Source organism: Neopsephotus bourkii, unplaced genomic scaffold, assembly GCF_033783945.1.
Source record: "Neopsephotus bourkii isolate Nb327-2 ecotype Australia unplaced genomic scaffold, CSIRO-AGI_Nbou_v1 NB_1493, whole genome shotgun sequence".
Lineage (NCBI taxonomy): Eukaryota > Metazoa > Chordata > Aves > Psittaciformes > Psittacidae > Neopsephotus > Neopsephotus bourkii.
Genome location: NW_026901969.1, coordinates 6,659,750 through 6,783,700, shown reverse-complemented (window position 1 = coordinate 6,783,700; position 123,951 = coordinate 6,659,750). Strand labels below are relative to the sequence as shown.

General features: G+C 40.7%; 6 protein-coding genes and 1 long non-coding RNA gene across 17 annotated transcripts; 4 read left to right on the top strand and 3 right to left on the bottom strand.

Annotated features, from left to right (window-relative positions):
* Nucleotides 1-7,748: 7,748 nt before the first annotated feature.
* CAPS2 (calcyphosine 2) lies at nt 7,749-39,923 on the bottom strand. Of its 9 annotated transcripts, none has more exons than XM_061369424.1 (18): nt 38,558-38,887; nt 36,879-36,985; nt 34,477-34,523; nt 33,140-33,185; nt 32,897-33,013; nt 29,732-29,905; nt 27,282-27,404; nt 23,696-23,763; nt 21,289-21,408; nt 20,131-20,205; nt 18,513-18,608; nt 18,309-18,420; nt 16,837-16,952; nt 13,427-13,500; nt 11,661-11,815; nt 11,293-11,412; nt 10,149-10,245; nt 7,749-8,832 (listed from the first exon to the last, which is right to left on the bottom strand). In XM_061369424.1, exons 2-18 carry the CDS (start codon nt 36,954-36,956, stop codon nt 8,657-8,659), a joined length of 1,794 nt encoding a protein of 597 aa, XP_061225408.1. In that variant the 5' UTR covers nt 36,957-36,985; nt 38,558-38,887; the 3' UTR covers nt 7,749-8,656. The 9 variants fall into 9 exon arrangements, with proteins under 9 accessions (XP_061225408.1, XP_061225410.1, XP_061225412.1 ...); XM_061369426.1 differs by having other exon boundaries at nt 18,309-18,402; XM_061369428.1 differs by having other exon boundaries at nt 18,513-18,554.
* Nucleotides 39,924-40,365: 442 nt separating this feature from the next.
* On the bottom strand, nt 40,366-51,416 carry CCDC107 (coiled-coil domain containing 107). The gene is made up of 6 exons (XM_061369433.1): nt 51,026-51,416; nt 48,011-48,216; nt 46,722-46,788; nt 45,417-45,507; nt 41,690-41,799; nt 40,366-41,034 (listed from the first exon to the last, which is right to left on the bottom strand). Exons 1-6 carry the CDS (start codon nt 51,414-51,416, stop codon nt 40,769-40,771), a joined length of 1,131 nt encoding a protein of 376 aa, XP_061225417.1. The 3' UTR covers nt 40,366-40,768.
* LOC133220953 (GLIPR1-like protein 1) lies at nt 51,407-63,401 on the top strand. The gene is made up of 5 exons (XM_061369435.1): nt 51,407-51,577; nt 53,451-53,696; nt 56,154-56,257; nt 60,455-60,540; nt 62,142-63,401. Exons 1-5 carry the CDS (start codon nt 51,407-51,409, stop codon nt 62,414-62,416), a joined length of 882 nt encoding a protein of 293 aa, XP_061225419.1. The 3' UTR covers nt 62,417-63,401.
* Nucleotides 63,402-67,729: 4,328 nt separating this feature from the next.
* On the top strand, nt 67,730-75,424 carry LOC133220948 (glioma pathogenesis-related protein 1-like). The gene is made up of 6 exons (XM_061369412.1): nt 67,730-69,160; nt 71,290-71,535; nt 71,944-72,056; nt 72,799-72,881; nt 74,136-74,162; nt 74,248-75,424. Exons 1-6 carry the CDS (start codon nt 68,981-68,983, stop codon nt 74,472-74,474), a joined length of 876 nt encoding a protein of 291 aa, XP_061225396.1. The 5' UTR covers nt 67,730-68,980; the 3' UTR covers nt 74,475-75,424.
* Nucleotides 75,425-76,919: 1,495 nt separating this feature from the next.
* GLIPR1 (GLI pathogenesis related 1) lies at nt 76,920-85,984 on the top strand. 2 transcript variants are annotated; one of them, XM_061369411.1, is made up of 6 exons: nt 76,920-77,261; nt 80,539-80,724; nt 82,788-82,897; nt 83,871-83,953; nt 85,098-85,124; nt 85,208-85,984. In XM_061369411.1, the coding sequence occupies exons 1-6, from the start codon at nt 77,082-77,084 to the stop codon at nt 85,357-85,359; spliced, it is 738 nt and encodes a 245-aa protein (XP_061225395.1). In that variant the 5' UTR covers nt 76,920-77,081; the 3' UTR covers nt 85,360-85,984. The 2 variants fall into 2 exon arrangements, with proteins under 2 accessions (XP_061225395.1, XP_061225394.1); XM_061369410.1 differs by having other exon boundaries at nt 76,924-77,261; nt 80,539-80,784.
* Nucleotides 85,985-89,549: 3,565 nt separating this feature from the next.
* KRR1 (KRR1 small subunit processome component homolog) lies at nt 89,550-95,754 on the bottom strand. Of its 2 annotated transcripts, none has more exons than XM_061369407.1 (10): nt 95,658-95,754; nt 95,002-95,180; nt 94,061-94,195; nt 93,717-93,842; nt 93,532-93,615; nt 92,836-92,892; nt 92,164-92,334; nt 91,893-91,970; nt 91,644-91,737; nt 89,550-90,327 (listed from the first exon to the last, which is right to left on the bottom strand). In XM_061369407.1, the coding sequence occupies exons 1-10, from the start codon at nt 95,737-95,739 to the stop codon at nt 90,188-90,190; spliced, it is 1,146 nt and encodes a 381-aa protein (XP_061225391.1). In that variant the 5' UTR covers nt 95,740-95,754; the 3' UTR covers nt 89,550-90,187. The 2 variants fall into 2 exon arrangements, with proteins under 2 accessions (XP_061225391.1, XP_061225392.1); XM_061369408.1 differs by having other exon boundaries at nt 95,002-95,177.
* Nucleotides 95,755-96,151: 397 nt separating this feature from the next.
* Nucleotides 96,152-105,063, top strand: LOC133220904 (uncharacterized). Its single transcript, XR_009727808.1, has 3 exons — nt 96,152-96,284; nt 103,556-103,626; nt 104,033-105,063. It is a non-coding gene; the product is annotated as an uncharacterized LOC133220904 (long non-coding RNA).
* The last annotated feature ends 18,888 nt before the right edge of the window (nt 105,064-123,951 follow it).

Sequence of the window (123,951 nt, the reverse complement as noted above, 5' to 3'; positions counted from 1 at the left end):
ATCTCCCATCCTCATCTCTGTCTTACACCTTTTTCAACTCAGACTACATTTTCTGAGGCAAGGATTATATCCCAGTGTAACAGCTTGCACAGGGCCCAGCTCAGCCCATGATTTAGTTTTTAGGCACTTCAAAGCTAGAAAGCACATTAATAAAACAGTAACTGTCATATGTCCCAGCTCAGAAAGTTTCAGCATCAAAAGGAGAGGTAAATGGAAGACAAAATGCAAAAAGAGATGCTCTGAGAGCAGAGCTGCCTTCTTAAGCCTACCTTTAACTTTCCCCCCACTAATGTGACTGAAAGATTGCTACTCCTCCTCCAGAAAAGGAAGCTCTAGTTTAACATCTAGCAGTATCATAAGTAATGTGAATATTACACTAATCTTGGGGGGGGGAGACCATTACTTATCATGTTCATTTACATTTTTTAGTAAGTCCTTGGCTTAGGCTTTTAATATTAACTTTGAAAATTGCTCAGGAGGTTCCGCGCGTCAGCTCACATCCTACAGCCACCCAGCCCTTCCCCTAGGCAGCACCCGTTCAAGAGCACAGATGGGCAAAAAGGCCTGTGGTAGATTGCCTCTCCTAAGGGAAGAGTGTTGCTATGTCCTGTTGTGGGAATAGGACATTCAGCTTCACAATACAGAATTGTCTTAAGGCACTTCCAGTACCGCAAAGATATGTCACCAGCCTCCACCTATGTTTTATTAGATCACTAAACTGATATCTACCATGCCAAGTTTGTTTGATACTCCTGAATATTTTCCATTAGAATACATATTAGGAACTGGCAATTAAAATGCCAGTTAACAACATAGCAAAGCTTAGAGCTTTGCTATGTTGTTATTCTCGGTTGTTTTCTTAAGTGTTAAAACCATCTTTTTCCACCTTTAAACTGCTCATAGATATGAGTTATGAAAGCACAGTCTACATTAATTGCTGCCATCAAATACTCTCTACAGCCCAAGTCAGTCTAACAACTTATCAAAAAGACTGTCTTTGAAGTAAAAGGGCAACGGAACAGTTTGAGGTCCATGATTATTTGGAACTAATATGACTACTGTTTTTACAGGTCCTGTCATTTTAGAGAGAGAAAAATGCAAGTAAGCCAAAAAGAATACTAACAAGTAATCTTGATGTATTCCTGCCTAATGTCTAAAGCAACCTTGTGGACTGCTCCTTCAGGGTGAAAGCCAGCTCATAATTTTATGCATTATTCATGGTAGTTAATTCACTGGGGAGGAAGGGGAAGGCACTGCAGAAATGAATACAGCAGGAAGTTAACAAGGGGCTAAAAAAAAATCTCACCTGGTAACAGTGCTCTTTCACTACCGTTACTGAACAAAACCTTTCAGTTCACCAGGTTAGAGACAGCCTAACTTAAGTAAAGGAAGGGAAAACGGAGCAGCAGGAAGTAACAGGGGTCCTGTATCTTGAACACTGTTGAAGAAAAGTGATGTTTGGCTTGGGAATCACCTTAAAGTAACTGTAGAATGCAGGTGGTCTACCTGCACTTCTACACATCAGATGGCACCAGGGATTAGTACACATGTAAAAATCTAATAAAGATATTAATAATAAAAATATTTTCCCTATGACATCAAAAATAAGGAATGATAAAACCTAATAAATTCCTGCATACATTACATTACATTTACATATATTAATTGCATAAGAGACCATTTATGAAGACCGAAAAGAGGTGCTGTTAAACACCTTATATTTTGGCTCAGATTCCATTTACTGTCCCCCCCCACTCTTAAAAAGAAATATTAAAAACCATGTCATTGTTTGAGTTTTCTATGTTTTTTATTATATGATTTCTTGCTGATGCTGTGGATTTCACTGATACGTATCTTACAAAGCACAACTGGGAAAGAGTAATAATACTTCTAGTCTCAGGTAAGGCTGATGAAAGCATATCACCAGTCTGAAAAGAAGTGTAAGCACAGAGCTCCCATGCAACTGACACTCAAGGACACATTTTCCAGCAGGAACATTTCCCCATATCTCATAGCATGGCAGAACTTCACCATTCCTCAAGTGAAATAATGCAAGAAAAAGCAGTTTTTGAGAAGAAAAGTTGTGGTTGAAACTTATCGCAACCTCAGCAATACTTGGTAACATGAGGTTGTTGCCAGCAAAGAAAAGCAGAAACACACAGACAAATAAAATCTGTAAGACAAGTACCTCACTGGCAAAACCTTAAAAAGTGCATCCTGCCTAGTGTAGGGCACTGCATTCAGTCCAAGAAATGCATCAACTGGAACTTAAGGGAGAATAATGAAAATAGACTGAACACATCAAGTTAATGTAATTTTCCTGAACAGTCATATTTAGCAGACTTCAGATCAAAGGAGATGCAGCAATAGTTTCCTTATGCAGTTGCATAAGGAAAAGGTATGATAGCAGAAACAGTAATACTCTTAAACTGTAATAAGAAAGATTCAGGTTAATCTGTAGGGAACTACTTCTCAAATGAAGTGCAGTGAAGCGGTAGAACAGGTTACCTGGGAATATGGTGGAGTCTTCATCACAGATGAGAAGATAGCCCTCGTGCACACACACACACACTCTAGTTTTTACAGGGGATATAGGACAATGGAGTGAAAACTTCACAAGATCTCTTCCAGACTGTTCTGATTGTGTGCTAAGGAAGAGTATTTACATGGACCTATACTACAGGGTAGGCTTTTCTTCACGGCTGGCGCTCCAGAAGAAAGAGTGAAAAAATATATTAACGAACAAAAAGCACTGAAGAGTAGCGACGTCATCCCAGGTACCGTTTGCTTTCAGCTGTCCCATTCCTATCCTCTCCCCTAGGGACTTTTGTTGCTGGATGTTACTTCACTTTTTGATTTATTTCCAAAAAAGCCTTAGTGTTATGGCTGTTACTGAAGAAGCTCATTTCCAAGAAGGATGCTCCCAAAAGAGTCTGGAGGCATATCAAGATAAAATTGGAGGGAGAACTTAGTAATCACATAGTCTGAAAGAAGGTAAGGTATCAGTAAAGAAACACAACTAATATAAAAAGTTACTATTGGCACTGACAACCCATTCCCTTCTCACTGGCTTGGTTTAAATAAACAAACTTTTCTGAGTGCTTATTTCCTTATGGTTACTTGGATCTATGCAACAATACTGTCTAGAACAGATATTTCTCAAAAGCATATCAAACACATAAAACTTAATATATTATAACTTGATTTAAATAGTGTTGCTATATCAGGCATTTCCAAAATGCTGGGTTGGGGGGGGGGGGGGGGGGGTAAATTGCAGCATTGGTTTAACCTCTGCTGCTGTTCCCTTTGGTCATGAAATACTGAGAAAGGAGAATTTAAGAATGTCTAGTGGATTAAACAACTGTAGTATTCACAAATGAAACCTGTGGTTAATCACTAGCACCTGCAAGGGAAATACTACTGTCAAAAGAAATTACTTCAGGGGAATAATTTTACCAGCATCAGTGCAGGATTTAATTCATTCCAAGACAAATCATAGGATCTCAGAATTAGTCATAGGAGTCATTAAGTGTTCACTTACTTGAGAGAGGTTGTAAGAAAAGGGAATATTGCTTTAAGATACATAACCAAAGCTGCTGTTTTGCTTCTTCTGATTTTAACCTCTGCTTCCTTATAACAGCCTAGGGTTTTCCCCACATGAAGTGTAAAGCTGTGGGAAGCAGGTATCACCCATGGCATGTTCCTCCCAGACTGAGTTTTGTGATGGCCTTGGCCAAAACTCTGAAGATAACATGAGTAGAAGTACCAACAACCACCCTGGAAATGGGACAGATAAAAAGAGGACACCTGGACAGCAGTTATTCTTGGAACAGAGCCCTTTCAAACCTGAATTAATCAGCTCCTGCAGAGTTTCACTCCCAACTTACAATTAAATCAGAGATGCAGCATAAAATAGCAATATGGGGAAAGAATGGGAATGGTACTACATGGCTGATGTTTTGACAAGTTGCTATAAAGAGCGGCTTTTCCATGAGAGGGACAGTCCTTGTGTACTAGCTTAGCACACTGGTAGCTAGCTAAATGACTGGAAGAAGCCTCCTTCCTATAAGCCTCTCCCAGCAAAGGATGCAAAAAGGAGCCCACCATTGCAGCAGCTATCAGAGTCCTGCAGCACCAGGACCAAATCAGGTACCTTCACTTCTCCCAGCCATATAAGACCTCTCAAGTCTTGCCTACTTTTAAGGAATCCACCAAAGAGGTTCTTCAAGGTTACTCAAAAGGGCAGTTTGAAAGCAGTAACAGGTTTCTGCAAGAACTCTCATTAGTTAGATAGCTAGATTAGTGCACCTTCAAAATACCATTTTTCCTACCTTTTCTAGAGTCCCTCAGATTCCTATTTTCTCCTAAAACTGAGGGGGGAAAAGACAGCAAAAGGTCAAAAAACACAAGCTAGAAAATACACAAGCCAGCAAAAGATCCTGAAATATTAAATGCCTTTTATGAGAATGCAGCAACAAAATCAATCCACAAAGAAACTGCCATTTATTTTATTTTAAAACTGCTTCTCTGGGGATGCTGAACACAACAAAATTCAGCCAGTAGCAATAAACACAGGAATTTCCACGCACAAATCCAATTAATCCCATTTAAAATGTAACAACTGACTTGAGGAGAAAAGAGGCCAGAAAACAGGTACCCACACACTATAAATTCCAGGTAAAGACAACAAATGATATGATAAACATAAGAAACTCGTGGTAAACAGATTATTTTTATTTTTCCTGAAGGTTAGTTGCTCATCTTTAAGCCTCTGCCTCCCCACCATCAAAAAGGGATGCAACAAAAGTATGGGAGCCACAAACCAAAATATTTCATAGGGTCACTATGTAGTTACCTTCTTACCACATTTCTTTCCTAAGAACCTTCTGGTCAGTTAACATTTTGAAATGTTCTCTGTGAGAAAATTGGCCTAAATAAGCCTGGAAGGAAATTCTACTTGCCTCTTTCGTCACTCGAGATGCCTCATAAGTACCAGTCCTTCCAACTCAGCTTCCCAAAGACCACATGGTTAACAACATGAAAAGCAAGCACAGAATTATCCCAGTCCCTAAGTTGCCAAATATAAAGCAGAAGAAGGAGAGTAGAGGAAGGATAAATTATTAGAGTAATATCCAGAAAACAGAGCATGTGATTTTCTATCTTCCCTTTTTCTGCCACAGAAAAACCTGCTTTGTTTTATTATGGACTTAACAGACCAACATGTAAGAAATCAGTTCTAGGCTTTATTTTTTCTTACCCAGTGATAATCATGCTAAAAAAAAAAAAAAAAAAAAAAAAAAAAAAAAAAAAGAAAAAAAACCTGACCAACAAACCAAATCACCAAACCCCCGAAAAACTCTACAAGGCCAAAAGACCCCAAACCCCCAAACTAAACAGCACCTCCATTACAAACACACAGTAGGAGACAGATTTTAATCTTTTTGTTTCTCTGGCCTTAACACTTGTTTCTCTGGCCATAACACTTGATCATCTGGCAGAGACTCATGGAAACAGAGAGTTCCTGGGTGTGAATCCTTAATACCTCCTCTCAGCAACAAATCTCTCCCAGATGAGGATGCCATATTTCTATTAGCTGACAAAGTGAAGCTACTGAAGGTTTGTACATGTGTCTGTGCTTTGCTTCTTACAAATGCTTTTAAATATTCCAGATAACATTGCCAGTATATATTCATTTGATGAAGTAGTCATAGACCTGGAGAATAAGGAGTTACATCACTTCATTAATTTCCACTTCTCTTCTGGGAGCACATGCATCTAATAGTACAAAATATGTTGGCAGCATAATGCACTTCTGATATTCTCAATTACAGTGGGCTGCTCAGACTTTTTAGCAGAAGTGTAAATCAGAGTGGCATGAAGACAATTAGCTTTATTAAGTGGTGAGTTTCAGGAGAAAAGCCAGTCAGCTTCTCCGAAATCACCACTTCTAACTAAGAACATACCCTAATTCAGAAAAGAGGCAATTCTAAGAAAGGTAACAAATGCAGAAAAGGTTTTGTTTGAAACACATTTAGAAGTAGAAAACCCCAGTAGGAACTCCCAGACAGTTTTACAGCTACAAAGCATTGATCAAAGAAAAGGATTCAGGTTTACAAAGTTTCAAATGTTTACAAGTAAATAAGAACAAATCAGAATGCAATTCATCAGCGTATTGAGACCACTATCAATGAGAAGAAGCCAGACACTGCAGATCCTGGTTGGAGCACAGTTTCTATGTTTTGCCACTAACTGCAAGCATGGTGGGCCAGCCTTGGGTGGAAGCTGGTTGGAATTCTTTGTCACCATCTTAAGTTTAGACAGTGAGAGTAGTGGTCAGATGGAAAGGGACATGTGTGGACTCCGTTAAAAACTCACAATAGACATCACATTAGATGATGTCTATTCACATAGATGATGTCTAGATCACAACTGACATTCACAATAAACCTGATGGTTTGAGGCAGCCACCAATGCATAACTGACCTTGTAGTTAACAGAAATCACATAACTAGAAGGTTTTATGTAATTACCAGAGTACTTGTATTTTCAGGCAACATCTGACCTTTAGAATTTATCACAGATTACCCTGTTAAGAATCTGCCTTTAAGATTAAGAATAAAATAGCATGGCTACTGAAGCTATGGAACTAATATTCCTGTAACAGTACATAATTTTAGTGATAAGAACAAAATAAAACCCACTTAATTTGGAGCAGATGTGACCTATACAGCCTCCGCTGATAAGCAGACCCACTAAGATAAATCCACCAGTCATCAAATTTTCCATTCCAAAAGATAACATGGAATAATCTACGCAAAAGCACCACAATAAAATTAAGCACTGCAAAAAGAAATGTGTCCATACCTCATTTCACAATCACTTTCACATTTATTAAATTGAGCTACAGCTTTACGTTGGTACAACTCTCCTAAGAGAACAAGTCTAAACAGAGCAGGTGATTCTTCAAAAAACCAATAAAAATGGCACTTAGTATTTTTCAGTTATTTGGACAGACACATTAACAGGCAGCCCCCTGTAAACCCTTCTCAGAATCACCAATTCCAAGAACACTAATTAACAAAATCCTTTCAGCAAGAGAAATTCCAGCAGGAATGGGGAGCAAGAACATCTTAATGAGTCACATCAGAATTCTTGCTGAAAATAAGCATTGACAGAGTTTGCCTTTCTCTGCAAACCAATACATACAGACAAATGGAACCCCAAAAGAACCTCCAAAATCCCTCCTTTGAGGATTTAGAGCAGAAACTGCAATTCTGCTCACAACTGAGGACAGAGTAAAACAATCAAAACAACACACAAGCTATTAAAACAAGAGCTCTATCTAGCATAAACCAGTCACCCACAGAGGTAATACAGTCCCTCATTTCAGCATTCACTTCAGCACTGCCCTTAAATTCCTATGAAACACAGTCTCAAGAGGAAGGTTCTGTTAACCACAGCCTATAAATTCAAAACCAGGCAGATAAGCACAGAGGATACCAATACATTTTAATTGCATAGGCTTCAGAAATGCAGTTCAATTTACAGTTAATTTTGGTGACAGTTATATTGAAACCAAAGATTATCTGTATCTCTCTACATAATTAATAGTACAGTTTTTATGTGTTAACACAAAGAATTTTACAGAACTAATGAGATGTATTACATTGAGAAGTGCATCTGGCTGAATATTTGAAGTAGCAAGGAATATTCATGATTTTCTTGTGACAAGAGGTGGTTGCTTTGGTTTGGTTAGGTTGGGGTTTTGTTTTTACACTTTTGAGTTTTATACTTTCAGAGTAGATAGGAAATGCTATATATCAGTTTGACAACAGATATCATTGCTACGTTTTGGTTAAAAAAATTAAAATCACAGCAACAGAAAATAAAGAAACCAGATATTTAAATATAAATTATTTGGTTTGAAAACTACTAGCAAAATATAGGAAAGGAATAAGTGCACTACATATATATGTGCTCACTGAAACCTTTGGGATTCAATGCTGAGCTTCAGCTGCCTGACAAAGATGAAAAAATAAGGTCAAGACAGTCTACAGGCCAAAGGGGTAAAAGGTGTCAACACTTCTGCCCTTTGAGTACTGCAGACATCCTCGAAATTGGAAAAGGATGACCTGCTCGCTTTCAAGCTAAGTACCAGCATAAGAAACAAGAAATGAGACAAAGTATGCTATAACAGTAAACATACTACTTTTATAAGAAGAAAACTGAAGAAAAACCACCATCGATATTTATACAGTTAAATTTAAGCTTTTCACAATGCATCACTGTGAAGTAATTTTTTTTTCCTACATATACCCCTTTAGAATTTTAGTATTCTAATTCCTCCCTGTTTTAAAATAGGCCACTTCATTCTAGTATCAAGCAAATTATGCCTTTTGGTATGTGAAACAGTCTTCCTTACTTCCAATGAAAAGGAATGAAGAGCATTTATAAATTTCAAAAGTGGCTGGCATGACTCAACGGACACTTTAAGAAACTTGCCATCTATTATTCTGAAAGCAGCTAAAATTTTCAGCGCTTGAAATCAGTTTAAGACACTAATTATGAAGAAATGCACATCAAGACTAAATCCTCCCTTATTTAGCTCACTCCTTATTTAGAAAATGCCTCTTTTTCACTTTTGTCATCTTCCACTCTAAATTCCCCAAGGGTTCCTTAAGATATTAACAAAATCATCATCATCCACGATTCCAATGCTTAATCCTTCATAGTAATCTTCAAACTCAGAATAGGACACTTCATTGGGGTTGCTGCAGGACTCCCCTAATGTTTCTAGAAATGATGATTTAATTTCTTCTTCTGTAGCTTTGCCTGTGGAAGTATAGTTTTCCATTAAATACACTTTCAAGAACAGTGAATACATAGAATTTAACATACTTCAGGCAAGAAACTTTCAAATTTTAACTTGCAAATTTTCTTTTTGAACTAATACTCTGATTTCAGAATTAAGTCATTGGCTCACTTAATACCAGCTGCAGAAATCCTCTTATTTTAATAGCACAATCACAGCATTAACTATCAACAGAAACATGAGGCTAATTTCAACTAATTATGAGATCGTGAAGATTTTTTCTCTCAAATGACTGCAATAACTGAATAATGCATTTGTTAACTAGAATTTTAATTCTGAAATAATTCAAAAGCTCTCTTGTAATAAAGTATATGTTTTATATGCTTTCTGAAACATGCATATGTTTCACATGCAATGCAAGTTCAAAGCACTAGGAAAAACTTAAGATGCAAGTTTACATTCAAAAAGTGTTCTGCAATTTACGTGTGTGTTCTAGCGGCTTAAAGATTATACTCAACATGATTTCATAGCATTGAGAAAAAGGAAAAAAGGGAAAAAATGTAGCTTTATACTATTGGGAAAATTTCATGCAGAACATCCCCATGCCACTGTGTGTCTTCATTTGCTACCATTAAAATCACTGCCAATAGAAAACCCATCCATTCTTCTACAGGTAAAACATGAAAGGTCGGGACACTAGTGAGACTTTCACAATGACAAGTTGGGTACACAGAGATGTTATTTTAGAAACTGGCATATACATTTTTAAACTCCTACTTTTTCAATGGCAGAGTTTAAACATTTTTGAGAATCCTGAAAAAATAATGAAGAAACTGATATTTTCTCTGTAAAGGATGACAATCCTGTCCCAGAAATAACTGAATTTATTCAAAAGAAACTGTAAGTGCTGAGTATATTCAGTGTCAGTTGGAAGCCTCGCATATTTTGATGGAACACAGTAATATGAAAATGAAAGTATCCTCCTGAGTGAAAATTACTAGTATCATATGTGTCACTGATAACTTCCACATCCAAGCTGAGAAATAGCTGCTTAAATGTAATTCTACACATGTTGGGAAAGGAATTACTCTGTGTAGATGCAGTATTTTCAGCTTGATAAAAAGTAAGTGTTAAAACAGTATATATGTACTCCATTACTATTTATAGTCGTGTTCTAGACAGAACATTATAGGTCATCAGAGGAAAAAGGTTTTCCCTAACACCTCAAGTCTCAGCCAATATGAAAACACTTTGTATTTGCAACAGTTTCTGGATCTGGTATCTCTGCTAACAAGATGACTTCAGTAGTCACATTGCTGTTGTTCATGTGAATTACCTGCCAACACTAGAGGATGTTTCTTTGCACAGTAACATTTTCTGATATCTACCATAGGCACACTCCCAGTTTTGTTGAAATCTAGTTTCATATAAGCCTATAAAGGAAGAAAAAAAAAGTGGAAAGATGTAAAGATCAAATATACTTACTACCTAGCACATATTTTTAGATCTTGTGCAATGGATTATGTCAACTTACTGATTTTATGTAAGGCAGCAGATACCAGAAAATTACTCTAGAATATGTAGCTTCATGATTATTTTATTTCAAAGGCCTTCACATTAAATGTCCCCTCACCAACTCAAAAAAAACCCCTTGTCTTCTCTCCAAAATTTCTAGCTCATCCATAAAATCAGAAGTTAAGCTGCTTCCCTTCTGTCTTCTCCAATTAGATATTCTTGCATCCTTCTGACAGAGGCCTCAACGCAGCCTTTTCAGCACTAACAGCAGCTTCATTTCAGTTTACTCAAATACACATTGCTCAGTACAGAAGGCTATGAGAGTCAGATCCCCCATTATCAAAAGTATGAAAGAATATGGCATTTTTCTTGATTTTGGTATCTAGTCATTACTCTGTTGGCTGGTTTGTAATCAGCGTTTCATACTGCAAATGGCTCTACATTACATTATAGATGTATAACAAGGGGCATTTCAAATACAAGAAGTCTCAGAAATATAATGACTACATTTGTAGATCTCAAAGGAGGAAAGTATTATTGCCTCCTATTTTAGACACTGGGGGGGGGGGGGGGGAGGGAATCTGCGTACAGATACAGTGATCTGCCAAAATAAGGAAACAGACTTCTGGAAGAGATATTTTCAGGGTGCCAGATGCTTTATACACTGCACCAAAATGTAAGAATACCACACATACGCATAAACTCAAAATAATACAGGAATCAATTCTAGAGTTTAGAATTAACTAATTCAATAATGAAACAGCATGCAGTACCTTAATCTACATTTATTTTAATAAACTCATTGAAACCGTAAATAGTCAATTACTAGATGCACATAATAAACAGTAATGCACAAGGAATAATGCACAACAACAACAAAAAACCCAAACAACAAGAACATGAGTAACTAACTCCAAAGTTAAACTGCAAAGTATTACAATTAGAATATCTGCAACAACACTCACTTTTCTTACAAACGTTTTTCTGTATTCATTCATTTCTCCAAATGCGGCACGAGTAAATTCTCCATAGTCGACTTTACCACTCTTGCTTTCATCAAGAATAAGCCATAGGGATTCAAAGGCCTGCAATTTAAAAATATTTTGCCAAAGTTCTTCTCTATGTCCTAGAATAAAACAATCGCTATAATATAAAATTACAGTATTACCACAAGAAAAGAACTGAATGCAGAAACGCCACTATACCACAAGGGAGAAAGGGGGGCAAACTTGGGAAAAACAGCTATTAAACCATAGACTTAAGCAAAGAAAATAAGTGATTCCATCAATTTAAGTAAGATAAAATGAGAGATCACAGTTTCAGCTAGACTTACCCCTTCAGGAATTTCCAAATGGAATCGTTTTAGAGCTTCTTTAAAGGCTTCCTGAGAGAGAAAACCATTTCTGTTCTTGTCTACTTGTCGGAAATACTTTCCTATGCCTGTTATAACCCGAACTCCTCTTTTACTTAGTGTCTCTCTGAGTATACCTGAAGATTTAGAGAAATAGAGGACACAACGTTTACCTGAAGTTAGCCACTTGCTATGGAGTTGATACAGAAGTAAAGAAAACTGGAACTACTTATGATACTGCTGGCTAAAATTACATATCTATGCATCCAGGCTCGTTTTTGATGAGATAATGTCAGTTCAAAATTATCAGTTATTTAACATTTGAGTAGTAATCATATGAAGCAGCAGCAACATCTAACAAAACTTTTGAGATCACAGAAGAAATGGCTATCACGTTCTATATGCTCAGATTATACAACTTCTTATTGCTGCTAGAACTCATTACATACCATGATTCAAAATACAATTTAGGAACACTACTTGGGTAATACAAACATGCCATTATGGGACACAGTTGCTCCTTCATTGTACAAATATGTTAAATACACATGGGAACAATTATAAATATAAGTAATTGTTCCAAAATTATACGCAGAAAACTATTTCTATGACAGCCTTGTCAAAATCTTTAGATAGCAGGTTTTCTTTAAGGATATCAAAGTTTCTCATCATACTCTATTAACATAAGACATATGCTATTATCATATTTATCTTCAAATTACTCGTATCTACAATTATAAAGCAAAATAGGTGGGAGGGTGAAAGAAGGAAGATTTTTCCAGTGAGGTTCAAACTCAGATGTATGTTAAAAGATGTCTTGAAGTATACGCATGTAACTTTCTTCTAGACCACATCTGCAAATTTTTAATGTAATCAGATAATTAAGAAATCCATTTGTGTCTATTATGTGAGGGGAAAAAAATGCACTAATTAAAAGATCAAACAATATCCCTGATTATTAGTCTAACAATTTTTCTAAAATTAAATATCCAAGCAGATTTTAGTGACCAAAGAGTGTTTGCTTAAAAAAAGGTTTAGCTAATGACAGTAAATAGTGGAGATTCTACAAACTGGAAGCTGTTCAGTTTCACAGATTTTGTTGCCCACAGTTTACAAAGGTAACAACACACCACTTCATGCACATCTTTCCATAATTTTAAACACAAAGCTATGTCTTTGTCCTAAAGACTGTAGGTAGAATCCTGGTAACATTTATTTACATATTCCAAGCTATCCTACTCAATTATACTCACATATTTTAATAAGCATAATTGAACACTATCAGAAAAAAAAAAAACCAAAAAAAAAACCAACCAAACACCGAAGAACAATACTTACCAATGTGTAGAAATAATGGCCAAAAGAAATATCTGGCACAAAATTAACTGAAGAAATTAGAGTGTTTTTTAACTTAATGACACTTCAACATAGAATCAGTGTTATGTTTCAGCATTTTTTTTAGAGATTATGTCAACGCAGAGATTAATATTTTATTGATTACATTCACAGTTATTCTATAGTGAATCCACTACTGTTAGCCAGACTGTTTATTTAAAGAAAGAGAGAAGAGAAAGTATTCTTATGATTGATTTATGCTGGTATCAGATTCTACCAATATTCTGTTAAATATCTATATTTTGTCCAGTTTCATTTATGCTAGTAAAAACTTTATAACGTCAGTATTGGTCTTTGCATTGAGCTGTAGAGATACAGAATTTAAGATTAAATGGGTCCTGGTAGACACAAACCTTGAATCTTATTGAAAACTTTGCTGTCATCGATGACTTGCTGAGAACACTCTTGCTTGAATTCCATAGAAGCTCTAAAATAATAAAAATTAACATAGATTGGTGAAATTAAATGAAATATTACTGAATTCAAAACAATTGTAGTAAAAACCATGCTGAATATTATACAGGTAGTTTAAGAATTAAATATAAGCACAGGATCCAATTCCTTGAGTTTGAGATGGCACACACAAAAGTCCTTGCTGAATAGGTGCAGATATGCAGATATTCCTTTCTGACAATACTGCATTCACAGCTCCTCTACTAATTCATGAATCATGGATAATTCCTTCTGTGTCTAAAATCGCCAGAAATTCACTTCAACATAGTCCTAATCTTCAACTCAGATCACTGGAAGAGTTTTTTAAAGCAACTATATTTTCCCGTTGGTAACTAAATGGACATGAGGTAGCTACAATCTCTCTTCAGAAGATACATAGCAAGGGTGTCAAGCACAAGCTGCATTAGTGTATTTTAGGTGTGATCTAGGAATTATGGTTTTGTGTTTTGTCTGGCAAGTAACCTACTGAGAAGGGCTTCCCAGAAGCCTCCATTAGAAATTATTGTAAAGGTTGACGAAAAAAATATTGTGGAAAAACAAAAAGAAAAAAGTCTTGCAGTTATTTAATAGGAATAGGAAAACAAATGGAAAGGAACTACTATCAGCTTTGAGCTGCTTGCTCATCAGTGCTTTACCATGGACTACTCCTCCTTCTGCTTTCTGAGGCCAAAGACTTACCTCCCTGTTGCCTATTAAGACTCTTCATCTCCCCTTTGGGTACCTCCCATTATGAAGTCCCTAAAAGTTTGCCCATATGAAACCACCTAAACTGGAAAGTCAGCGACCACCTACAGCAGACAGCATACTCTCTCTAAAACACATGAACAAGAAGATTCATGGCTTGTGACAGAATGGCATAGGTGTTCCTGAAAGCCTAAAACTGGCCTTCTGGACTGTACCTGGGTAGGATTCTCAGTGAGTACAGTAATGAAGATAACAGGACTTGAGAGTTATGCACCAGAGAACACAAAGTTCAATAACACCCCTGTTCAGAAGAAAAAGATAGACTTCACAGTCTGAAATTTTAGTCACTAATGGAAAGAACACAAACTATAAAAAAAAAAAAGAAAAAAAAGAAACAAAAGAAACAATCTGTTCCACCACAGGTAGCAGAAAATTCCAAAAAGACCAGTGAGCAGGTGGTCTTCCTGGAGCCTTAAGAGATTACACTGGATCAATTTCAAATTTCACAAGTGTAAGATTAGCAACAAATGAAAGAAAAAGCTGTTTACCAGAACAACAGACTTCTGAGATGTAAAATGTCTTACATAAACCATCTGAAATTAAATTATATTGTGTTTTGCTTCGTGGAGACCTTGCATAGAGGGAACAATTAGCACTAAGCATCATACAACTAGGTATTTATATAATCAATTAAATCTGAATTTACTGCTTTATGTACTGCTAGCTGACTATGGCTCCTTTGCAAAACTTTCAATGTAAAGGGACTTTAAAGTGAATATTATCATAATTGAGAACAAGCTTCATGTGTCTGAACACTTGCAGAAACAAAAGTAACAGTTGTGCTAACAGAAGTACTCTATCTACAAAGATACTGAATGTATTTAACTGAGATTCTGTTACTGCTGCTCCTAGTCAAGAAGGGATTGAAGCATCCAATACATGAGGAACGCCAGAACTGTTTAGCCTGGAGAAGAGAAAGACTGAGGGATCTTATCAGTGTATATAAATACCTGACCGGTGGGAGTAAAGACAACTGAGAGGGGTTCTCCTCAGTGGAGCCCAGTGACAGGACCAGAGGCAATGCACACAAACTGAAACACAAGTGTTTCCCTCTGAACATCAGGAAACACTTCTGGACTGAAAGGGTTATTGAACACTGGAATACATTTGCCCACAGAAATTACAGTCTCCATCGTTGGAGATATGCAAAACCAAAACTGGATGCAGCCCTGTGCAACCTGCTGTAGTAAGCCCTGCTCTGAGCAGGGAGGTTGGACTTGATGCCCTCTTGGGGTCCCTTTGTGTGATTCCATGATTTTATGAAAATTTCTACCTTGTAACATCTGCTACCGGCTAACACTCCTCACCAAAATTTGAGCAATCAAGCTCTGACTGTATTTCCAGCACTTTTAAGTAACTGCCATATACAAGCAACACAGCAGTGTGACAAATTTTATACTGAAATTTTATTTGTGCTACGAACCAGTACACTCACAGGAAAAGCCAGAAACCCCACAGAAAGATGCTTTATTCCCTAGACAGTTTACTTCAGTATACATACTGAAATAATACCTTCAAAATTAACACATACTCAAAAGATCAACCATTCGCCTAATCATGGGAAAATTATTTAAGAGGCCCCCATCTTTCAAACTATGGAACAATATAATTTACTAAAACCTATTTTGAAAGAATAGGTGCAGAAATCCTGTCCCAGTGCCCAAAGTCTTCAACATGTGGCAAACATGTGGTTCTGGAAAAATGAAAGGATAGGAAGAAAGGGGAAAAAGAAAGTGAAAAAGAAAAAATAAAAAGCAAAACCTCCAATCTTTCCCCTGCCTGTGTTCAGACACTTGCATTATCATAAAAGGGCTGGTGCACCTCTCCTATGAAGAGAGGCTGAGAGAGTTGGGCTTTTTCAGCCTAGAGAAGGCTAAGGAGAGGCTTTTGAGTATCTAAACAGGGCCTACGAGAAATCTGGAGAGGGACTTTTCACAGGGTCATGTCATGACAGGACAAGGGGTAATAGCTTTAAACTGAAAGACAGGAGATTTAGGTTAGAGGCAAGGAAGAAATTCTTTACTGCGAGGGTGGTGAGACACTGGGACAAGTTGACCTGAGAATTTGTGGTGGCCCCATCCCTGAAAGTATTAAAGGCCAGGTTGAATAGAGCTCTGAGCAACCTGGTCTAGTGGGAAGTGTCCCTCCCCACCAGGGGGGTTTGAGCTACATGATCTTTAAGGATCCTTCCAACCAAAACCATTCTATGATTCTATGAGTGATACAAGCTTTTAACATAAGCTCCACGAAAGATTCAATAATAGTATTGTTGATGACAAAAAAAAGCATTTTCTCCCAAACACAGAATTTTAGGTCATCATACAAGTTTCAGTATTTGTATGTAAAAATGTCTGACTTCAAAGCAAGACAGTTTCATAATTCTTATATTAAAATTAATCGTTCTAGAAAATTACTGAATTACACTCATATATTACTAATGTCTCTAACAACAGCCTGAATATATTTTTATTTAGCAATATGAGTAGTAAGATATTAGAAGCTCTTATTATAAAAAATGTTTTTTGCTGAAGGAAGGAAAGGTAATTTGAAAACCAGCTGCACTTACTTTAGAGAATCCATAGCTGCTTCATCAATACTTATCACACGAAGGGTGAAAACTGGGTTCTGTTTAACACTTTCTGGAAGGTTATGATCAGCACTTCGGAAAGTTAGGTTAGCTCCCTGTTGGTAAAGCATACAATGATTTATAGAAAGATTGTGTATTTTATAAAATACATTCTGCAAGACTTCCAAGCCATTGTTAAAGGCCTTGGTATGAAATGATGAAAAGGTCTAGCTAAGGTCAGTTAACCTTTTTAAAAGAGCTTTTCTAATACTAAATAAAAACAGCTGCAGGCTCCAAGATGACACATTATTCTCTAGGTACCAGTTTGTCTAGTAAGAGGGCCTACTGTTGCCTAATCTATAGATGAGAAAGAAAGAGACTACAGATACCTCAGCCAGGCTCTACTTTTCAATTTTTACTTTTCCTTTCATCCTTATGAGATCTTGCTGGACCACAGAAGAGAGTCACAAAAGGTGCCACATTGATTCCATGACAGTGAAATTCTCAGACTAGAAGAAACCCTCTACAGTTACTTTCAATAGCTTAAAATCTTACTTGAGATAAACAACTGAAAAGTAGCCTTCCCAAAATTCAAATTGCTGCAAGATACACATAACAATAAATAAATTAAAAAACCCCAAAAACCTTAAAACTTTAAAAAGTAACTTCAGCCTCCATACCATAAAGTAATCTATTACATCTTGGAAACTCTTATGTCATAGCCACATGTAAATAGTTAGGATTAGGCAGCTCATAAGTCTAAAAAGTAACGCTTTCTTCTTTTACTTTCAATACTTTTACTTTCAGTACTTCATTCAAAAATGGTTTTTACACTAAAGATTTGCAGGAGAATGTGAAGAACTCAGTGGAAACACTCTGTACTTGAGAAATTGCTCAAGTACTTACAAATCAGGAGCACTTAACCCACTACAGAAGTACATCAGTACAGAAGATGCAGTATGATTTGTACTCAGTCATTAGACTAGCAGGTAGATGAAGTTTACCATTGTTTCAAAATTTTTCTCTAAACAGCTGGTGCTAAACATTTTCAAGGTTTAGGTTAACAACACCCTTCAATTTTGTCGTGATTAAAAAATATTTAATCATTGCCTCCTGTCAAAAATGCCAGCAGACCTTGCAAAGATTACTGATTTTTAACAAGTACTTTGGTCTACTTCAAAACTCTCCTTCCCGAGTTGTTCATCTTCCCCCCCCCCACAAAAGGTCTCCACTGTCTGCAGTCTTGTACCCTCTAGTGGGAAAATTGCAAACTACAGCTTAATATAAAAACAAAAATGTCTAAAACGTGGGACAGCAAAACAATCCAGAACCCTGAAAATTCCTAATTGGAAAATGTAACTGAGGGGAAAAACTTTAGGTGTTCCCTGAAACCTAAATCACAATTTTCAACTTGAATATCTAAATATTACTCCCAAATCCGTAAGTTGCCTTACATGCAGCAGAACACTTACAATATAGAAGTCACTAAGATCATAAGCTTTCTCCTTCTTTTGTCCACGCTGATGTTGATAAACTCCCTTCTGAATGAAAGGCAAGGCATTTGTTCTGTGAAATAATTCAAAACTGCTATTAAAACAATTGAATTTATTTAAGTTTCTTAGATACAGTGGAAAATGTTTTCTAAAGCCTTTAAAAAAAAAAATAATTTATCCTACCTATTTTTTCCAAACTGCCGAAATTCATACACAGTAAGGGATCTGTCACATGCAAAAAAAAATCCAATCAACTCTCTACAAGCATCACGACCATTTCTAGAAGGAAAAGTGAAAAGACCCTTTATGTTTTTGCATCTACATAAATACAATTTAACCCAAATAAAAACAAAATTGTTTTGAAATATTAATTTAATTGCCAGTGTTGCATATTGCAAAATCTTATTCTTTGACAGAGGCACCTGGCTATCTTCCCTAACCCATCATGGACTTCAACATCTGGATTTGGAGACATGTTTTAATGCAATATTCCATTCTCCATAATGTTAAAAACACTTTTCAAGGCTTCAGGCTTTAGTGTACCAATGTAATTTTCAGTTGTCAACTAAAGGATTACTTACACCAGGACTCTGCATTTACTGAGGCACATGAAGCTATGTGGCTGAATCCCCAGTTATACCTAACAGCTATACAGCTCACTTCTTCAGAAAAATGACACTTGCAGAGATGAAGAATTTTTATGCCACCGCTACTCAATTCAGAGCACTTTCAAAAATGTCCTAAACGTGAAAGTCTAATGCATAAGGAGTTACAAACAAGACACAAAGCCATCCTTTCCATTCACATCAGTTGCCACATACTAAGACAAGGCTATGCCCTGGTTTTGGCTGCGATTGAGTTAATTTTCTTCCTAGTAGCTCATACTACTAACTTAATTTTCTTCCTAGTGCTGTGGTTTGGCCTTGGTCTGAGAACAATGCTGATAACATACCACTGTTTTAGTTGTTGCTAAGTAGTCCTTACTCTGGATGAAGGACTTTTCAGTGTCTCATACTCTGCCATTGAGGAGGGACACAAGAATCCAGGAGGAAGCAGAGACAGGACACCTGACTCAAACTAGTCAAAGGGGTATTCCATACCACAGTGCATCATGCCCAGTATATAAACCAGGGGGGGAGTTACCCAGAAAAGCAGATCACTGCTTGGGTCAGGCTAGGTATCGGTCAGTGGTGGGTGGTGAATAATTGTGCATTACTTGCATTTGTTGTTTTTCCCTTTGTCCTTTTAGTTTTATATTCCCTCCCCTTGTTACTTCCCTTACCACTAGTAGTAGTAGTTTTGTATTATGCGTTAGTTACTGGACTGTTTTATCTCAACCCATGGGATTTACATCCTTTCAATTCTCCTTCCTATCTCTGCCTGGGCCAAGGGCAGGGAAAGGGAGGGTGAGGGAGTGGCTGTGTGGTGCTGAGTTACCAGCTGGGTTTAAACCATGACAGGCTAAAATAATTTTTCATCAACTAAGGAGCAACAGCTAAGAGCACTATTTTAAACAGCCCCTGTGCTAACTGTCCTACATGGAGCTATGGATATGATGGTAATGTAACATTATTTATGCATGTCGATATTCTGCAACAGGACTGTAAAGCCACTTTGTACCACCCATGTCAAAATTTGTATTATACGCTTATGCATATATATATATATATACACACACAGAGCACATACTTTCTTCTAAACAGAGAACAGAAACATTCAGTGCAATTGATTAGTTCAGGAGAGTAAAGATCATCATTCATAAAATCATAGAACTGAAAAGCTTCACAGAATTTTTGATTACCTCGATATAATCCTACTATCAAAGCGTAACTTGTTAGAGAGCATGTTTTCAGTTAATCCTGATTTGGTCCGTATTCTGTCAAAACAATGCAGCATGTTAATGATACCTATGTGCTCACAGAGAAACCTTACATAAAAAGCAACTGTTTCAAAACAGCAAAAAATGTGAAATGCAGTATCCTTGGCAACGGGCTGAGATGATCTTGCATAGTTGAATTAAAAAGCAATTCAGACTTGTAACGTGGAAGGTGTTCTGTAATTATATATAGTGAGAGTACATTCACAGAAAGCAGAGATATGAATGGGATATTTTGTTTACACACATTTATATAAAGAATTAAACCTTTGCCAATCAATGTACTTTGCACAAATACTAAGTGTGGCTACTTTACCAACCTATATATTTCATACTTGGACATATGACTAGTTCAAGACACAGAGATTTGTCCATGTGATGGATGTAAGAGATTGAGACTGGTTTTCTTGTCCTCTTCTTTTTTTTTTGAGAATACGAGGATGACTTTTTACTGAGAAAGACTTTAGAGCAGGATGTTAAAATGTACAAAGCAGAGGTGTTTGCCTGCATGCTGAGAAGGATTAACGCAACAAAACTCGCACCTGCAGATTCCTTTATCTTAACGATCACAGTGTTTTCTCAGTTTTCTTAAGCCCCTGGAATTACTGTTTCAATGCTCACAGGCCAGGAATGACATTTAAACGTCAATATAGCTAATTACTGCAGCAAAAAATCAGAACATGAAAGAAAAGTATGATTACATTGTGAAGATCTACATTATCATTTAAGGATGCATATTTATGCAATTTTATGCACCTCAGAAAAGGAATCTCTAAAAGGGTATGACAAGATTGCAAGCATTCAACAGCTCAGAAAAGGCTGGCAAAACCCTGTGGTATCAACATAAGCTTAAGAATGTTCTCCCAGGTTTTATAAATCCTGTGAATCAATCATTATACACAGAGAATCCACATGAAAAAGTCCCAGTAGGCAATTATAAGTATGGGAAGGCTACAAAAAAGGCATCACATGGAGCTGGTGATCCAAGCCAGAAATAAAACACCCAGAAAAGCAAACAGACTTTTCAGAGCCCAGATTAGTAAAAAATACAGCAGGAAATGTATTTTGCTAGAGAAAACTTACTTTGTTTCATGCAGTGTTCTCTTTCTAAGACGCATCGGTGCTGTCCCAGTTAGAAGAAGTCCTTGAGCTTCCTTGTAAACATCACCAGGCATGGACTGCTCTGGATCACTTATAACAGCTCTGACCAGAAAGAGCAGGGAGAAGCCTCTGATTATTAGTAAGTTTGAATTTCAGATCTTATATATTCTTACTCAAGAAAGAAAAAAAAAAAAAAAAACAAAACAAAAAAACCCCACAAGAATAACACTGCAATAAAATCTTGGGAGTTATCCATTAAGCTGGCATAAATTTGTGGGTGTATTTTTTTGTTCTTACCAATTCTGAGGTCTATTGCTCTAAATCAGTTATATCCAATAATATTCTATATAGTATGTACATAGAAAACCAAATCTTGGGGTTACAGAAGGTGTTCTTTTCCTCGCTTCCACTATTTATGTAAATATTCCACCAGTGACATTCTTTATCTATGTGTCCCTCCAAGATCAGTGACAGCAGATTTTGTCTGGCAGCCGATTACTAGTACTGGCCAGTGACATCATCCAACAAAAACATTGACACTTCCTCTCACAAAGTACTCCCCACACTCCCACTAAGCAGCAAATAGATTCATTGGTTTCTGAGTAATTTGATATTCTCTGTACCAATTTAATAAGTTAACAAAAGAAGACATCCTTTAAAAAGAAATTAGATTGAAATAGTTCAGAGAACTAAAGAGTAATTTTGCACTGCTAATACAGCTTCAGAAACTTGCTCTCTGATCTATGGAGATCCATCTCTGTACCCATCAGTTACACTGATTTAACTGTGACATTGGCTCTACTAAAAAAAAAATCATAGAAAAGAAAAACCTCAAAACACCTTTGTGTTTCCTTTAATAGATTTTTTTCATGCAACAGTTTTGAACTAATCTTCTCCGATTAACATCCTGCTCTCAGATACCAATTTGTTTGGCAGTACTGGCACAGTTATATTTGGAACATAAACAGAGAGGTTTCTTAAATTAAAAAGATCATCCTGATGCAGCTGCAGCACTCCTGAATATTGTTTTGACATTGACAGCAGAAGGGTTCAGAACAGCAGAAGGAATGCATGGGAAAAAGTAAGACAAAGCAGCTGAAGGAGGTTAAGCACAGAATGAACATCCGTGATCCAAGATGCACAAACTGGTGTTTAATCCAAAGAAGAACTGAAACACTTCAACACAACCAGCACATTTTTAAGATAATGCTGGTAATCATCTAATTCAAATCAACTGCTTTACCTATACCTTTGTAGAGATATGGGACAAGCATTTCTTTGAAAGCTGGGGACTTCTGCACTGAACATTTCCGTATTTTAAATCCTGCTACATTGTCACTTGGAATTTAACATTGTGTTTCATGACAATCTTGTTTCTTCAGGCAGTTTTCTTCAAATCTCAGCTTTTAAATAGTGTAAAAAACCAGACTTTTAAACAGTAAGAGGTCATTTGAATTGCAGTTGAAATGATAATGAAATAATAAAATGGTGAAGTGTAGCAATATTTCAACCTTGAAGTCTTAAGATCTAATGGGCTATACATCAGTACAGATGACTACAGAGACTAAGCACAGGATGCAACATACTGTAGAGCTACCCACAGATAATTTTTACCAAGGGTAAGGTAACATGAAGCTGATTTAAACTAGCCTGTACCATCCTATATTGCTGTAATCAGACAACTTGGATAAAGCCCTGAATTGCTAAAGCATGCTTAAAAAGGAGAACAAGTTTATGGGAATAATAATAACCATAAAGATAATAATAAAAAAAGATGTTTTTACTATACTCATATTTACTTCTAAGTCACTTTTATTTCTCCTTAACATATAAAGGGATCTTTATGCATGGAATCAATGTTTTATTCAAGCTAGAGGGATAGCAATGAAGAGCACCTTCCTACACAACCCTGATGAACTTGATTCATCATTGTGCCTTTTTTCCCCACCTGCTCAACACTGCTGTAATACTCCTTTATGCTTCGGTGATCTTGTGCCAATATTCATAAAGGAATATTAATAAAGGTAAGATTTTTAGAGAAGGCAATAAATACTGAAGAAGTGTAATTTTTAGCAGCAGGCATCTATATATTTTGCAGAGGTGCAAGAGGGTTATTTCTCAGAACTAGTGCTATTGTAAAGCGCTTAAATTAGATTCAGGTATGAAATTAAAAACTATTCTCAGAAAAGAGATAATTTACACATAGCACTTTAAACTGATATTTTAAGTTAAAAAGACCTTTCACTTACAGAATTTTTGCAGGTAACACTATACAGAGTGCATAAGACTTTGAACAAGATGACCAAAACAGCTCTTAAGCAAGAAAATCCACACAGATGCAAATTCTTCTGTAGGGAAAACTGAAATACTACATTATAAATTCATTTACCTAGATAACTGATCCACCATCACTTGTTCTACCACAGCCTGTTTTCTCCTTTCTGCAGCAACATCCTCCTGCAATGAAAAACTGACTGAAAGCAAATGACAATTCAAATAATGAATTACCCTTTAAGATAGAATAGACATCACAATTTTACCTAGTATCACAATTAAACTTTTTCCCAATATTTTTAAGTTTTATTTGCATAACAAGTAGACAATAATATTATCTGCTACATGCTCAAATTGTCATATTTAATTTTCACTAAATACAAGAATTCTAGTATTTCTGATGACAAACAGCATCCTTATCTCTGCATTTTTTTCAATTAATTCCGTAAGTATAACAGAGCATAAGGAAACTCGCACTGTTCCAGGTTTCCTGTTTGATACAGTTTCCATCTCAGAGAATAAAACTTTAACCTCAAGCAATACTTAGTCAAAAAAATTCTTTTAAAACTTAGTCTCAAGGCCCAGTTTTTATTTGCTGCATGCCACAATAATTTTCTGCTGAGACAGGCCCATCCTGAGGGGAAATGGATTTAACATGATATTATTTTTGTTAGAGTAACACTGAACCATAACATTTTGTCATTCACTGTAAAGTGCTCAGGTGTTGATCACAATTTGTTTCACAGAAAGAGAAACCTAAAGCGCAGCTCCAGGACTGCATGGAGACCACTGTCAACCAGCAGGCCCCAGCAGCTCTCTTCATTTTATCTTTCAGATTTCTGAATCTTTTCACTGCACTTAAATTTGCCTCTTTAAAAAAAAAAATATATATATATATATATATAATATGAGAATATAGAGATATTCTTACTGTGGGGGTTTATGCAATCTTTTTGAGAACTCTGTAGGTATTCTGAATATGAAGAATTAAGATATTTTTCCGATTGGTTATTTTTTCCACACAATTCTTGTGTGTCAACGAAATTCTAGATAGATCAAGCCTTCTCATGGCTGAAGAAGACTGAAAGTTGGTTACAAGATACCAAGTAACTGCAAGGGATAATTCCTAATTCTACAGAAGTGTCTTGGGCACAATTCGTAACCTTCAAGTAAATATTGTTTGGCACTACCCAAAGAAACAAACAAAAAACCAAACCAAACCCCTCCAATAAATAAACACCAGACCAGCTGGTGTTTATTCCAAACTGATTTTAAGCCTTAAAAGGTTTCTGAATTGTAAGAGACAGGAGGCTTTTTAGTTTGCTTTCGCATTTAACTTTTGTACCTATCAGAACTATAGGGCTCTTTATGCTGAGTTACTGAATCTTTGCCCATTAACTGACATAACAGATGTTTTAAAAAACATTATGTAAAGGAGGACACAGTAACAATACAGAGCATATTCCATGGACCCTGGCTTAGAAAGCCAAACATGCTAGCATGCTGAAAAGAACCTGCATTTAAAAATAAAGAAACCTTACACCTTGATTTTCAGTTGAATTCTAGGTCACTAGATGTACTCGTCCATGGAACATCCTCCATTCAGCTCTTAGACAAAAGCTCTACTGTCAATTTACAATATTGCTGAGGTAAACACTGAACTTGCAGCAGCTCTTACCAGTTAAAAAGTAGTAACTCTTGTTCACAAAATACAATTATTCAGAGAAAAACTATCTTCTTCCCCCAAAACCTACTTTTATTATATATAACATCTATTGGCATTGGTACATTTACTATAATCTGTCTTGAATAAAGGGAACTTTCATCCCAAACTACAGAAAATTTAAGAGATCTTTTACTTCAACATTAAAGTTTTCTGCAATGATTACAGTAAAAGGAAATGTTAACATTGTGTATTCTTAGGCAAATTTTTAAACCACCTTAAAAGCAAATATCAACGACTGAGGCAACATACACCCAATGGAATGAATACATATGCAGTTACTGCTTGTGACTTTCACCATTATTCCTACCACTAGCACAAGCTTGAACCTGAAAAAACCTAAGAGAAGCTCCTAGAAAGAGTCAGACAGCCTGTGCAACCATGAATGCTAATCAGTAACAAGAGGTCTTCTAAAGGTCCCAATGACACATTGCTCAGATACCTGCTGGCTTCCTTTTAAAGCACCTGTTGTGGTCCTGCACTGCTCCCTTTCTCAGTGTTTTCTGCGTATTTGATTTAACATTAAGTAGTTACCCTAATGATACTTCAGAATTTTTTCTATTATCTTTACCTTATAGTCTCAAATTTTAAATATATTCTAAAAGTAATAAACACGAGGCTCCTCAAGTTCTTCATGAAAGTGCTTTCTGAAAAGATTTTTTGTTTATCATGAAAATGAAGTGACCTTAGTAATGCAATATGCCAAATAAATGCTTACAATGATGCAAAATGCAGTGCATAGTGATGAGCAAACAGAATAAATCAAAATTATTATTTACTTTTACAATCTCATATAATTTCTCATGGCTTAGTATTCCATGAGAAAGTTAGAATGCCGTGTTCAACTATACCGTCAAAAACCAGTTATAAAAGCTATCACTGCACATTCAAATACTGAACCATGCAATATCAAATCTCAAGGTTCTTCATCATTATAAATTATCCAAAATTCAAAGCTTAGCCTTAAATAGGCAAGACTCCTATTGTCCAGTCCTAAAAAAAGTGAAAACCTGTCTACATAAGAAATTAAACATACTGTGTATGCCTATTTAAGTTTTAAATCCCTTCTACATGGGCAAGTGAGACCATACTTGGTTCCGGTTTTCAGGGCTCTCTCCTTCCCAAGATCAATAGGAATGAGAAGAACCTGGAAAGGATCTGACAGAGGATCAGAGCCAAAGGAACTGAAAAGAGAGGCTAAGGGAGCTTGGGTTTGTTTAGTTTGCAGAAGCAGCAGCTATGAGGCATTCTGAAAAAACATCTATAACCAAAGGGAAGCTACAATGAACACAGAACCAAATGTTTTCTGACACTGGCAGTGTAACAGAAGGCAAAGGTTACACACTGAGCCTTGGGAGGCTTATATGGATAAATAAAAAGGAAGAACTTCTTCGTAAGTGAAATACTGTATCACAGGAAGATGTTGCCTAGAGATATTGCAGAAACTCCATCCTTGGAGTTTCCATCCAAAGCTGTGGCTGACCCAGTCTAACATCATCAGCAGAGCCCATATAGCTTTCAAAGCCAGTTCTCATTGCATACTCCATTTCAGGAGTTAATGAGGGAAAACATCCCGTTTACTCTAGAAACAAGTCAGAGTAAGAGCTGATGGAATCCACAGATCATGGAATAAAGACCGAGGTACAAGCTACACACCAGAGGAAATGTAACACTACTTAGGTTCACTCAACTCACAGTAAATCTTAGTTGTATGTGTATATTTTTTTTCATAATTTGCATTCTTATTTATATACATTACTGCATAAAATACAAGCATTGCAGATAATATTAAAAAAAAATTGCTCACTGGATTGCTCAGTTCAGCTCCCATTGAAGCAAATGTTTAAACTACCACGATTTCAGTGGGTGAAATTATATACTAGGACCAAATCACCAAAGGCCTAACTTCAGTTGAACATCTGGGAAGTCATTCTACAAATCTAGACAGTACCAGCATAATACCAGCCAAGACACTTACAGCTTCGGATTTCCTTATACTGTGCAGCATCTTATAGGGCTTGCTTGTATAGCACTGTTGCAGGAGAGCTTTCTCATCAAGAGCTGTAAGATCATCATTATGTCCATCTTTAAGCTGTGTACCCTACACAAAAATACAAGCTTCTCATAAATCAAATTTAGTTAACTGTAAGAAAAAAATCACATACATTTCCCTCAACAATTTGAGGTAAATTAAAAGGTTTTTTTATTTAAAAGTTGATTTTTTTTCTTTCCTTCTACTTCTTGCCAATTAGAACAAGGTTTTTTTAATGTCTAGCTTTCTACAGAAACTGAACTCATAAATCTTGCTTTCTAGTCTTTCCTTATATCTTTTGAATACTTACCAACTATCAACCATACTGAAATAATAAAGATCTCAATAATACTGTGTTGGTATAAACCTTGTGAAAAATCAGCAGCAAGTCAGAGAAGGTAGACTGTTAGCACCTCCCTGAGGAAGGTGAGAGCTCATCCACTCTCTTCTGTTCAAGAGCCAAAAGAAACTGACTGGTTCTATGATTTGCCATCATGCATATAGATCAAAGTTCACCATTGCAAAGATGCTGCTTTTTGATCAGCAAAAAAATTAAAGACAGTCTAGACAGGGAAAAGCCAAAGCTGAACTGAGTCTAACAGACTTGTAAATCAGTCTGAGGGGATTATGAAAATCTCTCCTACATGGAGGATTGTTAAGAAAACTGGCACATGAGACTGTTTACTGAAGTCAGGAAGAAGGGAACACAGGAAAGAAATCACACCAGTAGATTTTGTTAGCTATGCTCCTCTAGGAGCAACTTTTCTTCTCTGAAAAGAACCTATTACAAGTTCCACTAATCAGATAAAATAGTAATTATCTTGAAATGTAAAGAGATCGTGATTTATTAATTTAATCAGGTAGTGCTAATATCTAACCCAGAAAATCACTCTGATAGACATTACAATAAAGTCTGTCATTAAAAAATTACACTAATGGTTTCTAGTATTTTTCTGGAACCCAAAATCACCAGAATAAGCAGTCTTGCTTTTTTCTCTCACATTAAATACTTGCCACCTATTTCTTCAGTTTCAGATTAATTTGGCCACTGCTGTACATATTATTTTGACGGGTTTGTAGTACAGAACATAAAGCAGTCACCCCTTGGAAAATAGACAACGGGACAGTGTTGGACTGGTACAGAGGAATTGAATTATTAATAAAAAAGGTAATACTATAACAAATCCCCAGAACTGTCAATTTTAGCTGCCACCAAACACAAAAAAAAGAAAAGAAAAAGCAAAACTTTTTTTTTCATTTGACTCTTTTACTCGCAAAATGTTTACTTATAGGTACTTGCAGGTTCTACATGTTTTATTTGAACACTAGAAGCATGACTATAAGAGGAGAAAGCCCCTTTAAAACTATCAATCAACAATACATGCAAAACATTAACAATACATGAAACAATCTTTGTCTTATACAAGACCTTTCCTTTTCATTCTACTGAATATTAAGCAAATAAAAATCAGTAAACTCGCTATTGCTCACAACCCTTTTCTCTGAAAAGCAACAAACACATGTTCTTCAACATTTCATGGTCATCTACCCTCAGCGCTGAACAGCATTCAGCCAGTGCTCACAACCGTTTCTTGTCTTTCCTCTTTCCTTATACCTACAATATCTTGCTCTCTCCAAACACCCTTCCCCATTCTCTTTTCCAAAACAAGAAGAAAGATGAGATTTTTTTCATCCCTTTGCTTTCCAGTTTCTCGCCACTGATCTTCCCTTGTTTGCATCTTAGTTTTAACTTAAAAACACAAAAGACACCTAGCAGAATTAATAATACAGCTTGCAGTCCAACTAGCCTGGATTTTTCACAATGTCAAAGCAAAAAGTACAGATAATATCTTTATTTTAAGATCATATTCCTTTCCATTTTCAGTCAGTAGTTCTCTAAGTTACAGACTACATCTTTCAGTTCTTTTTTAAGTTCCATATTCTGTCATAATTGAATAGAATAATAATTAATATACTTCTACATTTAAAAAATAAAAAAGCTTAAATGCATTCCTATATTTGGAAATAACATTTTGTCAAGATCTTCCCGCTGTCTTTCAGCTTCTTAGATGGCAAACTCTTTCCTATCAATCATGCTAATCTTCATGCTCAGGCTAGAGATATACCGAGGGCAAATGTTACATTTCTTAACAGAGAATACACGCATACTTAAGATTATCAGAGCACCTCAGTTTCTCACTCTGGAACAACTGAAACAACCTTCCTATATTTTATTTCCTACTCAACATTAGATGCTGAAATTACATTTTTTATTTCTTTACTATACAAACATGGAAGAAATTAATCACGCACACATGCAAACCTCTCCAAACACTGTAATGAAATACCAATGTACATTTACTATTTAAAAATTAAATTGCTTCTTTGCCAGCTACCTTTATTGAAGCTTCTGGACACTGGAGGAGGTAATTTTTCTTTTCTGCAGTTGTCTGAGAATACTGCTTATATTCTTCCTTCATATCTGCTTCATACTGCCGATACTTCAGTTTATATCTGTCTGTTGGGGATAGCAGATTTTCTGGTATTGTCTTCTGCTCCAAAACAGAATGCTAAAGTGAAAAAAAAAATAATCAATATAAAAGCCTCTGGTTTATCTATTGGATAAGAACAGCATTATAACGATTCCCATCCAGTATAACTTCTAAAACTTCTTGACACTGTGCTTCACATAAATAAAAAATGGAAATGGGACTTCATATTCAGGCTTAATTTTCACAGAGTTCTTCATATTCTGCCATTTTTAATCTAGAAAGGACACAACTAAATGTGTTTATATCACATTTAAAGAGAGAAGCAAAGATTCAGTGGTCCTGTCCTATAATATAATGTTACAGACTACAAAAATGGGAATTCTGACATTTTATTTTTTAAGGCTGAAAATGGGCTGATGGATTTTTTCAACCTGAAGTTCTAATTCTTGGGTGGTAGATGAGTATTGGTACTCAGAATTCCTCCCCTAGGACATCATGAGCTGACAAGGCTAAGTACCTTCCTAACTTTATGTCCACTTCGGTGCTCTACACAAGGGAGGCTGGATCAGTAGGAACAGCAGCAATGACAGAAGGCCAAGACTCCATTATTCTTTCTCTCCCTAAATAACTAACATATTCCTCAACACTAACAAAACTAAGACGGCCTTACCTAGCATCTCATCTTGCAACAACAGTATAACAATCCTGTTCTAGAAAACCATTTCTCAAAACCCCAGATTTGTGCTCTTGAAAAGGCAGGTTTCTCTTTCAAAAGAGGATCCACATCCTTTCACTGGTTAATTCCTGAATGGTAAGATTATGCCTATGTTATTCTTCAAAAAGTCACCTATTTTGGGAAGATTTACTTACATAGTCTGTTATTGAAGAAGCTGGAATATATCTTGCTAAAGCAATGCTCGTCAGGGCCCCAGAAGCAAGCAATGCAGAAAGAAAGGCCACTCAGAGGAAGGTATTAAAATATCTTAGAACTACTTGAAAATCTTCTCCACAAAAATTAAAGGGGGAAGTCAGGCAAAATGAGAGAGAGAAGAAGAGCAAAAGAGGGTAAGTGAACAGAAGACACATTCCTGCATATTCAGCATTTCACTATTTAAGGCATAATAAAGCAGAAAGGAAGCAAGAAGAGATAAAGCAGAGAAGAAAGGGGGAAAGAGCCTAACAGACAAAGCCATACCAACCTTCCATTACCTTTCCTGAAGGCAGACAGAATTATATGTATGAACTATGTATTAAAAAAAAAATAATAAATGGTAAAGCAAGCAGTGAAATTACAGGTATACAGACCTGAAAAGAGGATAGCAACTCAAGCATGTCTCCACTGCACGTCTGCAATGCAGTAGAGGAAATTAACCTATCCCTAATTACATGTTTTCAGAAACACCTTATGACATGTATAAATACCTATGTTGAGCAGAAAGTTCTGAGATATTCTGAGAATATCTTTGTCCATTATTTAAAAAGAAAACAAAAAGAAAACAAAACCCCAAAAAAAAAAATCAAACAAACAAAACTCCATACTTAACCAATTTAGTTTTTATTTAAATGCCATTTTAATTTTTTTATGTTGAAAAACCACTTGGCTATACAGGGAAACACATAAAATTATGATCTTGGCAGATTCACCTTGAGCTTGAGCCAGTTTGGAATACCGCCTTGTTGCTATATTAATCGTTTCAAGGGGCATAGGTTACGTACAAATTAATTAATAATTGTTTTTCCCTCTAGCTATAATTCTGTTTTAAACACACTTGTTACAGGATTTCTTAGGCTTATGTACATTAAATATTTTTGAAATAACAGATTTTTTAACAGTGTTTTCCAATTCTTCCCAAAGGAGATAACACTGTTAAGTTCAGGTATATCCTGTATGCTAACCAGATAAAAACATACAGCTAGTAGTAAGATTTTTACCATGATTATGTAAGGTATTTATATGTATAGAATCACAGAACAGTTAGGGTTGTAAAGGACCTTAAGGTCATCTAGTTCCAACACCCCTGCCATGGGCAGGGATGCCTTACCTCAGACCCATGACACCCAAGGGTCTGTCCAGCCTGGCCTTGAACACCTCTAGGGATGAAGAATTTACCATTTCTTTGGCCAACCTGTTCCAGTACATCACCACCCTCACAGTAAAGATCTTCTTCCTTATATCTAACCTGAACTTCCCCTGTTTAAGTTTAAACCCATTACCCCTTGTCCTATAGCTATAGTCCCTGATGAAGAGTCCCTCTCACAGCTGTACTCAACTATAAACCAGAGTGTTAGCATATGAACTATTGATTTCCCTTATGAAGCACCTAAGATTAGTGGTGATTAAGTTTCTTAGTCATCCAGGGGAAAAATATGCTCATATGTGAACAAGAAATTTTAACAATAAAAGTGACGCAACAGATTGGCCATAATCCCAAAGTTAACACCATAGTTCTGTTTTAAAAATGAGACTTCAGAAAAAGCCATTAAGAAAGTTTCATTCACCAAAAGTAACTATTCTTCCATAGGAATAATACTTACTCTTTGTAAATCATACTACTATCCATTTTAACTTTATTATTTTTGTCTTACAAAAATGTCTCACTTTGTTTAGAAAGACAAACCAAAGCTACATGCTACCTCATTTTTCAGTTGCTTTGACAAATTGTTCATAAAGGTAGCTATTAATATATCTCTTCAAATATGAGCACAATGAAAACGATGGGTGGATCAACCAACAAAGAAGAGCTAAGATACATAATAAAATGGAATTTTTAAAATATTCTAGAAGCTTCTCAGTAAAAAGTATTTTCCAAAAATATTTTGGACCAATAGCACTTGAAAATACAAGTTTAGCCAAAAGAAAAAAAAAAAGAAAGAAAAAAAAAAAGACAACTTGTGTAAGAAAGCTAAGCATATTTTTCTAAATTACTGTTATAGGGGCTCTGAGCAGCCTGGTCTAGTGGCAAGAGACCCTGCCCATAGCAGGTGGGTTGAAACTAGATGAACTTTAAGGTGCCTTCCAACCCAAACCATGCTACGATATTTTTAAGATATTTGTAGTGACAGACTGACCTGTTGACCCTGCTGATGCTGTGTATATGGCTTTTGTAATATTCTCCAATCTGAAGATGAATCCGGAGGGCATGCATGAGGATAACTTCCACTGTATGGTATGTAAGAGTCCCCATCCTAAAATTACAGAAAACAAAAAAGACAAGCAATCATAACTGGTTTATATTCAGAGTGCTATTTTTATAAACTCCCACAACACATGAATTCTAAAAACTAGTCAAGACAGAAGTAATTCATAATTACCTCTTCATCAGAATCTCTCAGCCTCCCTAGATCTAGGCATGGCACCCTGCAGGAAGTTAAAACCATTTTAATAGCAATACATTCTCTTATTTTTCAATTACAGTAAAAGCAAACTACCTTTTAGTTACTGTTAGTAGCTCCTTTCAAAAAAATTTCACAGTTATGAACAGTTTCACTACAACTAGAGAGGCCTACTCAGCAAATTCCTATTAGCCCCTCTTGCTTCAGCTCCAGAACTCGCCACTGAGCTTTTCCTCTTTTCCAGTTTCAGAGTACCCTGGCAGCCAAAAAGGGCCCCTACAAAGCCTTTCTTCACTCCCAGCATGGCCACCTTGGCTTCTCCTCACTCCCCAACAGGAGCTGCTGCAACAAGATCATAAATCAGGGATTCCTTATTGATTCAATGGGATCATAAATCTTGTCTTCCACAGCAGGCCTGTGTCAACAACCCTCTATAATCAGTCAGCAGAGGCAGCGGAGGAGCAATAGATCCTTGGGATGAAAACCTCCTGAACTCTTTGTAAGGTATTAACACAATGGAAGCCAACTATACTTCAGTATTGTATTCTCCTTAAAGAAATTAAAACATCTCCAACTCACCAATGCATCTCTGTGCCTTCTGCCTTTACTCCAGGTATACCCTGGAGTACCATGCATACTTTTTATTTATTTATTTATTTTTACCACCAGTATTTCCAAACAACCCTATTGTAACAAGATTACTTCTTGGAATAAAAGAGCTCTTTAATTTCCAGTCTTTTCTGTCTATAGAATGACTGACAGTACACAGAAATTGATGTTCAATATGAACAATCCAAGGTCATGGCCACACATACTTGTAAAATAATGTAGAAAGTTACTTTGGCTGTAATGCATTCTAGTAAATGCAAAAACTAAACTGTCAAACATAGTCCTTGGAATAGCAGATGTTGCTTGTCTGAAGAAGTCACTTAAATTTTATAAGCATTGTACAAAATTCTTCACTGCTTGTAAAACCCTTTATAACAGTTGCTCTGTAATTTATACTGTAATACCTGCAAAAAAGGTCAAGGTTTTTCTCCTTTTGCAGACTACTACATTAGAATATTCAAGAAAGACTTAAGTATAAATGTGAAAGCTCCGAGTACAACTCAACTGTAAAGCTCAAAGAAATGTAAATCAACTTAATTCCAATGTAAATAATGCATCAAGTATTCTACTCTAAATATAAATCATAGAAAACAAACCTATGATGACAAATTTCATGGAACACCGAGTTGCATATCAATACAAATGCAAATGCATTGTGTTAATAATGCAGAATTAAACAAACTGATCAGAAATAGAGGCAGACTTACTCTGGTGGGCGAGGACCACGAGTAGCCCGTGTATCTGGTCTCCAGCCCTAAAAGAAAGGCACATTAACTACATACTTGTGGGGATCAGGATTAAAATATATAGCTCTCTCTTTCAACTTCCCCTGGAATATTTAAAACCAATGCTTCAAAGTATCTGACATATTTAACTGAGGTGCTACTAACAAAAGGACAAAACAAAAACTTTCCATTGAAAGTTGATTCTTATGCACCACGAGACTAAAAGGTTGAATATTCATCATGACAGAAAGATTTCCAGCCATTAAGAATCCAGGTATCATCCACAGCAGCTATTAATAATGCATTTAAAATAACCTATGTTCCTGAGACTTTGTGCAATCATCACTCACGAGGTTTTACGTCACTTTGTCCTTGCTGGCTGGGAACCAACCCTTCAGCCAACCCTTACACCAAAACCACAATACCAACAGCCAGCTGGCTCCCAAGGTGCTAGCTCAGACCCCAAAGAAGCCCTCATGTCTGGTGTAACTGTATCACCCAGTTTTAGTATGGCAGCACACAATGGTGACTAGGCAGCTTCTGTATTCACACTGTTTATTTTGCATGGCTGTGTACCACATCGCCCTCCAAACTGAAATGAGCAAGAATATGGCAAAAGAAAAGACAAGCCAAAGCTCCATTTACTCCACTATAGCTTTCTACAGAGAAGACAACAGCAAATCCCTAAGGAAGACTGTTTGACTTGGGCAAGCACACAGTAACAATTCCCCTAGCTGGCCTCCCAGTCTGAAAAAAATAAAATACGTGGTTCAGGCATATTCTGAACTAGGGCCATTATCTTTATTTTCACACTCTTCAGCTCAGAGATCTCAGCATCACAGTCTGAAATGAGCAGACATCTTGTTTCCAGCGGTTCCCTAAGTCCTTTCACGGTTTGAGAGCAGTCACAAAACTGTAACTCCTTTATTGACACACACCCTTGTAAACTCGCTCCTGAAAAAGAACTTCACAGTTCAGCAACAGTAGTTGCTTCAAAAACAAGGGGATTTAAGAACAGTAGTTTCTCCCCAGTAAGGTCGCGCATAATAAATATCCCCACCTTGTGGTCAAGTATGTAAAAACCCCTTCAGGGATCTAACACAAGACGTAAAAGCAATGCATTAAATCACAAGTCTTAATTTTTTTGTACCATTTCAACTGTGATAAGATAAATAACATACTACATTTTAGATGTTAAAGTCTTAAGGTAATTCCTTTTCCAGAAGTCATCAAATCAAGAAGAAAGCAAACAAAAATCGTCCTGGACTGTCCAAATTTACAGGGTCAAAGCACAGAGTTTCTACCTGATTTTTATCTATGATTTATTTTTGCAAGCTACCAAGAATCACATGGGCTAGGGAGTCTAAATTTGGAAACTGGGGGGGGGGCAAGAAAGAGAATACAAAAGGTATGAGAGATTAGAGAAAAACAGACATTTCTTTTCTTTTGCAACCTACACTAAATGCCTCAAAATGTTCTTGTCATTCACAGGTATTTCATTCTTAAAAGACTGGTTAAGAGGTAACATTATACCATTGATGTGATATCATTTACAAAAGCTCCTTTTCCATTCTAAAGCAAACATGAACAAACATAAAAGGAAAAGGGCAACTTGGCAGTCAAACTCCAAGAATTCCTAATGGGGTCACCCAGCAAATAAGGAAGTTAAATGGGTACTTGGGGGCTGACGGAAGATTACCAATTAACTTTACTTCATGGACATAAGGTATACACTATCTGTGAGAAAAATCAACTGTTACTAACAATATTAATATTTACCTTGGCTAAAATAAAAACAGTGGCCCTCAGAATCCAAGATCACATTCAGGCTTTCAAGTTAGCCTGAAAGCTTCTGCTATAGTGACCTTGTGAGGTTAAAATGTACTTTGAAACACAGACTATTAGAGATACCCGGAAGACAAAATTCCACTTCAGACTGAATGCAGAGAACTGGGATTCATTTTACACATCAATCTGAAATCATGCCTTTTGCAATTACGTTTTGGGGGTTGCTTTACTTTAGTGCTGCCTTGTAAAATAAAAACAGATGAACCTGTTGCCAATTTCACCAACAGTCTGAGATAGCACACAGTACAGGATCAAGCCTCTGTTTCTCTAAATTGGACACATTAGTTTGTTCCCAAGTTCTCCATATGCCAGTCAAGTACTCAGTTTTTGTAAGGCATCTGTTTTAATTGGCAATTCTCACCTTCATTTGAGAAGCTGTCATGATAAACTATTTCTTGACAAAAGTAATTTCGTTAAAAGCTTCCTTCTCCACAGGATGCATTATAGCATCAAACTAAGAACCTTCTGAAGTATGTTTAAAATATTTGTTAAGATGTCAAAGAAGGAAAACAACCACAAGCATTCTGTTAACACACCTGATATTTCTTCCCCCTTGGTGACAGCTGAACCTGCCTTCGAGGGGATGCAGCAACTCCTTTAACTTCCAAATCCATCCAAAGCCAATGAACACCTTCAGAATAAACTGAAAACCAGAAAAGGCTATTGAGAAAATAATGTACTTTTTATATACATACTTCTGAAAAAAAAAAACCCAAAACATTATTGCATTAGAAAGAATGGGTCTATCACCAATGGTTTAGGTGAAGTCTTTGTCAAGCTGTGAAATGTTGCTGGCTTTCCTTTTATCACTACCTCTTAACTTTAGTCTTTCCTTACTAATGCTTAACCAGATTCCTGTTCAAATTTACATCTTTGAATTGTGCAATACGAACTCACTCCTCTAAACGAGTTAACAAGGTTTTATTGAGGGACAAAGGCAATAAAGCAAAAGCAACAGGGGTGGGTGTATGACCGTAGCCAGAGGCACAACTAATTAGCATTTGTTACAGGTTTATATACTTTCACTATTGCACTCGTCTTATACATATTCATAATTCCCGTGTATAGGTGGGGAATATTATAACTAGCTCCAGGAACTTATTATCATAAGTCTCCCCTTCTTGGCAGCTGCGCACTGCTCTCCGGTGATTGTGGGCAGGGGTCTTGAGGATGCAGTAAGCAGTCTTCCTCACAGTGTACTTTTCACCTTTGGCACAGCTGGATGCCCCAGTAATCACAGAACTAGCTGAAACCAGCCAGATTTGTAATTCTTCTGATAAGTAGCAAAGATTTAAAACAGTGTGACCTTCCTGCAAAATTTATTGCAAGATGGGCAGACAAGGAGTATCCCAAGCTAGCAGATGTTTGGGAGGCTCTGTCTCTAAACTAACTGATAAGTAGAAGAATGGTGTGAAATCATTCATATTTAGTGGGGCCACTAAAACCTGTTATCTCACCACAGACAACACAAACATTGCTCTTTAAAGCTAAAGAGACTTTAGAAGACTAGTGTGAGACAATTAACTCATGTTTAGTGGGGCCACTAAATTCCAGACTTACAACATAAACATTGTTCGCTTTCTGCAACCTAACTTAAGCTAAAAAGTGCTTTACCTCTATGTTTTCCAGGCACTAGCTTTTCTTATATCAAGTCCCTACCCCTCTTTCTTTCACCTTTACAAATTATTTTGCTATGTGACTCCGTTTTGCTCAAGAGTTCTAGCCCTTTTTAACTCCTTGTCTAATCTTGTGTCTTTAGAGAGCTTTGTTTCTGTTATTGTAAACTTGTACAGTTATATCCACATAACCACACCTATGATTTGCGAAATCTGATATATTTATGTGTTTATTACAGCATCATTTAACTCCCTCTTTCCCTTACCCTTCTGAATAACTTCCCATACCAGCAGTCCTAACTTGTTACCCCTTGACAACATCAAACCTCTCTCACTCTTGGCTGACAGCGGCTGCCTGGCTCTCAGCTGCACCGTGCATTTTCAGGTATTTTCAGGAAGAGGTAAGGGCCCTCCTGGAGCACAGCCGGCCTCCAAGAGCTCCAAGCAACATTTTATCAATATGCCATCTCCTGCTCTGACGGCTTCTCCTTCCACCCAGCCATTTTTTGAACCCAAAATCATTTAATTCCTAGAAACCAGACACTCCGTTTTCAAATCACCATCCACAAATCACATTTTCTGACCACGTTTCTACTTACTGAGCAGGTTTACCTCCCAAGAATCCTTTCCTTTAGCAAGCCGAAGGGCCTACTTGGATCAGAGACGGCCAACCAGCCGACCTTCCATACAAACCCCTTCTCAGGGCACTTAAAACCAGGAGCCGATGATTTCTCACGACCTCACGGCTCTCAGCGAGAGGCAGTATCCTCCCAGCTGAAGGCACAGGGGGCAAAGAGCGTTGCTGCGCTAAACGGTTAACGCACTGAAGTAACTTTACCACAAACAACACTGTACGAGCCAGCTATACGGAAGCCATGCACTCTCCCGGGAGCGCAGCGGGGCTGGACGAAGAGGAGGCCCGCGTCGTTGGCGGGGCACGGCCAAGTCCCGGAGGAGTCTCACCGCTGGGCCACGCATGGCGGACGACAAGGGCCCGCCCCACGCCCGTCCGTCTCCATGGTAACCGCGCCCCGCCACGCACCCTCCCCGCGACCTGCTGTCACGTTGCGGCAGCCCCGCCCTCGGGGCACTGCAGAGTACCGCGGCGCGGAGGGGCCAGTCCCGGTGGGGCTGAGCACCCAAATGTCGCAAGATACCGCCACAGCTGAGCGGCGAGGCTGACTGCCAGGACCGCTCCAGAGGAAACGCCGGGCCCCAGCATCCATATAGCGCACACCGGCCGTGCCTCGGCGGGCAGAGCTACGCAGCCCCGCCAGGGAGACTGAGCCCTTGTGCGCTGCTCAGGTCCGTGTGCTCCGCAAATCCAGGCTGCTGAAAGCAGCGATTTCAAACTAGCAGCAAAAGGGCTCACTGTGAACGGCTACAACCATTACCGCAAAGTAGCTTGACACCTTACAGGCAAGGGCTTCCAGTAGCAGCAGCGTAATTCTGTCCCATTTCATCCACTCTGCCCTGGGGGAAAACTATCACCTCTGGAGAAACCCTAGCTTTCTGGTCAATCAGTTTTCCAAAGTTAGTTTTGCAGTGAGATGTTGCCTTATACACTGACACTAATGATGTATTTCTGAATACTGTTACTTCCAAGCCCATATGATCCATTTGTTAGAACCAACCATGTACCATGTTTCTACACCTGAATGATCAATTCATTCCATTTCAGTGAGTGGCACAGTAACAGGTTTGGTCCATTTCCTACATAAAAACAAATCCATGTTATTTTCCTGTAAGAACAAAGATGGCAAAGAGTTCAGGAATTGCAACTGGCCTACTTAAAAGCTATGCAATTACAAACCCAAAACTGTAACAGTATTGTGCTGTCAGGCCTACCTCTAATGTACTTCCTGTCACTAAAGGGTGGCAGTTCCACAGGCATATGTGTTAAGTGAACAAAAAATAAGCAGAAAATAAAGGTATGGACAAAAATTATTCTGGCAAAGGAAGTAAATGTTTGAAAAAAGCCACTATTAAGCTGGCATGAACTGAAAAATGAACCTCCAAAGCCCCACAGGTACAGAATGATAACAGCAATGCATCTGTTTCTCAGAATGCTATTCTAAAAAAAAGTGTATTGCAAAGAATCAAAAGGAAAGGTTCTATTGTGTTAAAATGAATATGAAAAAGGCTATAGTACTAATGGTCATCAATTATGAGGCAGCTGCAGAGTTACTCAGTGACAGGTGGGGAACAGACTAAGTGATCCAGTGGAAGTATTAAAGTTTAAACTCATATACAAAACTATATATAATTCATGAGGAGATGGCAAACTCGGACATAAACAGTGTCTGTGGCCAGGTTTCTCTATCCAAATAAAAACTTGAATGCATTTCTAAGACTTACTGCTTACTGCTTTTTACACCTGCTTTGGAGAAAGTTTTACACAAACAGCTGAATTCATCAGTCCATGCTCTTTAATGAACTCAAGAAAGTCACATGGCAACATGCTTGTTAGCTACAAAACATTTATGAAACACCTATTCTTTATAGTCTTTAACTACAAGACATTCTAATATTTTAGTGAAGCATCAGATATAGTTACAGTGCATTATATACAGAGTACAGAAAATTTTTTATAGGAAAAAATAAATAGAAAAAAATCTGTAAACATCCTGAGTAAAATTCTGCTGCCACTGAAGTCAGTTACAGAACTGCCATAGACAGGAGCACAGGCTATCACACCCCTTTTTAAAGCATACAGCAGTGCACGTAACTCCATTCAAAACAGTTTAAAGTGCATACGTTATAGGAAAAAAATAATTCATAAGCTTTTGAAAATTTTATATGTGCAGATTTCATTCATATCTATTACGCCTCCTCAATCCCATCTCTTCTGGTGCAATGTTGATTATTTCTTGGTCTTCTACCACATCTTGCTCAAACTGATGTTCTTCGCACTCATCGTGTAATTCCTGCTCTTCTATTCTGTCATCATTATCAATATACTCAAGCAAATCTTCACTACTGTCATTTTCTCTGTCATCCATTTCTTTCTCTTGAGAATGCTCGGCAAATGACTGAATGAGATCTTCAAGCTTCTCATTACAAACGTGGCCAAGATCTTAAAATTCACACCAAAAAAAAAATAAATAAAATAAAAAGAAACTTTAAATTACCAAAAGGGCACCAAATTTCAGCTTCAGTTTAGAAGTAGCATTTTTTGTGTTCCTCTATTAAGACTCAACTAATACAAACATTCCCCAAATTTCTAGTGAGCCATTATTAATGTTTAAGATTTCTTCTGGACTACTAAGAACCTCTTCAAAGTCTCCAGTTGAAACAAATATAGTATTTGTTGGTTTGTATATTGTGCAGCCTCAGAGGTCCCCACGTGGGAATCCTCAAACTGAAGTTACTCCAGTACTAACAGCCCACTTAGGAACTCCTGTTCAAAAAGCCCATTTTAACAAAGCAGAACATGACTGTGTGGTCTATCCTAGTGCGATGTCTTTTAGCATCTGTTCTCAAAGGAAAGTCATGATGTATCCAGACACACCTCAAACAGGAACAATGACACTCCTCCAGAATAAAATTAATTTCACACACATTACCTAAGATGCAAGAGCTAGACATTACTATAGTAAGATCCTATACTTAAAGGAATCCTGTATTTAAAGGAATAAACCTTAGTTTATTAGTTATTTAAAGGAATAAACCTTAGTTTATTCCTTTAAAATATAAACTAAAGTTGCCTATCCTGCTGGAAATCAAAGTACCTTTCATTGTGTTTTCTGATTTATCCAATCCACTTTCTTTCATCAGCCGTCTAATTGATTTGAGCTGTGTCATTATTTCATCCTTCTGTTCACAAGCTAAAGCATTAACACTGGGAAAAAAAAAAAGGCAGATGTCAGCAGCTGAAAGTTTACATTGGAAGTGAGAGCTTGATAATAATGTACAAGACTGCAATAGCTCTGTCTGTGGATAAGTACCATAGTTGAGTTAGCAACATGTTTAGGTCAACATTTTCTTTGAGAACTGTCTCTTGAGAAGTAGGGAGCCCACTACATACGTCTACAGAATAATCTAGCCACTGAATTCTAACATTGGAGCCCAAGTGGCTAAGGCTGAGTAATGACTACTGAAACAAAGAATTCTTCAAAGTAATTTTTTAGTACAACAATGCCTAATGCAGACATTTACAGTTTAGAGGCATTTCTCATTTATTTCAGATTTTGTTTACTTTTCTCCCCATCACAACCTTAAATCTCTAATGCAAATTTGTCAGTGTATTTGCTGCTTAATAGTGTCCTGGGTTTAGCAGTGGCAGTCATTTTTCTCTTTCTTGGTAGCTGGTGCAGGGCTGTGTTTTGACTTTCAGCTGGGAACAGAGCTGAAAAACACTGATGTTTTGGTTTGGCCAAGGACTTTGTGGGCCTCATGCTCTGCCAGGGAGGAGGGAAGCTGGGAGGAAGCAGAGACAGGACACCTGACCCAAACTGACCAAAGAGGTATTCCATACCACAGCACGTCATGCCCAGGAGGTAACTGGGAGTTAGCCGGAAGGACTAGGTGGACGGCAGGGTTGGAGGAGGTATCGGTCGGTGCTTGGTCAGGCTGGGGGGGGCGAGTTATCGGTCGGCTGGTGATGAGGTGTTGTATTCTCTTCCCTTGTTATTTCCTTTATCATTACTATTATTGGTGGTAGCAGTAGTGATTTGTGTTATACCTTAGTTACTAAACTGTTCTTATCTCAACCCGTGGGAGTTGCATTTCTTTTTGATTCTCCTCTCCGTTCCCCCAGGAGTAGGGGGAGGGCAAGAAGGGGGGGAGTGGGTAACAAGCTGTCTGGCATTGGTTAAACCACGACAGTTCTTTTTGGCGCCCAACGTGGGGCACGAGGGGTTGAGATAACGACAGATCTGACCGTCACAATGCTGATTTATTGGATCTCAGAGTTGTTCCTCTTGATCTCACAGCTTCAGAATGTTGTAACTTACTTAGAGCCGGTATTTGCTGTGTTAGTGTTTATCAAGTGTGGGGCTTGGGCTAAGGTTCTTGTCTCACTGTGCTTTATGGCAATGACTTGTAGTGCGGGCGAGCTCCAGCAGCAGGGCGGGATGGACATGGCCGTGGACTGGTCCCTGGCCGTCCGGCTGCTCCTCACCGTCCTGGCCCTCGCCCTCGCCTCCGTCTGCGTGAGGCTCTGGGGAGCCGAGGTGGGGCGGCCCCGGGAGCCGGCGGCTGCTGAAGCAGCCCGGGAGAGCGGCCCCGGGGACCAAGCGGGAGCGGGACCGGAGGCCGGCAGGGAGCGGCTGCCAGTGGAGGAGGTCGGGGCGGTCGAGGAGCGGAAGGAGGCGGCTGCCGAGCAGCGGGAGAAGGCAGCCGAGGAGCCGAGCCCCGCGGCCGAGCCCAGCCCCGCGACGGCCGAGAGCATTCCCCGGAAGCCGCCCGCCGAGCCCCAGGAGGACGCTGGAGACCCCGCAGCATTTCCCCGCAAGGCAGAGGAGGAGGAGCTGGACTCAGGAAAACAGAAGCTGGTGGTGGGAGAGCCGGCAAGCACAGCAGCTACACCAGCCCCAGTGACAAGTACAGCAGCATCGTTTGAGAGTTCTGAAGGTTTTGAATGGCCTTTGGGTACCCTTGGGACCTGCCTGCTGATTGTGATGGTGTTCACTATGTTGGCACACATGCAGAGTGTGTTTTACCCACCACCATTGTGTCTGATCCCAAAATTTAAGCAGAGTCGGGTTTGGGTCTTGTCTGGGGTTAGACAACAATATGGGAGGACCAAGAGGTTTTCCCCAAGGCTGGACAGCCATGAGTGGCAGGGCATGTGGGACAGTATGGGCAAGTATCTAGTCCACTGGGCCCCTCCAGTGCTTTGGAAACATTGGAGATGGAAGGACAATGAATTATTTTGAACCTGGTGGGCCCATGACCCTTAAGGCCAACAGAGCAGAGATGCAACATAGAGATGGACTCATGATCAAGGGGTGGACCTAACAATGGACACTACTGCCCAGGTTATTCATGTGTGTGAGCACTGCACACAGCCTCTCCTGCTCTGAAAGACTGTTACAAGAGATGGAGCCTGGCATCATGGACCAGATGGACTCAGCAGCTTTATAGGGACTGGTCCATGCACTACGATGAGAGTGCACTTAGATAAGAGTGAGGGTATATTGAAAATGTGGGATCTGAGCATGACGTGAATGGTATGGAATAAGGGGTGGATAATGTCCTGGGTTTAGCAGTGGCAGTCATTTTTCTCTTTCTTGGTAGCTGGTGCAGGGCTGTGTTTTGACTTTCAGCTGGGAACAGAGCTGAAAAACAATGATGTTTTGGTTTGGCCAAGGACTTTGTGGGCCTCATGCTCTGCCAGGGAGGAGGGAAGCTGGGAGGAAGCAGAGACAGGACACCTGACCCAAACTGACCAAAGAGGTATTCCATACCACAGCACGTCATGCCCAGGAGGTAACTAGGAGTTAGCCGGAAGGACTAGGTGGACGGCAGGGTTGGAGGAGGTACCGGTCGGTGCTTGGTCAGGCTGGGGGGGGCGAGTTATCGGTCGGCTGGTGATGAGGTGTTGTATTCTCTTCCCTTGTTATTTCCTTTATCATTACTATTATTGGTGGTAGCAGTAGTGATTTGTGTTATACCTTAGTTACTAAACTGTTCTTATCTCAACCCGTGGGAGTTGCATTTCTTTTTGATTCTCCTCTCCGTTCCCCCAGGAGCAAGGGGAGGGCAAGAAAGGGGGGGAGTGGGTAACAAGCTGTCTGGCATTGGTTAAACCACGACAAATAGTTTCAGCTCATATTAAGTTCAAAAATACACTAAACGAATAATCATGAAATTTTGCATGTTTTTAAGTAGGCTTTGTGAAAGATGCCAGTCTACACAAAATGGACTGCATGGATATTTTCATTTCTAGTACTTAGGTAAGGCCCTAGCTTCTTAAGAAAAAAACTTCTGTAAAACTACAAGAAGGTTTTATTAATTACTCCCTTAATATACTACAACAGGGAAGCTTTATTTCCCTGAAACACACAAAAACTTTATAGATCCATTTTAAAACAAAAATAATTAGCTACCCCTTGATAACTAGTTTTATTTTCTCATTACAGCAGAAGGAAGAAACTCTTTCTGCTACCAGAAACCTAACTCCTGCAAGGGCTTTCAAATGCTACTGAGATTAAGTATTTTTTCAGTATTAATCTCTTTGGTCAATATTAAAATTTAAAGCCACAGTTAACATAGTAAGTCTGAGCTTTTGCACTTGCATTTGGTGAACAAGAGACAGGAGGTGACTGTGGAAAATACCACAAATTGCAGAAGAGCTATTACCTGCAAAAGCCCAGAAACAATAAGTAATTAAAGAAGCTTCCTAAACACTATTCCTTACCTATATATAAGGAACATTTTAAGAACTCTGTTAGCATTTTAAAGAATTTCAATTTACATAAAACAATACTAAATTAGATGTTTAGAAACACTCACCAGTTTGACAGTGGATCCAACTGAGTCAATAAGGAATTTAGCATTTTCTCGGTCTGTGCTAGATGCTGCTCCAGCTCTAAAAGCTGATGCTCTAACAAAACACAGAAATAAAAAAAAGGGGGGGGAAGGTGGGAGGGGGGGGGGGAGGAAAGACAACACTGTAAGAAATCTATTTACCATAACAAAAAAGATATTAATTTGTATTTTCAGTTGGGCAAGTTAAAAAACAGGATTTTTTTTTCTCTATAAAATTCTAGAACATGAAAAGGGAATAGCTGGGGTAAGAACAGTAGCTTTCCTATGTCCCTCTTATCCAGTAAACTGCCTCCAATAGTGCCCAAACAGAGGATACATTGGCAGAAACTGAGCAAGAATGTGGCTGTCACCTTCCCAGCCTCAAATATATGCCATTTCAAGAATTCATGAGGTATAAGTAGTGTATTTACACTGAATATACTATCATGAATTTGCCCACACATCACAATTATATTCAACACAATGCACTAGAGTCAAGAGGATTAGCTTATCCTACACTACTACTAAACTTTGAAGAAAGAAGAATACAACACACAGGGACAGTGAGAGGGCAGCACAGCAAATCATTGTTGAACCCGATTACAGAACTGGTATACAGAGACACCAGAAGAGGTTGACAGTTGTTTAACTGACTAAATACGTGTCTATATAAGGAGCAAAAAATATATTAAGTATGAAAACTGCTCAACTTTGATGTGCCATAATTTTTTCTCCAAAGGAAAGCGCACTTTTTGGCATATACAGAACAGACTGAATCAGACAATTAAAAGTACTCTCTCTATAATGAAGAAAAAGACGGTATAATTTATTCTGTCTCTTCTATAAACATTTGCTGTCTTTAACAGGTCTCTTAATTTGGCCCAGAACTTCAAGTCTCTTTAACTGTTTACCCATACTGTTCCACTACTGACACAGTTCAATTCTAAAGCAATTATTATATCCCTTTTAAATACCCTATTAATCTAAAGATTTATTATATCATATTTAGACATCCTATTCTACTGAAGAAAACCAAACAAGTCAAAAAAGCATCAGACATTAAAAAGCAGAGAATCATACTATATACTGTTTCAAAGCATATTACCACCTGGAGTTTTCAAATACACCTCTAACAACTGTTTCAAATACAAAGATTAACGAAGTTTTCTTGTAGGTTCCTAGCTGCACTTAAGTAACTTAGAAGATTTTTCTCATTTAGCTATACTGCTATCAATGAAAACATGTAGCTTTGTTCCAGCAGGAAATACGCGTTCTGAATGGGTATCTTACCCGTTTCTTTTGCCTTGTCTTCTGCACTTTTTTCCTTTTTGGTGAGAGTTTCTTCATGTGACTTCATCTTTAATAAATAAAATTATGTTAAAAACACTTCATCACCATTTGTGTATTAAAACAAGAAGGCATTAAGAAATTTACTGAAGCTAAACAGCAACCATAAAAATCTGCTCCATTAATGAAACTCTATTCAGCTGTGCCTTCTTTGTATCTTAAACTTCTGATTTTAAGCAATGGCAACCTGACTGACAGAAGTTGTAAAAGAAAGCAGTTGCTATATCAAATCCAGTTTTCAAAAGTGAACAGAAGGAATCTTCTAGGTTACTGGATCCAGTTTCCTCCCATTAACTAAGAGTTAAAACTTCCTTCTTCAAGTAATGAAGATGCAATTATAAAAAAAATTACATTTCAAACTCACAAGCTCAAGTGTAAAGAGCTGTAACCTCCAAATTACTGTTTTTATTATGTTTAAATCTTATTTACAACCTAATTAAATTTATTTTTAAAACCAAACTGGTCAGCCCCCATGTCCATTTTGCTAAGTTGTGATATTTTTCTCATATAGGAGATTATATGAAATGACTATGGAAATGAAGATGCTGTCTCTGACTCTGTTCAGGCTGGGTTTCTTTATCCTGAAGGCACAACAATATTCCAGGTGCACTCTCCAAGTGCTGTAATATCTCTTACTATAAATAATACATATCAAGGCATTTTAAAAAAAACAAACAACTGATCACGTTTTCTCCTTTTTTGATTTAGAAATGGTAGAAAATGTATCATATTTCATGGATAAAAGTCTATGTTGCAGCTGCATGACCAAATGAGAAATTCAAATAAAATGTCAGGTCAAATAAAAGGTTAAGTCTACTCACTATTTATCTAATTGCTAATCTAAGACTATTACTCTGCAGTAATCATCCTTCTGTCCACTGTCATTCTGAAGACTGAAAAGGAAGTGAAATACTGATGAGGCTTAAGTTACAGCCTCAGCTAACAGCACTGTTTAGATTCTCAGATTCTTATCTGGGTGGGTAGGGGGTAAGATTCCCACCTTGTTTTAGATACTTGTAGAAGTCAGTCAGAAGCCTTTATAAGGAAGAATCAAAAATTATGAAATTTTAACTCTGGAGCTCGCATTCAAAGTCAAACTGAGCAAGAAAAGGCTTCTCTACAACAATATACATGGGCTCAGAAACTGAAGTGGGGGGGGGCACAGAGAGGCACAAAACAAACCCAACAAGTTACATTTCCTTCCAATTTCAGTAATTTAATGCTTTTCTTACCTTAAGAAATTTGTATGCTGCAAACACTCCCACTCCAAGAGCATACAATGGCATGAGGGTGAATGCCAACTCTCTACCATTTCCTCTTGTTCTCTCACTCTTTATCTCTTTTTCCATTGCATTTCTCATCTGCTGAATGCTCTGGTGAGTATTACTGTCAGAATTTCCTGGATTCCGGTGAACTTGATAAACTGTCTGAGGACCACCTTAAAAGTTAAATTGAGAAAAAGAAGACAAAGAAAGGAAATTAAGACCACAATTAGTTTCACAACTGGAATTAAACTATTTTCTTCTTATGTGACTTTGTTCATCACTCCACTAAGATGGTATGGGAAGCCCTGCATCCAAATAAAAATTACTGAAACCAAAAAATTAAAAATCACTCTTTCATGAATTGTATGCAAAGTTAAATCTAGACAGCACACTCTCAAACTAGTTTCTATGTTTAAGATATGAGTTTTAAGCTTCTTCACAGCAATACTGGCAAACCTATAGCAACCTGCAGAAAAGTAGATGTTACAAGAAACAAATCTTAAAACTATACTCACAAAAACCGCTGATAATGCTGAGAACAGTTACAAATTAGTATTTTTCCTCTGTAGCAAAGGAGTTAAGTACAAATTGAATTATTGTTTTGTTGAAATACACATGCTGTGTGATGATTTTGTTATTTTGACACTAAATTCAGTGTTAGCTGGATATTCTCACAGGCTTAGAAGTGCTGTACCTCTGCAAATCAAATATTTAGCAGATTACACAATAGCAAAGAGATGCAGCCTTGGACATCTGAAGTATTTCTGCATGTGATTTCCCTGCCAGAACAGGGAGCAAATAAAAGAACAGCCAGTGTCATTGTTCCACTCAGGAATTAGGTTATTTGGTAGTAAAATCTGGGGTTCATAGGCCATGCACATGAGAAACAGTGCTATCAGCTAAAGAATGCAGATGGGTCCAGAGACAGAGAGCAGGTGACTGGAGGCATGGTAGTTTTACACTGGTGTCTCAACTGACTGCCTAGACTCATACTTTCAAATCCCTTTGAACATTTAGTTCATCATAATTTAATATATCAGAACTGGATATGGCTAAAACAAGATTCACATTCCATAAAAACTCCCAAACAAAAGACCATTATGCAAATCACTCCCTGTCACTGAATACTCAACAGTGGCATCTCAAGAATTTACAGCCACATAACTCAAGGCGCAAGAGACAGTCACAATCACGTAGAGAAAAAAATTAACATAAGTTACAACTCCCAGTGAAATAACTCTTTCTTCTTTTTAGTTACATCATCTTCCAAATACAAGAGAAAAAGGGTTCTAATTCTGCTAACCTAAGCTGGGACTTTGTGATAAGAGAGCTCCAATGTTGTTTTAGAATTGTCTAACATAAGTTAGCCAGAAAAGTTTTTTAGTTACAGGAAAGACTCTGACCGTAGCAACGTTTACTTGATAGCAAACTGATGGTAAACCGATGCTCTGCGGTCAAGCCGTGCCAAGTATCACTACAAGTTCTTCTGCATGTAATGTATCAGTTTGCAACATGCCCATTTGGAGATCTTTTATTTGCATGTTTGCTCAGTGGAACTGGAAACAGAACGGAACAGTTACACAAGAAAATTAAAGGCCCTACTGGATACAAGCAGAACTTGAGCTACCTTAATCATTTAATGCAAGTTCAGGCATACTCCTTTCAACACAAGCAGGTTTAGACTTACTACAAATGCACTAATCTGGAAATCTCATTTTAACAGTCTTCCTCCTCAGAATGTTTTCTACTGATTACTAGTTTTAAGTTTGCATTGTTCTTTTTTTTTTTTCTTACATTAAAAACAAATAGAACTGAAAGTAAGTGAAATTTACTGAAATACTTAATATGGTAAAGAAAATTCCAAAGGTCATCCAATAAGAATGCAGATGCAAGAAACACCGTCCTGGCACTGAAGAAACAGCTAAGTGAGTTAGCGACCAACCAGGAGAAAAGAACCACCCAGACAGGTGAGGACACCAGATCTGCCTGAACCCTATTTTATGCAGTGCTGGGCCAATGCATCAGTAGAATTAGAATGTGAAGTGCCGCCTTTTTGTGAGGTTTGGGTTTAAAACAATTTGATTTATAGGAAATGAGAACTAACATATAAATTAAACATAATGAAGCAACAGGCCAGACGAGCTTAAGAAGCACAAAGCTGGTTTGACATCAGCTGGGAAGAACGTGGTAGCAGCTCAGGCTTCACTTTTTCTGCCTCCCGGGAAAACACACAGACACATAATTTGAAAGATTACAGCAGCTATTTATCCCTTACAATGCCTTCGAAGGTATTATCAAGGAATAGCAGAGCCACCTTAAGAAGGCAGGCATTTTGTTATTTTCCAGAGTGAAAGCAGACCTTTGGACATTAAGCTAAATCCTCAGCTGACGTACAGTGACATAGTTTAGCATACACTTACACGATCACGCTTTACCAAGAAGCTCTCTAGCCCGTTCAGTGATACCTTTTCTAAACAAGCATCTTCAACTCTTTCCAACACATTACCGGTCAAATCTCACACGATGCATGCTAATGTTTACGGGCACTAACGCTCGGCTTCCTTAGTGCACTTCTAACATGCGCAGTGGATTTCCTCCTCTGACACCTCACAGCTACTCCGCTGCCGGAGGAAATAAGTGCCGCCCTGCAGGCACTATTCCTTACAGAGCCACGCTGAGATGCGCTTCCCGTAACAGCGTGTTACCTGTATTTGTAAGTCACTTGCTTGGGATGACACAGGCAAAAATCAGAACTGTCATGAACTAGAGAAGCAGAACACAAGGTGGGTGGCGTGGAGGAGGGACGCAGGCCAGCTAGGAGCCGGCTGACAAGGCCTAGCCCTTCACAGCCAGTGTAAATGACCAAGCGGCTCCCGTCGGGCAAGGGCATAATCCTCTCCGCTCCCGGGGGCTACGTTCCCGAGCCAGGGGCCGGCTCCGAGCAGCCGGCAGTGCGGCCCCAGCTACCCCTGTGTCTCCTACCTCTGCGGTGCTGACGGAGATCGTAATGTCCGGGGCCGGCCCTGCCGCCCCGCAGAGACCGTCCGGCCCGCCCGCCGCCGCCTCCGCCGCCCGCCCCGAACATCCTGGGCATGACGACGAAGACGCAGAGCACCAGCACCACCGAGACCACCACCTGCTGCGCCGCCGACAGCACCATGGCCGCCGTCGGCCCGACAGCAAGCCACCGCCCAGCGCGCCAGCCCCGCCCCGCCTGCCACCGCAGCGCCCCCCGGCGGGCTCCTCGCGTCACGTCGCAACAGCCCCCAGCGGGCCGCTCTGTGAGGGAGAAGGTTCTGGAAGAGGCCGGGACGGGCCAAGGTGGAGCCGGGATCTCTCTGCGGGACCCCGGCAGTTGGGGCCATGAGGCCATGGGAAGTGGTGCTGATCTTGTGGGTGGTGCTGAGGCCTGCGGCAGGGCAACAACCCTTCCTGCCGGCCATCACAGATACCGCCTTCATCAAGGAGTATGTGTCCGTCCACAATGAGTTCCGCTCCAAAGTTCAGCCAGAGGCCAGCAACATGCAGTACATGGTATGAGCAGGCCTGGGGGTGCACGAGTGCCTCCAGACAGCCGCCAGCAGCAGTAGAACAATGGGCCAGGGGGCTCTTGGTGGCCATGGGTGAGGCAGCCAGGATGGAATCACTGGTTTGTGTTCAAATGCCATCACATTCATTTGATAGGAAATAGAGTGAGTCAGTTGTAGACAGGTGAGTCTAGAAACATCACGCATGCAGGATGAGGATGCAGTGACACAGGCCAGCTGCAGATTATAGGATCGTACAAGGTACCTTAAAGATCATCCATTTGCAACCCTCTGCCATGGGTAGGGGCACCTTCCACTAGACCAGGTTGCTCAAAGCACCAGTCATCCTGGCCTTAAACGCTGCCAGGGATAAGGCAGCCATCGTTTCTTTGGGCAACCTGTGAAGGGCCTCATCACCCTCCCAGTAAGAACTTCCTACTAATGTCTAATCAAAGTCTTCCATTTCTCATGTCACTACATACCCTTGTAAAAAGTTCCTCTACAGATTTCTTGTAGGCCCTGCAGGAGTTTCTGCCTAGGAAGAAGCAATGGTCCATCAGCAGGACAATCCAGAAGAGCTAGGATCTTCATCAAAAGCAAGGACATGAACTGCAGTATTGGGGCTGAAGGGAATTTCTGGTAGCAAGGAAGATTTTTTGCTCATCAAAACAAATTGCAGCCTTTTTTCTTTTTTTTTTTTTTTTTTTTTCCTGGAAAGTGTTTAAAAAGAAATGAAGAAGATGAAGAAAATGTGAATGTTTGATGTTGCCCAGAGAAGCTGTGGCTGCCCCATTCCTGTTAGTGTTCAAGGCCAAGCTGGATGGGGCTTTGAGCAACCTGGTCTAGTGGAAGGTGCCCCTGCCCATAGTAGGGGAGTTGGAAACTAGATGATCCTTCAAGGCTTATCCAACACAAACCATGCTATGATTCTATGATACGATTCTATATTTATTGTATTTTCCTGAAAACTGGGAAAAACTATGAATAAAGGTATGCACATAGAAATATGGTTACAAAAAACTAAAGGCCTGAGGGACAAAACAGTTAGGAGAAGCCAGTGAAGTTACTGTAAGATCCATGTAGAGACTAAGACTGAACTGAAAGGTACCAACATCAATAAACCTATGCAATAAACCACAGGATCTTTTATAAGACATAAAAATAGGTATTTTAATGGTAGAAGAACCTGGCTGAAAAACAATTGAGACTGGAAAACAACAAAGATGGTTCATATTCAGGAATCAGAAGTTTTATTAATGGTGGCAGGCTACAAAGAACTAAGAGGTAACAGAATAAGTTACCAGCCAAACATTGGCATGTTTACCTCACAGACCTGCCTTTGTAAAATGCTCCAGTGTGAATTTAAAGCTTTACTGTAGGAGGAATAAGTGTTCTGGAGCCTCCCTTAAAAAAAAAAAAAAAAACAAACTTAGATGTAGATCAGAATCTACAGTCAATCAGAATCTACCATAGCTGTGCTTTCTTAGTTTGAATTAGTTTTTATATACCAAATAGAAATCCTTAATGACCTATTCAACAAAAACACAAAAAGAAGTTTCATGTTTAATTAGTATGACAGTAATTTCTCATTGAATATGTAAGTGCATTTCAAACAACTTTTCAGTTACTAGCAAGTGTTCTTAGTTAATTTTCAACAGTGAAATGGGAGAAAACAATAGTCTAATGAACCGAGGCATATTTCCATGCCGCAACAGGAAATGTCAATTAAAATAAAACACTGGTACTTGCCTAAATAAGGGAAAGTATTTCTTTATGAAACTCCAGCATAGTATATCTGTACTTTATTGCCTGACTGGCTTTATATGAGATCTGTGTGTAGCTTAACATTGCACAGCTATTTCACCTTTCATGTTTTGCAGACTTGGGATGCAGCTTTGGCAAGGACTGCGAGGGCGTGGGCAAGAAAATGTGTTTTTGAACATAATGTATACTTAACGGAGAGATATCAGTGCCATCCTAGTTTCACATCTGTTGGAGAGAATATTTGGATTGGAAGTGTTCAAGCATTTAATGTTACTGGTGTCATTAAATCGTGGTATGATGAGGTAGCATTCTATGACTTCAACGTGAATGCATGTTCTAAGTTCTGCGGTCATTACCTTCAGGTGAGAGTTATCTTTGGTAAAATGCCCTGTATAGTGCCTCCCACATGAATCAGTGGGGGCTGTAAATAATAGAGTTCTGTATGTGGTCCATAGTGACTGATATTTTATTGACTTTTGTAATCTCAAGCAATGTCATTACTGTCAGTTGGTTCACCTGTTTTGTATGTAGTAACCTACTCTTCTTGTTCACAATACTGGCCCTACCAAAAGCCTCATTATAGCAGTACTGCCTGAACTTTATAAAATAATCATTTCAAGTTCTACAGCTTCAAAGCCACACAGTTCTGTTTTCTGTAAGTTTGGAGATGCTGTTCAAAATAATCACAGTAACTGCAGAATGTTTGTGGTACTCCATAGTAGAAAAGTTAACAGAAGGAGAAAATCCATCCAAAGTAAATTGTGTTCTTTACATATCTTGTAAAAAAGGAAGAGAAGAAAAAGAGCATCAACAACAAAAGAGGCAATTTATGATACATATCTGATTTCTCAGTGGTAGTTCTGACAGTCTTAAGTCTGCTGAGAAAGTGAAGCTTTTCTTGGAACACTTAATAGTTTAAATGCATCTATTAATTACCATGATTAAAAAATAAGCTTTGCAATAGAATTAGTTGTATCTATGAGCAAATATATGGTATTTCACTGACCTAAAACAGATGATAGTTTTAATGTCAAGTATGTAGCTAATAAAAGTGACTCTAATTTCTTATCAGTATCAAAGGAGCTTAGACTGCTCTCTGTGCAAATTACAGATGAAAATACTGTGTGGTATACTTACTTAGAGTGCAACTGTTACCAGAAAACGAGAGTAGCTGTGAGGTTCTTTTTGAGTAACTTTGGATTGTGAAATGAAAATACTTTTAAGTTACCAGAATCATTACAGAGCATTTTCTGCTTGGGTCTTTTTGCACCTCTTTTTATGTCTTTTCTCACTTACTTCCTCTCAAGCGTTAATTCTTGTTTCTTGCCCTTGATTCTGCCTGTAACAAATTCAAAAGCAAGGCTGGGGGGATTTAAGTTTTGCTGTTTATGGGGCAGTAAATCCTTAGGAGAGTATAACTAGACAACATCTTGGGAAAGTATTTTTCACTTTTATTCTAGCACAATAAATTATGAAAAATTATATAGCAAGGTAGTTTCTAGCATTTTAAAATTCAGTGTTCAACCTTGGCTACATAGAATTCTGGTGGGTTTTGCACATTTCTCTTGGAGTAATGTTCACTTCTGATCTTTCTTTCTCCTGATTAATATTGCTTTCCTGTTTTATATATAGTTAAGTCATCTCAAAATGTTCATGCATTTCAGGCAGTATTTCAGGCTGAATTACACAGGCAACTAATTGCTGGAAACAAAACCAAGCAAGAGTATATGGGTTAAACACCAATGAATCTGTTAAAAATACGTATTTCATCAAAACTGATAATCAAACACCAGGCATGTACTAGCAGCTGTCATAGTCTTGAAGGCTATGACAGAAAGTTGAACATGGGTAAAATTTACAGATCATAGTGGATAGACTGTGTAGACCTGCCAAGAGAACCACAACACACTGATCTCAAAATGGTGGGAAACCTAAAAATATGTCATGCCGTTACATAAAAATCTGTGAAATGCTTAGTCCTTAATCCAAGAGTCAGGTAACACCACTTTAAATATTAAGATCCTTTTTGAAGAAAGGTTCTATCTGTTGAATGTAGCTGCTTCTTACAGTTACATTTGAAGAGGTAGAACTTGTGGGTATGTTCAAGTCTGTTTGTCAGTCTGAGGCCTGTACTGTTTGTACTGGGGAGGTACTGAGAGTAATCCACTATATCTTTTAAATTGTTCTGAATTGGAATGTATGATCATCCAGATGTGCTAGGTATATAGTTAAACTTTCTCACCTGAACTCAGTACGGTTTGGTTAGTCATACGCATAAGGTATAGAAAAGAATCTTATAAGAAAAAGCAGAGACTCAAACTGTAAGAGATAATAAAGCATTTTCTGTTAAGAATGGCAGATGACACTCCTTTAGTCTGAACATGTGCAGTGCTAGAGCTTTCAGACTTAAATTTACAGTAGAAATCAGCCGAACCACTTCTAGCACAGAGAAGTGCTTTTTGCAGACCTGAGTTATGAATGTTAAAGTTATAATTAAAGGAGCTGTTGAGTAGTTGCCACTAATTTCCCTTTTGTTCCAAGGAATCTACCCCTGAATCATAGTCATTGGCTCTTACTAAAATTGTTCTGTAGAAGATTCTGGAAACTTGCAGCATAGGTCATTTCATCTTGAAGGGTGAATATTTAGAAGTTCATCTTAAAAAATGTGCTTGCCACCAGTATTTTTGAATGTATAAGAATAGGTGCTGCAAAATGAAAATAAGAAGTAGGATTTCTGAAAATAAGGTAAACTTACCTAATATTGAACCAGGTTACTTTAAAGTGCAGTTTTTAATTTATTTAAAACCTTCATTGTTTAGGTCGTTTGGGACTATTCATATAAAATAGGCTGTGCTGTTGCTCCATGTAACAAAGTTGGAGGAATACGAAATGCAGCAAATTTTGTTTGCAACTATGCACCAAGGTAGGTTGCAGGTTTAAATATTAAAAAAGTAAAGCAATTGTAATGACATTTAGCTGTAAATAAATTGGGTTCTTTATTTATTGGAGAAAACAATGGTTGTCTAATTCAGTTATCAAGAGAGCTATGAGCATGTACTTACAGAGTTTTTTAATCTTCCAGTCCTAAGCAAAGAAACCCCAAACTTACCCATCCTCCACTTAAATGATTTCTTTTTCATATGACACAAAAGAAGTGGCAGCAGTTGCTGCAGGCAACTTCCAGTTTTATACATGCTTTTAATTGCACTTAGCTTTTTACAATGTATTTCTTTTTTTTCCTTATAAATTACAGAAATAATATCACAAGTGTCAGATTAGTTGCTTTTTTCTCTGTAACAGTAAAATAAATTTCATTTTCATTTCTTGACTAAAAGCTGTGACACACCACATGTTATTTGAACATTAGAAAACAGCAAATGATCAGTGCAAGAAGCAGCTAACAGCAGGGTGTGATTTTACATTTATACTATGAAAAAATATAGGCCCTAGTCAGTGCTGTTCCTAAATTAGGAGGAGTTTGAAGACACAGAGGCAGTAGTTCTAAAATAATGTATTTTGTCTCATAATAGTGCACAGTCCATAATTAGGCACATACATACACAATTTGTTTGTCATTTTTAAAACATCCATAGCTTGTGAGCTGGCATGACAGCTGTTTTGTTTTTTTTTCTTCTAGCAAACCTGGGCCACTTTTGAGGAGTTCAGTTAGCCTGAACTAAAAAATTAATTGAGCCCTGCCCATCTCTTTTCTTGTACGACAAAACCGGACTTGGACTTGAATTGTTATTTTGAAACTTGCTGGGGTATAGGATTTTGTTGTTGTTTTCTTTTTAAAATCTGAACTAACATGTTTACAGTTGCCATTGCTTCAACAGTGATCTGTAAGCCTTCTCACTTGAGATTTTCTGATCTATAACAGTATACCATGTTGTTTTGCTGTGTTGTTCTGCACATCCTAGAGAGCTGATAGCTAAGCTGAATAGCTGTCTTAAGAATGAGGTCTAACGTGTCATTGTTCTCTTGTTCGCGGCTTGATACCAGGAACTCTGCTCTCTATGTCACCACACAAACAAGTGTAGTTAGAGCAGACAGGCAATTGTCTAACAGCCTTTTCCCTTCCTAAACTGTCTGGAAAAATAGATAAACCCAAACTTTGCCAACAGTCATCCCCAGATGATAATTCTAGCTCCAGATACTGGAACATCCTTTTCCAACTAGATCTTCATGACTTTTTCCTAAGGTTTGGACCCTTAGTGGTCAGTTGCCTTAGAAGACAGCTAGAAAACAGTTTTTTTCAGAGTTAAGGGTGCACCAGTTTAAGGACCACCTTGCCAAAATCACTTCATTCAGTGTAACAGTTTTACATTGTGGTCCTTTTATAGATCGTTTGTGATCTGCTGCTGGGACCATACACGTCTGGGATGCCCAGAGTATCCTCCCCACTGAAAGAGAAGCATAAAGTATTTTGGAATGTGCCCTGTCATTGCTGTCATATTCAAACTTAGCTGCCACATCCGTGCTACCAGGTTCTGTTCGTCATGCTTTTCTCATCTCTTCTACCTAGCTTTCTCTTGGTAGGTGAATCTTCATCTGTTACGTCCAGGAAACCCTTAGCTCTAAGAGGAGCCTCAAGATGGTCTTTTGTATTCTGTTGGAAGGGTAGTAGAATCTTGGAAATACCCTTGAAAGGGTCTTGTAGGATGTCTCTTGGCTTACTGGGCATTCTTCTCAGCCATCCTAGAAAGCTTTTCCAACTGGTTATTTTCTCTTACCTTGTTATTTGTTATTTGCATTTACCTAGGGTTTTTTATTTTATTTTGCCTCTGCACTTTGTGCACCATAGGCAGAAAATCCAAACTAGAGAAACTCAACACTCTCACATATCACTCTGCCCATGGCTAAAAGCAGGAAGTGTAGACAACCTGATGAATCCTGAAGGGAAGACTAGATAGATGCTGTGGTAATTTATCACTTTACAAGATAACTTTATCAGTTGCAACTACCAGATTGCTAAGTTTTGTATATTCATAGGGTGCTCTGACATTTGCATGATGTAGGAAAACTCTTGACATCTCATGGTTTCTGAAGTCTTCACTGCTGGGCAAGTGAAAATCACTGGAAGTAAATATGGAGTGATACACATGAGGGAAAAGGTGTCACCTGTAAAACCATGGAGAATGTCAGCTCAATACTCACTAGCTGTCAGAAAGAAATGAAACAGTAGTAATGATTAATCAAAAGAGCAGAATATAAACCACAAGAATGTAAGTTTTTATGAAGAGAGCCTTTTAGTTTCTGTAGCCTAAACCAGCAGGACAAGTGAAATTAAAGCCCACATAATAGTCTCCCATATATTTTGTTTCAATTAAGTGGCATAGTCTTCAGAAACCACCTGGTGTTCCATGTGAGAGTGACATTTTTTTCCTCTCTAAGTAAGTAAATTTGTGCCTTTTTTTCCCCATTCCTTATACCTTCCCAATGAGGAAACCTAGGTGTTAAGTAATCTGCATATTATTTTTAATGACGAGATAGGGCTTCTTGGAGAAAAAGGGAAGGCCTTTCATCTCTCTGGATCTGTGGCTGACTGTTCTCACAAAGAGGATTTCACAGTGATTCACAGTGAACTGTGTGAAGTGTAATTATCACATGCAGTAAAAGCCTTTGATACCAAGAAAGACTTGTTGAATTGCAGCTCAGGCAATATCTGTAGCTTCTTTCTATTTGCATTCCTGCAACTGAAATGTACACAGTCACCAAGTGGGTCTGCTTTCACACCCTTACAAAGGCATTATGGTCTTGCCAGAGGTTCTAGAAGCAATGCTTTGTCCTTCAGTCTCTTTTATTCTGGATTCTGAGACTCTTTTTTAAGATACTGTGTGGGCTACTGTTGGGAATCACCTGTGCTGTGAACGTATATATGGACGATCATGGTAAAGGTAAGTTACTTAACCTGCAACTTCTTATTTTTGAGATGTTTATATATACATATATATATATATATATATTAATAACTCTCTTTCCTGCTCTTCTCTGACAAGTTCAAAACCTATGTTCCATTCTTGGTATCAGAAGGTCTCCATTCAGTTTCATTGCTGCCTGGACCGCATGTCAGAGCATATGGTTGCAGTATGCCACTCTAGATGCTGCTGCAGTAAAACTTAGGCCTACAGTGTACTTGTAGGCAATACATATAAAGTACATTTCAAAGAATAATAGCAAGTAAGTCACAGGTGGTGTTTTGTTCTTCACCATCCATCTTTTACAACAGCATTACAGGAACCTTCTATATGTCTGGTGAGTACCTCTCGTTTATAAATGCAGATGATACAGAGTGTAAATACAGGCTTAGGATCCTGAAGAAATGTATCATGGGTTTTGGTGAAAATGATTTCCTTTGAGGAGTACCCACTATGGAGGTGAGCAGAGTGGGAAACAAACCTAACTATAATAGCGCACAGTCCTTCGAGGGGCCTAAATCTGGCCCGGAGTTCCCAGGATTAGGCTATGAAATACAGCACTTCATCTTTTCGAATGAATGCAGCATACACCAGGTACTGTTTCCCAATACCTAATAGCATACCATGGCAGCCAGAACGATGGTACCTGTATTATTCTCTTCAGCAGTTACAATGTGTAAGGAGCTTTTCTGAGACTGTGCGGTGCTAAGTCCTGCAGGCTGATCTTTACACTTAAACGCTTTGTCTCTGCTTGGATGAGATCCTTAAGCATGTAAAGATCCCATGACACTGGTTATTTATTCTTGGACATGTGTGTTTTGTGAAATGAAGCTTACAATTTTTTTTTTTTTTTTGTAAATGTGTTTAAGCTATTTGAGAGTGTTTCACCTTAAGAGTTTCCACTCTAAAATCCCCATTTTTCATCAGGTAAAACCAAGGTCCATCCACAATATTCTGTTTCAGTATAAATAATAGAATAAAAAGCCTTGAGTATTTTCCCATAAGAAGAATAACAGCTTTTTAAGATTCCTTTTTTTAACAGGGATAGAACAATTAAAAGAATGAAAATTATTCTGAGATTTTTTTAATGAATTGTCAGCAATTTGTTGTCTTTTCAGAGTATTTACTTCAACAAATCATTGAAGATACTACTTATCAAATCATTAAAAATTACTTGTGAAACTCTGCTTTTTCCTTTGTAGTGGTAATTTGTCAAGAAGACCATATATAGAAGGAAGAGCATGCAGTCATTGTGCAAATGGGGACACCTGTGAAAATAAACTGTGTAGTAAGTAAAAGTAAATGTAAAACGCAGTGTGTAAGAGGAGAAAATAAAATGGCCTATTTGATAAAGAATGTTGCAAGCTTTATTTTACCCTTTGATGGTGTTGTCTTGTGTCCAATTCAGAAGTAATTTAAAAGTATCCTTAAGGCTATTTACATTCAGGAAACAAATAGTTAATATTTTACTGAATCTGGGCCTCAGTGACCATTATGAAGTCTCCATTTGATGGTAGACAGGTATAAGTCATGATTTCAGTTAAATGTATTACTCTTTCTGTTGCACTGGTATTGTACTGACTTTATTAATCATACCAAAGAAATCAGCATATAGCTATGTACTTTTCGGAGTAGCATTTAGCAGCAATTCTTGAGTAGTCGCATAGGCCTTCAGAAACAGCAGAGCTACTAAATAGTTACATTTGGAATGAAATCTCTAAATGGCAGTTACTGAGTCTGTTGTGACTGTTTCAGCCAGCCACAGCTAAATTACATTCAAACTTCAGTATAGCTGATGCTTATGTACTCTGGAAGCAGTCACAGTAACTGTGAGAAGGTCATTCCGGGTTTGTAATCCGTGCTGGAGTTGTAAGGCCCATTGTCTTTCCCACCTGGTTATATCTGTGTGAAAAGGGACTGCATACTGATTTAATTCTCTAGCTATGAAGTGTTTTCCCTATGGCGAATCAAATCCTTTCCTTAAACTAGGTAATTTTTTTAACTCTGTTCTTGTCAAGAAAATGAATTAGAGTCATGAATTGCTAAGTATGCATCACATTTTGATGGAGTGAAACGCGAAGAGACAGTAAGTCAACTGTCTTCAGAAAGCTCTTGACCTGACAACTTCCACCTGCTGGGAAGTCACAAGCAAGCAGTTTCCTGTGGCTAGTTAGGATGTGTGTTTTTAAGTTTCATTTAGTAAACTGGAAGTTGGGTTTATGGTTTCTGTCTAACAGGTAGTTACTATATTTCCTCAATATATGTTAGTCTAGCTTTAAAAACATTCAGCAGTCCTGTAGGTCTTTAATTTTTAGATAGCAGACACGTCTGAAAAACAGCTACACGGAATACCAGGTTGTAGTTGATCCCAGTATCAGGCCCCACTTAGGAATCAGTCTGTCTCACTTTCTCACCCATAAAATTGTATTTGATAGTACTTACTAGCTCATGTGTACATTGTGAATATTAATCAGTATTCAGTATTTTGAGAAAGACAAAGGAGAGGGTTCAAACGGAAAATAAAAGGGCTGTATAATGTGTCTCTTTCCCCATCCATGTCATTGTTATGCAGAGTAACAGGTTTATGGAGACATTACCACTATGAAGTATCAGTTTTCATTTTTACCACAACATTCTAGCTTTTATTTTAATTGTAAGGTTTATCAGTGGGAATTGTAAGGAATTTTTCAAATTCTACTGATTGTAAATCTGATGAGTTTGTTTTAGCTATTATTTTAGATAATATATTTATATTAAATATTTTATATTAAATAGATAATATTTTTAGCTAGTTAGATAAATTTTAGCTATTATTTTAGGTAACAAATTTTTGAGGAGGGAGAAATCATGACTAGCTGGTAAAACTGTTTATTTTACCTCTTTTTCCAGGAAATACAGAACGCGATAAACTTACCTGTACGTATTACAGTTTTCCACTGCTACTTATGTTCCCCAGTTACTTTAAATATATACTCCAAGTAAATCTTACATCTATATGCTTATTTATAGATTATTCAGGATGGCGACCTGCTTGGGAGTTCAGCATCACGTGCGATAAGGATTGTGTCAGTCTTGTGGTTTTGAGAATAGTACTGTTAGTTCTTGCTTTTGCCTGTGTTTATTTTATGAGAGACTACTTTAGAGACATGCCTATAAACACCTAATTGGATTTCAAATACATAATATCTTCTGAAGATACTTGCTAACGAAATAAGCAAAAAAGTCATACTGATGTAACGTTAATGACAACTTTCTTTGACAGTATTTTTGTTCCTATTATTTTATGCTCCTTAGAGAAAGCTAACATGCCAAAAAAAAAAAAAAAAATTGAAACTGTATGTGGGGAAAAACCCATATTGGGAAAATATTAAGCTAAAGATGGTATCTGGTAAGGTTTGGAGCAGCATTTTTAAATACAAGATTTCCCAAAACTGACATCCTTTATTCCTGCAATTCAAGGACAAACTGTGTGTCAGTTAAACAACTCTTACAATTCATACTAAGGCAGTCTTTGGAATCACAATTGCTTAATTTTGATGCTGAGAGAAAGCTAGCATCATATTATGTACTCAGGCCTGTTCCCTAGAGTGATAGAATGTTCTGAATAAAATACATAAGTAGGATTTTATAGAAGGATGGTTCTCTAGAAGTCTTGTTGTTTGTGAAGTTAACACAAGCAGATACTTACAATGCATTTATTGTTCCTTATTCAAAGTGTGACACTTCAGATTTATTATTACTTTGTTCTAACTCCCTCTAAACCTTGTGATTAATTTTATTTTTTTAATCCTCGTTTTAATGTGTACTGTTACTTATGCATAGCATATTTCCTGCTTTGTAAGTGTTCTGGAGTCTCAATAATAAATTATCTTGAAACTTGCTCAAGTCCATTTAATCATCAGATTTTACTCTTCTTTACTCTTCCAAGACATGAAATATTTCATTAATATGCTTTAATTTCACTTTTTCCAACCAAAGACAGATGGAATTTATACGAGAATCTGATACTTGTGTTTCTTACCAGTATAGCAAACTAGATTTTGTCCTGCTTGTATCTTAGTCTTACCTAATAAATGCCAATATGACTGCATGTAAGTTCATTATTATTAGGTAATGTTTCACCATTATTGTAAAACGAGCAAATAAAAAAACCTCACAAAGCCAAATTCTACTATTTTCTTACTGTTCAGAATTCAGATTGAGCTTAAAGGAGGCTTCCATGAGTTCACCTTTAGGAACAGTCACAAAGAAAATAAACTAGACTTTTGCTGTACATTAATTTAAAATTAGGTATGTGCTAACTATTTCTTCTGTAGGTTTTCTATTCTAACATTACTAAAACACAGAACAGACATTTCAAATACAAGTTCTATTATTTAAAACTTGGATTACATTTTAAAATCCAGAAGCCTAATACTATGTGCCTAAAACCATAAGTAGGTGGCTCCTACATAGAAAATTGTGCACTATTAAAGTTCCTGAGCAACAGCTATTGCCATTGCTTTACATGAACGTTGCTGATACTCACCATCTCTGGAGAGAAAATAATTATTTAGATGCAGTATTAGGCTTGAAAAACTCGCTTCAGAGCTGTATTTCAGACCTCTGTAAGTAAAAAAAGTTTCCTTAGTACCTGAAATACAAAATCTGGTGTTACAATAAAGCTCTTTCAGATTCTGAGGTGTTTAATATTGCACAGTTTCACAATACTGCTTTTTTACAATTGAAACCCCCTATTCATATTCAGTTACTAAAATATAAGTTTTCCTTCTTCTAGCTGTGACAAAGCTTAAACTAATATGTAACACTGTCATTCCTATCCCTGGTAATAACTCTTCTTGTCATTTAGTAATTTTATCACAGTTAGGACTTTAACAATCAGAGTTTGCCTTGGAGAGAAGGCAAAGTTGAGAGTTCTGCAGTCTCCTAAAGCTGTAAAAAAACACCTTGTTTTCCTTTAAAACCTCAGCCATATTTATGCCAGGCTGATAGTAGTCCTTTCATCTGACACAGTTCTTGTTTGTCCTGAGCTCAGCAATGTGGAATTTTCAACACAGAATGATGTGCAGGTGGTGATGCCATCAGATACTGTTCCAATAAATGAAGTAGTTTTCCATCCATTAAAGTATTTTTTCATTCTGCCTATTTGAACTTGTGATTCTCAGTGTTGGTTCTTGTGGTGTCCACACAAAATAGTTTGTCCCATTCCGCAATTTGGTGTCTTCGGGAGGAAATCTCAATGGCTGAGAAGATGGTTCAGAGATCCCTTTTGTAAAAACAGCATGGATGTGAACAGTTACAGCTTGATGGATCTTCTCTCAGGAGATTCCTGAACAATATTCTGTAATACTCCAATAGTATTGCAGTGGGTCTTGAACTTCCACACTTCTATACTGCTGCCATGCACCCACCATTTCTGATGTTACCATAGAATCCTAGAATGGTTTGGGTTAGAAGGGGCCTTAAAGTGCTACTAGTTCCAAACCCCCTGCCATGGGCAGGGACACCTTCCACTACACCAGGTTGCAAAGCCCCATCCAACCTGGCCTGGAATACTTCGAGGGAAAAGGGCCTTACTCACTTATTCTGTGAACAGAGACTTAGGATGCACATCAGAAAAGCTGCCTCATTTTTCAAATGCCTTAAATTTAAAAAGAAACAAATATGATAAATGATAGTAATTTAAGAAATTTAAATAACATATGAAGGCCAAGGAAGATAACCAGAGGTCCTATTCAGCTAGGCATATACTTGTACTCTGTAACAAGCTTCCTGTATCTATGTTGCTGAAATCATGCTAGATTGTTTGTCCTGCACAGCTTGTGGAAGCTTTGGCTTTATCAAAGAATCACAGAATGGTTGCTGTTGGAAGGGACTTCTGGAGGTCACTTGGTCTAACACTCCTGTTTGAACAGGGCCACTTTATACCTGGACCTGTCCAGACCCATGTCTGGATGGTTTCTGAGTGTCTCCAATGATGGAGACTGCAACCTCCCTGGGCAACCTGTGCCAGTGCTTGATCACTCTCACAGTAAGAACGTATTTCCTGAGACAAGAGGAAATCTGGTCAGAGGAAACCTCACGTATTCTAGTTTGTGCCCATTGCCTCTGGTCCTGTCACTGGGCACCACTGAAAAGAACCTAGCTCCATCTTTTGTACACCCTTCCCTCACGTATTTACATGGTTTAAGGGACTGCTGTGTTCCATGGCATTATTACTGTCTATCCACTTCACACTCTTTGGCAGACCTATTGCCAAAGGGAGGAGCCAGCCTTCAGTGAGTGCTTCCCACTTCCCTTATCCTTAGGCTGAGGGAAGGGAGTGATGTGGGTTGTCCTTGAGGGCATAGCCATCATAGCCATCTTGACTGGCAGGAGGTGGGCACCACGGAAAGCACCTTCCAACAACCTCATGTGCTTCAGTCCATGTGACATCCCAGTACTTTTTTGAGAGAACACTGAAAGCAGTGCAGTGTGATTTTGTTCAGTTAGGCCAAGGGGCATAGTTGCACTATGCAGCAGCACTATACAAATCCTCCTAACCAAAACTACAGTGAAACTACCTGCAGTCCATTTGCATGCTGATGGGCTCCCCTGTTAAATGTAAGGCTCTTCACAACCTCAATTAATACAGAATAATTGCAAGAATTTTTAGCTTTTAATAAACACAAAATAGTTTATTACAAAATAATTCCAGTACCACCACCATCCTTTCATTCGATCCGTTTACTGCCCTGAGGTGAGACTGTGTAATAGAAGTAGGAATGCTCATCAGAATATTATCCACAGATCTTGAAGGCCAAATGACCTCACAGCTGCCTAATCCTGTGGACAGAACAAGAAAGCTCAGCAGATCCACCCGTGTTTGATCAGCTGAACCTAGTAAGTCAAAAGACAAACAGATTCTCTCCCCAGCACAAGTAACAATGTGGGGAGGTTGATGATTTGAGGACAAAATTAAATGTGATTTTACAGATTCCCAGGCATCTTGGATACCTGTAATAGTCTGTTATCCACCAACCTGTAGTCCTCTGACTGAATCATAATTAGGGAAATCTAAATCTGAGGCCTTATTTTTTCCAGCCATTTTAAACTGAAAGCAGGTGCAAAGTGAGAAGGAGGGGTGTAAACATGGGGATCTTTTCAGTTACTGGGCTGTATGGCTCCCTGCCCATACCCAGCTCATTGTGCTCAATTTCACTTGAGATCTGTGCAGGGACAGGCAGCGTTTGTATTGTCCGGACAAATATAATGTAACACCCAAATCGCAAAGCTTAAGTTTCATCTGTTTGACAAGATCCACTGACTAATGCTGGCAAAGGGCTGGAACTCTTTTTCTGAAAACATTGTTTACAAATGCTTGAGGGCAGGCTGGGCTTCTGCTTTAATTATGGATAGAAGCACTAGGTGGAGCCAGAGCCAGCTCTTCATGGAAGTCTCCTGTAACCTGGGCTATCCTGGGTATGTCAAGATTTACTGCTTCATAAAGATCTCGGTTCAGCTTCCAAGCACAGAATTTCAACTGCACGCATATATAACTGCAGGATCACTGCATTGCTAAATTAATGGTGCAGTTTGAGTGCAAATTGCATGTGTTTGTAATATATAGTATATAGGTTTACATTACATCTAGCTGCCCAAAGGCTTTAGATTGTACGGCATTATTCGGAAAGAAAAAAGAAAGAGAAAACATAATTCCTAGTTTCAAGGTAATACTCAGCTGGAGAAAGAATAACTGGCAGTAAAATGAACTTGGTCCTGATCTAGAAAAGAGGCAAGGTGACTTTCAAAGGGAACAAAACTGCAGGCAGGCTTGTCTATGTTCAGTTTGGAAGGAGGGGAGAGGGATGTTCACCCTAATTATGTAAACTGTCATAATTTGATCTAAGTATCTTTCCATTACCTGGAGAGTGGCACATCCAGTGGCACCTGGAAGGTACCCTGTGGGCTTCAGGAGTGCACATGGTAGAATGGAGGGTCTTTGGTAACCCAGAAGCAAGCAGCTGACAAAACAACCTCTGTCCCCAGGTGATACAGAAGGCATTGGCAGCCACAGGAAGAAGCCTCCCTCCCGAGATCTGCTTCACCATCCCAGTTTGACCAGCCATCATCAACACCAGCAAGGGTCTGTCCTCCCGTACACTGAAAAATGTCCCACCACAGCTGAGGGCCCTGTCACTTCTGCCAGTGTCCAGACACAGTTTCTGGAATAAGCCATGACAGCAGAAGAGAACAGAAACTACATCTGGTAGGTCGAGGGACCTTGGCACTGTTAGCTGTACACCAGGAGGCAGAGTCAGCAGTTGGATCTAGTAAGTGCAGGTGAGATCATGACCATTGCATACATGTTGAGGCTGATGGAGCCACAGCCAACCACTGGTAGAGGAGCAGGTAAAGCAGTAGGAGCTAAAAGCCAGTGTAGCTGCTGCCTGGGGCTGGGGTTGTGTCAGAGTGAGTGCTTCACCCCCTACTTCTCTTTACTTGCCAAGGGAGGTGAGAGTTTGAGATGACTGGTAGTGCTGCAAGCATCTTTTTATCACATCATCAAGGACAGTACCTTGATGTACCAAAAGCTTCTTGTACCCAGCTTGCTGTGGCCACAGAGAAGGTGGCCAGTCTCCTCCCACTGACTGCTTCAGCTTGGTCTTTTTTAAACAAATAATTTATTAGAGAAAAAAAATGGTGACCTTACTGGGAGAGTTTCAAAATACAGGAAACTATTGTAAAAGAAAAGGGGAAGATAGTACTTTTCAGTTCCCTCTCTGTCCAGGTCTCTTGTGCCTGTAAGGACTGTTTATTGGTAAGGGCTGTGTTAAGCCTGTCCAACAAAAATAATTGGAAGTCCTCTCTTTGTTTCTCCCCCAAAAGATCCAAAGCACCAGGATCTCTTCCCCCCCCCAGCTCTTTTGCCTCCTACAGCTGTTCCTACCTTCATGAAAATGGTCAACAAATCACTGCAGGGCTATGAGGAGGGTGTGGAGAGTTAGTAATGCATGGTCATCCATAAACACATACACACAGAAATAATTCATTATATGCCTCCTGTTAATAGCCTGAATAGATGTAGCTGTGATGGTGCTGGAGGGCTACACATCCTTCAGCCTGCCTGAATAAGGTGTACAGACTGTTACAAGACTCTGTGAAGCAAATCAAGGTTATTATTTAACAGGGAAAAGCCATCATGCAACACCAGAATGATCATTTCCACAAGTGTTCAGCAGGATAAGACCTGACCTGCAAAACTGGGCAGAGAGTGAGACTCATGAATAGTTTGCAGTCTACAACACATTTTCTCTGTAAACCTACCTAAATCTGACTCACAAGACCTTATTTTAAAACATGGCTGTCCCTATGCTCTTGCATGTTTATACAGTTTGGTTTAGGTTTGAAAAAGCCTCAACCAGCTTGTAGAACAGTTGGTGAGACAATATAAATCCCAGCCCAGACCACCCTACTGCCCCAAGAAGCGATCAGTCCTGGAATGTTACACAGAAGTGCTAATCCTATAGCCATTCTCCAGGAGCACTGGAAGCTCCTCCAGTGATTTCAAGCAATCAGATAATGTCAGATAGAGCTATACTTTATGAAGCAATTTTGCTTCCTGTTAGTTTGACAGTTTCAAGTGCTTCCACACCCAGAGGACGCCCTCTGAGGAACTGCTTGCCAGTATTATCTCCACCTGATTTCTTTTAGAAACTTAAAAACAATATTGAAAGCATTGAAGAATTATGAAAATCACATTTTTCTTTGCTGCATTATTCTTACTGGATCTCTTTGCTTGCTGTCATGCTTATCTACAATATCCCTTGCCTGACATAGAAGATGCAAAGTTCATTGAAGACTGCGTGAGAGCTCACAACATGTTTCGGTCCAAAGTGAATCCACCAGCCAGCAACATGTTTCGCATGGTAAGGTGGTGTTCATGATCTGTTTGAAAATCAATAGAGATTGTGCTGCTGATTTAGCCCATTTTATTCTTTATTTGTTTTGTGCTCTTCTTTTTCACGTCTGCCAATGGCTTACCTACCATATATCTTAGTGCTTCATAAGAAATATAAGACATTCATTTTCACAGTATTGTTAAGTGTTAATAATTTGAAGGGAATTCCCTTTTTAGGGATGGATTGCTACTTTAAGCTTCAGAAGAAAAGACAGAACAAAGGGCTGTCTTGCAAAAAAAAAAAATGGTATTCAGTTCTCAGCATTTCATTTGCTTCTTTCTAAGAGAGATAGTAATCTGTTTTATGTTAGTCCAGGTTTCATACAGGGAAGCTGGTATTAAAGAGCTCCTGAATAAGCAACCAGCACAAAAGGATTTTTGAAAATTTAGCATCTCCTCTTGTTTGAATATGGTGAAGAAAGGAATTTGCCAGGACATCCATCTTGATACCTGCTTGTCATTTGCTGTAGCAGAGTTTGAAGAGTAGGGATATTAATATCTGGCTGGAAGACAGAGCTTCCTATAAATGCAATGAATAGTAGAACAGACTATGGATAAGTCTCAGCTTGTTTGATGGAATACATAAGGAAAAAGGTAGACAGGAGGCTGAAAGAGGTAGCCCCAGTCAGTTCATGTCATTCCTCTGAGCCCTCCAGTAGCATAGCTGCAAAGGAAGTTAAATGCATAACCACATGCACAGTATGAATCATTTCTATGAAAGGAAGTTCACAGAAAAGGGGTAGCTTGGACTACTTATTATTTTCATATTTGCCATTTTAAAAATCAGTGTTTCATTTAAAATGCTACTGCACAAGAACAGACTCAGCTGCTGAGACCAAAGATCCAACAAGCCTGGAATAGAAGCAAGATAAATATATAGAAACCTCTTAAATCAAAGGTATAGCATTGTACTTAAAAGCTCTTGATGGATTTTTCTTGTATGATTTTTTTTCAGCCTTGAGCTCATGCAAGCTTTTATCATCCCTATCATCGTGTAGCAGAGAGCTGCACAACCTAAGCACAAGATATGTGAAGATATCTCCTTCAATTTGACTTGACCTGTTCTTAGTTTCATTTGATAGTCTGGTCTTTGTATTGGAAGGAGCAACTAATTAACTGCTTATTTGCCTACTTCACACAAGCTGTCCATCTGTCTCTGATCAAAGCTGCAGAGCACTGTTTGTTGCTTTATGAAAGCCCTACATACTTGAGGATGATCATCACCCTGCATGTTCTCCCCGTCCTTTCCAGTTCTAGTGTCCATTTCTTAATGCACACAGCATTTAACAGGACTTCCCACAGTGGTGTAATTATATATCTGGTTTTATTTGCCACCCCTCCTCAAGGAATCCAACACTTCATTTGGTTTTTAGACTACTCCTTAATAGTGATTTACAAGTGGTAATAACCATCTCCAAACTTATCATTATGAACACAAAGTCAAAATTGTGCTTTTTTTTTTCCTCACACATCCCTTAACTTACTTTTTATATACTGAATTTTACATTTTTACCTGCAATGTTATTGCCTGGTCATTCAGTGGCATGAAGTCTTTCTGCAAGTCTCCCAGACTGGTTTCTCAAATTCTCACTGTACCACTCAGGGTAAGAATAATTCCTCCTCAACCCAGGAGACAGGAGTGAGCCTTTAATTTGTTTCGGCCACACTTCTCAATGAAGAGCGAAGAGGCAAAAGGGGCTGGGGAAGGGAGTGAGTTTTCTCAGCAGAATTCCTATCTGGTTTAGTGTTAAGGGGAAAGGGCTAGTCCCTGGACGCAAAGTCCTTCACACCCCTCTACAGCTGGGAGTTTCACCCAGTTACCTACTCTCAGGTGCAGCAGCTTACAGACTGCAGTCCAGCCCATATACCACAGGTCAGCGGATAGATCCTACATGTCCTGCAGTATCTAAGGAAGAAAGAAGAAAAAAAAATTGTTATGGAAGTAGGAATGTCAAGTCAGAGAAAGCAAGTGAATGCAGGGATGGGAAGTAGAAAAGGGGAAAAGAATCCTTACAAGTTTCTGTTTAAAAATGTTTGAATTCAGCTAAGTCACTGCTGTGCATGTTATATTATGGGCGTTTTTTTCCTTTTCTCCAGTCCTGGGACACTGCTTTAGCTAAGACTGCCAAAGCATGGGCAAAGAAGTGCAAGTTTAAGCACAACATTTACCTTAAAATGCCTGGGAGGGTGCACCCCACCTTTACCCCTGTTGGAGAAAACATCTGGACTGGCACAGCCACCATTTTCTCTGTGGATGCAGCTCTCAGCGACTGGTTTAACGAAGTCAGCAGCTATGATTTTGACAGCAACAGGTGCACTGGCATGTGTGGTCACTACACCCAGGTAAGTCTTATATGCCCAATGATTTATAATCTCATGATTACACAGATAATCCAAGTACAGGCATGGAACAGACTGGAAAGGAATTACAGCAAGATTTTACAACCCCTGATTTATTGCTGAATGAGATTGGAAATAAATATTCCAAGTCCCAGGAATGTCCAAGTCCTATTTCCTGTATGGTGAAAGGGATTATCCCATGACAATTTCATGTTTCCAGGGGAGCCAGATAAGAAATGGAAAAGCATTTATCATTCAGTCGTTTGTCTCAGCTGCTGTTCGGGTTGTTGATGTTGCCCTTGTGTCAGCTGTTTTGAGTTTCCACGAGATCCTCCCCTTCTCCTTCCTCCCTTAATGCTGCTGTATGTTCAGTCTTTGAATGGGTGCATTACATTTCTCTTTGCCTTTCAGGTTGTTTGGGCAGACAGTTACAAAGTTGGCTGTGCAGTTCACTTCTGCGATACAGTTGAAAATTTTCCAAGACTTTCCAGAGCAGCACATTTTGTTTGTGACTATGGGCCAGCGTAAGTTACTTGTTACATTATCATTATTGCTATTGTTATTGTTAGTATTATTAAAATATCCGAGAACTGACCCGGTATCAGGTGGAACAATGATGGGAGCAGCTGTAACAAACTTGAGAAGATGCCATCAGTTCAAGGGAAGCTTCCCCCAGCCATTGAGAGCAGGAGCTGCTGGGTATAGCCACAGCTGCAGAAAATCCCTTTCTAAAAAGGCAGGAGCGCAGAACATAGCTGAGAGCACTCACCATAACCCAGATGGTGGAACAAAATCAGTTCAGTCTCTGCAGGAAAAGGTGCAAGCTTTCCGCTTCAGCAAGATTACATCTTTCTGTGGCCCCACCCAAGCTTCAAACAAGACATTTCAGTTGAAGAAATCAGTCAGTCTTCTCGTTTATCTCATACCCTGCAATTTCTGCGCTTACCTTTTACATATTTGCTTTTAAAATACAGCCGGGAAAGGAGGGACTAGAGGCAGACTGTTGTGTGCTTACAGTGAATAATACGGTACTTCCTGAGAAGTCTCATTAATTTCAAGAGGCACCAGGGAGCTGCTCCCCATGCCAGTGAGAGCTTTATTCTGATCTAAAAGAATTTCAAACAATTGCAGTGATCAGGTTTCGCATAAAGGGATTTCCTCCCCCCATAATAGCTGGTCATGAAAAATTAACAGTCTGATGAAACCATGTATTTAAATTGCTTTCAAATGGCTGAGCTAGCAAAATACTGTTTTTCTGCTTTGCAGGGGGAATTACCCAAGAAAACCATATAAAGTAGGGCAACCATGCAGTGGATGCAGCAGCGATAAGTGTGTAGACAAGCTCTGTGGTAAGACCAAAGTGATCAACTAAGAAAGTTGAATAGAAATAAAAGTGGCATAATTATGAGTGGAAATATGACGATGAGATGATTTGTAGTAAGTACATAGTGGGTCTGCAGCACAGCACAGAACAGCTGTACCAAACCCTGGTAAGAATAGTATAAGAAGGAATGAATTGAAGTACTTCTCTGTTGAAGGCTCTTAGAGGTAGAAACCAAAGTTTCTGATGAAAGGAATCAGGTAGACTGCTGCCTGCCTTTTATCTGATCAGGACGTCAAAGCTAAAACTCTAGCCCTGACAAATATCCCCTTATATTAAATATAAATTGTATATTTAACTTCTGCTTTCTTGCTTGTTTAGTTTGTCCTGTCACGTTTTCCAGGAGATTATAGTTCTGAATCAATGACAACACTATACTGAAAAGCGCACTTATTTCTAACTTCTGCAATATTCTGAACTATAGCAGTGAGAGCTTGTTTTTCCACAGCAGTTTGCAGCTGTGGACCTTTATGTCATTACACCTAGTCCCAGACTAGTCAGAAATAGTGTTTTAAATAAACAGAGATTAAAGGACATGCAACAATGTCTGAAATCAAATATGAATTCTATACAGAGGTTTAATAAGGATGGTCTCTACAATTCAGGCTCCAAATAGCTTCAACTGTAGAAATAATTGAGCATTTGGTACTCATATTTCCTTCTGTGATATCCTGGCTGACTCATCTTGAGGTCTCAGACTGATGCATCACAGGAAAACTAGGAACATCTCAAAGACTAGGGGGAGTGTGAGGAGGAAGAGAGCTCCTACAACCCATTTTGCCATGTTCTCCTATAAGGCAAATCAGCAGTCCCGATAGGATGCACATAGGCAATCCTGCAAATACATCAAAGCTCTTAGTAAAGGTGTACTTTTGTGAAAAACCTAGTAGTTATATTTGTCTGTAACTATTTAAATTTGGTTTATCAATTTTACATAAATTCCATGGTTTGTTTTTATTTGCTATTCCCTCCTTCCCATGACACAAATTCTTCCTGACACAGCTGCCTCTTTCCTGCATCTCTTGTAATTTAATGAAAAATAAGAGCCCCATGCCAGCCAGGAGCCTGCTCTTGTTGGCATGCTTCCTCCTTGAAGGATGTTTTAGGCACTAACTGGCATCATCACTGCAGTGAGCCAGGCACTAGCAATGGCTTACTCTTTACATTAAGAGCCACCACCTAGCAATACTCACATTCATTTCCTCTTCTGATCTCTTTTCAGCAAATACAGAACGTGAGAAGCTGATAAGTACGTATCAAGTTGTTCTTAATTGCTTTCCTGTAAGTATGGCTAAGTTTGATGAGTCTTAATGCCTGTTTCTTCACTGTTTTAGATTATGCCTACTGGCATCCGGACTGGGATACACAGCCCCAGCCGCCACGGCCCCGGCCCCCCAGGCCTCCAGCACCACCCCACATCCCACCTGCTGAGCAGCCGCATCCCTCTTGTGACCAATACTGTCTTTGTGTTTCGATTTTAAGACCACTGTTTTTGGTACTGAGTACTGGTGCTGTTCTTTTAGTACAAAAGTGGTTTCCACATACGTTTTTTAATGAGTAATGATCAATTAAGGTACTAATAGTGAAATTACTGTTCTATATCACTCTCAGAGAATTGCACACATATAAAAAAAACACTTGGTCATCTCTCCATTATCCTAATGATATTTATCCACCATAGAAAAGGCTGCTTCTCCACTGAAGGCAGAGTTAGCATAATTTATTGGCAGTAGCTTCTATGCTATGCTTCTGTGTCTGTACAAGCCATTTATATCTGGTTCAGGAGTAGATTGCTAGAGGGACCACAGAGACTATATATTACTATACATGCTAACAAGCCTCCTGGAAACCTGGGGCATCACAAAGACATGTCTGAAGTGGCAGACTGTATCAAAAAGAAGCAATAACTCATCTCCATTAACCTTAAATTATCCCAAACATTGTTTTCCCCAGATCATGGAGATCTAACTATATGTATTACTTATGAACAGAAGGAGTAAAGCTTGTCTTTTACTATGTTTAGCCTATGTGTATATATCAGTCTTCATTAAAGTTACTCTATTGTCAGGTGTACTATTCTGTTCCCCTCCTCCTGGAGTTAAGCTCTGTCCTCCATAGCTACAATACCAGGGGAAGTTGAGAGAACAAGGACTAAGATGGGGTGTTAATGGGGAGAGCTTAATTTTAGGATGTGAGATGGTGACAAAATCTGAAATACAAAATCTGGATGACAGCCATGCTGAGCTTGCAGACAGGGAAGGTGGGGGAGCAGGGAGGAAAAACAACAGGGGGGAGATGAAATAGGCCCAGGACAGCCTCTGGTTCAGAAATGGGAGATCTCAGCCTCATTAAAAAAGACCAGACTGTTGAGTGATAGATTCATTTTGGATTTAGAGACATTTTACTTTCAACCCCTATCATTCCTGTATACATTTGCTAGTAAGGGAAACACACCTGTTTTTCAAGCTAAGAGATGCTGGCTGGTACTAGCAATGCATAACTCTGCTATCAGTATTTAAAGCTATACATATTTAATTTCACAACTCTCAGTTCCTGTCTGCTGCCATCTTTTATATGTACCAACAGCGAATTGGCTGGGGTTGGGAAAGTGTTTGGGAGGGGGCATGGCTGGGATGGCAGACCTGAATTCTCTGAAGGGATATTCTATGCCATATAACACTGTGTTTAGAACCAAGCAAACAAACAAAACAACCACCACACACACACACAGCAAAATCTGCCATAGAGAAAGAAGAAATGTGGAGGGCTGGCTTCCAGGGTGTCCACTGCTCAGAGACTATCTGGGCATCAGTCTGCCTTTGGGGGGTGTGAGTGATTTCCTGAACATCACCTGGTGGGATTTGTTTGCTTGTTTCCTGCCTCCTCTTTCCACACTCATTAAACTGTCTTTATCCTGCCCCATGAATATTCTCACTTTTCTTCCTCTTTTCTACCCCCATCCTTCTGGGAAGAGGGGAGTGAGTGAATGGCTGTGTGGGTGCTTGGCTGCTGACAGGGGTCAACACACCACATCATTCAGCTCTAAAAAGGGGTGTGTAGGGGAGATGCGAACAAAGTGTTTCTCATCCGTGATTCCCTCAGAGAGTATTTTCATCTGTAATGAGTCTCCCCAGGAACAGCAGGCAGTGTGTGACACACAGGACCTAATGTGTGCTGAATGTGGCCTTGCCACCAGCCCCAGCCCCCAGGAATGCATGTGCAGAAGTGATAGCTGGGACCTGCACCCAGGTGTTCAAAGGTGTTCCTTAGATGAACCTGAAGTGAAAAGAACTACAACCTCATTCCCACAGAGATGTACAGGTTGGGACGGTGGGAAGGGGCCTGAGCTTGATGGACAGGTGATAGTCAAGGGCAGTGTAAAGAAGAAGAGGAGAGGGGGGGGGGGTGCGTGGTGGGTCTGAGCAGGGACTGTTGGGCACCTGAGGTAACATGCATGGGACATTGGCTCCCAACTCCTGGCTGTGAAACCCAGTGTGGGTACTGGGCACCCAGCACAAGACAGCACCAACTTTCACAGCATCCAACTCAGCTGGGGACTTGGGTTACAGGAAACTAATTACGAATTGCTGAAGCTTGATAGCACATGGCACAAGGATGTGATCACAGGACAAACCCATCAGTAAGTGCAGCATATTTAAACTGTGGTTCTCAGCCAAACATACCCCTCCAATAACTCCATGTACAACAAAAGTGACTATTCATACTGTAGTAAAAGTTCAGTTATTTCTCATAGCATTTTTCATAAGAGTAACAGCCGTAACAGCAATTCTATTTTAATGAAAAGCAGAAAATTTATCCAAAACTCTCCAAACTCCATAATGATTGCTACAGATGGGATGTTAGGAGCAAATAAAACAAAAACAAGCCCAGAAGACAGGACAGAAGCTTACCCATCACAGCTGAAGAAAGAAGAAAGAAAAGAGAGACAAAGCTGCCACAGCTCTGATGTGAACTTGTAGCTTAATTTCCTCATTCTTGCAGCAGTGCTGGTGAAATGTGACTCATTTCCTGCAACAAAGCCATATTCAATTACCATGGCTAAGATAAGTCCAGCCCACAAGCCATCCAAGCAAAACGCTGCTGTGGGGCTAAAACCACCTCTGAAGCATTCTGCTCTTAAAGCTGGACAGACCAGAGACTGAGCATCATGACAAGCAGATTTTCTGCTTGTGTGCTGGCTTTGCTGCACTTCTGTCTTTCCTCTGACTCATACGGACCACAGACATTGCCTGATGTTGGAGATGCAGAGTTTATTAAGGAATGTGTGCAAACCCATAACAGATTCCGGTCCGGCGTGAATCCATCGGCCAGCAACATGCTCTACATGGTAAGGAGATCTTCATGACTTACATGCAAGTGTGTAGCATTGTGATTGTGCTTACACTTCTTAAAGCAACCTCCTGGGATCATAGAGCTCATACATCATAGAACCATAGATCATAAAAAGAAGCACTGCTTCTTTTTAAAGCAGAGAAAAAGGCTCTGATTATCAGGTGGTTTTATGCACTCGGGTTTGTGTATAATTTTGCCTGGATTAATTTCCTCATTTGAAACCCAAGATTTCAACCCTCAGTGTTTTGTACTGTGAAAAGCCTCGACAGCCCATGGTGTAATTTATGTGCAGACTTAAGCACAACCTTTCATACTTGAGTCAGCATGGGCACAGACTGTTGCCAAAAAGTCTCTTGGAGAGCTTTCTTTAAGCTTTCCTTGCAAGGCTCTCACGGGCTGAGCTAATGGAGCAGCTGTTCCTAGGTACTGGGGCTGCAGGGGAAGCGAAAAAGCAACATACATCAGGAGTAAGTGCTGGAGGCATCAGGTCCCACATCGCTCTACAACCCTGCCTTCTCCCTGTCCACATCAGGAGGCAGTATCTGCAGCCACCATGCAAAAAATAGCCTGTTGTAATTCAAAATACACCCAAAAGTGGCCACCTCTCATGTCAGAGGGCTCGTGACACTTGTCTCCCTGATGGGTGGCACATAGAAAAGCCAGCAAGGAGGAAGCTGTGTGCATAAAGCTAGGCTTATGGCTGAAGCCCGGCTCTGATTTGTGAGATGTTACATTCCAGTAGCTTGGGAGTTGCCTCTTGCAACATCCATCACCTTTTGTGTTTTGACTGGGTAATACCTGAGATTTCTGTGTTTCTCCTTGGGATAATCACAGATCTCTCAGATGGACCATAGCAATTGTCCCTGCCCATGGCAGGGGGCTTGGAAGCGGATGATCTTCAAGGTTGCTTCTAACCTCAACCATTCTATGGTTCTATGATTCTGTGGCTGTCCTAATTCTGATCTCTTTCATTCTGTTCCTCTTCCTTGCTATCTCGCATGGTCACCACCAGAAGAGGACATAACCACATCTGTAATTAGCAACACCCCAACCAAAGTTAAAGCTCATTTACCATTTCTGGTTGTCAAACACTAACAAAGAAGTGCCCATTGGGGAGGGGTAACTGAGCAGTGAGCAGGCTCCAGTTGCAAGCCTGACAGGAAACAATTCCGTTTCTTTTCTAGATGTATCTTTTACTTCAGCTTTCTTCTGCTGGGCGTCCTGAACTCCCAGTACATATAGCTCCACACTCAGTTTTCTGGATTGCTTTACTAGCCCTGTACTAACAAAATCTTGCTAGGATGTAAGGATGTATTAAAAAAGCAATAGTCATATTTTTAAATTATGCCTAATTTTTCCTTTTGAAAAATTAAAGAACTGAAATCTGAAAAAAATAGCAAGAAAAAAAGCTTCAACAAATGAAGATTATTACAAGTAAAATAAGAAATCATGGTAAGTTTCTTTTAAACTGCAACCCCCCCGCCCCCAATCTTAATTATGACCTCTCCCAGGAAGAATTTAACATGGAGAAAGTGGCATAATACATGATAAAATCTGTTACAAAAGTAAAAGCATTGGAATTGAAAACAGCAGATTTCTTCATTTTTGAGTGGCCTTTAGCACTTCAAAAATGAAAAGAAGACGTCTCTCTTTCACAGGGAACTTCTATTTGCTGCCGATAACTGTCCACCTAGATGTATAAAAATGAAGCCTTTCCATGTGAACTCAAAGCATTTCCATCTTGTGGAAAAACAGTTTTTAAAAGAAAATACAGGACAGAAACCCCTTTAACTGCAAGTAACAAAGCCCAACCATCTGTATTTGTAATACATTTATTATGAGAATGCTGATCTGACTTTTTTTTACCTGACCAGTGTTACCCCTTTCCCATTCACCCAAAGCATTGCTTAGGTCTGTTCCAAGGCTCATCAAAATCAGCACAAAGAGTCTCACCAGTTTCATTAGGGCTTCACTACAGTCTCCTTTGAGAGATGCCTCACATCGCTTTTCACACATTCAATTTTCCCTGCCTAATTCAAAAGGGAGCTCACCTGAGTTATACAACCAAAACTGAGAAATAATTCATTAGAAGAAAAACCTGTAATTACTATTTTCTTAAATAGCAATGATATCTGTATGCAGACCTCCCTGTTCTGTGCATCAGTTTAGTCCTATCTTTTTGCATAAATGAAGTTTCATAAGCAGAGTTAAACTAAAGATCACCCTGAAGTATCAGTTTCTGCACACTGCTTTTTCAACTCTCAGCCACTTTAAGCATTCACTCAGAAAAGTACATTTAAACTTACTAACTTACCTTTAAAATTATTATTAACCAATAATAACTAACTTTTCCTTAGTCATTGTTACTGATCCATTCAAAGCAATTTCTCCAGTCATTCTATTGTTTGCAGAAGCAAGGGAGATATTTTGATCCATATAGAAAAGGAGAAATAAAAAAGGTGTCTTTTAAAGTCCAACCTAAAACAGTTCAGCAGTGCTGAACAACTTCATTTACAAGACACAAATTGCAACAAGAGCTACGGACGTGCACTTGTGGAACTGCATTTTCCAGGAGACACAATTCTGTATTTGCTCAATCAAGTTGTGCGTACAAGAAAACACAGCAAAACCAGACACCACCTCCAATGCAAACAAAAGACACTTACATAATTCAATTGCTTAAATGGGCACTTTCTGTAGGATTGAATAGCAAGTGAATTAGTCATTCCACAAGTATGAATTCATCACTAACATTTGAAGCCACTGAACACAAAGATGCAAACCAAGGGGCTGAGTTTAAACTGTCTCAAAAATACACGTGTGCTTGTGAACTGACCTGAAAGCAATAGCCTTAATGCATGAGGCTGCATGAGACTCCAGTCTGATTGGTGGTAAGCATACACCCCAATCTCCAGATGTCCTGTAAATTCACTGTTTAAATTACATTAACATTCCCTCATGGTCAGCACAGCCTGGAAATGCACATTGCACCCCAAACACTGTATTTGACTGATGTACAGTTCTTGGCATCCAACAAACCAGTCAGCCAAGATCACCCATCACCCCAAAAACTTCTGCAAGTTTAATGAGTAAGTTCAAGTCAGAAATTAACTACAAGACAATTTGGCATGTAGCTCTGGAAGTCTCAGCAGAGACAAAACCAAATGAACCCGAAGCATACACGCTACTGAGAGCCAGCTTCTCCTGAAAGTTGCTCTGAATTACCACACTGCTAAGGTACCAAATGATTTTCAGTTGTCTTTATTTTGCAGAGTTGGGATCCAGATTTGGCAAAGACTGCAAAAGCTTGGGCAAAGAAGTGCCTGTTTGAACATAATACGCACCTGAAAGAGCCAGGGCAGGCTCACCCCAAGTTTAGCCCCGTTGGAGAAAACCTCTGGACTGGCTCACTTTCTATTTTTACTGTGCAAGGAGCCATCACCTCTTGGTACAACGAGGTCAGTGCCTACACTTATGCCACCAATAAATGCAGAGGAGCATGCGGCCACTATACACAGGTAGGTATTGCACTTCTCTATCTAAACCAGGAACCAGTGTTGCCATTTTGACAAAGAAACTCTCAATTTCTGTTGAAGAGGCAATGAATTGTTTTCCATGTGCTGTAGTCTTGTGTTAAATCTGATATTCTCACAAGATCCTCTCACGTCCCCATTTTAGGGGGGAAAAGAGTCACTGTATTATTATTATTATTTTCAATACGACAGTTGTATTTTGTTTCCAGGAAGAAAACAGGTCAGCCGTCAAGCAGTCAGATTTAGCCAAGCAGTGGCCAAACAACAGGCAACAGCAATGGCTGTGGGCTGCAATGCATGGGGGGATGAGGTCCCAGCTCTGGCAGGCAGCCTTTACATGCCAAGGGCTGGGGAAATACCAGCATGTAGAGTGCTCTGCAAGCATCACATGCACACTTTTCCCAACCATGATTCCCAAAGAAAGAGGACAGGTGAGGGAGAGGAGTGCCCTGCCATGCAGCCCTGCAATCTCTAACCATGACTATGGGAAAGCAGGACAGCTTGCAACAGTGGCTCTGGGGATTAGATTTATACCTGAGGCTATTTAATACTTTCTGCAGAGACACACATACACATTTAGTACTTGAAGAGATGAGCCAGTGGGGTGGCTGAACAACACATGCACGTACTTGCATGCAGAGAAGGTATGTGGATGCAGGAGACGTGACTGTGTTGCTTTTAACCTTGCTCACAAGGACAAGGCAAGATTGAGCATCTGGAAACTCCTGTGAAAGGCAGCTTACCTGCACTAAGGCCCCGGGCTGTTTACCATGTTGTTTGTAGAGGAGCAGCCCAAGTGGTTGCATGGGTGAGAATGAGAAAGTAGGGTTATTCTCACTTGGAGTCAGCGGTACAGTGACTGTAGCCAGAAGCTGTGTCTACCAGCTTTGGGAGGCATCCTTGGGTCCACATTTCCAGGGAACCCCTCTTTTCTCTCCCTTCTTCCCAGCTGTGGCAAAGAGGAGTTTCTCTCGGGTACAATTACTGTAGTTACCATAAACACTTGCTCAGCATATGCCTCAGCTGGTAGCCGCTTGGGATGGGGAGGGTCAATCACAGTCCTCAGGGATGTAGATGTCTATGGCTGACGCCAAGGGCAGCCTCTGCTCTGCCACTGCACTGAGAACACCCTCAGGAGCCTGAGGATTGTTCCTTTTTCCCAGAGCTGGCACCAAAAAGGCACAAACAGAAAGGCCAGGCCACCCCTTTGAGTCAGTGGAGACATGAGCATGTGTCTTCATCTCTTTGTGCTGCCAGGATCTCTCTACATCTCAGTCATTGCTGCTGTTGTATCATCCTCAGGTACGGCTGTGCCCTCGTCTCCCCTCTGCTTCATGGGGTTTTTGTCTCCAGGACTGCAATATTTGGTTGCACTGTAATCTTTGAGTTGGGTATAGGATGCTGAATTGAACTGCCCAGCTTCTGGTAGACAGAGGATTGCTAGATGATGCCTCTAGATTATTTTAGTCATTGCTGTGATGCTGAAACGCAGGTCTACAGCCCTGACATGCAGCGCCTCCTGCTCCTCCCATAACATCAGTGTCTTCCACCAATTTGCATATATGTCCCCACTGGATTTAGCACAGGGGCAATCACCTCTTTTTTGAACTATAGCAGATCACACAGCCTTTCTGCACAGATTTGATCTGATCTCCCACAGCAGGAAAGACAGAAAACTGATGGATTACCTTGAAGCAAAGGAGACAAATTTCACCTTCTCCTTTGGAAGAAAGGAAAACTGCCTGTTACAGTTATTCTTCCTTTCAGACTCATTTTAACAATATCTAGCAAATAGGGCAAAACAATCAGGCATTTTTCAGAACAAGCTGTGATTTCAAGATCCATCACTGCTGCTTTTCCCCATGAAGCCTGCCCAAGGAGTGCTCCTCAGCTGATTCACTGTGACACAGAGGAAGGCAAGTCATTTCCAGAAAGCTTCAGATGCTGAAGCAAAGCCTTTGTGACCAGTGTACCATCTGTCTTTGCAGATTGTTTGGGCTACAAGCTACAAGGTTGGCTGTGCTGTCCACTTCTGTCCCAGGGTGGCATACTCCTCCATAACCAACGCAGCACACTTCATCTGCAACTACGGGCCAGCGTAAGGTTTTCATTACGAATACCATTTCACAGGGCTTGGGTTCTTGGGTCCTGCCCCTTCCCTCCCACAACATGCAACTTTATTAGATCAGTCCATCTATTCATGTCTTTTGTGGTAGGAAATGGTCCCCAAAATAGGGAAAGAGGTACATCTCTATCCAACCAGCTTTTTCTTTGTTGGTTGAGGGCCATATATTGGAGCAAAAAAAGCAGTGGCACTGGTAGAAGGGGTTAAATATAAGATGCTGACATGAAAATACTGAATTAATCAGTTGAAAATGAATCTCTTGTTCTTGAGTGCCAAGATGGCCCCAGACAGATTGTATCAGCTAAGGTGCAAGCCAAATGTCTGAAAACATTTCCACATGCACCTGCAGAATGAAGCCTCTGGGTCAATGGTTTGGATACATATTGAAGAGTGCAATGCTTCCAGCTGCTGTCTTAGCAGCTGAGGGCTGGGACTTCTCCAGGCAAAATCTTATCCAGAGGTCCTTCATATGCATAGTCAGCAGGCTACCCAGCCGGGGTGGTAGCTGGTGCCACTCGTGCTGCTGGCAGAGGTGGGAAGCAGGGGAAGACGTGCATCTCTCATAAAAATATTTACCAACAAATGGATGAAATCAATACCTATGAAAGATTCTCCAGCACCAGAGATTCCTCTTCAAGGTTGAATACTCACATACACAGGTAACTAAACCTGCTTTTGTTCCCATAGCCAGAGTCAGCTCTGAGAGCCTGCAGTCTCTACACATAAATCACCCACCTTTTAGTCTGTTTTAACCCCCAGGTTTGCAATACTGCTGTCTCCAGGTTCTGAAATGACAGGGTGCCCCATTACACTTAACCTTTTCTGCTTTACTGCATGTCTTGTGCAGTCACAAGGGAAGCAAAACCCAGGTTAAAACTAATTAGTGGTAGGTGCTCACACTTTTCTCCCAAGGGCAGTTTGAAAGCAGTGTTTCTTTCCTTTGTAGTGGGAATTACCCAGTGCGCCCATACAAGACAGGAGCAGCATGCAGTGACTGCAATGGCGAGCAGTGCATTAACCAGCTGTGTCGTAAGTAGAGGACAACCAGCCCTCCTCCCCAAGCACACGTAGAAAGGGAAAGAGCACACAAAAAGATACTGGCAGGAGGCAGGCACAGTGCCCTCTTCATCCTAAAGATAGCCTGGAAAACTGCAGTCAGAAGCCAACCGAGCAGTGATGCACAAAGAGACAGGAGAACACTGGCAAGATCCTGTTTTCTACCCCAGGGAGTGACAGGATGGGGTATGCTTTTTGCGTGCTGGAGAGTATGCTACAGGAGATAGAATAGCTGCAGTTTAAGATGTTATTACTCCGCAAAAAGTTACTGCCTGCAGAAATGGGAATCACAGAAAGGGATACACATCCCCTCCTAGGGGCTCCAGGTTATTATGTGGTGCATGAGCTGTGGCTTGAGCTGGTGCAAGTCCAGGCAAGCCTTGCCCCTACTGTGCGACTGTGGGAGGGAGGAGCTGCCATGGTACTGGCAAAGCTGCTTGCTCCAGTGAACATCAGCCTGGCCATCTGCTTTCCCCTAAGCACCAGGAGAGAGCCAGGGTGACATGCCCTTCATGGGACACGGTGCTCAGCCCGAGTCCCTAGCAGACCACCTGAAACTCCTCCAGTTGGCTCTGCGATGGCTGGAGTCAGGAGGGGAGAAGACCTTCTGCAATACCCGCAGAGTCAAGGCACTGTGCTGTGGACATCTGATTGAGAGAGCCGAGGGTAGGTTCGAGTCACACATTTCCCAGTAGTTGACCTCAGGTGAACTAACAGAGTGGGAAGGTGACATTAAAACACCAGCACTGCAGGAATGAGGGGGAGTCCCTGACGCATGGGGCTGTTGAATGTTAGCTGCAGGTTGAGGATCTTACATACAAAGCACTGGCCAAAAGGCAAAGAGATCCTGGGAAGCACACCCTGGGGAGTGAGTTTTCTCTAGGCCAGACAGTGGTGGGAGAAGTCAGCATAGTGTGATCAAGTGCTCCTCAGCAAAGCCTGGGAGCCATTGCAGGCTCTCACAAAGTCACTGGGTTTTTGCTTCTTCCTGGAAATAAGCACAGCTCCCACAGCTGTTTTGTGAGGCCGTCCTGATGTTCACATTTCATTCCCTGTTTAGGCTCAAATTGGTTTTAATGTGTACGTTTGCTTACGTTCACTTCTTTTCTCTCTCCAGGAAATGCAGAGCGTGACAAAGTCATTAGTAAGTACCCCCAGAATTATTACTTCCAAGTGTTGTCCTTGGTACAGTTATACTTGAAAACAAGTAACTTGTTTTGTCCATAGGTGATTCCAAGTGGTATCCAGAGTGGGACAGATCTCCATGTGATGAGTACTGTATCATCATTATTGCTTTAAGGCCATTACTCCTTATACTGACAATTCTGGCCACCTGGCTCCTACCAAAATACTGGTCTGTAATACCTGCCAGTGAGTGACACAGGCAGAAGGCGACAAGAGTACTTGGGTCAACTCATCCCTTCCATGCACATAAGTTACCAGCAGCACAAAGATTGATAGAGACATTGTTTGCCTCCAAAGGTGATTCAGAGGTACAGAATTAGCACCTTTGCTGCAGGCAGCAGCTGGGAGAGCTGATAAGCAGCTTTCTCACTGTTCAGAGCCAGTAACTGGTTTTAAATCACTCATGTATTTAGTGGAGTGGTGTGAACAGGACCCGGTGGGTGGGGGAGCACACTGCCCAGGCAGCACACTGAGGCACAGGCAGGTGTCCAACACGCTCTCTTAGAGACGGCTGGAGGGTGCCCAGGCCAGGAGCCTGGCCCCAGGCAGAACTCTCCCCTCTCTCATTCCTCTTGTCCTCTTTTCTTGGATGTTCCTCCAGCAAGATGCAGAGCAGCCTGGAAAGGTTTTTATTTATACTTATTTTTAAGGACTTTTTGGACCTTTGGGAGCTCTGGCATTTGCATCCTGGAGCAGGCAATGTATTTCCCATTTGCCCTGCACTGGGGCCACTGAATTATCTTTGCTTAGGATTTGGTTTTAAACACGTCATCTGTGCCAAGATACAGTTTCACCTGTGTTTACATATGATTAGATATCACTATCATTAGATATCTTTCCTGGTCTTTTTTTTTTTCTGATCATAGTTTTTCACTGCTGTTTCAAACAATAAATCATTATTTTCCTGCTTCCCATGTATGGCAATTGTGTATTTGCAACATGAGCTAAAGCTTAACTGCTGGTGCATAAAATAAAACACATTCACCTCCAACCTGCACAATGCTGAGAAACACAATGCTGGGAAAGATGGCATAGAATCACAGACTGGATTGGGTTGGAAGGGAACTTAAAGATCATCTAGTTCCAACCCCCCTGCCATGGCATAAAACAAATAAAATCATGCTGTCCCTTTAGTCACACCTTTTGTTCAACAGCTGCCAAGGAATGGGTCTCCTGGAAGCCACACATCTGGAAAAGGCAGAAAGCAGTGAGGACAGTGACTGTGTTCAGCTGGGCATGTCTCTACTAGCTGTAGGAAGGGTGGAAGTAGCAGAGCTGCACAACCTCACAGGTGGACCGTAGTGATCCGTGTCTACACATTTAGATGCTTTTGCAGCATGCCCCTGTGCAGGAAACAGACTTGCTCTGCTGTAAAGGAAGCCAAAAATTCCCTTGCCACTTCCTGTCTGGGGTACTGCCCTGGCATGTACCTGTCAGCGTTTCTGCACATCCACTCCTGAGCGAACCACTGGGGTGGATCTTAACTGAAAACACTGGAACTGGGCCCCAATTTTTCTCACATTATTCTTCCAGGTTAACGGCTTGCACTAGAACCATCTCAGCATCACAGCATTCCCTGAACACGCCATTTTTCAAAATGCAAATACAGCTGGGGAAAAACATTACAAATGTTGCCCTTCATATATCTTTATATTTGGGTTGCTAGCTACCAGAGCCTCCATAGACAAGACATCACAGTTTCAGACAGATGAGCAGTTTCTTTTCCACACTCCGGTGACCATGGTAGCAGTACCCATAATGACCTACCTGTGAGAGAGCCAAGCTCAGTTTTGACTTCCAAACTGGGCAGATTAAGATTTAAAAAAAAAAAAAAAAACATTGCAAAAGTAAGAACATGGGTATATCTCTTAAAAAGAGCAGCTATTTTCCTCCCCAGTTGTTTTTTGCCGCTCTTTTGCGCGAGAACAAAGCCACAAGCTCCATGTACTTCAAAGTCCCATCTGAAAATGAGATGGCAAGCAGCACACAGGCAGCAGGACCTACTCTGTACACTCTGTTGCCCAGGACTCTCTCCCTCCTTCAGTCTACCCCACTGAAGCTATGTGCAGTTAGAGCCTACTACTGCAAAGGGAAACGCAGGAGAGGAAAGAGCATATGCTGCTGTGTCCAGGGACCAAAAGTGAGCTCAGCAGGAATCTCCCCTGCTTAGTTTAATCTATGCTTGGTCTCCAGGACAGCAAACAGAATGAAAGTCCTTAAAGTTCAAAACATTCACAGCAGTATCATTTAACTATGCTTCATCAGCTTTAAGGAAATACCATAGAAAAGCTTCATTAAGAAACCTGTAAATCACTGGAGCTTAGGGGAAAAAAAATCCCTAAACTTTACAACATGGTATCTTTCAAACAAAAAAAGCCTCGAAGTCAAGAAGCCAAAGCTAAACCAGTACTGCATCTCATTTTAAGGACATCCAAAAACCCCTATATTTAACTCTGATGATCAAACCACTCTGAGCTGTTCGCATCTATCTTACAGTTTGTGCCCATGAATTCTATGTGATAAATGCAAAATACAGCTTTTGGGTACATTTTTGTGAGTCTGTAAACTCTAAAACAGTTTTAAGGAGATAATCTGCAACAGGTCAAGCTGTTCTGAAAATACCAACAAAACCTTTAGAGCCTTCCAAATTCATTTTATTTTCTATTCTTTTTTTATACAAGTGATGGAACTTGTAAGCCACAAGTTGGTGCAAAAGCACCAACAGTGAGCCCATGCAGCCAGTTACTATCCAGATATGGGCTTTTAGGTTTGGTTTAACTTGTCTAGAGGAATATGAGTAAGCTTGCTTCATTTTCCAGTGTAAGTTAATCCTTGAAACCTGTCAACCATAACAACTGAAAAAGATTAACACAATGGGAAGCCTTTTTACCTCCTAACAACAGAAGAACAAGAATTCCTGAAGTCTGTTAAGAGTTTTACCAGGACGGGATTTGACCGTAAAGCTACACAGGTGCCTCAGCTGTGGGTTCTAACTTAAAAAAGCAGACTTCCATGGAAGTATATATAATTTAAGGCTAGGCTGCCACCAAGCTGAGGTATCTTTTCCTGCACTGCAACTCAACACAACCAGGCACCTAGCAGATGCAGACTTTTGTAGGGTATTTTCAGCTAGATCAGGGTTCTTGAAATGAAATGCCAACCTGCAACCAGTCCCTACACTTGTTTTCAACTTTTTAAACAACAAACAAGGGAACACCTGTGCCAGATCTCTGCAGTGAAAGGAGCCTCTTCCAGTCCAATTTAGAAAACCAAGGACTCTTCCTCCCCCCCAGACACCCATGCTCCTTCCCTGGCTATGGTCAGACTCATCCTTACTAGCTTCTAGCTCTGCACTCTTCTACTGAGGCACCCATTCGCACTGTGAGAACAGGCATTCAAACTCCAGTATTGCAGTGCCTCCTGTTGAAATTAGTCCTTTCACTGTTTGAGAGATCTGAACTAACAAGCTGACACTTAACTTCCATCTCCCCTCTACACAGTACAGTCAACTACTGCTTAGTTGGTGTTTCTAAAAATCTTTTCACAGTGCTGTGAAAAGCTTTTCCTAATGCTCATCACTAAACCCATCAGCTCAATAGTTTGTGCCTTATTAACACGATATTCTCAGTGAAGTATCTGTTAAAGTAGTATTTTCTTGATTCCACAAGTAATTAAACTGGTATTTATGAATAATGCAGAGCAATGTAAGCATCTTTTTTCCTAACAATTATGTGCCAATAAATGATCACATAACTGAAAGGCATGCTAAGGCTAATGTTATCTCCTGCCCTAAAGGGCAAGCATCTCAACTATTTCTCAATGCACATGTACTGGCTATTTAACCACATGTATTCTAAATTCTTATTTATACATTTAATAAAGAAAATAGCTGTGTTAGGGTAGTGACCTTTTATTTGAAACTAAGAGCAGAGAGCTGCAGTATTCTAGTATAATCATTTCCACTGCATGTGCAGATCATCAGAATTCTAAAACCCGGCAAAAGCACTCCAACACAATCATTAAATTGGTGTTGCTTTACCACCTCCTAATCATTACATTTGCTTCTTTAATCTCAGATGTATGAAAGAAGCAACATCTGCTCTTTCAGTGAACTTCATCACAATCTGCATTTTCAGGAAACTAAAATCCTCTAAACTTCCTTTAATAAATAAAATTCCTTTAAAAAGGTGGAAGGGCATCAAGAAAAAAGAAGAAAAAAGAAGAAACAAAACCACAATTTCTTAGACTTCCTTGCAAGCAAGAAATAAATTAAGAATATATTTAAAGAAAGATAACAAGACTTTGTGCTTTCCCTGCAGTACATTCTGTGGGGAAAGCCACCTGCTTTTGCTTCGTACCACATTCTGTCCAACAGCCTCCAGAATAATGCTAATAAATTAAGTTTATTAATGGCATTCAATTAAGATTATGGTTTATCTAATTCTCACATGAAGCTGTAAGCTCTTTTCCTGGAAAACAACATGCAGGCTGTGCAACAGATGACTAATTAAGCGATTTAAGAACAATGTATTAAAATATTTATTAACATCAAGACAAGACATGTAAAAATAATGAGCTTTCACAGAAACAAAAGCATAATATAGTAATAAATTTTTCCCATTTTCAAAAGTTATCACCATAACCAAGGCTGCATATAGTCTGGTAGTCTTTCACAGAAGAATAACCTTAAACTTCCACAGAGTTCTCTGACCCTAATGTTTTAACATGCTGCACCAAGCTCCTGAACGTTTCTATCACAAAACCTTCCCTTAAGGCCGACAGGTATTATCCAAATACACTCTCTTTTCTCAAACAACAGAGCAGTGCAGATTTTTTCACCGACCCTGGCAATTCTGCATAGCTGCTTTAGGTGTGCTAATTAAACTGTACTTATGAAGAGAATGCTCTTTCTACCTAGTTGTTTCTTGTCCAGATTATACTGATAGCAAGACATCTCAAATCTCCCAAGTGTGAAAGTGTTCATTAACACAGGAGAAAAGTGAGAAAATCTTGGGTGGTGAATTATTTTTTCTTTTTTTTCTTTTCATCTGCTGCCATTTTTAATTTGACTTCTTCCATAGGAAGTGCTCCTAATTTCTTCTTCTTTGCATTCTTTACCTTTTCCTTGATGGCTTCAATATCAATTTTTTTCTCAGTGGAGGCTACATAGTAAAAAAATACAAAGACAACAGAAATGAATTTTACTTTTCTCTAAATTTTAACAGTCTACAAGATGACTTCATACATAAACACAGTAAACAGTAAACCGCATCCAGTAGCACTGCCTAGGACTCATGTTCACTGCTGATTTTATGAACTATTCTAATAATAAATTTTGTTGAAAACAGTACTATACACTAAAATTTCTTTCAACAGAATTCAGAGAACAGTCATATAAAAATAAAAAAATCAGAAAAAGTCCTATACAGCTGCATTTGAACAGAGATTCCACATGCCAGTTGTATGAATGCCTGTGTAAGAGACTTGTACAAAGGAGTGCCAGGGTTAATCTACAAGTTAAGCACTTAATGCCAAGCAACACGAATAACCTACTCTATAGTTAAGAGATGGCATTTTTATTTTAGGGCATAAGTCATGAGTCTGGATTCAACTCTCCTGTCTTACACAGTCTTTTGATCTCAGTTCTTCTCTACAAACTACTTGCTCTTGGAAAACTTAAGGATTTCAGGTCAAAATACACAGCAGCTAGAAAAGCACAGCATTTGAAATGCAGCGCAGTCTTTTGCAGGATGACTGAAAATTTACTGCCATCACAAAAAAGTACTGTGTTGATGCTGCAGAACACAGGCTTTTTGATAAAAGTGAACTTTTCCGTTCATAAGAAACTGTGTAATATACACTGTGAGAATATGTAGGTAGCATAGCTAATATAAAAGATACATCATATATCTAATGCAGTGAATGAGTATGTAGTATAATCAATGAATCTGGAAAACTGAAGACGTTTATCATTAGTGCATAAAAACCAAATTATTAAGAACACAAATTCTCACTCTGCACAGAGGGTGGTTTTGGTTTAACTTTTAGAAAAGCTATTTACCCTATCTTATACCAACACTTAAGTTCTCGAGTAAGTATTGCTTTTGGGTTTCTTTTTCTTAACAGAAAAGCTATTTGAATGCAAAAATTATGGCAGCCTCACTACAAGACTGAAAGCAAAAAAATCGATGTAACCAGAACTGAGCTGGCCATCCCAGCATCTCCATTAGGAAAATGGTCTACGGGGAACTGTCATTTTATAGATATAGAATTATGGCCTGCATGATCTACCTCTGTCCCTGGCAATTACAGGCATGGATCTAACCACTAGGATTTTTTTTCCATGACCTTTTTTATTTCCTACAGCTATACCTCTCCAAAATTCACTCAGCCTAGAAATCAACAGCAGATGATTTGAGAGGTTTTAGAACAGAGGAAAAAAAAAAAAAAGAAAAAAGAAAAAGAAATCAAGAGTTACCTTTCTTTGTTTTCACAGCTGGCTTTTCCTTTGGTGGAATAAAGGCTTTATTTCTTTCTTCTTGTCTTTTCTTGAGTGCGTCTGCTTGCTTTGCCTAAAGTTACCAATAAAAAGGTCAAATTATCAGTAGGATACTCAAATTATCAGTAGGGACACTCAAAAAGAAAAAAAACAACAAAATAAACCAAAACAAAACCAAGCAAGCAGTCAAATACTCTTTAACTGAACAGTGAGTTAGAACAACTTTACCTTTATCTCTTCCACTCTCTTTCGTTTCTTCTGTCTTTCTTTCAAGAAGTATTCACCACTTGCCAATTCTTTATCAATCTGCATAAGACAAGTACCAGGGAGCTTTAGGTTATTATGCACTATAAGCCAGATGTACAGGCTCAGGAAATCGGAACTAGATGGAGGCCTCCCAGCCTCTTGTTAGCAAGAACTGATTTCAAGTTGAGCTATATTCCCGCACATATCTATATGGCCCTATATATATTTATAACCAAATAAAGCTTCATCTGACCTGGCTTTCCGGCTGTGGAGGTGGGAATGGCGTGTACTCCTTCTTGGTATTTTTCTTCTTCGGCTCCTTGCGTTTTTTCAAGTTCTTCCGCTTGAACTTCGGCAAAAATCTGTCCCAGCTTTGTGATCTCAGCACAGGATCTTTTGCTAATTCCCTTTTGATCATCAAAGTCTTCAGTAGTTTTAGAATGTCACAAAGAAGTTATTAAAAAAATAGTATTACAGTAGTAGCCAAGAGCTCCAAACTATGAGTTCTACTAAACTTTCTCAGAATGAATGTGTTACATCCAAATCTTCCTCCTCTCACTTCAGTATAAGCAGAGTGGTTCAGTTATGAACAGCAGAACCAAAAAGACAGGTACGTCTCAAAGCAGGGACGGAATGCATTGGAGGAGGTGCCTCAGTTTAAATAAGCAAGCATCAAGCAAACATCAAAGGAAAGACAGTTTACAGATGCTATTCCTTTGATGTTTTCCGAGATGCTGCTAATGATATTATGGTAATACATCCTGGTACAAGTCTCAAAAAATAGGTTACCACACAGCAACACGGAAATTATCAACATACAACTCTCTGAGAAAAAAAGAGTACTTTCTTGTAAACAAAGGTGCACAGTGGACCATGCTAACCTTAATATTCTTGTAAACAAAGATGCACAGTGGACCATGCTAACCTTAATATTATATATGGGATGTATATTCTTCATTGTGTCCAGAACAACTTTTCTGACCTGTATTTAAGAAAAAAAGAAAAAAAAAAGAACAGAAAACTCAGCAAGTATTTCATATTCTAATCAATTAAATTACCAGGTATATGACCTTTCTTCCTCTCCCAGTCACTACCCTTCAAAGCAGGTAGATTTAAAAAGCTAACACACATGGTTAACCAGAAGGCACAGCACTTCAGAAGTATCAATAATCTTGTCATGTTTCTAATACACTCCAGCACACCCCACAAACATCACTTCCATGTTACCATGGATTTTATGGTGTCATGAGAAACTTAATTTTGATGAGCATTTTTCTCCTACATGGTTATTAAAAATGTATTACATATTTTTAAGGTTATATATCATGAATTCTGCAGTATTTTCATTCTTGCACCTGTTATCCAAAACTACCAAAAGTCTTGCTAAAAAAAACCAACACCCTAAAACAGTAGCTCACAAATACTTTTTTACTTCTAAGACAGAAAGACCTCAGAGTCGAAGCAAAATCCAGCAGCTAAGATGCTAAGACTACACACATTCACGTAAAAGTATCTCACACATAGCTTAAAAGTCAGCGAGATATTCCTGAGATTGCCAGATTTTGCACTTGAGCCTGGAACAAAAGTCTTCTACACAAATGGCTCATCTGCCTTCCCTTACCTCTTTTAGCCCACTGAAGGGTCCAAGAGCTGAAACAGTGTTTCCTTGCACCATGATATAACAGTTTGTTAACAGTTCCAGGGCCTACCGAAAAAAAAAAAAAAGGGGAAATGAATTAAGTATAAACTAAACTTGCTCAAATTTGAGTCTAAGAATTGTCTGGTTACTACACCTATAGGAAATACCTTTAGAGTAGATCCTTTTGGCCCAAGAAGTCGTCCTCTTCTTTTTATAAAAGTGTCTCGCTTCCTCACCAGAGTGCCTATTTTTATGATATCACATGCAACATCATCCTGAAGGATACGAACTGCCTGAGAGACAAGAAGCAGGCAATATCATCTGAATGTATCGTTCAGAAGAGTCAAGAGAATACTTCAGTTTATTCTTCTCACTTTGCTTTAAGATATATTTACTTTAAATATGTATTTTATTTTACTTGACTCACTTGAAAATCACACATTTTGAAAACATACTATTTTGTAAGTACTACCACAGAATTTGATACAAGCTTCCAGGATTTAACTCAGACCTGTTCAAATGGAACACTTCTTGCCAGAAGTTTTATTAAATCTCTAGCCCTGATGATTGCATATGGATCAAAAGTCTTCTTAGTGGTAGTGACAGTCATGCTTCCTTCAATTAGATCCAGCGCTGCATTCACATACTGCAATATTTGAACAGAAATAGTGAGTCAGCCTCTAAATAAGAACCTCAGAATTCATCTTTTGCAGTAAGAAGCTCACAAACAGAATGCTACATACAGAATACAGATCCATATTCCAAAATTCCTTAACTGACTTTCAGCTTAAGGAAATTCATGCACACTCCTTGCAAGAGAATGTGGATGATCTCTTCTCCTAAGTAAGAGGACAAGAGGTAACTGCCCCAAGCTGCACCATGGGCAGTTTAGGTTGGATGTTCAGAAAGATTTGTTCATTGAAAGGGTGCTCATGCATTGGAACAGGCTGCCCAAGGAAGTGGTGGAATCACCATCCCTGGAAGTGTTCAAAAACTGTGCAGGTGAGGCCCTCAGTGGCATGGTTTAGTGGCGGACTTTGCAGCGCTAGGGTAAAGGCTGGACGTGACTATCTTAAAGGTCTTTTCCAACCTGGATGATTCTATGAATAAAGACCAAACATATGCATCACAAGGCCCAAACCAGCACCTCCACTGTCTCCCTGAATTCAGGCACAACAAAGTTGTCAGTGTCTGGATGCTGAGACACTTGCTGCTTCAGAGATTTGCTGCCAGCATCTGTAAAGATGCAAAGAACTACAAGTCTGGCTACACAGACCTTCACCTATCTTGATGCCAATAAAAAATTACACTACCAATTCTAAAGTCAAGCATAGTAGAAATATACACAAATACTGTATCAGAAAAGCAATTTGTGCTATTTTTATAAGCTTAAGACAGATCTGTATCTCCTAAAAGATAAAACATAGTCTCACAATGAGTAAATGTTCATACATGTTCACCCAAGGCTTTCTGGACCAGTGGCCAGCACTCTTTCAAGTACGCTTCTCTGTACTTTGGGAATAACGTTGCAAAACTGCTTTCTTCCAGCAGCCCTTTGGGATTATCCTCTCTTGTAAAGGCTGGCTCTTTCCATCCATCTGGCACAGTGAGAAGTTCAGACTCATTAACTGCTGTAAGTATAGAAAAAAAAAGAAAAAAAAAAAAAGGGGAGGCTGTTTTGCATCTCTTCTGACCTTAAAGTTAATTTACTGCTTTAGGCTATTTATTTAACAAAGGAATTTTCTCAGCTGAGATGCGAGTTGTGGATAGCATATTACATAAGAAGAAGACCTAGGCTGAGCCGAGCAACCAGAGCACTATAACGAGAGGCACATCACCACAAGGCCCCACCGCTGTGTGGCCCCTACACCCACAGCCACCTCTGTGCCACGCAGGTCGGGAAGCAGCCTACCTTCCCCGCGCTGCTTCTCGGCTTAGAAGAAACCGCAGCCAAGCTCCTCAGCCCCCGGCTGTGTACGGAAACCGCAGGGACCCCTGGCGCCGGGACAGAGCAGCAGGCCCGCGGCCACGGGGTGTGCAGCCCTCAGCCCGAAGGCTTCCCAGAAAACCAGGTACCAGCCCTGTGCAGCCGTTGAACCTGCTCCTACCTGCAGCCGCTTTCTTTTTGCTTCTATGTTTCGGCTTTTCCTTTTGCTTCGGCCCGGCTCCCTCAGGATCATCATCCGCCATGTCTGCCCGCGCACTGCCTCCCATCACGCGGCAGCGGAAGCTGAGTACACCGGAAGGAGCGGCCACCGTGGCCGCGGTGCATGCCGGGAGCGGTAGTCCCAGCGGGCCTGAGGGAGAGCTGCGAGGGTGCGCTGCAGTGGCTCAGTGGCAGCTGCTATGGTTTGAGAGTGGTTTTACCTTTTGCATGCAGAACACCACGCATTTTCCTGCCAGGTTGTTCTTCTCTGGGAGCAAAAGAGTGGAAATATAGCGGGTGCGAACAGGCAGGGATGAGCTCTGCCCCCACTGAGGGGCAGTGCTGGCCACTGCTTGCTTGTGAGCAGAGAGGGTTGCCGCAGCTCCCCCTCAGGGTGGCTTTACCCCGAACTGTGCCTGTGCCTGGGCGGCAGCGGCTCCTGTGAGTGCAGCGTGGTCTGTCTCCAGCCAGCGGAATCTGGTGGGGGGTGATACTGATGGAGACCTCGCTCGCTTCCCTAGGGGGTTCTGCGGCACCTTTTGGATTCATTACAGGCACAGGCCCTAAGAAACTCAATGCCTTGGTTGAGGTGAGAGGCATATACCAAGTCTCTTCTTACCCTCCTCCTCTTTCATGTGAAACATCTTTTCTAGCCAGTTTCTATTACTATTATGCAAGGTAAAGGAAGAAAGATTCAGCGTCATCAAAACGTACTCTGAAACACATTGGTAAATAGTTGAGGTACTTGAGTGCTCGTAACTAAATAAAACATGTCCCTGATGAGACCTAATAATGCAGTTGAATAACATAATCTGAGGTTCTCAAGGGGATGCTTTGCATCCTCCTCTCTCCCCCTTCCTGTACATGTAACTGAGCATTTTCTTCAGCAAAAAAAAGCAAGAATGTGCCTTCTTCACTCTTTTACAGGGATCATGAAAAGCCAATAGAGTGAAGAACTGGGAAAAACACCTGCATCTCTGCAGTACGATGGTGTTGTCCTTGGCAGGTGTTCATCAGAACTGTTTATAAAAGCCTGCACTCTAGGTTGGTTAATTGCCATCGTGATGAGAAAGGAATTCCTATCATCTGATATACACATAAATATAATATTAATTCAGAAATCTTTTTACACCCCCCTCGCCCAAATTTGTCTTTGAACCTGACTGCTGTCTTTCCTAGCCTGCTCCATCTCCTAGCTCCGCACCCACACCATCTCCCACAGTGAATGGGACACCAGGATCCCTCCCATGTACAAGTTTGCCATTGAGATCATGCACGGGTTTAGCCACTTACTGCAATTTCTGCCTGCCCGTGTATTTCAGTCAGGTACAGCTGTGAGAGCGCCTGCGGGCCTGTGAAGGACAGAGCATCCCACCGTGGGGCTACGAGCGGCACTCCAATGATTCACCTTCTGCTCTGAGGACAACGGGGAAAAAAGCGGGAAGGCGAAAGCAGAAGGGTGCTGGCGGGTCCCTCCGGCCGTTTTGGGTTCTCCATGCCCGATACCGCTAGATGGCAGGACCGCTACGCTAAGAGGAGCATCCCCAGCGGAGCTGGAGCCCGCCCTTTGGTTTCTGCTTGAAGGAGGAAATGGGGAGAGATGGAAGCGATGGGGAATATGCTCCCGCTGTCCCGCTGCCCTGCCTTGTGTGAAGAGACTGAGATCCTGCTCCTGCCTCGCCGACAGCGGGCTTTGGATGCTGTATGCCATTAACAGAAGGGTGCAGTGCCCTGGGCACGCACAGGGAGGCATTCTCTCAGTTCTTGCTTTCTGGGGTGATATCCCCTAGCGCTGCACAGCCTATACGCTCGGGATGGGGGTCCTTTCCGGCTGTCGGCACCCGATCCATGCGAAGGCAGGGATGGGCCACCCAGGGTGGTCTTTCTCCTCGGAGAGGTAGCACATGAAGTGCACAGTGCTAATCTTACCTGAAAACTGACCAAGTGTGGAAGTGCAGCAAAGCAGATTTGGAAAGGGTTTGAGGGAGGACAAGTACTTTAGTTCTGTACTTGTTTGTAGCCTGGCTCCTCCTATGCGTAAGATGCAACCCTCCAAAAAGTCAAAGGAATGGGCTGTGGCATGCTGGCAGCTTCCTGAGTGGGATGAGAGGAGAGAGGTGGGGAGGCTGCAGGCTGTGAAGTGTCAGAGAAAAGAATACAAATTATAGGCTGCAGCTGGAGAGAAGAGAGAGCCCAAAGGAGAGGTGCAGGGAGAAGGTGTCATGGCCAAAGCAGTCAATGAGGCAGAAGGTCTTTGCAGTAGTGTGCTCTCTGTCTGTGAGCAGTTTTGAAGGTCAGAGGAAAGCTCTTGGGTGAGATACATTTATTTTTTTTCTGCTGCTGACCTCTTGGGCAGTGCTCTGCTCTGGGTATATATCTCACACCTCTGCAATGGCAGCGACAGCCTGCCTGTGCGCCCACTTCTCTCATGCGTCACAGTCTGTGCCAGCTGCTGCTGTGTGGGGGTCACCAAGTCCCCAAGTCCTCTGTGCTGCAGAAAGAGAGAGGTGCATTGTGCAGAGTGTAAAGGGCAAGGGACTAGGGCCTTGTGGCACCCAACCTCTCCAATTCAAAGGATCAACGACTGGTGCAGTGCTGCACTCAAGTGTGTCCTTGCCCAATTGAGACAGATCCACTAAAAGTAATAGAAAACAGAGGCAGTCATGCTGACAGATTTGGAAACTGATTCAGGAAGGTCCCTCACGTGCCCTCCTGTTTGATTCTTTAAAGGAGACATTAAATGCCCATCTTTCCTCTTACCTCAGGATCTGTGGTCTGGTTGGGTATGGGGAAGCCACTTCCCTAATTCCTGGTAGGGACAAGATGCTCTCACAGATCTGCTTTGCTCCTCTGGGCAAGCCTTCTCAGGCTCCAGCCATAGTCTTTTTATTAGTCATCACTAAAATTCAATAACCAGCCACTGCTTGCCTGGTGGGGTTAGGAGAGTGAGGACAGCTAGCTTAAAGACAGTGGCTGCTAAAGGGACTGGGGACTAAAGGCTGCTGCCCAGGTGACTCCAGCTGGGCTGTGACAGACCCACAGGAGTGGCATTTACCACATGCTGGTTTGGCAGCTGAGCTCCCAGGCAGAAGAGTGTAGGTGCCAGCATGGGAGTGAGGCACAACTAGTGGGACACAGTGCCGCTGCAATTCCCTGCCCTCCACCACCCTGAGGTCTGTGTGCCCTCCCAGTTCTGCCAGCACCAAGAGGCAGTGTGTTTTCTGAAAGGAGCTTTCACCGTCAGCATATACCGTGTTCATTTTACAGCAGCCCAGTATGGGATGGAGACACCCAGGTTTGAAGGGCTCTGTTGAAGACCTTTGTGTGAAAAATACAGATCCCAGCCTAGCAAAAGCCCTGTGCCTGCTGAACCCATCGCTGGGCTTTGGGTGGACCTGGATCAGCTCTGTGTATGTGCATACGTGCAAGTGTTTTTAAATTCCTCTTAATAAAACAGCACAGCCACACATCCTCCCTCACATGCATTTCAGGCTATATGATAAAAAGGACAGAATACCGTTGTTAGAATGAAGGTGCCTCTTTATTATGCAGCAAAGTAATTATTTCCCAGTCAGTAGATAAGACTCCAGCCACTTGGCACTTTCTTAACGTGCCATTTTCCAATCCAAAAGAGCAATTTGGGATTTTGTGATAATTCAAGCAATCAGATGAGCTCATGCACATGGCATTCATTCACTAGAAACGCCACACAGATCCCATTCAGCCTCAGCACTCATAAATCCATGTGACACTTTTATCTATTTATAAACTTTTAACAGCAGGTTATGATTGTTATGCAAGCCATTTTCCAGGGATTAATAAGCAGCTTGTGTTGATGGCAGCGAGAAGGGCCATTAACTGCTCTGGGACAGACATTAATCTGTGGTAAATGCTCAGCATCTGGATCATTTCTATGTAATTAAATAATCAATACTGCCTTTTGATTCAAATAACTGGAGAATTGTATTTCAAATTTATCTTAGAGTAGGGTGTTCTTAATTCTTAGTTTACAACAGGGCAGGAAACAGGCATATGGGCAAATGAGATTGGCTCTTATATTGTCATACAATTTTCGTACAGAACATCTGAAGTGATCAAAATACAGTTCACAGTGGCCACCAAATCCTATTAATGGGGCTGGATGGAGGAAAAATAATCACAGATGTGTTCTCCTTTTTTCTGTTAATATAGAGTTCTTTCATTATTGGAACAAAATTATGTCTGTGAGTGACCTGACACTGGAAGGTACCCTGGCAGAATGAAAATAACCAAACAGAAGCTCCCCGTGCCCAGCTACCTCCAGAAAAGCCTCTTTTGATTCGTTCCCCATCTGGCAAATGTGACCTCTGTGCCTTCAAACTGATGGGGTTGTGGTCTTAATTTCTCTCTTCCCTCCTCCCTTCCCTCTGCCTTTCTATCCCTGGGCAGCAGTGTAAGTCCCTTCTCTGGCTTTGTTTTGTTCTTGTCTTTGCTGTCAAATCCAGTGATGTGCAGATGTGCTGATAGATGAAGGTAACGGTGCCCATTACAAACCCAGTCAGGCAAGAACTACATTGTAGTGGTGCTGCTGCCTTCTCTGTGGAGAACTGGGGAAATGCCGAAGCAGGCAGAGCTTATCAGAGTTGAGGACAGGTAAGTGGGAGTTGAAAACATGAATTTCAAAAGAAAGAAAGAGACTTACTCTGTCATCATGGGATCATATGCTAATTCCCATCCTTTCAGGTGATCTTTTCACCATATAATTAATCTGAATCTTACCACAAGGACATGAAGGACAAATAAGAACTCACCCTCACTGTTAGTGAGCTTAAAACCTAGAAGAAAAACAAACACTCATCCAGTTAGATATCTATTCATATTTTGAGGTTGGGAAGACAGGAAGAAGATTTTGCAATAGATGGAGAGGAATATAACTGATGTGATAGCAAAGCTTTCAGATGTAGCTACCATGAAGACACTTGTAAAGTGAGGCATGAAAAGATAAAAGGGTACAGTGGCCATCATAAATTCAGCTCAGCTGAAGCACAGCTGAGTTTGTGAGAGCAAGGGCTTTCCTTTGAAAGAGAGCAGAGAAGGAAGCATGTGCTAAACCCCAAGAGGAAAAAAGAGCTGGAAAATGAGAGAACTGCGAACCAAAAGGCATCTCAAAGGGCGAGCTGGCAAAGCAAAACAAAGATAATTTATGGCAGAAGGAAGAACCCAAGATAAGAAGGAAGAACCAATGAGTAGAAAAAATGACGGCTTTGTCTGGGGAAAGACTCGCTTGCAATAAAATTGCTGTCAATTTGTGGACAAGAAAGGGATGAGAGCCAAACTGCGAAAGGAATTTAGTATCATTGTGAAATCAAAGCAGCAGGTTTAGATCAAAAGGTCTTTGGAGCAAGGGATGTGCCTAATCGTATTCATACCGTGACTGACAGAATGAGGCTTTTGTCTTGACTCTGGGAGTTGTCAGAAAACAAACACTGTACCAAGTTGTGCCACACACAAGAGATTAAAAATGGGAGGGTGAAGGTGAGTGCTGGTCAGGGTAGGTGTGTTAGAAGCTGGGGAGAAGGACATCAGGGGGCTGAGGATGGTGGTGGGAGGAAATGTCTAAATCAGAATATTGGTCCAAAGCCTCGGAGGGGAAGAGAGTCAAGGGAGGATTACAAAGTGATTGCTCTCACCTGCCTTAGAAAGTCTCCCACACAGTACAGAGAGCAATCACATGTTCCCAAAAGCCCAGCAGGGATGGCTAGCAGAGATTTCTCCAGCTGTCTCAGTCTCCATCCTATTTAGGTAATGCCTAAGATGGCCTGTGCTTGCCAGGGCAGAGCTGATCTAATGGCTCTCAGCTGTCCAGAAGAGAAGGTGTCCCTCTTCACATGGATAGCTGCGGCAACAGAACACCACATGGGCACCGGGTGCCTGAAGTCTCAGATCTGTGGCAGTACTGCGGTGTTCCTTCTGTCAGTTCCTCTCCCAGCCTCTCAGCAGTAGGTGCCTGGGGAGCCCTCAGAAAAGGAGCTGCTCCTCTCTGAATCAGGGCAGGAGAAGTGTCCCCAAGCTCTGTCCTCCCTGGTACAGCCCTGTGCCAGGGCCCTTCCGGAGCAGCAGAAGGGCATCCGCCGTGTAAACCTGCAAAGAGGAGACCCTTTCTCAATGGCATCTCAACAACACTGTGGGGTGGTGGATTGAAGCTGGAATTTCCCAAAAATGCTGTTAAAATAATTTTAGAGTCATACATGAGCAGCCAGAGTTTGAGCACAGCTTTCCTGTGGGATTTCACAACACTGCTTGTGTGTGCTATTCTCAAATGCACAGATAAAACACTCCCTCAGTCAATTTTTCTCTTGTACTAGAATCTGGACATTATTATGCAGATTTCCACTATAGCAATATTACAGCAGAATAAATAGCTTTTCTGTACACGAAGGGGAATCCTATTACATCTTCAGTAACTCTCAGTAAGCATTATCGTTATTATACCAATTGAAGAGACAGAAAACAGTTTTTAATTAAAAATATTTATAGCAGGCATAATACCAACTGCCGGTTTCACTATCCAGTGAATACATTTTGCAGCTGGTACTAATTCTCTCTTATTTCCATGAGGTTAGCCAATATCAGCTGTTCATTAAGCAAAGGACATTTCAGGAATATCCATATTATGTGCTGTAACTGACTGAGAAGTTCTTCCTTTGACAGATTTTAGGAAATCAAGATTGCTTTGCTGTGTTATTCTGGGACTTCATAATAGAGAGGTCATTTCGCAGTGATCTGAGTGGGCTGCATCATCAGTTTTATTCAAATCAATCCTAAAAACTGCTTTCCAGCAGATAAGAACATTTTAATTAGCAATATATCTTTTGTCTTCTATCTGCAGTAGAGTAGGGGGTGGGAAATTGATTTCAGCATGCCTTTTATTTTACTGGGAGAGCAGCATAATCAGAAGGTGTCAGCAGAACCACAGGCAAATTAATTTTGAGATACAGAGCTTCGTACAGCCAACCGCAGGGCTGCTCCTCACACTGAGTCCAACCGAGCTCTGCGGCAAGCTCACTGCTACCAACAGTGCCAGATGCTTCAGGGGGCAAACTCTGATAAGGCTCTCTTGTGCGAAGGGCACGATAGCAATCAGCTGGCTCACCCTGAAACACTCTCACACTTTCTGTGCCAGAGAGCATGTAAGACCTCAGTTCTTGTCCTGGTTAGATGTGTGTATCAGTGAATGTGCTTATGTGGAGCTGTAGGTGCTGGCTGGCTGGCCCTAGGAGTGGTAAGAGCAGTCGTAAACCTGCAGTGTCTGCTGCAGCTGTAACTCAGGCTCAGAGGAGCCCAGCATGGAGAGGATGGTCACCAAGGAGCCCTATTCCCAAGTATCTCCCTTGCTTCTACCTCTCTGTGCTAGAGGACGTGTATCTGAAATCCAGAGCTGGAGCAGCGTTTCCACAAGTTTTGTGCTCATGGCGAACCCTATCCCCATAAACGCAGAGATACAGCACAGTCAGCTTGTCCTTGGTTCACATTCATGTGGCTCAGAGGGAACTCTTTATGCTGAAGGCTCCAGCCCATAAAATCTAACACAAAACTTCTTGTTCTCTGTATTCATCTTGGGAGAGCTGGCAGCACAGCCAGTGAGGAAATCCCCCAGCGATTTATCAAAGTAGCAGCTGGGAACTGACAAACCAAGCAGCTCATCATAACCCAGCTTGTGGCTTGCTAAATCCTATTTGGTTATTGTTTTTCCCTTTAAAATATTAGCAGAGAGCTTCCAACATCAGATTTTAGCAAGCTATGTTTTATAACTGGAAAGATCAAACCCCATTCGAGCCTGTGGAGTCATTTACAACATGCTTATCCTTCCACTTGCAACAGATTTTACAGCAATTCCCTTTGGCCTGTATCCCTGGTACCAGCAGAGGAGACAAGGGGACCCAGCTGGAAAGGTAAGACATACGAAATGGTGGAGAGGGGCATTTGTGAGAGGTCAGAGGCTCTCCCAGGAGGTGATTCAGAGCAAGAGTTTAATGCAGGGAAGTGCTCTGAGTCTCTCCCTGGGGACCTTCTGTCCCTCCACTGCCTGCAGACTGACCTGTGAAGAGCAGCTGCTGTTACTCCCTTAGCCTTTGTGAATATTCCACTTTAATCCATCTTTAAAGCTTGCAAAAGCCTACCATGTCCGTGTGCTGACCTTGCTCTAGGCTAGCATTGTGCCAGTCATCAACAGCTTCAAGAAGCTGAGCTCCACCAGCTCCATATAGGAATGTCCAAACTCTTACGCACATTTTCTTTTACCCACAGGGAGATAAGTCTTTCAGTCAACCAAGGAGTGAACCCTTTCTTCTTGCACAGATGGCCTTTAGACTGAGTGTATGTCACTGCAGCAGTCACAGATCTGACTTTCTGAGTCATTGTGCTGTCTTACGCTAGCTGTTCCCCTTGGGATTTCATGGAGATGAGCAGTGTGCATTTGAGTGATGTGCCATTTGCTCCCTAATGGCAGCAAGCAAAGTTTCAGTGAAAAAAATGATACCAGTCAACCTTGTGGAAAGGCCATCTCCGAACAAGTGGAGCAGCAGAGCATGAAACATTCCTTCTCATCTTTTTGCTCAGCTGTTCAGGAAATGGCATATGGAAAACCAAACCGTTACTTCCCACAAGTGTTTTGTCTGGGTTTAAATAGAGTTTGTGGGTTATATAATAGTGAGTTTGCACCAGCCTGGCAAAGGCAAGGTCGGACAGTGTAGTTAGCTCTATCCATTACCAGAGCTGCTATTAAGCTTGACAGACCACTTTCCTTGCCTAAACTGTAAATTTTCAAGGGAAGGAACTTTCTCTAAGTATGTGTTTGTAGAGGAGGACAATTTGAGATGATCCTGTGCAAGGTACTGCTGCAATGCAGACTGCTGGAGTTGACAAACACTGAGTTTGTCATAAGGTTGTATTCGATACGGAAGGAAATACAACTGAACTGGTGGGTGGCACAGTAGGTGTTGAAACAACCATTCTGAAGAAAATGTCACAGACTGAAGTTTGATGGATAACATTTCATTTTTGCATGCCACCGGGTGGAAGGAAAGAGCCCATCTGTTCCCCAAGCATTGCACATTGTCAAGCAAACTGCTCACAACTTGGCACATCAGAGCATTCAAAGAAAAATAAAATAGATAAATAAAAAAAGCCAACCATAGAGGAGCATGAATACAAGATGAGTCATTGAAGTTTACCCAAAAGCAACATAAAAATGATGGTCCTTGCCAGGAATTTATGCCAGGGTATTCTCACGGGCTTGGCTTGCCGGGACGGGCAGGCATAGAGGGAAAGCAGCGGGGAATAGGGGTGCATTCTTCTGCCACCAAGGCTGGCAAGGGCCACTTGGCTGCTCGCTGCAGGGAGAATGTGTGTGTTTGTCTTAGCAGACAAGGGGCACCATTATCACATACCTCAGCAGGGTTGTAGATGTCAACCAAATAATTGGTTTTATTTAGAATATGATGTCCAATGCTTCTGAATGAAGCATTTTGGGTGTCCTGGAAAGATTTTGTATACAAACCAGCTGGAATCCCATTGACAGGAACAGCATCTTCCTTTCTCTCGCCCCCCTCTGCATTATTTCAGGCAGACAGGGCTGGGAGTGACTGAGAGGAGCTCCAAGAAACTTTTGCCTTTGAGCAGTAAAGTCTACTGGTGCTAAACATCTGACACTTGTTCATTAAATGAGACCCAGGCAAGCATTTCATCATTGAGATGACTATTTAATACATGAATGGGTAATGAGAAAACATATTTGTGGCCATTTCAAAAGGCTGTCATACAAGGAGACTCCAAGTCTGAGCAGGTTGGAAAAGCTACAGGCTGCTTAGGAAATCTTTCAAATGAACTCACACTTATAAAGCACAAAGTTGCTGTTGCAGCTTCCAATCAAAAAGTGAGGAGTGAGAGAGTGGGCATGGGGTACGCAGCGGATGCTGGGTTCCAGCCTTCCTTTAGCACAACCCATGCGTTATTGGGAAGGGGGGGACCTTATACAGATTCCCATGCAGAGCATCACAGTTGCACCCACCCAAAAACAATACATTATTCCCATCGTTCCACAGCCCCATGAGTGACATGCTAGGATTTTCCAGAAACTCAGAGAAGGACAGCACATCCTGCAAGCAGTAGTAAATCTCATGGGCAATGCTAGATAGATGCATGTTCTTATTTTGGGAATCTACCATTTGTTCAAGGAAAATTATTAATGTAAATATATTCAAAACCTGGGGATAGAAGAATGTTTCAAATGAGACAAAAAAGGGCAAAACATCCAGTAAAATGCTTTTTTTCTCTGCTTTTGGAAGATGCAGAATGCTGGCTTCTGTAACAGCAGCAGACTCTGTCTTGTGCATCCCAAGTGTCCTGAAAGGGCTGGCTGAGAAGGGAATGGCTTTTCAGTAGCTTCCTAAGTACCAGGAGACTTACAGAAAGTTTAAAGCAAGATGGTGACGTGCTAACAGGAAAAGTAGGAGGTCCTGGAGGGATGGGGAGGAGAATCGAAAGAATGTAACTCCCATGGGTTGAGATAAGAACACCCAAACAAAAACACAAACCACCCACCACCAGTAATAATAATGGTAAGGGAAATAACAAGGGAAGAGAACACAACTGCTCACCACCTGCCGAGCAATACCCAGCCCGACCTGAACAGTGATCCAGCCCTTCCCGGTAACTGTCCCCCAGTTTATGTAGTGGGCATGACGTGCTGTACTATGGAATACCTCTTTGGCTAATTTGGGTCAAGTGTCCTGTTCTCTGCTTCCTCTCGACTTCCCCTCCTCCCTGGCAGAGCATGAGACTCAGAAAGTCCTTGGTCAGAGTAAATGTTACTGAGCAACAACTAAAAACATCGGTGTTATCAGCATTGTTCCCAGGCTGAAAGTTAAAACACAGCAGTGCACCAGCTACTAAGAAGGAGAAAAACGACTGCTACTGCTGAACCCAGGACACTCATTGAAAGAGGCTATCTGGTGTTATCTCAAAGAAAAACCCCACCAACATCAACAAAACATCCCCATTACATAATACGGGACACAGCCAGTTGATTAAACCGTGCTGATTAACAAAGAGGAACAGTCGTGAAACGAGCTGCTAGATTTCTGATTCAGTCAGTGTAGGACCAAGGTAGCATTTTTGTTCAGCACCTGAAAGCAGTTACAGGAACACCACAAAGCTAATAAGTGGAAGATGCCCAGGTTGCAAAGGAAATATGGCAAGATATGGCAGTCATGAGGAGTGAGCTGGGGCAGCTGCTCAGCTCAAGTCACCCAAAGAGGACGGATTTTAACACAAGGTGATGCAAAGGATTTCAACACATCTAGAAAGGATGAGTGCTGGACTTGCGTGGTGGGAAATAGGATGCTGGAAAGAAATGACTCTGTAGTGTTTGGGAATTAAAAGAGGGCAAGGACTAGAACTGGAGTGTTCTGAACAATGCTGTGGCAAAAACCCAACCCAAACCAAACCAAACCAAAAAGATATATAACTACATGTATAAATATATAAAAAGATGTAAGAATATATTAAATGTATAGACAAGAAAATAGTGAGCAACACAGTGATACAAATGCTTATATACAACATTGGTGAGGTGATCCTGGAAACCTGTGTCAAGTTAGTGACGACATTTCTTACAGAATAACTTGCGGAAGAGACCCGGCAAAGAATCATAATAAAGGGAAATTGCTAAAAGCTCTGAAAAAATAATGCCATTTGCTTGTCAAAATACATAGAAAATGCTTCTATAGGGTCTCAAAATGCCTAGTATTAAGGTACTAATTCAGATAAAGGATTCAGTGGTAATATTCAAATTATCAACATAACATCAAGGTAGCAGTTACCGGTTTTAGGTAACAGTAACATGAAATGCATTTTTTTACACAAATCCATTTTTCAAAAAGAAGGGTTGAGATATAAATGGTTTCTCCACCTCTTGATGGCATCAGCTGGAGATTTGGTGCCTTTCTGGGTGATATGCTTTAGTCTAACCACAAGTTATTTACTTCAGTATATGGACATTCAAACAAATCTAGTGAGCTGTTCCTTGCAGGTGATTGTGCTACATCTAATTGTCCTTTCTTGCCTTCAGATCCGTGGCCCTCCCGGTTCTTTCCTCACATTGTTCTGCACGTTAATGCTTGCACAGAGTAGAAAATAACCTTGTAAATCACTGTGGTTAAGTAGCACTTTTGAGACCTTTTTCAAATCAGGAGAGAGGAAACAAAGGGAATCAGCAAGCAAGTCAAGACATGCCAATAGCAATAGGAAGCGCTAGGATTATGAGGGCTGTTGGCACCCAGCAAGCTCATTGGGACCAGAAGACATTGCCAATCTCCTGGGTCAGGTAACCCCGTTTCAGCATGTGCTGGTCTCAGACTGGTCTCAAAGCCTTTTACTGTAGGACTGGGCTGTGTGCTGACCCTGTTATCAGGTTTAAGAGCAGGAACTGTGGTCCTGCCAAAATTAGATAAAGGTTAAAAAAAAAAGAAAAGGGTGTCAGCAGACACTGCTATCGAACAGAGCGCTTGCTTGTGCTCATACCCTGTTGGAAATCATCAGCAAATTAGGTATAAAAGGAACAGGCAGGCAGCATGTTCCCAGCTGAACTGCTATAAATGTCACAGCATTTGTATTGACACCACAGGCTGCTTCATCATCACTCACACACACGCGCGCGCACACACACACACACACACACACACAAACATAAATAAAAAAGAAGATAATATTGCAAAGAGGTTCATTTTTCTAATGAGGAATGTCAAACATACGTAGCAAAATCTACCCTGCAGGAATCTAACAGACTATAATTGGGTGGTGGTCAAAGGATTATAGGAGCTGAATGGCTAAATAATAGTGATTAAAAGTGCTTAAAATGTGTAAAATCTTGTATCAAAGAGTAAATGGGAATGGGATAAAGATGTGAAAGAATTTTAACTGTTTACTTAGATCAGACAGTCCTTGGAATTGAGTGAAGAATGAGCAAAACCAAATTGTAGTGTAGGGAAAGGTACTGTATTGCTTTAGGATTGATGCTCTTCCCTTATCTTAAGGATCCCCTTATTCACTGCTAACACATAAGCAATGCCTCCCATTAAGTCACAAACCCCAGCAGTTTTTTGCTGTTTGCTCAGTATCAGAAGGAGCAGTTCACCAGGTACTGTGACAGTTATTTCAGCTCATCAGTTTTGTCCTGGGTTCAGCAGTAGCAGTCATTTTTCTCCTTCTTGGTAGCTGGTGCAGTGCTGTGTTTTGACTTTCAGGCTGGAAACAGAGCTGATAACACTGATGTTTTGGTCTGGCCAAGGACTTTCTGAGCCTCATGCTCTGCCAGGGAGGAGGGGAAGCAGGGAGGAAGCAGAGACAGGACACCTGACCCAAACTGACCAAAGAGGTATTCCATACCACAGCATGTCATGCCTGGGATGTAACGAAGAGTTACCCGGAAGGGCTAGGAGACTGCAGGGTTGGAGGAGGCATCGGTCGGTGCTTGGTCGGCCTGGGGGGGGTGAGTTATTGGTCAGTGGGTGGTGAGGTGTTGTATTCTCTTCCCTTGTTATTTCCTTTATCGTTACTATTATTGGTGGTAGCAGTAGTGATTTGTGTCATACCTTAGTTACTAAACTGTTCTTATCTCAAGCCATGGGAGTTGCATTCTTTTTGATTCTCTTCTCCATCCCTCCGAGAGTAGGGGGAGGGCAAGAAGGAGGGGAGTGAATGAACGAGCTGTCTGGCTGGGTTTAAAACACAAGTTTTAAAAGGAAAAATCAGTTTTAGAAGTTCTCCTTCAGTAGCTTGGCTGAAAAATGGCTATCTACATACAGCCTTATCCAAAATGTTCACAAGCCCCTGCTACTTCCCACACCAAAGCAAAATTCCTCTGCTTTCAGATGTGATCAGTTCAACATTTAGGACAGTTTTGCAAAGCTCTCAGTATCCCACCCAAGAGTCCAAGAAAGCATCATATTTAAGGGCAGACACTGCATGATGCACACAGCCAATGAAACTGCAGAATCAGAGGGATCATGGCAAATACTGGCAGCCCAGGTGAAATGGTGTCCTGGAGAGCCAGCAGTAATCTGAGTCTCCAGAGTACTTCAGCATCTCTTTGTCCTTTGGTGAACAAAAAAGCAGGATGGGGCTGGTTTCTGCATACAGCAATGAAAGTCAGAACAGGAAACCCAAGTTTCTAAAGGGATTTTATGAAATCTCAGTGAGGCAACATCATCCCATTTGACAAATCTCTGCATGGTTACATGTTTTGAATACTGCAATGCATCATTTATTCCTTCTCTACCAGGAGGAAACTTCTCTCTTTATAATTGATGAGATTGTGTTTGGTAACAAGCAGGCTGTGACATCTCTATGGGGAATGAGGAACCTTAGAGCAGATACCACTTTATGAATAATTCCAGTAGCACGCAATGGAGCAGCAGGATATTTTATGTTACCCTTTCAATTATCGCTTCTAAAGGGACCACAGAGGCTCTTATCTCTGCCTCAAAGAAGTCATCAACAGCTGCAATGAGACAACATTTTGTCACAGGAACATTTTCCTACTGGGTCCTTAAGATAGGAGAAGAGAGCATGACTATGCCTGCCCACTTCCATAGCAAGAACATTTCTTTTCATGAGGACAGGTCTGGCTGCCCTGCCTAGCCAGTGGGTCTTGCTTCAGATTTAGTCCTTTATTCCACTGGCATTGCTCAAGGCAATTCTTTTTTCCTTGAAGTTTCTGTCCACCCAGACCTGTGACTTCTAGCTGTGGGCAACAGTGAGAGGCATCTTCAGAGTGCAGGGCATAAGAATAGGTTCATTTCAACCAAAGTGGTTAGAATCAGTGGCTTTAATTGCAATATGAATTAGGAGCAAGACCTTGCTGATTACTAGCCAGAAATATGTATTGATTTGGAGTTGTGTATGGTCTTTGCACACTTTGGCATTTGTTTTTGCTGTCCAGGAGGACACATGGTGGACATATTTAAGCCATTACACAACTTAACATGCCCTGCTTAGGTTCTTCATTATATATAACAGAGGACAGCAAATGGGAACTGAAAGAACCAACTGGTTTTTGCATCCTGCTGTTTCTGGATGGAAAGTGAGATTTAATAATAGTGCAGAAACTTAAAACTAGGGTAGATTTGTTTTATATGTATCATTTACTCTTTTCAAATTAAGTTATGCACTGGAAATGAATGGCTTGGTTACTGAAAGCCTTGTCCATAGTCAAGGATTTTAAGTAAAGCAAAGCAAGGCGGATATTCCTTCTGTGCCTGGATAAAAGGCTGATGCTGCCAAAAGCTAGTACATCTCCTCAGTAAAACTGGTTCAAAGTGGTCAGCTGTGAGTGACCTTCTAGAGCTCCAGCTGTCTCAAGGACTTTGAGAGCAAACAAGTATTGTTTGAATATTCTCTATCAGTGTTTATTCAGTTTGTGCTATTTTAATACCCTACAGTAACTCTAAAATAGGCCATCATGATTGTGAATTAAATTTCAAATATGCACTGATTTCAAGAAAGCAAAAAATCTTAGTTAAAAATGAGTTTGTAGATATGTAAAATGAAAATTATATTTAATACTACTTGGTAAGCAATATGGCATATTTGCTTACATCATAAATCATATTTGATTTTACTTATTATCCCTCTGTGGTAGGTGTTACAGTACTATGTATCTCCACTGTATCTGCCTGAGGCCATGTAATGAAATTCATGACCCAGCATGCTCAGGGAGATGGAGGACAGGGTTTGGCTGTCAGAGGGTTGGATATGCAATAACAGCAGAGACCATGTGCAGGATGCTGAATGAGTAGGACATGGCATTTATCATGTTGTGGGGGGAAGCATCTTTCCCAGGGGGAGTGAGACACTCAGTTCCTATGAGGTGCTGGCATAGGGGATGCTAATTGCATCCAAGGCTACTGCTACCCACTGAGAAGCCTGATGGCCTAGGGTTTCTCTGAATTACCATGCCAGAAGACACCAATTCATGTTTATGAAATCCAGGACAGATACAAAGCTTTTGTACTGAGAAATTGCATTATATTGTGGTATTACCCTTTTGGTCTTGACACAATCCCCTTTTCACCAGGACTTAAAGTTATAACTGTGCTGTAGCTGCATAAGGGATCATTTAAGTACTGTGCCATAATAGCATTTTATTCTGACAGTCATTTACTCTCAGCTGTAACCGCATCTATGAGCAGGATTTAGACCTATGCACTATCAAAGAGGATGTTTCAAGCAATCTTTGAGAAAACACTTGAAATGAGCCTTCACATTTTGTATGCATGGTTAATATAATCTTTAATTTCTGCTTTAAAAGCAATGGCAGCAGAAGTGACTTTCTTACTTGTAAGCTTCAAATCCAAATACAAGAGTAAAACGATAGCACATAAAGAGATGAAAGCCCAATCTAGGACAGTTTATATGCATTGCAGTTCTGATTGAGAATGGTTTTAGGTGTCCCTGCTTCTAAAGCTGTCAGTTAGCTTTACTGCTGCATGCACTTAACCTCCCCCCGAACACCAGCTTCAAAGCCTTAGTGCTTTGCAGGTGCTATCAGTCTTTCAGATATGAAAAAATATTGCTTTTCGCTAAAAGATGTGCTTTGTTCCTTTTGTTGGGTAAGCAGAATGTCCCCGCAGCCTCAGCACTTCATCATTAACTGCAGACCATATTTCAAACCCAGGCTGGGAGAGAGCTGGAGCAAAAAGAATAATGCTTTTGCCTCCCTGCCCCTGACCCCATGCCACCGTGTGATTTTTCACAAGATCACTAGGACGTTCATGTGCATAAATCAGTATCATTCAAAAACCTAATGTCAAAGGAAAGAATAAAAATCCCAGGATTTTATGAATGGGAGGGATTGTCCTGCCCTGCTGGGCTTGGATCAGTGTGAAGCTGGCAGGGAACACCACTGCAACACCATAAACATTGCCATCTGTTACTCCTGAGCTCCCGGATCATGTAAAAGGCACCACTGAAAATTAGCCCTGCCCTGACATGAGGTGCTAGGGCAGCTCCTTCCTGCCCATGAGCACAGCAGGGAAAGCCAGTGTGTGGTGGTGTTAGTGAGGTGTTGCCTTGGTGGAGCTGGCCTGGGGAAAGATGGGTGGTGAGGCACTGGCACAGGTTGCCAGAGAAGGGTGGTAAATGCCCCATCCCTGACAATGTTGAAGGCCCAGTTGGACAGAGACTTGTGTGACACAGTTTGGGGTGAGGCGTCCATGCCCATGGCAGTGGGGTTAGAACTGGATGACCTTAAGGTCCTTTCCAACCCCAACCATTCCTTGATTCTATAATTCTGTGAAGATTTCTAGGGGGACCAGGACTGCTGCAGGGCATCCCCATGTTGGAACGTTTCCAGGAACTTTCCAGCACTGTGGTAGTCTGATGCTCCCCCTTCCCACAACACTGCCACAGATCAGTGTTTTGGTGGCACCCGGGCTCTCCTCCTCCTGGGAATGTCCAGCTCTCAGCACACTTGGAAGCACTCAGTGCAGTTTTGTATACATTAAGCCAGCACATCCCCTGCAGCAGCTCAGCCCAGGTCTAAGGTTCTTACAGGAAGGCATGCTGCAGGTGGGGGGCAGCTTCCCCTCTCCCCTGCCTCGCTGCAAGCACTGATCTATCTCTGACTGCATGGAATGTGTTTCCTGGAGCATGCAGGAAAACTCTGTAGGGTCCTGCCACCCCTCCACAAGCATCTTGCCACTGTTCCCCCCACTGAATGGGGGATGAGGGCTGCTTGCCAGCAATGACCCCATCCATGGAAGCAAATGGCTTCCCACATCACCCTGATGCTGACTGCTTGGCTTAGGGACATTTGCATTGCTTCTACAGGCTTTGGCACAGTGTGTTGGGATAATTTATACCCAAGACACCTGCAGCTGAGGTCTTAAACACAAGGCACTCTAAAAGAAAACAGGCTGTTGTTCTCTGCTGTGCAGAGAAATACATGGAGTCTAATGACAGAAACAGGAAGAAAAGAGGAGACACGCACATATGAAAGCAGTCTGATCCAAAACTGTTATTTTTAGTGCAGAGTACTACTCACATTTGCAGGCATATTTTTTTTTTCCCACCCTGAGTGCAAGCAGAGAGGGCAATAAATCTCGGTAAGAGCTCATCATTTCTGTTTTCTTTACATCAGGATGATGTGTTTCCAGGCTAAAAGACTGGGTGGACAATAGTGGCTACATGTGCAACATTGCTGGAAACAGGGCTTGTATGCTTATCTTTGAAACCCTGGCATGGGGGATTGATGATTCCTGTCATTATTTTAGCTGATTCTTCCCAATGCCCTTCCTCTCCCCAGCACGTGGCAGCTTGGAGCTGCAGCCGCCTCCTGCACAAACACACTGGGAGCTGCTGACCGAGCCATCAATTCACTGGGGAGCTGCAGGAGGGACCAGTTGTGCTTAATTATGGATAGCAAAACGCCAGTCCTGCGGCAGGGGCAAGCATGCAGATGGACCTCTCAAAAGATTTAATTACGTAGAAGTGATTTCTGTTTTGAAAATTAACTACCAGAAAAAAAATGTTTTGTGTGCCTATTTGTGTCAAAACATTCGTGTCCCTCCTGCCCCCTCCCCCAGTTCACTTCATATTTACAGGAAACAGTCCGCACATCGTGACGCTGTATGTATTCCAAGCAGCCTTTTTCCTGCAAACCAGATTCAAAGATCATGATTAAACTGAGACGTGCCTGAGTTTCTGCTGGACGTGACCAAAAGGCAGTTAGGTCCTTACCTTTGAGCTTGTCAAACAGGAGTGATTAAAAATATCTAGCTAGCTAGAAAAGAGGCAAGATGGAAACTTATGAAGCTAAACAGAACAGTTTAGTTTAACTGGTTTTCGTATAGCAAGAACTTCACCAAGAGGAAAATAAGACTTATCAGACAAGCAAACAACAAAAACCAGTTCACACTAAAAACACAATTCATTTCTCAATTAGGTCTTGAAACAATATTAGCAATGACTGGCAGGTGCCTGAAACCCAGCTATCTTTGCTAAGCTATCACTCATATGATGCTGTGGCCTAGCAATAGTTTATTTCATTAGCAGATAAATATGTTTGATTGGTGCTGTTAAGTAATTTAGATAAGTCATGTGCAGTCATTACCCTATATGAAGGAGTGAACAGATTTACGGTGACTTTGTTTGACTGGGGACACTGCAGTTCAAAATCCCAGGGTGAAATACAGGTCGTACCATGTGGGCAGAGATTTAGAAATTTCCTTTTTCCCCCATTAAACTGTGGCCAAGGTGGTTTCCTGTTGAAACACAGTACCATGAGGAGATAGGTTGGGTTAAGAGAGGTGAGCTCCTGGCCAAAGCACTCGCAACCTCATGCAAGCCCACTGGGCTGCCATGGGCTGGTGGCTGGGAGGAGGAACAGTGGGCATGCATGGGGTGATGGACAGGGAGCTACCTGCAGCCTGTGTGACTGGTGGGGACTGATGGGCCAGGAAGGCAGTGGAGGGGGACGGCTCAGATGCCTCCTGGCACGTGCGGTGGTGGCAGGTGGTGGTTCCCCTTCCCCTTGTATCACAGCAGCTGGTGATGAGCACAGAGCTGCTGCCTCCCCAGGAGGAGGAAGCCCTGCAGAGGTTGTCCCCAAAAGGGGCTTTAGTGGTCAACATCACTACCTAATGCTGATATGTCTAAAAGTCACCCGCAAAGGAAATGTAGGTTTTTCATCCCCCTCCTAGTGCAGCAGCCATTGGATGTGGATGCCAACTCTTCCTACAGCAGGACTCGTAAACTGGGACCTGCCACGAGATCAGGGATGTCCAACTCCACAGAGACTGTTTCCGCTGAGCCCCATCTGCTGTTTCTCCACATCAGGCACTGTGCTGGGGACCAAGCACATCAGCAGCCGAGGGGCATGGGAGACCACTGGGAAGAGGAACAACTATGTTGGTCCAGAGACCGACAGTCAGTGCTCAGCCACTGGCAAACTTTGGGGTTGGGGGGATAGTTCACAAGTTGCACCAGCCCATCTGTGCAACAAAGTCTATTCTGGGTTAAGAGCAGTGAAGGTGAACCCACAGCTTCAGGGATGTGCCTGGATGTGCCTTTCCAAGCTCCTTCAGTCCCCAGTTTGCTAGGAAAAAACAAACACTAGTGTTTTTTTGAACTCTGATCACTGGGAGTAATACCAAAGCAGAGGCCATTGGCTTGTTTTACTTGAACATGGGAGAAGAAGTGATGGATTTGGGGTGTACCTGAAGTGGGTGTGCTCCCCTGATTCCAGCCCCTGCATGCAGCACAGCCTCCCAGCTACTCTGGAAGGAAAGGTGTGACACTGCCGGCCCCCAGGCTGGGAGCTCCACTGTGGTCCCCAGGACATATGTGCCCTACCTCATGGTGTTCAGAGTTGCTCTGACCACTGTAGCCACAACAGTTTGTGTCTTGGGCACCAAACTGTGGCACGCTCCAGCACAGAGGACAAATACCCCAGTGTCTGCCAGCTCAGGCTCCCTGAATGCCTCTTACCCTGGCTCCTGAGGTTTCTTAGGACAAGCCTGTCTCTCAGCTTTGGTAGCAGATAGCAAATCTGGATCTCAGACCATAAAAATCTGCCAGAAAACACAGCCTTGGATAATTTCCCTAACCTAAAATGCTCTGTCTTTTTCCTCTTGTGCACATGCAGAAGATATAGAGCAGTGGGACAGAATTTTAGGTCACAAAATGATGATACAGGTACAAATGTGTGGCCAGAAGCCAAAGTTGAAAACCGGCCAGAAGGCCAAGTATTTGACACAGGCAAGACGGTAGAGGGTGTGTAATCCTGAGCAGTCCTGGTGGGGGTTAGAGGGTTGCAGGGTGACTTGGGTAAGGAAGAGACCTCAGCAGGTCATTGCTATAGCCCAGCCTCACCCTCAGAGCAGGATCAGCCTGTTTGCCATCTGCCTTTGCCTTTGCCTTTCCCTAGGTCTGTTCCTGAGGAGCAGACTGTCTTGCAGCAGACACAGGCAGGTCCCTGCAGCAGCATATCCCAGCCAGTGATGCTGCTTGCTTCTCCAGGCAGGGAGAACCAGCACTAGGTTGCCAGGAGAGACATCGTGCTAGGGTAAGGGATGCCTTCAGTGATTACCTCAAGTGCTTCCCGCAAGTGCTTCCCCACTATCGTGACCTGAAACTGCTTTGCAAAACCCCTGCAGTTTTCGGTACTGAGGGTCGAATGGAAAATGCCATTTTATTCACTGAATATGACACAATCCTTATTGACTCGTTTTGAATATATTTACACACAGCATGCTGTACAGTTTGATAAACAGTGTTTTCACGAGGCTGTCCGCAGAGGTCGGTAGGGGGACCAAGAGATCAGGCAAACAAACAGGAAGCAGAACGGCAGCCCTTTATTTGGCTGTGGGGCTGATAGAGGGCTTGGCTCTGCATTAGTAACGGTGAACTGCTGCTACAGGAACCTGTTTTGTTACTAAGACACGTTACAAGTCAGCAGACAGCCACGTTTTTCTTACTCATCAGCTGATGCTAATTAATGACTTGGGAGCACACCAAAAATTCCCACTGGCTTTCCTTCCTTCAAAGACTGTGTTTGTCTCGCTCCCCCTCCCCCTGGCTTCAGAAAAACCCACATGGACAAAGCTATACATTTTAAACATGGGAAATGACAGAAATAGCTCACCTCTCTATTCCTTGTAGAGCACTGCCCCGCCTGCAGCAGGGCCCAGTCCTAGCTTTCCCCATGAAAAAGATGCAAAACCCCCAGAGGGCAGAGCACAGACCTGATGAGGACCATAAAAGATAATACTGATCATTTTTTCCCTCTCTTATGAAAGTCAGTGTTGTGTTTTGCCAAAAGTGCCTGTGACAAAACAAACGCCCATCTCTGTGAGCTGTTGCAGCGCCTTGCCAGCCAGGCCAGTAATTCAGAGCAATGGGATTTCAGGTATACACATTCAAAATATCTGTCTCAAACAAAGGAATGAGGTAATCCCACCTAATAAGAAACTGCAAAGCCCCAAGCATTATGCACCTTCAAAGAGGGTAGTCATAGCCCCTAGTTTCCCCAGGGTCCAGCCACCTTTGCTCTTGCCACATCTGCACCCTCAGTGGGGCAAGCATCAGTCAAAACCCAGCCCCTGACTCCTTACCTGTTACAGGCTGAGTCCCAACACCTGTATTTCTCTGTCTTAGCAAATTCAGCCACTGGTCATTTGTTTTTGGGGGATCCTTTTCCCTTACCGTAATGTTCAGTTTCTTATTTAAATAACCTGTGTTGATATGAAAACAATTTTTCCCAAATCCCCTGCAAATATTAATCGTTGGAGGAGCATATTTAGACAAAATGTAAATAGTTTTCTTTGTATAATTTTGTTTGGACAGAACAACTGCCACCAAGATATCACATGATCTCCAGGGTATCATGAATAGTGCTTTCACGCTTTTCTGTCACTGCGGTGTAATTAAAAGTTCCTTCTTTAGTCTTGAGTCATTACTGGACAAATAAAGCCCCCTTCTGAATTACCTCATCCTCCTTCAACATGAACACGAAGACAGAGCAAAGCCATGTTTCTGAATTCTGTCTGGTTTTCAGAGATATAACCCTCTTAGTAACAGCTTAGTCATGTTTTTACAGACACCACATCTTTACTTTGGTCATCGTACTCCTATACCGATTTTAAAAGCTCCAAGGAACTTAAATGCACCTTAGGGTACATTTTTGTGATAGTCCTGATGAAATAATTCTGCTTCCATCCTGTATGCATTTAACTCCTAAAATATTAACAAGCCTTAGGAAGAGGCAAGTGAACAAAAGAGGCTCAAATACTTATCTCCCAGGTACCCTCACAGCAAATGACAGCATGTGCAGCAGAAATTTGATGAGAGCAATTTGCACATGTGCAGAACAAAGTCCTGTGCAAAGCTGCACCTCAAAAATACATTCATTAATTGATTATTCATAATTCATTCATTCATTCATTTCTGTTCTTTACCTGAAAGGGTTTCTCAGACTGGACTTTCTTGGGATGGCATTTTTGTTTGCTCCTGTTATTCTTCCTGCTTTCACATTTCAGTGGCTGGAGCATACAAAAACCCATCCTGGCATTTTCTTTTTCCTTCAAACGCTTGTTGGCTTTGGACTAATGACTCATACACATCCAAACTCAAAGCAGGTCTTATCATTGCATTATGAAGGTTATAAAAACAGTTGTGTAAAGCTAGCTGCCATAATAGGAACACTGATAGTGCCCAGGGCCAGACCAGAGAGGCTGCCTGGAAGGCAGGCTGAGAGTGAATTTACACCCCCATAAGTTTCTTATTCAGAAATAGGAACAGCTTCACCTGCAGAGCTCAGAATTCAGTATTTCATAGATTGCAGAATGAACACAGGCAGCTATTTATCTCTTACCGCTGTTAATTCTGCAGCGTACACTTGTTCATCCAAAGCTTAGCATTAACTTAGAACCTCAAAAACATGTAAATGTTAGACCTAGAAAAAGTTTACTAGTAAATGGGCTTGCTTGTGAATTTGTAAGCGCACAGGATTGTCTGATTTAAGTTCCCAGTGGGTCAGTTGTATCAGGGTAAGAGCATTTGATCATTTGATCATTATCTGCTTTCCTCACAGGATGGCCATGGCTTTTCCTCTTTCTCAGTGATGACCTGTAGTGGGGAGTGTTGCTTTGAAACGCAGCCATGGGCATGAGGCACCTTGGACGAAACAGGAAGGAAAAGAAGAAAAAGAATAACAAAACGGAAGTAACAGCAAACCCACACCTGCCTTCCTATGACAGGGCTGAGAGAACCCAAACCGGGCTGGCTACTGACCTGACAAAGCCAAACTGACTTGTCTGCTTCTGGCAGGAGACTCAGCCTCAGCCCCCACATGTCTGTAGACCAAATTTGCCTCAAATTCGCATTTTAGGTGTACATATTTTGAACACATGGTGTGTTAGGTTTCTCAAAGGAACAGAAATGCAAGTCTGAGCCAAGGCTTTGGGGTGATTTCTAAAGCAAGTGTGGAAAAAGGGTCTGAAGGATTCTCAGTAGAATTTGTGCTTACCAGTGCTTCACATTATTGTTATTTAAACACAGAGGGTTTGTATTAATGGCATGTTTGTGCATGGTAAATCCAAAACCAAAGTTTGACTTTAATAATGGAGCTGATAGCACTGAAATGCTGAATCTAAACCCCTGTAAACAGCAAATCCTTTTGTGGATGCCCTCAAAGTCTAGGCAGTAATCCGTGCTGTTTGCATTGGATTTTCACTTCCATTTTCATTGAAAAAAATACAAAGTTAACAGGTCAAACAAGTGTGCCTGCCCCATCCATTCATGGAGAAAATGTATTCATTTGAGTTCAGTGCCCCAATTCATCAGCCTGATCTCAGTTATCAGTTTGTGCCTGCACATTCCAGACTATTTAAAAACGAAAACTAGAAGAGCTTCTGACTACTCTGCCTCAGAGGCAGAAAAGTGAGTTGTACGAGTCATTCATAAAAACATCTTAAACCAAACAAACACCTTGAATTTTCCCTAATAAAATCTTCTTTCCTCAAATTTTACATGCAGCATCTGGCCATGTTATCTCCTTAAATATGGCTGCTTTTTTATTACTCCTTTAGAATATGCATATGGTCAATTCATAAATGAATGGTAATGCAAATGCTATGTATTATGTGTTCACATGCCATGGCCTTGTAAACTCTTTGGGTAACACCAAAAATAATAAGTATTAAAATATCACTGTAATAAACCAGTGACAATTATATACTAAATCCAGTGAATGGCCCAACCCAGAAATCCCTCAATAAAGGAAATTTCAGTTCTTTTAAGCACAAGGCATAGGCAAGGTGTGACAAGCAATATGATAACTGAGCTCAGGTACTTGTCCTGCTCTTCCTCCCCCAGAAAACAAATGTAAAATATCCATCCTGTAGCTCAGTAGCTTTTAACATCCACCTGGCGTGGACTTTCCAGCATACAAGACTATGCAAAACCAGGTTAGAGAGATGCATCTCAGGAAGCACCAAGTGTCACATCGTGTCAGAAAATGCCACCAGGCCTTGATGCCAAGAAGAACTTTTCTGTGAGGTGGCATGCCTTTGTGAGCTGCTGCATGCCTGCATCCCTCCCACAGCTGCAGGGACCATCACTGTGTACCCATGCAGTGCCTTCCAGACTGGTGCTCCAGTGGGCAAACCAGTATCAAGCAGAGGCCTTACCATTATCCCCTCGTGCTCTTTCTAGCTCCTCTCTCTCTCCTGATGCCACACATGCCTCTTTCAGCTCATTGCAGTACCAGGTGCCAGTCTGGATCCTGCAGCTTTTGACAGTTACGTTGACCTCTCAGCGCCGTAACAGTATAGCTGGTGGAAGAAATGGAGTTAAAGGCTTGAAAAATTAAACTATCACACAAACTTTAATGAAAGGTTTATTTTTTAAAGTATGCACTCCTGAATATGCATCTGCAATATACAAGTGCAACAAAATACAGTTAGGGGTGATATATAGGGCTCTAACAGTTGGGTTTTTCCAATCCCCTTTGCAAGCCCTTGGTAAAAGGCCTGACTGTTCTTTTACAGAAAGGGTGGGATTTTGGCTGAAATTCCCTCAGGGCACAGAAGCAGATTCATAATCTAATCATTTATTTTCCTAATTGCCTGCAGTGTTATGGAGTGCTCCTATGAAGCTTTGGATGTTGCAGCCCGATTGTGAAACAAGTCCTTACCCATTATCTGCCAGCAATGTTTATACACACAGCTAAAGATCAGCCAAAATTTCATTACAGGAAATCGAAAATGCTGAAAATTAATGCAAAAAGCATTTGGTAGAAATTAACGATGCTGAAATGAAACCTTTTCCCCATATTCAACTAGGAACAGAATATGTTACAAGATTCAGTGGCAAAGCTGGAAGAGATGAATGAGATCATTTGGTTTGACATTTGGCAGAACATGGACCTCAGTTTTCCATGTTAACCCCTGTTGGAACCAGAGTATCTCTTTCAGCAGGAAAAAAAAGCAATATACAGTAGTTACTAATGAGCTTAATTGTTTATTGCTCTTTTTGTTAGACACCTGCACCTTATTTTTAATCTGAAGTGTTTCTGTCTTTGGCTCTTCTGAGTGGATGATGCTGTATGTTTGTCTCTTAGGCTGAAGCACTATCTGCTAATAAATTTCTGTTTCTTGTGTAGACATTCACAGACTGCACTGCCCTTGGTTTTGACAGGATAAACAGGCTCCTCTCCGGGAGGCTTCCTCGTGTTTTCTGTTGGGTTTTTTTTTTTTTTGACATCCTGGTAGTTGTTTCTTGAATCCCCTCCAATTTTTCAATATCCTCTTTGGATTGCTGACACCAAAAATGGACTTAACTTGGCCGGTGTGCTGCTGCCAGACACGGAGGTAATATATCCTACTTACTCAACATTCCCCTGCCTTTTATCACTTGGCAGAAGGGGCTGGGCTAGCAGCTCATGTTCAGCATGGCTTCCAGCTCTTTTCCAGCCTGCTGCAGTTTCCTGGGAGGAAGTGCTGCCCTTCCCCCAGAAGGATGCTCTGCACCCATCTCCTCAGGTGTCCGGATTTGAGCTTGGCTGCATTAACTACATGTGTTTTAACAGCAGCCAGACTATCAGGTGATGCAGTCTGCTTCTGCCACTGTGGGCTATCTGTGCCTCGTCTGCTGTTTCGCCTATTTGTACATCACCGTCAACCTTCAGGAAGATGACGAAGCTTTAAGATCTATTTCATGTTCCTTTGAAACAAAGGATCTTATTTCTGTTACAGGCACAAGCACTGGCTCTTTGTTCAGGGATCTCTTCTTTCCCAATTTCTCTTCTAACTGCAGATCCATTGCCACTGAGCTATAAACTGTCACTGAATGGTAATAAGCAAATGCAGCAGGTTACATACAGATTAGGTTCAGCTCTGCAAAGGATCGATTCCAGTTAATGAGAACGCTTAATCACAAGGAAGTGTCTAGGAAACATTGGAAAGGAAGTTAAAGCATAAAACCACCCCATTGCTTTGTTCCTCAAGGGATGTTGACCACCTATTGATATTTCATGGGAAAGCACTATTAGAGCCCCACTGTGTTAATGCAGCAAACAAGATTGCATATGCTTAGCAATAGTTACTTTCTTCTGATTGCTTCTTATCCTTCTGCACTTTCTATGAGCTTGGTAACTGTGACTTTCCAAACTATGAAGAGCATTTTAAAACTTGAAAATTGCCTCTTGATGCTGTAATTGTACTTAGGTATGCCTGCTCAGGCGAAACCTGCAAAACATCTCCTTGTTGGCACCAAACTGCAGTAACCTGACAGATCCCACTGGAGATTCCTTAGTCAGCCTGCCTCTGCCATATTGTCTGCCATGGTGCTGTGCAGCCCCCCTGTTACAGCCCCCATGCAGCAGGCATGGCCAAAAGCCAGATCAGGACTGTCACCTTTTCCAGCTGGGACCCAGAGCTGGCTTACCCTGTGCCACCACACAGCCATGCCAATACCATCCAAGCCCTGTGGTGGGTTCTCAGTAGCTGGGGTGCCTGGAGATCGGCAGCATGCTGCCCCCCCAGCTGCAGGCAGGAGAAGTTCACTTAGAGGGATGGACCCCATGGGCTGCAGCCCTCAGTACAGCTAGTGCGAATAAATCAATAAAAGTGGTATTAAAAGAACAAGTCATTGTGGCATACCAGAAGGGAGTCCCTGCTGAAGCTTGCCTAGTGCTTATAGGTAGGACACAGCACCCACAGCAGCGTGTGCAGGAGAGGAGCTGGCAGGATCTTGCTCCCAAGACCTGCATTGGAAACATACAGGGAGGCTCGCTCCATGCAGCCATGGCCATGAGCAGCGTCAGGGTCAGCTCCACCAGCCCACCCAGGAGCTATGTCCAGATTCAATTATTTCTTTCTCTGTTTGGCTGACTGACAGCGAGCAGAAGGGCTGGTTAGTGTTGGGGACAATTTATATCATGTATTTAAGCAGCAGTGGTCCATTGCATCCCCCTGAGTTGCTGTGGTGCCTTTGCTCTCCAGGCTGTACAGTAAGGTTTTTCCAGCTAGTGCTCATCCTATTAACTGTCTTTGGAGAAGCCCACCTTGCAGCTCTGATGAGATCATGACATCCTCCATGGCTCTGGAGGCCAGACATTTCATTATGGGATGACTAATGGAGCAAAATGCTTTTTTTCCTTGCGCATGCAGACAAAATCCACATCCCTGGAGCCCACCCTTCCTGCCCTGCCCCACACA

What these genes read in the sequence shown, in the direction of transcription:
- KRR1 (XM_061369407.1), bottom strand. Translation starts at nt 95,739, where the DNA reads ATGGCGGATGATGATCCTGAGGGAGCCGGGCCGAAGCAAAAGGAAAAG. An exon ending in ATCCCATATATAATATTAAG is followed by an intron (nt 92,335 to 92,835) that starts GTTAGCATGGTC and finishes AAACTACTGAAG; the next exon opens with ACTTTGATGATCAAAAGGGA. An exon ending in AGCTGTGAAAACAAAGAAAG is followed by an intron (nt 90,328 to 91,643) that starts GTAACTCTTGAT and finishes TTTACTATGTAG; the next exon opens with CCTCCACTGAGAAAAAAATT.
- LOC133220953 (XM_061369435.1), top strand. Translation starts at nt 51,407, where the DNA reads ATGAGGCCATGGGAAGTGGTGCTGATCTTGTGGGTGGTGCTGAGGCCT. An exon ending in TCTGCGGTCATTACCTTCAG is followed by an intron (nt 53,697 to 56,153) that starts GTGAGAGTTATC and finishes TTCATTGTTTAG; the next exon opens with GTCGTTTGGGACTATTCATA. An exon ending in GTTTGCAACTATGCACCAAG is followed by an intron (nt 56,258 to 60,454) that starts GTAGGTTGCAGG and finishes TTTCCTTTGTAG; the next exon opens with TGGTAATTTGTCAAGAAGAC.
- CCDC107 (XM_061369433.1), bottom strand. Translation starts at nt 51,416, where the DNA reads ATGGCCTCATGGCCCCAACTGCCGGGGTCCCGCAGAGAGATCCCGGCT. An exon ending in TTGGATCCACTGTCAAACTG is followed by an intron (nt 41,800 to 45,416) that starts GTGAGTGTTTCT and finishes TTTTTTTCCCAG; the next exon opens with TGTTAATGCTTTAGCTTGTG. An exon ending in ATCAGAAAACACAATGAAAG is followed by an intron (nt 41,035 to 41,689) that starts GTACTTTGATTT and finishes GTGAATTTTAAG; the next exon opens with ATCTTGGCCACGTTTGTAAT.
- GLIPR1 (XM_061369410.1), top strand. Translation starts at nt 77,082, where the DNA reads ATGACAAGCAGATTTTCTGCTTGTGTGCTGGCTTTGCTGCACTTCTGT. An exon ending in ATCTGCAACTACGGGCCAGC is followed by an intron (nt 82,898 to 83,870) that starts GTAAGGTTTTCA and finishes TTTCCTTTGTAG; the next exon opens with TGGGAATTACCCAGTGCGCC. An exon ending in GTGCATTAACCAGCTGTGTC is followed by an intron (nt 83,954 to 85,097) that starts GTAAGTAGAGGA and finishes TTCTCTCTCCAG; the next exon opens with GAAATGCAGAGCGTGACAAA.
- LOC133220948 (XM_061369412.1), top strand. Translation starts at nt 68,981, where the DNA reads ATGAAAATCACATTTTTCTTTGCTGCATTATTCTTACTGGATCTCTTT. An exon ending in TGTGTGGTCACTACACCCAG is followed by an intron (nt 71,536 to 71,943) that starts GTAAGTCTTATA and finishes TTTGCCTTTCAG; the next exon opens with GTTGTTTGGGCAGACAGTTA. An exon ending in AGAACGTGAGAAGCTGATAA is followed by an intron (nt 74,163 to 74,247) that starts GTACGTATCAAG and finishes TCACTGTTTTAG; the next exon opens with ATTATGCCTACTGGCATCCG.
- CAPS2 (XM_061369424.1), bottom strand. Translation starts at nt 36,956, where the DNA reads ATGGATTTGGAAGTTAAAGGAGTTGCTGCATCCCCTCGAAGGCAGGTT. An exon ending in GATAGTAGGATTATATCGAG is followed by an intron (nt 18,609 to 20,130) that starts GTAATCAAAAAT and finishes TTTTCCTTCTAG; the next exon opens with AAATGGTCGTGATGCTTGTA. An exon ending in GAAAAACGTTTGTAAGAAAA is followed by an intron (nt 10,246 to 11,292) that starts GTGAGTGTTGTT and finishes CTTCCTTTATAG; the next exon opens with GCTTATATGAAACTAGATTT.